Raw genomic sequence first — 113,148 nt, 5'->3', positions numbered from 1 at the left:
GCATCCATTCATAAAATGTAGGATGACTTGCATGTAGGTTGTAGTCAGAAATGTGGATTTGAATCTTAGACACAATGTTTATTAAATATGTTCCACTTTTTTCTCTCAGTAAGAATAAAATCATTTATAACACTTGAGTATTTACATAGATGGCAACGTGTATAAACTTCCTAACATAGGTTCCAACAGACACTAAATATTCAACCACATGAGCTGTGTTTCTCAGTGTTCTTAGCTGTAGCATTCTAATAGTATATTTCCTTCAGAATTATGCTTAGGAACAAGTATGAAACAGCTACTCTAATATATAAACATCTATCAAATTGCAGAAACTCAGCAATATAAGGTACCAAATGCTCTTCCAGAAGACCCAAGTTCAGCTTTCAGCTGCCATGACAGAGAGCTAAATCACTGCCTATAACTCCAGCTTCGAGAGATCCCATGCTGTTTTCTGGCCTCTGTGGGCACCCATACATATAACATATACTCACAGAAACACACAGATGCACACAAACTAAAATAATAAAATAAATAGTTTTCTAAAAGAAATCTGGTTTCTAATATTTCAGTTGTTCTTTCCTGATTTCCTATCACTTATTTCAGTCATGTTCTCTGAGCATCTGCACCAGTTGCTAGATACAAATATTCCTTGCCTGTCTACTATTCTTGTCTTGGACTTAGAGAAAGAAATTAATAAATTAATTATGACTGAAAAGAAGATAGAGAAGAAGCCTCTCTTCTATCATGTTTCTAGTCTTAATTTCGCCAGCACAGGTCTAGATATTAAAATTACCAAACTTCCGGATGCTTGCTTTAAGAGGCACTTTGGACTTAATTGATTACCCCATTCTCTGTGTGTTCAAAGGCACACAGTGAAAGGTAGACTCACCCTTACCCTAGTTTTTAGCCTGTGTTCTATTGTTCCTGCATAGTTCATCATCTTTCAGAAAGAAGGGTGTGTCTGCCTGTGATCAAGCAACATTTGAACTTGGGCACATTCTGCAGGGCATATGGTTCTGTGCTGTAGTACCAGGTGAATGGTGTCGTTAGAATAGTTGGCAATGACAGGCCAGTGAAATAGAAATATAAACACATCCTCCATCGATTTACATTCACAAAAAGCATTTCACAGATTCACACAAGCAAAAGGTAGCCCTTGTGGCCATTTGTAGAACATTATTTCCAGGCTCACACATCTGGATAGAAGTCCCTTTGCCTTCCCTCAGATTCCCTCCTGCCCTACCTTATCATCTGCCAGTTAAGTCATTGCTTCAGGTTTCAATATGACATGACAAGTAATTTATCAAGTGTGCTTAACAATGCCTTCAGAAATATAATGTTTCAAGTGTTGCTTGCATAGGAGCAAAGGTCCCATCTCTCTCATTTGTCCTGGAGGACAGCCAGAATATTTTTCAGTATATTCTACTGAGCCGTCTCTGACTGGAAAGGTTTAAAGACTGAGGAAGAGGGTCCACTCTGCCATCCTGTCCGTGACATGGTGGGATAGGAAAGACATGAAACAAGGTGGAGGGGTGGGGTCTTCCTGAGGAAAGGAAAACTTGGTTAACAGCAGCTGCAAAAGGCCTCGAAGGCTGCAAATGGATTGACATTTCAGGCCAAATAGGATTGGTTAAGGAGGTGAGAAAGGCCAACAGGTGAGAAGGGGAAATATGACTGAGCCTCCAAGAAATAAAGAGCAAGTGAGAAGATTTGATGACTGAGTTGAAGATAACTACCAGATATCTTGGTGTACTATAGTGCCAGATGTAGTGTGGGGTAAAAGATAACATTTTATTTTTTATAATTTTACAGCAATAGGATCCTCTGCCTGGTAAAGATTCACCAACCATCCCCCTAGGCTGGGAGTCACTTTTTATATAGGTATAGGGTTGTGGAAGGCACAACAAGAGACCGACTTCATCTCCAGTGATTTGCTCCCTATGCTTTTGGCCCCACACTGTTCCCCCTTTAGAGCAGGGCTGCATCCCCATCTTCATCCCCAGATATAATCTGTAGCTGTTAGGTTCAGTCACAGACCTGGAAGAAGCTGACCGTGGAGGCTGGTTGAGTGATCACAAAGCCTGAGTCACTGCAAGCAGGGTCCTCTGTCAGACCTGCTGAAGTTGGATGGGCACTCTACACACTAGGAAGTGTGGGACTCTCTGCAGGCAAGATCCCTGCCTTGTGGAGAAAGTCAGTCTGAGAGACACCCATGAGAGGGGAAATAAAACCATTAAGTGTGGGCGTTCTGTAAGTCCATAGTTACCCTTTTCTAATATGGCAGGATCTTGTCATGGTCAAGGAACTGAAAACATAAGGCAAGAGCGAAAGTAGGTAAGGTTGAAGGCCCAGGCAGTTATGAAATTATACTCAAGTTAATGAATCTCAAAACTGGCTAATTATTAAAATTACCTTGAAGGCCTATCAAACATCCATGTGGACTTTCACTTACAATAGTGATGGAGTGTTGGGAACACTCCAGCCTCTTCTGTAAGATCCTACTGGAGATGCTGAAGCATCTAGACCAATAGCAGGGATCAGAAGAGCAAACTGTCCTTTGTAAGCGGCCTGCTTATCTTACAGAAAGAATCTATCCAATTCCACAAAACAGAGGGAAACTAACATGTAACTCTTGTAGTGTTCAAGAGGAATGTGCAAAAACATGTCATCCATTTCCACACACAAGCAAAGATGTGTGGGAAATTAAAATGTTTAAATATTACTTATAATAACACCAGAAAAAAGGTGTTAGTAAGAGGATGGCAAAATAGCCCAGTCAGTGAAGAGTTTGCCTAACAAGCACAAGGACCTAAGTCCTCATATTTTAAAGAAAGAAGCTGGGGGTAGTTTTTCCCAGCTCCAGTCTTGTACCTGTGAAATTCATAATTTCATGTTGCAGTTGCCTAGACATACCACTTTCTCACTATCCATTCGTCAAGTGGGTGACATCTAGCCTGTTTCTACCTCCTGGCAATTCTGAATGGAACCACTACAATCATAGATAAGTGGGGCTATCAAGAGTAGCACATGGCAGTCCTATGGATATATGCCCAGAAGTGACAAGGTACATAAATACCTTTGTTTTCATGGTGCATTTGTTGTCTTGTATTGGTGAGGTTTGGGGGCTTTTTTTGTTTTTGTTTTTGTTTTGTTTTACTTTAGGCAATGTCTTGCCATGTATCATGGACTCACTCTAAACCTCCCACCTCCATTCCCTTGTATTCAGATCATGGGTCAATGTCTCTTTGTTCGAATCCTTCTATGGTTTTAATCCAGTCTATTTATATCTGACCGGGTACAATGACTGCACGGGTGGTGCCCAGCCCAAGCACCTCTGCATCAGGGTTCACAGCCTTCCTAAAACAATGTGTACTTCATCATTGCTCTTCGTGAATGCCTCCCTGTAGGGTGAAGTTCCAACTCCTCACTCTGCTACTAGAGCCCCACATCCCATAGCCTTCTCATCCATCTCTACGACTTCTACTGCTGCAAGCCACTGAGCATCCAAACTTCATGCCTTAATTGCAATCAGATTTCCTACTCTCTTGCCAGAGTGCAATTTATCTCTCTCCTCTCTCTGGAACCACACATTTTAATATCTAAATATTCCACATACATACATGTTAGAAATATAAGTGTATACATTAACTATGTATTTATATTCTTGAATTCAGAGCTATAGTCACAAACAAGGTAAATACAAAGAAGGAAAATACTCTTCGGAGAGGCAGGGGCTGGAGGACAGATTCTGCTTCGCCCAGAGAGTCTGCCTGAGTTGGTGAGGAGCACCTGCGCATGCTAGGGTGAAAGGCTGCTCCCAAAGGCTAAGTCATTTTCGCTGCACACCAATCCCCTTCACGGGACGTTGGCTCTGTATTCAGCAAGGCTGGTGGCTGATCTGAAAAGAAAAAAACAACAGAGACTACGCCAGGATCTGAAGGGATCCAGTCAAACAGCTCCCTGCACCCAAATCCCGTGGGAGGGAGAGCTAGACCTTCAGAGGGGCAGACATGCCTGGGAAGCCAGAGGAGACTACTGTCTGCCCACATTTCTGACTCTAGAGAAAAACACGTAGCACCATCTGGGCCCTCAGTGCACACGGACCAGGAAGAAGGAGGGGCAGGCCCTTGTGGTTGCTGCCCTCACATAGAGCTGAAACCCAGCCCCGAGGAGTGTCTTCAGGTCTGAGACCAAAGGTAAGACCAACTTTTCAGTTCCAAGTGACCTGCCTGGTGGACTCAAGACACACAAAGGCAAAATTCCTCTGGGACTGGACACTTCTGGTTTCTAGCTGTCACCCAAAGCTCGCTGATCCCGGCCCACAGCTCCCTGCTCCCAAACACCATGGGAGAGAAAGCTGATTGCCCAGACATGTGGGCACTTGTGAGACTGCAGGGCAGGAGAGACCACCAGTACTTCCCACCTTTGCCCACATCCCTGACCCAAGGGGAGACTGTATAGGGCCTCTGGGAACAGGAAGATAGGAGCACTCAAGCTGCAGGAGCCCTGCGGTCCAGACTGCGCCCAGATCTGAAGGGACCCAGTCAAACAGCTCCCTGCACCCAAATCCCGTGGGACTACTCTCTGCCCACATTTCTGACACTAGAGGAAAACAGCTAGTGCCATCTAGGCCCCATGTTCACAGGGACCCCAGAGAGGAGGGGCAGGCACATCTGGTTACTGTGCTCAAGGAGAGCTGAAACCTAGCACCAAGGAGCATCTTCAGGCCAAGACAAGAGGTAAGACCAACATTCCTGCTCTGAGTTACCTGCCTGGTGGACTCAGGACACATGCCCACAGGAACAGCTGAAGACCACTAGACAGGAAAATCTACACGCCTGAAAGCAGAACACTCTGTCCCCATAACTGACTGAAAGAAAACAGGAAAACAGGTCTACAGCACTCCTGACACACGTCCTATAGGACGGTCTAACCACTGTCAGAAATAGCAGAACAAGGTAACACCAGAGACAAGCCAGAGGCAAGCACAGGAACCCAAGCAACAGAAACCAAGACTACATGGCATCATCGGAGCCCAATTCTCCCACCAAAGCAAACACTGAATATCCAAACACACCAGAAAAGCAAGATTTAGATTTAAAATCACATTTGATCATGATGATGGAGGACTTCAAGAAAGACATGAAGAACTCCCTTAGAAAGTACAGGAAAACACAAGTAAACAAGCAGAAGCCCTTAGGGAGGAAACACAAAAATCCCTGAAAGAATTCCAGGAAAACACAATTAAACAGGTGAAGGAATTAAAAATGGAAATAGAAACAATAAAGAAAGCACAAAGGGAGACAACCCTGGATATAGAAAACCAAAAGAAGAGACAAGGAGCTGTAGATACAAGCTTCACCAACAGAATACAAGAGATGGAAGAGAGAATCTCAGGAGCAGAAGATTCCATAGAAATCATCGACATAACTGTCAAAGATAATGTAAAACGGAAAAAACTACTGGTCCAAAACATACAGGAAATCCAGGACACAATGAGATCAAACCTAAGGATAATAGGTATTCTTGATGCCTGCACCCACAAGGCACCGAGAATCTGGCGAAAGCCTGAGGGATTAAAGAAACACACACACACACAGGTTATTCGTGTCAAGCAAGAAAAGGAAGGGAGAGAATCCTGTAGCTTTATTCACCAAATACACACACACACACACACACACACACACACACACACACACACACACACACACATATATATATATATATATATATATATATATATATATATATATATATATATATATATATCTCCCAAGTAGACCAGGTAGAAAACTTCTGGGTAGCACAGTGGGAAACCCCGGCTCGAGACTTCCGGAACAAAAGACCAACTACGGTAACAAAAGACGGACTGTGGTAACAAAAGACCGATTTCATGCCCTGAATGAACTAGGGAGAAATCCAGGAAGACCAGCCTAAATCTCAAAAACAAAAGACTGGGAAGACAAGAGACAGGAACGAATTGCCCACCGCCCAGGTGTGTCCTACCAGGCCAGACTGCTCCTCCATTAGGAACAAAAGGCTTCCACAGGCATCAGCAGGGCTCAGAGGGGTCAAACCCTGCAAGGGACCCAAAAGGGTCTGACAAGGGGGTGAAACACTGCAGGGGACCCAGGAAACTCGACAGGTATAGAGGAGAGTGAAGACTCCCAACTCAAAGGACCAGTAAATATCTTCAACAAAATCATAGAAGAAAACTTCAATAACCTAGAGAAAGAGATGCCCATAAACATACACGAAGCCTACAGAACTCCAAATAGATTGGACCAGAAGAGAAATTCCTTCTGTCACATAATAGTCAAAACACCAAATGCACAAAACAAAGAAAGAATTTTAAAAGCAGTAAGGGAAAAAGGTCAAGTAACATATAAAGGCAGACCTATCAGAATTACACCAGATATCTCACCAGAGACTATGAAAGCCAGAAGATCCTGGACTGATGTCATACAGACCCTAAGAGAACACAAATGCCAGCCCAGGTTACTGTATCCTGCAAAACTCTCAATTAACATAAATGGAGAAACCAAGATATTCCATAGAAAACCAAATTTACACAATATCTTTATACCTACAAATCCAGCCCTACAAAGGATAATAAATGGTAAAGCCCAATACAAGGAGGCAAGCTATACCCTAGAAGGGGCAAGAAACTAATAGTTTTGCAACAAAACAAAGAGAAGACAAGCACAAAAGCATAATCTCACATCCAAACATGAAGATAACAGGAAGCAACTATCACTATTCCTTAATATCTCTAAACATCAATGGACTCAATTCCCCAATAAAAAGACACAGATTAACAAACTGGATACCTAATGAGGACCCAGCATTTTGCTGCTTATAGGAAAAACACCTCAGAGACAAAGACAGAAACTACCTGAGAGTAAAAGGCTGGAAAACAATTTTCCAAGCAAATGGTCTGAAGAAGAAAGCTGGAGTAGCCATTCTAATATCGAATAAAATTGATTTTCAACCAAAAGTCATCAAAAAGGATAAGGAGGACACTTCATATTATCAAAGGAAAAATCGACCACAATGAACTCTCAATCCTAAATATCTATGCTCCAAATACAAGGACACCTACATACATAAAAGAAACCTTACTAAAGCTCAAAGCACACATTGCACCTCACACAATAACAGTAGGAGATTTCAACACCCCACTCTCATCAATGGACAGATCATGGAAACAGAAACTAAACAGAAACATAGACAGACTAAGAGAAGTCATGAACCAAATGGACTTAACAGATATTTATAGATCATTCTATCCTAAAACAAAAGGATATACCTTCTTCTCACCACCTCATGGTACTTTCTCCAAAAGTGCCCATATAATCGGTCATAAAACAGGCCTCAACATATGCAGAAAGATAGAAATAATCCCATACAACCTATCAGACCACCACGGGCTAAAGCTGGTCTTCAATAACAATAAGGGAAGAATGCCCACATATATATGGAAGTTGAACAATGCTCTACTCGACTATAACCTGATCAAGGAAAGAATAAGAAAGAAATTAAAGACTTCTTACAATTTATTGAAAATGAAGGTACAACATACCCAAGCTTATGGGACACAATGAAAGCTGTGCTAAGACGAAAACTCATAGCTCTGAGTGCCTGCAGAAAGAAACAGGAGAGAGCATATATCAGCAGCTTGACAGCACACCTAAAAGCTCTAGAACAAAAAGAAGCAAATACACCCAGGAGGAGTAGAAGGCAGGAAATAATCAAACTCAGAGCTGAAATCAACCAAGTAGAAACAAAAAGGACTAGACAAAGAATCAACAGAACCAAAAGCTGGTTCTTTGAAAAAAATCAACAAGATAGATAAATCCTTAGCCAGACTAACCAGAGGACACAGAGAAAGTGTCCAAATTAACAAAATCAGAAATGAAAAGGGAGACATAACTACAGAATCAGAAGAAATTCAAAAAATCCTCAGATCCTACTACAAAAGCCAAAAACTTGAAGATCTGGAGGAAATGGACCATTTCCTAGACATGTACCAGGTATCAAAGTTAAATCAGGAACAGATAAACCATTTAAACAACCCCATAACTCCTAAAGAAATAGAAGCAGTCATTAAAAGTCTCCCAACCAAAAAGAGCCCAGGTCCAGATGGGTTCAGTGCAGAATTCTATCAAACCTTCATAGAAGACCTCATACCAACACTGTCCAAACTATTCCACAAAATTGAAACAGATGGAGCCCTACCAAATTCCTTCTATGAAGACACAATTACTCTTATACCTAAACCACAGAAAGACCCAACAAAGAAAAAGAACTTCAGACCAATTTCCCTTATGAATATCGACACAAAAATACTCAATAGAATACTTTCAAACTGAATCCAAGAGCACATCAAAACAATCATTCATCGTGATCAAGTAGACTTCATCCAAGGCATGCAGGGATGGTTTAATATATGGAAAACCATCAATGTAATCCACTATATAAACAAACTGAAAGATAAAAACCACATGATCATTTCATTAAATGCTGAAAAAGCATTTGACAAAATTCAACACCCCTTCATGATAAAAGTCCTGGAAAGAATAGGAATTCAAGGCCCATACCTAAACAGAGTAAAAGCCATATACGCAAACCAGTAGCTAACATTAAACTAAATGGAACAAAACTTGAAGCAATCCCACTAAAATCAGGGACTAGACAAGGTTGCCCACTCTCTCCCTACTTATTCAATATAGTTCTTGAAGTTCTAGCCAGAGCAATCAGACAACAAAAGGAGATCAAGGGGATTCAGATTGGAAAAAAAGAAGTCAAAATATCACTATTTGCAGATGATATGATAGTATATTTAAGTGATTCCAAAAGTTCCACCAGAGAACTACTAAACCTGATAAACACCTTCAGCAAAGTGGCTGGGTATAAAATTAACTCAAATAAATCAGTAGCCTTCCTCTACATAAAAGAGAAACAAGCTGAGAAAGAAATTAGGAAACGACACCCTTCATAATAGTCCCAAATAATATAAAATACCTCGGTGTGACTTTAACCAAGCAAGTGAACAATCCGTATGATAAGAACATCAAGCCTCTGAGGAAGGAAATTGAAGAAGATCTCAGAAGATGGAAAGATCTCCCATGCTCATGGAATGCCAGGATTAATATAGTAAAAATGTCCATTTTACCAAAAGCGATCTACAGATTCAATGCAATCCCCATCAAAATATCAATCCAATTCTTCAGAGAGTTAGACAGAATAATTTGAAAATTCATCTGGAATAACAAAAAACTCAGGATAGCTACAACTATCCTCAACAATAAAAGGACTTCTGGGGGAATCGCTATCCCTGAACTCAAGCAGTATTACAGAGCAATAGTGATAAAAACTGCATGGTATTGGTACAGAGACAGACAAATAGACCAGTGGAATAGAATTGAAGAATAGAAATGAACCCACACACCTATGGTCACTTGATTTTTGACAAAGGAGCCAAAACCATCCAATTGAAAAAAGATAGCATTTTCAGCAAATGGTGCTGGTTCAACTGGAGGTCAGCATGTAGAAGAATGCAGATCGATCCATGCTTATCACCCTGCACAAAGCTTAAATCCAAGTGGATCAAGGACCTCCACATCAAACCAGATACACTCAAACTAATAGAAGAAAAAGTGGGGAAGCATCTCGAACACATGGGCATTGGAGAAAATTTCCTGAACAAAACACCAATGGCTTAAGCTCTGAGATCAAGAATTGACAAATGGGATCTCATAAAACTACAAAGCTTCTGTAAGGCAAAGGACACTGTTGTTAGGACAAAAGGGCAACCAACAGATTGGGAAAAGGACTTTACCAAACCTAAAATTGATAGGGGGCTTATATCCAAAATAAACAAAGAACTCACAAAGTTAGACTGCAGGGAGACAAATAACCCTATTTAAAAAAACTGGGTTCAGAGCTAAAGAAGAATTTGCAGCTGAGGAATGTCGAATGGCTCAGAAGCACCTAAAGAAATGTTCAACAACTTTTGTCATAAGGGAAATGCAAATCAAAACAACCCTGAGATTCCACCTCACCCCAGTCAGAAACTCAGGTGACAGCAGATGCTGGCGAGGATGCGGAGAAAGAGGAACACTCCTCCATTGTTGGTGGGATTGCAGACTGGTACAACCATTCTGGAAATCAGTCTGGAGGTTCCTCAGAAAATTGGACATTGAACTACCTGAGGATCCAGCTATACCTCTCTTGGGCATATACCCAAAAGATGCTCCAACATATAACAAAGACACATGCCCTACTAGGTTCATAGCAGCCTCATTTATAATAGCCACAAGCTAGAAAGAACCCAGATGCCCTTCAACAGAGGAATGGATACAGAAACTGTGGTACATCTACACAATGGAATACTACTCAGCTATCAAAAGCAATGATAGGCAAATGGTTGGAACTGGAAAATATCATCCTGAGTGAAGTAACCCAATCACAGAAAAACACACATGGTATGCACTCATTGATAAGTGGATATTAGCCCAAATGCTTGAATTACCCTAGATGCATAGAACACATGAAACTCAAGACAGATGATCAAAATGTGAATGCTTCACTCCTTCTTTAAAAGGGGGAACAAGAATACCCTTGGCAGGGAATAGAGAGGCAAAGATTAAAACAGAGACAGAAGGAACACCCATTCAGAGCCTGCCCCACATGTGGCCCATACATATACAGCCACCCAATTAGACAAGATGGATGAAGCAAAAAAGTGCAAGCTGACAGGAACCAGATGTAGATCTCTCCTGAGAGACACAGCCAGAGTATGGCAAATACAGAGGCGAATGCCAGCAGCAAACCACTGAACTGAGAACGGGACCCCTGTTGAAGGAATCAGAGAAAGGACTAAAAGAGCTAAAGGGGTTTGAGACCCCATATGAACAACAATGGCAGCCAACCAGAGCTTCCAGGGACTAAGCCACTACCTAAAGACTATACATGGACTGACCCTGGGCTCCAACCTCATAGGTAGCAATGAATAGCCTAATAAGAGCACCAGTGGAAGGGAAAGCCCTTGGTCCTGCCAAGACTGAACCCCCATTTAACGGGATTGTTGGGGGCGAGGGCAGTAAGGGGAGAAGGATGGGGAGGGGAACACCCATATAGAAGGGGAGGTGAAGGGGTTAGGGGGATGTTGGCATGGAAACTGGGAAAGGGAATAACATTTGAAATGTAAATAAGAAATACCCAATTTAATAAAGCTGGGGGGGAAGAACAAAGAACATGAAAAAGCAACAATAAAAAAATAAAAATAAATAAAAAAAAACGAAACCTCAAGGAGTTTAGCACTGAAAATGTTTCAGAGGGACAGACTCATCACACACAGACATCTCATGCTCAGGCTGTTGGACACTAGATATGAACTCAAACTGCCCAACGCTGAAACTTGTCCCTGAAAGCCTAACTTTTGATAAAAGAAAGGTCAGTTTGTATTTGTTTATTTAATGTTCCTGTGTGTGTTCCTGGATATATCTGTAGTGGGTGGGTCCCTGTAGAGATCAGATAAAGGCGTCTGACACTCTGAAACTGTAGTTAGACACAGTGTCCCAAGGTAGGAGATGGAAATGAGCATTGGACCTCTGGAAGGGCAGCAAATGCTTTTAATCAGTAAACTACTTCTTCTCCAGTTCCATAAAGCTCTATCGAGTCAGAGTGAAGGGAAATAATTGAAGGTGCCCACTTACCATATCTCCATGTTTGTCTGTCCCTCCCCCTCCCTATAGCTGACGTGCCACCCTAGCACATGGACAAAGCAATCATACACCAAACCCTGAAAATTGGGCCAGAGAGACTATTCTCCTTTTAGTTGTTTTCCCAGGTGCTTTGGGCACAGAAATGCAAACACTGTAGCTAATACATGTTGATAGTCATGTTGATAAAACAGAAGTATGTGCGTTATCCAGGTGTCCGAGCAGACGAACGAATAGGAAAATGAGGCATATAGATACTGAGGCATATAGACCATTAAAAAAAGAAGGAAATCATGTCATTTGAGGGAAACTGATGGAATCAGGGATCACCATGTTAAGCAAAACAAGTCAGACTCAGAAACACAAGATTTACACATGTGGGACCAAAGGATAAATATATAAAAGCAGATGGGACCTACAGAGGAATAGATTGGACCAGCCATGGAGGAGAGAGGTCAGTGTGGGTACTAGGGGTGATGTGACCTCAATGTCTTACATACATGTGCGAGTATGTCAGGATGAATGCACTATTATACAGTCAATACACACTGATTAGAACTCAGGTTCTAACCCAGAAAAAGAAAGACATTTTAAGCATTCACTGGTTTAGAAATAAGAAAAACAAATAAGATTCACTCCATTAAATAAATGTTCATTGGTCTCCCCTGAATTTGGATGAATCACTTATCTATGATTTTTTTTTTAAAAAATTAGTGCTCAGTGATTCACTAAGGGATCTAGCTCTTCTGAGGTTTGAAATTTTTAAATACAAAACGTAAAAAATTTAATGAAACCACCAATTTTATCAGAAAAGCCTTAAGTGTTGGGAGTATCATACTTACAAAGACAGAACAAAAATATCCGTTTTTACTTGTATGCGTGCATGCGTGCGTGCGTGTGTGTATGTGTGTGTGTGCGTGTGTGTGCATGTATATGCCATTGAAATCGCTTGTGAATGCACATGTCTAGGCCAGAGGTCTACCTAAAATGTCTCTCTCTATCACCGTCCACCATATTTTTTTGACACAAGGTGTCCAACTGAAAATGCCACTCACAGTTTCAAATAGATGGACTGAGATTTACCTACTGCTAGGGTTCGAGGCAGACAGTCATATTCCACATTTATAATCCTGGGGATCTGAATTCAGTTTCTCATGCACAGCAAGTACTTCACCCTCTAAGCCATGTCCCCAGCTCAATTATACTGTCTGACAAGATTTAACTTCATCATGAAATATATAAAGTTATAGTTATGGTTATAACTTCTAAGCCCACTTTTGAGACAATATCTACCAAGAATCTGAGTCTGAGAACTTAGAAGCTGCTTGTCAATCGTTCTTTTAAGAAAAAGTATCACTCGTGAAAAGAAAGTATAACTCATTTCGCTTGCACTTTCAGCGGGATGGTTTTCCTTCATTCAGACATCACACTATGAAGGAAACATGCCATTCACTCACATAGAACATCAAGGTAATAGATCAACAAAATTGGTTATTGTTACTTAAGCAGGCCATGCTTACATGCAAACTAGTGCACTCATGGATTCTTACTAAACGGTAAATGGTAAGCGTACATGACTTTTTAAGGTAAGATCCATTTATCCCAAGCTACATAGTAGGAAATGACCTCTAACTCCTGCTCTTCTTGCCTCCCATCTCAGTTGCTGATATTACAGATATACGTCACCAGATCTGTTCTATGAGTTGCTGAGGATAAAACTTAGGGCTTGCTTCATGATGGGAAAGTGCTATACTTAATGTGCTGTATCCCAGGCACGAATAACTTCATAATTATCAAAGTAGCTTTAATTTTGCAGATCCTTAGACTGGATCTTGCAGGCCTCCAGTGAGCAGTACACTACATTTTTTTTTTCTCTATTCTTTTTTTCGGAGCTGGGGACCGACCCAGGGCCTTGAGCTTGCTAGGCAAGTGCTCTACCACTGAGCTAAATCCCCAACCCAGTACACTACATTTTAAGAACCATTATCCCAGGATAATCTAGGGTTACCAGTGAGCTTGTGTTGAGAGCAACATGTCTTTTGAGACATATTAGATGTGCTCACTTTTGTCTGTCAACTTGACACAAGCTGGAGCTATCACAGAGGAAGGAGCCTCCCTGGAGGAAATGCCTCTGTGAGTTCCAGATGTAAGGCATTTTCTCAATTAGTGGAAAGGGCCCATTGTGGGTGTTGGCATCCCAGGGCTGGTAGTCTTAGGTCCTATATGAAAGCAACCTGAGCAAACCAGAGGAAGCAAGCCAGTGAGCAACATCCCTCCATGGCCTCTGCATCAGCTCCTGCTTCCTGACCTACTTGAATTCCAGTTCTGACTTCCTTTGATGATGAACAGCAGTGTGGAAGTGTAAGCTGAATAAACCCTTTCCTCCCCAACTTGCTTCTTGGTTGTGATGTTTGTGCAGGAATAGAAACCCTGACTAAGACATTAGATTTGAAGATGTCTAAACAAAATATGTCCTGGAGTGTAAATAGCTATAGGTAACTTACATGGTGTGACACTGAATGTAATAATTAAGCCATTGATTTCTGATAATGTTAACTATAAAATTCTCAACAGTCATTTGTACAATAATCAAGTAGAGTGTCCTTTTGACTGAAATAAAGTTCAATTGCACATCAAGATGAAACGTAAAGCAACCAAAATAGTTATGAGAGTCCAAGACCCCACAGAAAATCATAAGTACTTGAAGAAGACAAAGACCTTAACTCTACAATGTTGTGTGACCTTGTGTAGAAGTGTATCTGCTAGGCTGTAAGTGTCCATTAAATTGAATAATTCATTAGCAAATAGATTAATAAGCATTAAAAGAATAATCTTGAATTCATGGCAATTGACAGCAAACAGAAAAAATTAATAATAATAGTAATAACCATAACAATAACAATAACAATAATAAATAGTGCTCCAACCATGATGACATAAGAGAAATGGCAAAGGAGGAAAAGGTAAACCACAGGCTTCAGGGGCCGTCTAAATGGAACCCAAGGTGCCAAACTTAGTGCATTATTTGGTTTCCTGGTTGTGAGAAAGGTGATTCCAGCTCAGTCAGAAGGGGGTTTGACCTTGGCGTCTGAGAACAAGGGTGTTGGAGCACCTGTGGGTGTGTGGCATGGTTTTCCGTCACGAGGTCTGGTCTGTGTGGCATGCCCATGGCTGAGGTAGGAATATCTCCTTCTTTAGAGTTCACATCACAAAGACTAGATCTCACATTACAAAGACTGGCACTGACGTTTAATTATTTTTATTGCCTCTTTGGAATACAGAGGGGCCAGGTGTGCACACCTGTAATCCCACCCCTGGGAGGAGCCAAGAGGGTCAGGAATGTAAAGGCAGCCTGGGATACACAGCTCGTTAGAGATCAACCTAGGCTATAGGAGGCCGCGTCCCATAAAAGAATTAATGAGGGTGAGGGAGAGAGGAAGGGAGGAGCAAAAAGAGGAAGGCAGGGAGGGACAGACAGAGGGAGGGAGGGATGGGCAGATGAAAGAACTGAGGCATGGTTTTTAAACCTGGCTTGCTGTTACTAAAGCTTAGACCCTATCAATCACTTCCAAACTTTAAAGAAGATCCAGGATGAAAACATAGAAAACGTTTTAATAAAGGCCACTTAAAGAAATAGAGAAATGATGATCCTAGAATTTTCTGACAATAATATCTTTTCTGTTGTCCACCTTGATTTCAGAACCAGTTGAAAATAGCATAGGAAGATTTTCTGCCTTGAGTTTGTCAAAACTAAGTAATTATGTTCTGAAAGAATCCCAAACGTAAGTTTTTAAGTCAAACCTGACCGTGAACACTTCATCCTGTAGATGACAATAGATAAGAGTAGAAGTTATGTGGTCCTGTACCAAGTCAAGTACATTCCATGGTCCCTTGATTCTTCTACTGACAAATACTGTTTATAACACAAACAAGTGAGTTTTAGATGAGTTTCTTTCTAGTCATTCTTTAAAAATATAGCTTGTCCCTCATATTTCTTCAAACTATAGACTGTTGGCAAATGGCTCAAGATTAAAAATCAAAGTCCCCCCTTTCTGAAACTGTAACCCAGGCAACTTAGTTTCTTCACACTTCTGTCTTGGAAAGAATGACCCATCCCAAGTGCTTTGAGATTCCCTTCATCCAAGAAGCCATTCCCCTTTGTTTCCTTGTGCTAAGCAGTGTCTTTCTCTCTGTCTTGTGTTTGAATCTTATATCCGTCCAATCTAATCCCAGAGACAAGGCTTTGAGTCCTTTGGTGACAATGCCAGAGTTTTCTCATTTCTGTGCCTGATGTCAGAGCACTGGGTGAGGCACAGGAAGCACTCAATTTTTTTCACATGAATTAAAAAGTCAGGAAAATCAAGTAATAAACATTAATTCGCCGTGGTCTACTATGTGCCAGAGGAGTACAGTAATGGCTTTCATGGATCCTTTTGTCTTATCGTTTTACTTGTTTGCTTGCTTGAAGAAGTGGCAGCCACTAAATCCAGATTCACATATTATTTCATTTAACCTTCACGAATTTCCTTTTACAGGTATTATTGCTGTCACCTTACAGGTAAGAAAACTGAGACTAAGAGACAAAAAGAAAAAGGAATCTCTTATTTCCAACTCAATTTACAACCAGGTAAAGAGAAAAAAAAGTTATGTTTGCCAGAATAGCAAAAACAGTTCTGATAGTTCATAATAGCAGCACTTCAAGCAAATCCAAAGAAAAGAAAAATATTTCTTTAGGAAGAATTTGTAGATGCCTTCACACTTGCCTGGACTAGCAAGGGTAAGATCATGCCAAAACTTAAGGCAAATTCTTTCCAAGAAGCTACAGCTGTTACTCTGACAGCCACAGGTCCTGCTTTAGTCTCAGGCAGACCCATCTGATTAGCAAAATAGCCTATAGCATGTAACATATGCTATTTACTGACCCTTAATTAGGAGTCCAGACACTTTCGTGGAATGTTTTCCATGGATTAATTCATTCAGCATCCCCAACATCTCATAATAATCCAGATATTTCACAAAACACAAAGCTTAAAAGAAAGAGTCATACGACCCTAACAGAGAAATATGTGACTTTTAAGTGACCAGGACAAGGAGCCTGCTCCGAGCCAACTCATAATGACATAGTACATGGGCTCAAGCTATAGAGCACTTTATTCAATTCAAAAAGCCGAAATCTTAGGTGAAGTGAATTAAGTTCTCAAGTTACAAAAGGACGTGAAACAATCAATGCCATTCGAAAACCGAAGCAAACAGGGAGCTATCACGGAATATAACAGAAGAAAGTCCCACGGGATCCACAGCCGGTTTTGAAGCTCTGCGCTTCTAACAGTCCCATCTCAAGAATGAATATAAAGGGATACATTGCTGCCACGCCTACTCCAGCCCTGTTTGTTTTTTGCTTTTTAACACAAGCCTTTTCCATCTTCTCTTTCCTGTTGCTTTTTTTTTTAATCAGTCCCGATAAAGAGACCCTGACAACTTAGCCCCGTGGTGCTGTATCATTGTGATGATGAGGGTGGCAGTGATGAAAGCGATGGCCATGACAAATACCCACAACTATGAGGATGACTACACCAACAATCCAAAAGGATCGCTCACTTGAGTAAATACTTGGTGCTTTAGAAAGAACAATGAATGCGTTTACCATAATCCTCATTGACATTCAGCTGCTAAGTCTCTAGAATGAAAGCAATGAGGGAAGTCACCAAAAAACATGAGGATTTCGTTCCACACATATATGCAAATATTCTGGACTTGATTCAAATACCTGGGAGAAGCACTCACATAAATACCCTTCTGTGCCACCACTCTCTCACCATAGCATGTGCGAGCATGGTGCCAGTGCTGAAGGTCCTTCTGTTCCTCACCCTGCATCTCTTGCAGGATGTGAAAAGCTCCAAGGTCCATCTCAACAACAATGGATACGAGGGTGTGGTCATTGCAATTAACCCCAGTGTACCAGAGGATGAAAGACTCATCCCAAGCTTAAAGGTAAGAAGGGTTTTTATTACCTGCATATTTTCAGGTCAATAATTCTGTTGACTGCGCATCTGAACTGACACACACAGTTACACACTCATACAGTTACACACTCACACACACAATTACACACTCACAGTTACACACACAATTACATAGTCACACAGTTGCACACTCAAACACAGTTACACACACACACTTACTCACACATTGTTACACACACAGTTGCACAGTCACATACAGTTGCACAGTCACACAGTTATACACACAGTTACACATGGTTACACACTCACACAGTTACATACACCACAGTTACACACACACACAGTTAGACACACTGTTATACACTTACACACAGTTGCACACTCACACACAGTTACACACACAATTATACACACAGATACACACTCAGAGGCAGTTACATACGCCACAGTTACACACACATACACAGTTACACACACACTGTTACACACTCACACACAGTTTTACACTCCTAAGGACTCTTTGACCATTTCCATTATGTCTGCAGGATTATCCAGGGTCAAAATGAGAACCTGCTTAGGTTTATATTTTATCATACATTAAAATCAGTTAATTACCAGTTATTAACTAGGTAAGGTGACAGACTTCAGAGCAGTGGGGAAGAGTTCTCACACTTTATCTTAATAATGGTTCGCACAGTCTGCACAGCGGTTGTACGCAGAAGCTCCCGCAGCTTGTCCTGCACACTCCTCCAGCTGCTCCTACACGCTCAGCTTTGGAAAACCAAAACTCTTACCTCTCCTACCTTAAAGGAAAACTTAAACAGTTTTTGAAGTTGATTTGTTTCTAATTTTACTTGTACCAATATAATAAAAGGTTTTATAGCACATAGTGCTTTAATACGCACTCTATTCTTAGATCCTCTCAGTATCACTAAGATAGGACTCAGGGGAAAGACTTTAAATATTATGTAAATAAGAATATCAAGAGAATTACAGTCCTAAAATCAATGCCCAAAATGAAATTAACTGTCCCTACATATTTTTTTTACCACTTGGTAAAACTTGGTCTGTTACTATATTTGATGTTAATAAGAAATGTTTACTACATTTATTTTGAGTTCTCTCTTCTCTAAGTATAGTGTGCTTATTAATGACAAAGTTAACATCAAATATAACAATATACCAAACCTTAAAAGTTTGTGACTGAGGGCTTAAAAATATAAGATAAAGAAAGCGAGAAGACTGTCGTTCGAGAACGGTTCTCTGTGCACAGCACAGTAGCTCTCAGGATGTGCTCGGTCAAAGCAAACAGAACAAATCCAAGGAGCTTAGCTATCCTCCATTCTCTGAGCCCTGAGCAGGCCACCTCTGTGCACTCGCAGGACTGTCTTTTCTTCTTCATTTTCAGCATATGTGCTTCCTCCTTGCGTCCCCAGCAACTCTGCTTCTCGCACTCCGTCCTCTGTACAGGCTAAGTGTCTTGGGCGTTCCGGGGTGCTTTCTGGTGCAGAAAATCATGAATTATCTTCCCGTGCTCTCTGCTGCTGGGGGTGCTTTGGATTCCTTGCTGTTCCTCACAATGCTGGTTAGCATCTGTATCCACATCAGCCCCACCTCATAAAAACAAAAGAGAGAGCTCTTGCTTGTTTGTCAAAATGGCACAAAAGAGGGAGCGCAGCCATTTTGATTGACCTCGCTCCCTTGCCCGCCTTTTCCAAGGGTGGTTAGAATCTTACCCAGGCCAAGAGATGCAGCAACAGGAGGAGAACACCCGCTTCCTACGTATCGTTCATTGGCACTCCAAGCTGCAGAAAAGTTCCACAGTTTTTGCCTGTCCAACAGAGATGGCTCGGTGCAGTGCTTATCTGCTGTCCTCATCAACACTAGGAGCCGGGCTATTGGCCATGATGCCTCTACTCAACTCCGCCCCTCCACCGTAGGCCAGGGCGCTGGCTGTAGATTTAGACTCTTACCCTTCCCTCTCATTTTCTGAGAGTCTCCCACAGCCTTCCGATCCTAATTACGCTTATAACTGACCCAACTTCTTCATTCCTATCTCCAGCCTACACTGCTGACCACAAGGGGAATCAGGTAAAAACAGGTGTGAATTTGGGCACGCGAAGAGAAACATACAGACTTGAGACTTGGTAAAAACCATTCTTTTTGAGGGAAAGGAGCTCCTGATTTGCTTCTAGTTTGTGTACATACTTCAATTCTAATTTTGTTGTGTGACATTATTACAACAATGCACTTCTCATTTTGTCAGGAAATGGTAACTCAAGCCTCCACTTACCTGTTTGAAGCCACCAGGAGAAGATTTTACTTCAGGAACGTGAGCATTCTAGTTCCCATAACCTGGAAGTCAAAAACTGAGTACTTAACACCGAAACAAGAATCATATGACCAAGTAGGTGTCACATCTATCTGCTAGCCTCTTCCTGTCGCCTTTACAGATGAGTACTTGTACCTTGTGGTGAATGCTAATGCTGTAGGGAATGAAACTAGTAACATAGCTTTTACCAGTTAAGTGAGACAGACCTTGTTTGCAAAATCTCTGGATTCTAAGGCTCCTGGCATCTGACTGGGTTTGTTCTGCATTTTAGGCAGACGTCATAGTTGCCGATCCTCATCTGAAATATGGAGACGATCCCTACACCCTTCAATATGGGCAGTGTGGGGACAGAGGACAGTACATACATTTCACTCCAAACTTCCTGCTCATTGATAACTTGATTATCTATGGACCCCGAGGTACAAATAGCTATTTTATCCTTCTTATTTCCACTGGGGAAAAGCAAACCACTAACATTAATGTGGATTTCTAAGACTTGGAAAAGTAAGCATTAGATAATATCTTCATTAAGAAATATGCTAATTTTTTAGAATATGCTAATTATAGCCAACCTGTTGTATATACAGATTTAATAGTTACATGAGTCATGAGACAGTGTTGTTCTCTTTCACCATTTATGAACTAATGAGAAACATTCATTTCTAGAATTCTCTAGTTCAGGCTAACAGATGAGCAAGAAATTTAAACAGGAGAGATCCATATTGAACTGTTTTAACAAGATTTATAGGTGATAATCTTCTCTCTCAGGCAGAGTCTTTGTCCATGAGTGGGCCCATCTCCGGTGGGGAGTATTTGATGAGTACAACAAAGAACGTCCCTTCTACCTATCGAGAAAGAATGTTGTTGAAGCAACAAGGTATCCCTGTGTGAACTACTCTGATGCTACAACTTCTTATTTACTGCCCTTCAGCTTTCTGTATTGGGCGGTTGAGGACAATCTGGGGGTTGATCTATTCAAGCTCTATGTGTGAACTGGTAGGACGTTTAATTTGACTTTTAAATTAAAAGTAGTAGGAAACATTTAGAATATTGTTTTCAAGTATTGGGAACAATAGCAATTGGTGTCTTGAGGAAGTGACTCTGTGAGAGAATGTCAATTTGATGAAAGAGGATCCTAGAGAATCTACTCCTGTCCCCTCTGCAGTGCGTGCTCTGTAGAACTGCCTGGAGCTGTGCACCTAAACTCAGCTGTGAGCATCCCTGGCCTCCGACTCCCACTTTCACACCACAAAACCATCCCTTGCCTAGACAAGGCCTATTCAACCTTTAGTTATTTCTCCTCTTAATCTTTCTGCCCCTCCCATTTGAGGTTAGATGCCATGAAGAGAATCCCAGAAAGCATGCATGGGACTTGTGCACACATTTTACTAAGCAGCTTATCTTGAAGACAGTCCCAGAGAGCATGCGTGGGCCTGGCACATAACCAGCTTATCTTGTTGCTTTGTTTTCTCCCAATAGAGTTTAAGATCCTTGAGTGAGTGAGTGAGTGAGTGAGTGAGTTAGTTTTTAGTTTAATTTAATTTTGTTTTTGCAATTCTCAACATAAAATTCTCAAACTAAACAGTTATCAAGTGATAAATATTTGTACCATTAAACAAATGAAGGAGTTTCCTTATGATCAGTAATAAAAAGATATATATATATATATGTATATATATATATATATACATATATGTTAAAACAAGCCCCTAAAGCCCAATTCATTGAGCTCCTGCTCTGTGTCCAGAAACTTTGAGTCTTTCCACGTGTAAGTTAAGCTTTGGGGCCAACCTCTTTTGAAAAGACATCTCCGTTATCCTTACAATACATCAGATTTATGAAATGAATTAATGTCATGAAGTATGAGTAAGAAGACAGACAGACAGGCAGACAGGCAGGCAGGCAGGCAGGTAGGTTTGGGGGTTTGTTGTTTTGTTTTGTTTTGCCTTGGTTTTGAGAATCCTTTGAACCTCACTCCTCCATTCTCCGACAGGGATTTAGCAATTATCTTGGTCATGAAGCCCAATGGTTTGATGCATATATTTTTTTCCAACTCTTCATTTAGTCTAGCTCACTCATTATAAAAACGTAGCCTGCAAATTACTATACATTCACAACCTTGTAATGTATACATGGAAATTTAAGGGGATATTAAACATATTTTGATTTTCCTCTCCTCAGTAAAAATCCAATTCCTCTGCAAATCTTATCTAATTGAATCTTTGTAATACCCGTGTAAGTTTGATATTTATCAAATTATCTGTAGCCCACAGACAAAATAGATTTGTTGATCATATTAGGAAGCCAATGGATTTTAAAACCATACACTGAAAATGCAGGGATTTTTTTTTGGTGGGGGGAGGTTGTTTGGGTGTTATTGTTGTTTTCCTAAAACCAAGGTTTGTAGAGGTAAACATTGTGCCTACTCTTGTCAAAATGAAATATTTGGTGCATGACCAAGAGGATGTGTCACTGAGGAAAAAACTTCAGGACAGGAGAGAGTGAGGGAAGCTTCAAAACTGGGGCTGAGGGTGTAGCTTTGTGACAGAAACTAGCCTAGCATGGGCAGCCCCTGGGCCCAACAGCTAGCACCACCAACGGTAATCCAACCCTATCATCGTAGGTGTTCTACTGACATCACTGGCACCAATGTGGTCCATGAGTGTCAGGGAGGCAGTTGCGTGACAAGAAAGTGCCGGCGAGATTCAAAGACAGGACTACCGGAACCCAAGTGTACATTTATCCCAAACAAATCCCAGACAGCCAGGGCCTCCATAATGTTCCTGCAAAGTCTGGATTCTGTAAGTACTTCCCGTTTCTCTCACAATGGAACCTTTGCACAGAGTTAAGCAGTGAAGCTTTATATCCACAAAGCAGAAGAAAATGACCCGCTGAACCGATTACAGGCTACCTTCTACAGGTAGGGTCGGGATGTGTCTGGAGAGAACCCTATCCCTTCTAGCTCATTGTCTGCAAAGGTAGCACTGCACCCTTCTTACTTGAGTCACATAACATCTTAGAGTCTCCTCACTAGTGTCTGTTGGGCTGGTGTGCAGATCGGCAAACCTCACATCAGTCCACTCCCCGGTGGTTCCTCACACCAGCCTAACAGAACCCACAGTGGAGCTTCCTGGCGACAGTCCAGGTCTACTGTCTTCCCGCTAAAGCTCACCAAGCCATTATAAAATGCTAATCTTTGGGAAGTCCAGATGGTCCTGTCTCCATAGAACAGATATAAGAGTCTAAGTTCTCAAAGACAATGGTGTAGATACGTAGTTTGAGGGGTATCAACAGATGTGTTAGAGTCGATGGATTTGACACAGAAACCTAATGTGTGTTTCCAAGACGTCGTTGGCAGAACACTGCTAAATCTGATGTTTAGTTCCCTCATTTTAAAAATGGCAATTAAATATACATGGTCTCCGTTGTTATCACTATGTTTATGGGGTCTAATAGAAACAAGTTTAAACCCAGTGTTGATGCAAGGTAGGTACAAATGAAGCCTTAAATTTCTAATTTTAAAATTTACGTTTTGAAAATACGGAGTCATCTCTTTCTCTCAGTAAGTCCAATCGTTTAAATTTTAAATTTTCACTTGACACGTAATAAATTTATGGGATAAATGTGACATTTCAATAGACAGACATAATGCCTAATGCTGAAATAGGACTAATTAGCATATTCATTACCTCAAAGATTTATGCTCTTTCTTGTGGTAAGAACATTCAAAATCCTCTCATCGTGCTATTTTCAAGCACAAATGACTGTTAACTAAAGTCACTCTATTCTGCTATTAAACACTAGAATATATTCCAGCAATCTACCTATAATTTTATACTATTAATCAACCTCTCTGTGTCCTCCTCACTTGGATTCCCAGTTGCCGATGACCAGCATTCTACTCTACTTCTATTACACCAGTTTTCTTAGCCTCAGTGTATTTGTGAGATCACAAAGCATTTATTTTCTTGCTCCAATTGTATCACTTAGCACAGTGTTCTCTGGGCTCACTCACATTGGGGCACACAATAGTGCTCTGTTCTTATTTATGAGTGAAATACCTGAGTGTGGGTAACTACCTCTTATTAGTCCACTCGTCCACTGACGGACACTTAGGTTGGGTCTACACTTTGAACACCGTGACTGACGTGGATGTGCAGTTGATGTGGTTGCTGGATATCTGTGCGACATATATAGATATGGACAGAGAGAGAGATAGAAATATAGAGGTTGCTTGGTCATATAGTGTTTCTACATTTTAGTGTTTACAAACTCCCATTTTATTTTCCCCAGCGTGCTAACTCAGACTCCTACCACGCATGAACATTCCCCGTTTTAGGGCCCTCTCCAGCATTTTCCTTTTGTCTTTTTTAGCCATCTGACTGGTGTGAGAGTAGACCTCACTGTGGCTTTGGCTTGCACTTCCTTGATGGTTGGTGGTGAGGAGCTCTTTTCCGCCTACTTTCTAGTCAGTCACTTAGATGTATTTTCTTGAGAAACGTCTATTTACACCATCCAACTATTTTAAATCTTGTTATTTCTGGGAAGATTTTGCTGCTAAATTCTTTGAGTTCCTTATAAATTGGTAAGTCTCTTGTTGTGAACCATCTGCAAGTGTTTCCTGCCATGGTGAAGGTTGTCTATTTACTATTGGTAACTTCTTTTGCTATTCTCCAGTCTTAAATTATATAAACATACTGTGTTTACCTTACAAACATGTGTGCAAATGTAAGAATATCTTAAATGAGAAAGTGTTTTAAAAACAAACCAAAGTTGCATCTCTAAATGATAAGACCAGCTTAATTGAAAAGAAGCAGTCCCTCGTATACTAACACACGAGCAACGAACACTACCCCGGTCACAAAAAAAAAGTTTCTGATGGAATTAAAAATTGTTGTGGCACCTAGACAATGAGGAAAGTTAGAAGTTTTCTTCTGAAATGTGTGAAGTAGACAACGTTTTAAATGGACCCTTCTTCTAGAAATATCTGACGTGAGCAAGGATAGTTCACTTGGACTGGCTGAGCCTGGATCAACAAAATATTCAGCATCCAAGCAGACCAGAAATTACCTGACACAGCAGATCATCAGAACACACACTGCCTATTCTAAACCACACACCACTGGCATTTACCATCAGGACACAACTGCTGCCTATTTGGGACACAAGTAGTAAGGAAAGACACCTGAAGTCCGAACGGAAGCAAATTACACAGGACATTGTTCAGAGAGAAGCACTGTGTTTTAGCCAAACATCTTATCCCACATAGGACAAACTTCTAATTATCACGCTATAGATTAAATATATTACATACCGAGCCCAGAACATAACCTCAAGCTCTGGACATGGACAGCACACAATACTGAATATTCTCCCTCCGCTCCTTCCAGCCCCTAAACAGAATTCTCTCCATTTCGAGTTCAGTGCTGTGTTAAGAGCTGACACCAAGTAAATAATTAAAAATAATTTTCCTAGAGAAGTGTTCTAGGGAGAGCAGTAGAAGTACTGAGGCAGAATTAAAGCCAAGTAGGAAGAGACACGGGTGTATGAATCAGAGTCATACGAAAGGGCCGAGGAAGATGGCTTCCGAGTGGATGGGCTTTTTAGCTGGGATTGGGAAATGAGTCTGAATTTGGCGAAGCGGTAAGAGAGAAAGAATTCGAGGCAATGAGACAGACTGACAGCAACTAGAGCCACCGGGCAGAGTTGCTACCTGTAATGCCAAGGTGAGAATTGTCTAAAGATTTCCATCGCCATTGGAAAGATTCTAATACTTGTTAGAATAATTTGGGGAGAATAGAAGCTTGTAATAAAATGGCGTTTTCCTAGTTGGTGCAAAATCACCATTAGGGTGAGTGAGAATTCGGGTGAAAGTTTCTGGTGCACTCTAGAGACGAATGATATTCTATGGTGGAATCAAGAAATGCGTGCTGAACAAGAGGCAGGAAATGGGGCTGAACCTGCAAAGCTACAAAGCTAGGGTGTTGGGTTTTTCTCCTCTCTACTTTGGACGAATGGTGAGGTAGCTGCTTAATTCCCCCAGAAATACAGCAATACCATTGTGAAGGCAGGGACGGGATGGGATGGGATGGGATGGGACGGGACAGGACGGAACGGGATGGGTGAGGCTGGGAGGTCAGCTGGGAGCCCCGGCAATAGGCAGGGGAGAGACTTGATTCAAAGACAACGGCAGGAGGAAGAGGGGACAGTGTGACAGGCATCACCTCACAGCTGGAAGGATGTGAAGAAAGCCTTTGTTTGCATCCATATTTTCTCCCCACCCAATAGAACCTCATTCGGGAGATTTGAACCTGCGCCATGTCAGAAACAAAGCTCTTACAGTGTGTGAGAAATGCAGATGTAATCAGCTAGTGTTGAGTCTGAGCTTAACACTGCAAACATGGCAGGAGGGGACGCTAAAGGAAATGACTTAAAAACCGTTTCTGTGGGTTGACGGTAAGGAGTTTCCTTCCTGGATTCTGGGGTAGTTTATAAGGACACTTTCCCATCTTTCTCCAGGTTTTCAAAACCTGGAGGATTTTGGGGGTTTCAAGTAATAAAAGCATCCACTGGCGGAATTATTAGCTGCAATTCATCACTTGGAGAAATAACTGCATCTCTTACACGTTTATTCTCTTCCAAGGGTGCTGTTCATGTGTCAAAACTCGTAGGCACTGATAGCAAGCTAGACTGTTAGGGTGTCTGTCCTCAAGTTTCTGGGCTCACTGTGGAGATGCACAGCACACACAGTAAAAGATGGCCGCCTCTCCTATTCTGCTTTTAGGGGACAGAAATGACCAGAAACCACACACTCTTACATTTAATTCAGGATACTGGGTCCTGGAGAAGTGTGGTCGAGTAAGCAAGAAGGTAGCGTAACCACATGCACGGCCACACTCTGCACTGACAATCTAACTTTAAAACCTCCAAACAGCGTTGGCCACAGCATTGACAGTGCTGCCCGCTTTCACATCCATGTAAAATGGACGACAAAGCATCTAACATGAAGTAATTCTTGTCAGGAGACAAGTCCTGTTCAGGATGCACGTAGTGGCTAACTTTATATTTGGAAAAGAAAAAAAAGACGATCTGCTCTATATTACATCAAGTTTTAATTGGTTTTTTTTTTCAGGTGGTTGAATTTTGCACAGAAAAAACCCACAATACGGAAGCCCCAAACCTACAAAACAAAATATGCAATGGCAGAAGCACGTGGGACGTAATCAAGGAGTCCGCTGACTTTCAGCATGCCCCTCCCATGAGAGGAACAGAAGCCCCTCCTCCACCCACGTTTTCCTTGCTCAAGTCCAGACAGCGAGTGGTCTGCTTGGTGCTCGATAAATCCGGAAGCATGAGCTCAGTAAGGCACTATATGCTGAATTTCTTAAATTGAGTATTTAAGCTAAATACAGGATTATAATTTAATTTTATTTTAGCTCCAATAAACTAACACAGATAAATGAAACACTGAGATAAATGGGGTTGTAACTTTTGGTTCTAACTAGGAAAAGTTTAACTGCACGTAGAGAGAGAAATGAAGTCAGATGTGACGGTGCCTACCTATAGTCTTAACCACTCCGAGGATGAGACAGCAAGCCTCAGTTGGTTTTAGGCCAACCTGGGCAATGTAGCAAGATCTCATCTCAAAAAAGAGTAAGGAAAGAAACAAACAAAAACTATCCATGGTGCCACCATTGACCATATCACATCATTCTGTTTTGCTGCTGCTGCTGCTGTTACTGCTGCTGCTGCTGCTGCTGCTGCTTCCTCTTCCTCCTCCTCCTCCTCCTCCTCCTCCTCCTCCTCCTCCTCCACTTCTTCTTCTTCTTCTTCTTCTTCTTCTTCTTCTTCTTCTTCTTCTTCTTCTTCTTCTTCTTCTAGTAGTAGTAGTAGTAGTAGTAGTAGTAGTAGTAGTAGTAGTAGTAGTAGTACCAATATAGAATAGAGTTTATTTTAAAGCATGGGAAGGAGAGTTGAGGAAGTAGAGACAGAGAAAGGCAGAGGGGGGGAAGGGAGGGGTGGGAAGAAGGGAGGGGAAAGGGAGAGGAGAGGAGGGGAGGGGAGAGGGGAGGGGAGGAGAGGGGAGAGGGGAGGGGAGGAGAGGAGAGGAGAGGAGAGGAGAGGAGAGGAGAGGAGAGGAGAGGAGAGGAGAGGAGAGGAGAGGAGTAGAGGGTCGAGGCCAGCCAGGAACACATGGAGAGAGAGAGGAGGGAGGGGAATGGGGAGAGAAGGGGCAGAGAGAGTAAAAGCCCTTTTCTGTTTCTTAATGTTTACTCTTTTCTTCAAAACCTTAATCATATTTTGTATGTTTTTATAACCCAATCTTTTACATAATGTGCCTTTAAAAAGATTCTGTGAAACATTTCAATAATTACATCATATTATTATTGAATCAGCAAGCACAGGGCCTGCATGGGTCTGCACCAGGTCCTCAGCATATACAGTTAGTTACAGCTTAGTATTTTGATGGGACTCCTGACTGTGAGAGCACGTGGGTCTCTGACTCTTGTGCCTGCTCCTGGGTCTCCTCCTCTTGTTGGGTAGCCATGTCCAGCTTCAGTGTGCTAATTTTTGCTTCACCTCATTATATTTTATTTGGTCATCTTTTGTTGTCTCTTGGAAGCCTACTCTTTTCTAATGAGAGACAGAAAGGGAGGGGAGGGGAGGAGAGATGGGGGAGGGAATCTATAATCAAGATACATTGTATAAAGGGAAAAATCTATTCTCAATGAAGGAGAAAAATGGAAAAACAGAAAAATAATTGTTATATTTAATAATCATGTCATATGTTTGTACCATAATTTAGTCAATTCCCTATAGTTGGACATTTTTGACACTTTTCTTTTTTTTTTTTTCTTTTTTCTTTTTTTCGGAGCTGGGGACCGAACCCAGGGCCTTGCACTTCCTTGGCAAGCGCTCTACCACTAAGCTAAATCCCCAACCCCTTTTGACACTTTTCTACTTGGTAGTTACCAAAAAAATACATTTTAAAAATATTTCATTCAGAGAAAATATTAGATTGTTATATAAAAAGGTAAGACTTTTACAAATATAGATAGCAGTCTTAGGATTTATTTATGTTATCTTACGTGTGTGAGTGCATTGCCTGATTTATGTGTGTGCGTCACTTGTGTGTCTCGGACTGCAAAGGCTGAAGGAGGACTCAGGTCCTCTGCAAGTGGAGGTGTGGACAGTTGTGAGCCACATCTGGATTCTGGAAACTGAACCCGAATCTTTTTCAAGAACAGAAAAGAGCACCTAACCGCTGGAGCTAACTCTCAAACCTCCAAACTGAAGAAGATATGCCTTAAAAATATACTAATCAATTATCATCAAGATCTATGGCCCTTGGTGATTTTTGTCTTTCACTAATATGACAAAATTTAAAAAGACTCAAGTTGTTCTCATATATACATGTGTGTGCGCGAATGCATGTGTACACGTGTGTATGTGTGTGTGTACATGTGTGTATGTATGTATGTATCTGTGAGTGCATGTGCATGTGCACAACTGTGTAATTCTTTATGTTTTTCTTTAAACAGGGAGACCCCATCACTCGTCTCACCCTAATGAACCAAGCAGCAGAGCTGTACTTAATTCAAATCCTTGAGAAGGAATCCTTGGTCGGCCTGGTCACGTTTGATAGCATTGCTATAGTCCAAAATAACCTCATAAGAATGATCAACGACAGCTCCTACCTAGAGATCAGTGCAAAGCTTCCCCAAGAAGCTGCTGGCGGAACTTCAATTTGCAACGGACTCAGAAAAGGATTTGAGGTTAAAGAAATGAATTACTATCCCTTGCCATTGACCACTTCTTTCACTTTCAGCCAGGGTCGTGAGTTCACGGGTTCCTCATTTACTAATAGTCTAACCTGATGGAGACCAATCATCTGTGCAGAGAAGAAAGTAACCTTTGCCATTCTCCGCAGCCCCCGGTCGCCTGGTGGAACATCCAGGGCTAAGTGGCACTGGGGTGTGCACACGCAAGGGGAGATCAGTGATTGAATAGCGAAATCTGAGTGAGGAGTCTCTCTGGCACCACCATGAGTAGAATGCAATGTCATTGAGAAAAACTGAAAGGAGGCTGTGGGTTCCATTTGATACTGTGGGTACCCAAATTCCTGGCCCACCAAATTGACACTTAAAATCGCAGAGCACGGTGCAGTCCTCAGGCAGCCAAGGACCAAGCATGAAGAACATGGGTGGAAGTTAATACGGATGGAAGTTTAACGGTGCTAAAATTATAAACTACAACATTAGGAGCGCTTGTTTGGTGATGTGGCCAACTGCGTGTTGATAAATCTTGATTTTCACGTTTTCCAACCTAAGCTAGCCTCCACTTGAGTCCATTCATCATCAAATATTGAGACCAAATAGAAAGTCACCCCTTAGACTAGTCTTCTTGCCTCTAAGGAGTCACTGCTACTCTGAACATGTTGGCCTTAGAAGCACGTGATCCCAGCCACATTCTGCTCTAAACGCTTTGGGGTAAATCAACTCGGTCAGTTTCATCAACCCCAGCCTGGCCCTGAAGGCTCGGCTTACCCACCAGCTTTTCCTGGGGAGTCCATGTGAGCCCGGCCACACTGTCGGGCTGAGCTCCAGTTGATGCAGCTGTCCAGACCGCCTGGGTCGCTTGCCTATCCCCAAGTACATGCTAGGACATTAAGAGAAGATGTTTACTAACTTTGTATAGGACTTCCGTGACTCATGCATGCATTGGAAGACCAAGTTTATCAAGACTCCAGCTATCAAAACTGGTACATTACCCCCAGTTCCACAGGCCAGCTCAGCCGGGAATGATAACACAGTTAGCTCACACTGAGGCAGAAGCCTAAGGACTCTTCCAAGACTAAAGCAGTTTGTTCTTACTTTTTCTATTGTTCAGAAATTACTCTTCTGTGATTAATAATGTGCCTTTCCCCCTTCAGACAATTACCTCCAGTGACCAGAGTACTTGCGGTTCTGAGATTGTATTGCTAACAGATGGGGAAGATGATCAAATAAGTTCATGCTTTGAGGAGGTCAAACACAGCGGTGCCGTCATTCACACCATTGCCCTGGGGCCTGACGCTGCCCGAGAACTGGAGACTCTGTCGGACATGACAGGTACAACTTCAGAACAGAGTTTGGATAGAAAATGTTCTGTCGTCTTTCTGTTGAACATGATCTTTCTCCATAAACTAAAAACTGCTCAAAAATTTCCCTGTCTAAAAGTCAATCATTGTTTCTTGCTCCTTGGGTTCTTTTCCCCTCCCCTCCGCTCTTCCGTAGACCAAGGTCTCATGGCACTTGTCTGTTGTCACAGTTTATTTTTCGCCTAATTTCAACCAGCGCCGATAATCATAGCCTTATTTCCCTATGGCTTCCCAACGGCATCCAAAATTATTCCTCAGTTTAAAAATACCATTTGATTTGACAGAAAGTCTTCAGGCATCCAGATTTTAAAGAACAAATGGGAACCCAGAGACTGTACATGATCCGCCGAAGAGTCCTGACTACCACTCAGAACTCACCCCACCAAGTAGTATTTCATCACAGCCTGACATATTCTAAGCCTGACCACACAAGCCCCCATGTGGCTACTTCACTAGTCTTCCAGGCGGGCTTTCTGCCACCTAGAAGTTACATAAGTGTGTAATGAACGCCGTATTTTAGGCAATCGGTTCTCTGCAACCTATTCTTTCTTAGCTTCTTGCATGCATGCAACCTCTCTCTTCCCTTTAATGTCCCCATTATCTATTTTTACTTCCCTCCACTCTAAACAGGGTCAGGGTCTTGTTATCCTTGATGCGGTTTTGATCCAACCAGAAAATAAGCCACGCACCTAGAAGAGCTGGCTTAAATCTCACGGTTGTGTTATCAATTATATCACGGAATCTAGGCGTTGCTACAGTAACCTGCACTCTCTCCTGGTGACTGATTAATCTAACCAACAACTGAAGTTCTTCAGGTTTCCCTTGGTTCTTACCACACTGATTTTGAGCAAGTAATTCCTCCCTGGGACCCTGAGGATCTTGAAAAGTAATCTTTGGGGAGTGCAACTGAAGTCCTCGACAACCGGTTCAGAGTACACAGAGTAAACAGGATTTCCCCACTTAAAATGTCCCTTTAGGAGGGCGTCGCTTTTATGCCAGTGAAGGCATCAACGGCCTGATCGACGCTTTCAGTGGGATTTCATCCAAAAGTGGCAGCCTGTCCCAGCAGGCTCTGCAGGTCAGCAAAACCCTTTGTTTTCTCACTGTCTTGCTGTCTCAATGAATGCACATCACCCTAGTTATTAGCTCCCTAGCTGGCTTAGTTAGGGTTTTACTGCTGTGAAGAGACACCATGACCAAGGCAACTCTTATCAAGGAAAAGTTTACATCGGGGCTGGCTTACAGTTTCAGAGGTTCAGTCCATCATCATCATGGTGGAAACATCCTGCACACAGGCAGACATGGTGCTGGAAAGGTAGCTGAGAGTCCTACGCCTTGATCTGCAGGCATCAGAAGGATGCCACCCTGGACTTAGCTTGAGCATAAGAGACCCCAAAGCCCACCAGCCATGCTTTCTCCAGGAAGGCCACACCTCCTATTAGTGCCTCTCCCTATGGCCAAGCACGCAAACATGAGTCTATGGGGACCTCACCTATTAAAACCACCACATTAACCTCAAAATGGCTCCATTGTGTAGAAGAAACACTGCCCTATTGAATTTGGTTTTCCATGGCTTAAACATGCCTTGTCTCCTACAGTCCTTTATTCCTTAGATTACTTTCAATCTTTATAATTTTTATAAGTTTAGTTTCAGCTATTTCATTTATTCCTAACATGTTGTTTTTACCGAAAAGTTGTTTCAACTGAAAAGAATTTTGAAACTCAGAATTACGCTGGACTACCTAAACTTTAAAATGCCATAGTAACAACACCTAGGCTTTCTGCATCTTATTTAAAATTTCTGTGACAGTTGGAGAGCAAAGCCCTGGAGATTAAGGAGAAGGAATGGCTAAGTGGCACAGTTCCCGTGGACAGTACCGTCGGCAACGACACGTTCTTTGTTGTCACCTGGACAGTACAAAAGCCAGAAATTATCCTTCAAGATCCGAAAGGGAAAAACTACAGGACCTCGGATTTCCAGGAAGATAAGCTAAATATCTTCTCTGTTCGCCTTCAGATCCCAGGCATCGCCGAGGTAGGTCTGTTCTGTCGTCTCTGTCAGTCATCAACTTAGGTTAGAAAGTAAAGGCATCAGCCATGTTTCCAGTCCTGAAGCAGCAACAGATCGCTCATCTTAAAAGTGAGCTTCGGGGCTGGGGATTTAGCTCAGTGGTAGAGCGCTTACCTAGGAAGCGCAAGGCAGGCCCTGGGTTCGGTCCCCAGCTCCGAAAAAAAGAACCAAAAAAAAAAAAAAAGTGAGCTTCATGGGACACAGAAGGGTTCACACCCACATCATCAGTTTATAAAATCAGATATTAAAAGTCGTTATTTAGACCAGGGCAATAGCTCGATGGTTCACCAGCTTAGCTTGCAGGGGCCCTGGCTCCAATCCCAGCATCACCAAAGCTCTCACTCTTTTTACACATCTAAGCAATTACATATACGTACATATACATACACATACAGATAGATAGATAGATAGATAGATAGATAGATAGATAGATAGATAGATATCCTATGCATAGAGGAGGAAAATATTAGCAAAGCTCTTACAGAGAAATTTTTTCCAGACAGGAACTTGGACTTACAGCCTCTTCAATAAGGGGGTCAAACCTCAGTTGCTAACTGTGACAGTGACCACTCGAGCCAGAAGTCCCACCACGCAGCCCCTCATGGCCACCGCTCACATGAGTCAGAGCGCAGCCCAGTACCCTAGCCCGATGATTGTGTATGCACGGGTCAGCCAAGGGTTTTTGCCTGTTCTGGGAGCCAATGTCACAGCTGTCATAGAATCTGAAACTGGACATCAAGTCACCCTGGTGCTCTGGGACAACGGGGCAGGTAATGGAGCCTGTATCCACACCAGGGGACTTAAAATCATTCCACTGAGTTCTGTCTCAGTCTTCCCCTGAACACTTAAGAACTGTATTCCAAAGTGAATGGAATCGAGCTGCAATGAGTTAAACCTTTGCCCAGCTGTCAGGTTTTACCTGAACCACAGAGGGAACTCGAGGACCGTTTTCCTCACTTCCAGTGTCAGTGTTTTAATCCACTTTGTTACCTTTATATTTTTTTTATTTTGATGAGTTTCTTATATGGAATAAGAACAGCTGCTACTGGGGCTGGGGATTTAGCTCAGTGGTAGAGCGCTTACCTAGGAAGCGCAAGGCCCTGGGTTCGGTCCCCAGCTCCGAAAAAAAGAACCAAAAAAAAAAAAAGAACAGCTGCTACTATCTCACTGAGCACCACCAAAAAAGACTGAACACCTACTGTGCGTTCTTCCAAAACCACAGGATTATCATGTAACCAAAACAAACTTCGAAGCAAAACAGTGTGACTCTAGAATTCCTGTGCTTGAAACTGTGCCACCCTAAGGAGACCACCGCCATCCCCTGTGCTCACAGTTACAGCTCTCGTTTTCCCCTTACCAGATGACTAACTCTTACATTTCAATGCCAAGGTGCGGATACACTCAGAAATGATGGCATCTACTCAAGATATTTCACGGAGTTTCATGGAAACGGCAGATACAGCTTAAAAGTCAGTGCCCAGGCAAGAAAAAACATCACGAAACTAAATCTGAAACAAAAGAATAAGGCTCTTTATATACCTGGCTACGTTGAAAATGGTTAGTAACAGTCAAACGGAAATGTCTGGTTTAGGTGGGGAGGGGAACACCCATATAGAAGGGGAGGGGGAGGGACTAGGGGGATGTTGGCTTGGAAACCAGGAAAGGGAATAACATTTGAAATGAAAATAAGAAATACCTAATTTAATAAAGATGGGGAAAATATAGCAAAGATTAAAAGCATAACGGAGTCCGTCATCGATATGTTCCAGTCAAATCCAGGCGATGGGTCCATTCTGCATGTTACTACCCGCCTCAATTCATTCCACATACATGTTAAGCACTTCTGTGAAGTAAGCTCTGTGCTAGATGCTGACGCTACAAATACGGATAAGACACAGTTCTTGTCCTCAAAAAAATTTACAGGCGAGTATGAGATAAAGATGGGTTAAAATGCAGCTTAACTAAAATGTCACGTCCCCTCGCCCACTTCAAAAGGACGCTGAAACAAGCTTTTCCTTCATGAAAACGAACTTTTCAATATCTGCACTGACTATCTGCGAGATCACGTTACAAGGACATGACAGCATAAAAGTTACAATATATTTGTTTTTGTTTGTTTGTTACGGGGGTGTAGATCAAATTATACTGAATCCACCCAGACCGGAAGTCCCAGAAGAAGCTACAGAAGCTGCAGTGGAAGACTTCAGCAGACTAACCTCTGGAGAGTCGTTTACTGTGTCCGGAGCGCCCCCTGATGGCGGCCACGCTCATGTGTTCCCACCCAGTAAAGTTACAGACCTGGAGGCCGAGTTTAAAGGTGATCATATTCACCTTACCTGGACGGCCCCTGGCAAGGTTCTCGATAAAGGAAGAGGTGAGTTTGATACTGAGTTTTAAAATGTTCTGAAAGAAACCCCATTATGTTTCATTTTTCTAAAGCTTCTCCAATGTCTTATTTATGGGTAACATTTGTGGAATAAGTAACAGTAACCCCACTATTCTGGAACGAGGTTGGCTCTTAGAAGTCAACGAAGTACAAAATACACCAGGTAAACAGATAACTGCGGACAGGCAGACAGACAGACAGACAGGCAGGCAGACAGACAGACAGACAGACAGAGATAGATAGATAGATAGATAGATAGATAGATAGATAGATAGATAGTGGATAGATACATAGATGATTGGTAGACAGACAGACAGATCCACCTAAATGAAAAACAAGGCCTGTATGAATAATTGTGGAATGGACAGGACTTACCCATGGAGAAGCTCGATGTTAATCAGAGGATTTAATTAAGGAAGAAAAAACAGTCATTTACCTCAGAGTTTAAGTATCTCCAACATTACCTAAAAACATAAAAAAATAAAGTCTTCATACCAAGTAAGGGTTATAAATATTTTATCCTTGCAGTTCATAAGACGCTTTATGTCCATTTCTGATAGATTTCTAAAATCAGTCAGGAATGTGGTACTCCCGCGGGCGTCTTCCTTTCCTTTCTTGATAAAACAGTGGTTTCAGCAGCTGGCCTTCCCGTCATGCATTGATTACACATCCACTACACGGTTCTAAACACTTTCTACTCATTACCATTCACAAATATCACGTGCAGAATCCTGGCAGTCAAAAGCTTCCTGTTAGATTAATAAAATGACTAAATCTGTGCTTCACACTTTAAATAACGGAGATCAGAAAGACGACAGTGTAGACCAAGGAAGACGACAGTGTAGACCAAGGAAGACGACAGTGTAGACCAAGGTGCTCGCCGAGGTGGGAAGAGGCCCTGAGCCGGCGCTTAGTCCTCTTTCAGCATCTGGGACCTGTGACTCCTGCCCTTCCGTCCTCCCCGTAACTGTGCTTCTCTGAGTGCTCCCCATCGCTCCTTCTTTCAACTTAGTTAAAGGAAAGAAAACAGAAGATACTTACGGTTTTACTCCACATGAACATTATGCGTCCCTTGTTCTAATTTACAACAGAGTTCTGTTCTTTCTGTATCTTTCTATAAAGAAGCCTGGACTCTGGGTGGAAGGCTGGTAATATACGATGCTGAAGTAAACATTCCTGTGGCACTGAAACTGGACATTTTGCGTTTTAATAATTGTTTGTATACTTGTTTTAAAGTCAGTGAGATGGGATAACCAGACACAAACGGTATCTGGGCTCTCAGTCTAAAGCCCGCATGCGCTGCCCGGAACTCCCACACAGGCGCTGTGCAGAGGCAGACACCCACCCTCACGACTCTAACCAGCATGGTATCTCTCTCTTCCAGCGCATAGATACGTCATCAGAATGAGCCGGCATCCTCCTGGTCTCCAAGATTTTAACGACGCTACTTTAGTGAATACTTCCGGTCTGATACCTAAAGAGGCTGGCTCAGAAGAAACGTTTAAATTCAAACCAGCAAGTTTTAAAATAGAAAACGGCACCCAGATCTACATTGCAATTCAGGCCGAAAATGAAGCCGGTCTCACCTCTGAGGTCTCCAACATCGCACAGGCTGTCAACTTTATTCCTCCACGGGAACCCAGCAACCCTAATCTGGGTAACAAAATGCCTGTACCCTGTTTGACAGTTTTGGTATTTGTTGCAACTTTATTCATATTTTAAACTAGAAATTTGCAGTAGAGCTAAAATTCCATCTTTGAATTGAAATTTACTCTCCTCGTTGTCTATAACTCTTTATAACATAAAAGGGAATGTTCAATACTGTCAATTTCCTATCTGAGTCTATTAAAATTATAAGTTGCTATATGTCGATCAGAGTATTTCCTTAATCTACCTTTGGGAAGGATGAGTTAAGCTGAACAAGTCATTTTCTACATATTAATATCTAAAAACTATTGTGGAAAATATAACATGTAATTTTATAAAAATAATTACACAAGGAAACAGAATACAAAGCCCAGGAGGAGAAAATGATGTCTATTTTCATTATTAACCAGCGAAAAGAAAAGCACAAACTAATTTCCAGACAGCATTGGGAAACTCAACAGACAGACGAGAAAAAGCAGTGCTCTGTAGACAATGAGTACATGTGGTGATTTCAAATTGAAATCCAACTCGACAGAGCAATCTTAAAATGAATGTTTATAGTGAAAGAACTATCTAGCTGACCTTTGGATTATAAAATCCTTTCATGGAGATCCTGAAGATGTGGCAGTGCATAACTGTGACTGCAGCAATTGGGTGACAAGGTAGAAGGTTTATAAATCAGCCTAAGCTACATAGCCCAGTTTTGGGCTAGCCTGAGCTGCACCACATGATACTGGCTCCAGAAAAAAAGAAAAAATTTTAAAGTCTGCTAAGGCATTATTACATGTTCTCTGCGATTTTTTTTAAATGAGAAAGCGAAAGAAAAACAGGCAGAATCCATAAGTCAGCAAATGGCTTTAACATATTAATCTCTGTTCTGTTACTCAACAGAACACTGGAAAATGGGTAATGTATGGAGGAAGGGTTTTGGAGGCTCAGAGGATTAAGGTGGAGTGAGTTTTTGGGTTCTGACAAGGACACCAAGAATTTCTTGATACAGATCAAGGGCAAGCAGGAGCCTGTGAAGAAGCATTCACTCAGGATATCCACCTTCACAGCAGCTGACTCCTGTAAGAATGGCTCTGGCTTTGTGGTCACTCTGAAGAGCACAGTCATAGAAGGGCTTTAGAGAAATAGGTCATTTCAAACCATACCAAAAGCCTGGCAGCAGATGAGTATTGTCTAACATTTACACAAGACAGAGAGTCTTCTTGTCAGACAAAATCTACCCAAAAAGTCCAAGTTCTCTTGAATCTTGGGCTGAGAACTACTGTTTACATGGAAACAAAAAGAACTGCTCTCGAGTGATTTCTGAGATTACGCTCTGCTATCCTTCTGGAGTGTATCATGTGTCACATGTAACTTGCAGTTTGACTGAAGGCTTGGCTATAATGACCGAAGCCTTCGATGTCAGCCCTTGGGAGGCAGAGGCAGGCAAATCTATGCTGAGCTCCAAATCCAGTCAGGTCAACTTAGCAAGACCCTGCCTCAAAGCAGCAAGTTAAACTAAATCTGAAAGGCCCAAGATGAAAGACCAAGGTCGGTCTGTCCGCAGCTGTAACCTAGAACAAACTTCCTCCCCAAAGGCTTTCCAGATTCTCTTCCCCTTGAGAAGTTATTTTCTCATTCTGGGTCCCCCAGTGCTGAGCTATAGCTCTCCACAGAACCTTCCCCACTCTAACTTGTATTTAATCCATGAAACAGGTCTTCAAGTCCTTGGGAGGCTATGCCCACTGATCCCATCCCACACTTGTACAGAGCACAGGGATGGGGCGCAGAACACAGAAGTGTGCTCATCCTCCTTGCGGGTGAAAGGCAGCAAGAGATTTCCTGCGTGGTGGAGGGTCACTCGCTGTGACAAGTGCTCTCTCTCTCTCTTTTTTTAATTTCTCTCTTTTATTTGTTTATTTAATGATATTGGTTTGAGATTCCTTTTTTAAGAAGATCTCACCACATGGATAACCTAGCAGTGCAGGACACTAAATGCTTTGAGCATTATTTATTTAACTTTTCCAATGGTCCTTTTAGAAAGATACTGCCTTCCTTGTTTGACAGCTAAGGAAATGGGACGAGAGAGGTTAAAGTCGTGAGGGGGAATTTTGTTGGCAGAAGGAAAATGTAGGAGCTACTGAGATGATATGCTGTTTGTGCAAATTCACCCAAGATAAGCAGGTGGGGTGCCACGGCAGTGACTCAAGTAGATGGGAAGAAAAACTGTTTCAAGTGAAGACAGTGTGGGAAGATTTCACAGACGTTATCAAGCTTGGACTGCAAGCTGGGACACACCTGATAGTTGAAGATAGGAACATGCAGAAATGGTTTCGATGCAACCAGCCGGGTTTTCCCGTAGTCTCGGGCAGCTCGGGGCCATCTCATTCCCAGTGTAAACCCTGGAAGACTCTATTTACAGTTTTACAAAACAAAGCCATGAAAACAAATTTTAACCAGCAATCATACGTCAACATTGACAGTCACAACAGCACCTGGCATTTAATAATAGCTATGATACTCATTGAGATTTTTAGGTGTCAAACTCCTGCTTGAAGTGTTTTTCTGGGTTGCCTCATGTAGTGCTTCCCATATTCCATAGCAGTTCTGTCACAGACAAGATGGGAGTCTCTATTCCAGGCAAAAGAATAGATTTGCCTTACTATATATATTTCAGATTTTTTTATCACTGTCAATTACAAGTGTGTGTGTGGGGGGGGGGTCTAAGTATGGTTGTATGTGTATGAGTTCAGGTGCCAAAGCAAGCCAGAAGCATTGAATTCCCTGAACCCAGGGTTACGAATGGATAGGAGTGACTAGCGTGGGTCCTGGGAACTGAATCCAGGTCCTCTGCGAGAGCAGAATACACTCTGAAGTGTTGAGGCACATCTCCAACCTGCTTTCTTAGCGGTTTTGTTCTCCGTGGATTCTAAAGACATTGGATGAGAGATGACAATCTTGGCTCAGTCTCACAGATCCAAATGTTAACCTCTTCCAGAGACAGCCTCACCTGCATCCCCAGGGATAGCATTTCAAACCTGAGTCTAGGTTAAGTGTCTCCTAAAATTAGTTATTACAAAAGAAGCATTCAAATACATGAACAAAAGAAAGTAGGCTTCACAAAGGACCAAAGAGGGGCCCAAAAAATAGAGTAGGAAAGGTCTTCATTAAAATAAGACTTTAAATTCTCAGTGAATATATTTGATGATGAACTGGGAAATACCTATAGTTCATTGTCATTGGCCTCTTTGGAATCAGACTGCTGGACATAGGGAGGCTCTGCAGAAACCCCACACTTGGAAAGTAGAGTGGGATGGACCAGGAGTTTAAAGACATCATGAGCTACATAGCAAAGTTAGAGGTCAACCTGGAGTACACAAAAGCCGATCTCAAAAAGAGGAGGAGGAGGAGGAAGAGGAGGAGGGGGGGAGGGGAGGGGGAGGAGGAAGAAAGAAAGGAGGGAGGGAAGGAGAGAGGGGTGGGGAGAAAGAGAGAGTGGGAGGAGGAGGAGAGGGGGAGGGAAGGAAGAAACTGAAAGCTGATTGGTCGTTACCTCTATACTGCAAGCTGATTGGCCGTTACCTCTATACCGAACCTTCAGTGTTACATTTCTCCATGAAGCAAAGTACATTTCAGAAATCAGCAACAGAGACAGAGAATACAGTCACTTATTTAGTTTAATAAAATCGAATTAATTTTAATTTAAGTTAATAAAAGTCACGTACAAAAGCAGAGGTCTCACATCTAGAATATCGTGACAATGTGCTCTTTAGTTTTGTTGTCCACTTTTGAGTTTAGATCCAACTCAAGAATGACACTGAAATATTTCTGCCCTCGAAGTGATCAAAAAGTGATGGTGAAGTCCTGAAAGACTCAAACTGAAGGCAAACCTGACTAGGAAAGTCCACTGTTCGGCCCGGTATTTAAACAAGAAGGAAGTCTATCACAGTGCTCCACATTCTCTTGCCTCTCTTACTGACTGCTTAACTAGAAACAATAGAACGCACTCAGATTGATTTTCAAGATTAATTCTCCTGATCTAACTTCTGAAAACTACGGTTCGCCAATATGTCTTAAATCCAGACTCTAGAGTTAAATGGTCTGAGATCAAATACCAACTTTTCCCTGTTCTGGAAAATGAGCTTCTCCACACCTAAATTTTCTAAAGAATGGTCCATCCCCTAAGACTTTCTGATTGTCTTCATCATGAAGAATATCCCGATTCCAGGCTCCCTACTGGGGTAACGTGGCTTCCTTATTGACGCACAGTTGCTCTATTTTGTATGTAAATCTTATTGTGTTCCTGTCTAACCCAAAGAACAAGTCCCAGGGTGAATAGCACTGTCCTGGGACACAAACACAAAGAAACACTCATCTTTTCTTCACAGTCATAAAGAAGGATGAGAAAAAAACCAACCAACACACATTCATTGGTGTGTTCAGAGTTCAGGACCTCGTTTGCACAGAACTTACAAAAACATGCGTGTGTGTGTGTATGTGTGTGTGTATTATATTTTACATTTTACATTTTATATATTTACATATTGCATTTTACATATAATGCATAAATTCTATATATTTATGTGTGTAGGTATATTATATTATTTATTTAATTTTTTATTGGATTTTTTTAAATTTACATTTCAAATGTTATCTCCTTTCCCAGTTTCCTGTCCATAAAACCCCTATCCATCCCCCTCCCACTTCTTCTATGAGGGTGTTTCCCCCACCCATCTACTGACCCCTTCCTGCTCCCCACCCTGGCATTCACCTACACTGGGGGGTCAAGGGCTTCTCCTCCCATTGCTACGCAAGGTAATCCTCTGCTACATATGCAGCTGGAGCCATGGGTCTAACCATGTGTAATCTTTGGATGGAGGTTTAGTTCCTGGGAGCTCTGGTTGGTTGGTTTTGTTGTTCTTATGGGGTTGCAAACCCCTTCCACTTCTTCAATCCTTTCTTTAACTCCTCCAATGGGGCCCTGTCCTCAGTTCAACGGTTGGCTGCAAGCATCCACCTCTGGATTTGTCATGCTTTGGCAGAGCCTCTCAGGAGACAGCTATATCAGGCTCCTGTCAGCATGCTCTTCTTGACATTAGCAATATGGTCTGGGTTTAGTGGCTGTATAAATATGGGCCAGATTCCCAGGTGGGGCAGGCTCTGGATGGCCTTTCCTTCAGTCTCTGCTCCAAACTTTGTCTCCATATTTCTTCCTATTACTATTTTTGTTCCCCCTTCTAAGAAGGACTGAAGAATCCACATTTTGGTCATCCTTCTTCTTGAGCTTCATGTGGTCTGTGGATTGTATCTTGGGTAATCTAAGCTTTTGGGCTAATAGCCACTTATCAATGGGTGCATACCATGTATGTTTTTTGTGATTGGGTTACCTCACTCAGGATGATATTTTCCAGTTCCAACCATTTGCCTATGAATTTCATGAAATCATTGTTTTTGATAGCTGAGTAGTACTCCATTGTGTAGATGTACCACATTTTCTGTATCCATTCCTCTGTTGGGGGACATCTGGGTTCTTTATAGCTATTATAAATAAGGTTGCTATGAACATAGTGGAGCTTGTGTCCTTGTTATATGTTGGAGCATCTTTTGGGTATATGCCCAGGAGTGGTATAGCTGGGTCCTCAGGTAGTGCACTGTCCAATTTTCTGAGGAACCTCCAGATCCTTTGTTGAATTGTAATTTAATTTCGTGGTAGTTGGAAACCTTGCTCAGAGATGAAAACAACCCTGAGATTCCACCTCACACCATCAGAATGGCTAAGATCAAAAACTCAGGTGACAGCAGATGCTGGTGAGGATGTGGAGAAAGAAGAACACTCCTCCATTGTTGGTAGGGCTGCAAACTGGTACAACCACTCTGGAAATCAGTCTGGAGGCTCCTCAGAAAGTTGGACATTCCACTGCCTGAGGACCCAGCTATAGTACTCCTTGGCATATACCCAAAAGATGCTTCAACATATAACAAGGACACGTACTCCACTATGTTCATAGCAGCCTTATTTATAATAGCCGGAAGCTGGAAAGAACCCATATATATATATATATATATATATATATATATATATATATATATATTATTTATAAATATATTTTTTCAACTAAACATACCCCCTTGCTCCTCTCAACATCCTGTCTTTTTTGTTAAGAATATTATGTTTGTTATTAATATACATGCATACATTTGCCTAAATATATAAATAGTACCTCCTTGGCCAATTTAGTGTATGTATATAGTAATTTCAGGGCTGACCACTGGATATTGGGTAAGTGTACTTCTCTTTGCTACTTTGTGGGTTTCTCTTTCTTCCACCCTCCCCCACCTTTTCAACCCCTTAACATTAGATAGGAAAGTAAAAAAGAATAGAGGGGCGAGGGGGTGTCATTGTTGTTAAACTCCTTACTGATGATTCGGGCACCTTCTTTGCACACGACTACGTAACAAACCACCACCAACAGCATCCAACCAATGACCAAAAACTCACCAACAGCAGCTCCACCTCTCAGGGCGCTAATGTTACCCCTGAAGAGTTCCCAGGATTCCAAACGTCACACACGCACAGAGACACAGCATCTGGCAAAATCATGCCCCAGCTACAGCACGAGGCAAATCACAGTCAATCCAAAGCAGCCCCCTGTCTCGCACCTGGGATTAAAAAGAAAACACATTCCCATAATGTTTCTGTGCTTTTAAAGGCACAAAAATTCTCACTGCGGATGACCCTAGGAAACTCATGTTTTGTTTTTTTTTCTTCTGTTGTTTCTGGCCTTTAAAAAAAAACGGAGAGGGCTCTACTCAGCAGTACAAGGCCCCACACCCTGCTTCACGTGTTAATTACATTTAATCTTCACAACATTCCTTTTAAAAGACCTCGCCGATCTCATTTGGAGTCAGGGAAATTGAGGCTGAGAGAGAAGTTAGGCTCAGAAAAATAGTCTCCTGCTAACAAGATAAATCTAGTGAGATGTGGTAAGTTGCTGAGAGGAGCCTATGCAGTAAGACAGAATACCACAGTGACTCGGGGAAGCTGAAAAGCATTAAGATGCTCCAAGAAAGATAATGTAGGAAGATCTTAGCGGTAAGGTGCATCAAGCCTGGGCTGGCCAAGTGGAATATTATCAACAGTTGGAGGTAGGACTGTGCCAAGAAGGTGGTTTCCCACCTAATAGCCGGTTTTTCTGGTATTCTTTGGCAGATTTAGGGACTCTTCATTCCCCACTTAAGCACTGGAAGGATTACAGTTTTGCAAAATAAACTTGAGCAAACACAACTTAATTAGCAAAACATCGTGACAGCTCCACACTGTCTATTTACTGGCTTAGAAACTACAATAAATGTATTTACCACAATGCCAATATCCATGCCACTTAATCACCAAGGCTTTAGGCGGGAAAAGGAAAGTCCCAAGAGATATCAGCATTTCTATCAAATTATGCAAATTTCTGGACTTGATTCAAATTTCTGAGCATAAATACCCTTCTGTGCCACCACTGTCTCACCATAGCATGTGCGAGCATGGTGCCAGTGCTGAAGGTCCTTCTGTTCCTCACCCTGCACCTCTTGCAGGACACAAAAAGCTTCAAGGTCCATCTCAACAACAATGGATATGAGGGTGTGGTCATTGCAATTAACCCCAGTGTACCAGAGGATGAAAGACTCATCCCAAGCTTAAAGGTAAGAAGGATTTTTATTACCTGCGTATTTTCAGGTCAATAATTATGTTGCCTGAGCATCTGAACTGACACACACAGTTACACACTCATACAGTTACACACTCACAGTTACACACATGGTTACACACTCACACACAGCTACACACACAGTTACACATAGTTGCACACTTGCACTCACACAGTTACACACTAACCTACAATTACACACTCACACACAGTTGCACATTCACACACAGTTACACACTCTCACACAGTTACACACTCACAGTTACATACAGTTACAGTCACACACAGTTGCACAAACACAGCTACACATTCACACAGTTACACACAGTTACACACTCACACAGTTACACAGTTACATACTCACACACCGTTACACACACGGTTGCACACTCACATACAGTTATACACACGGTTACACACTCACACACAGCTATACACAGTTATACATAGTTGCACACTTGCACACTCAGTTACACACTCACCCACAATTACACACTCACACAGTTACATACTCACACACAGTTCCACATTCACACACAGTTACACACTCTCACAGCTACACACTCACAGTTACATACAGTTACAGTCACACGCAGTTGCACAAACACAACTACACATTCATACAGTTACACACAGTTACACACACACAGTTACACACTCACACAGTTACACAGTTACATACTCACACACCATTACACACATGGTTACACACTCACACAGCTACACATACACATTTACATAGTCACACATTTGCACACCCAGTTACACACGCACACACAGTCGCACACTCACACACCATTACACAGTTACACACTCAGATGTAGTTACATACACCACAGTTACACACACACACACACCGTTACACACTCACATACAGTTTTACACTCCCAAGGGCTCTCTGACATCTCCATTATGTCTTCAGGATTATCTAGGGTCAAGATGAGAACCTGCTTAGCTTTATATTTTATCATACATTAAAATCAGTTAATTTATTAACTAGGTAAAGTGATAGACTTCAGAGCAGTGGGGAAGAGTTCTCATACTTTATCTTAATAATGGTTCGCACAGTCTGCACAGCGGATGTACGCAGAAGCTCCCGCAGCTTGTCCTGCGCACTCCTCCAGCTGCTCCTACACGCTCAGCTTTGGAAAACCGAAAACCCTTACCTCTCCTACCTTAAAGGAAAACTTACACACACTTAAAGTTTACTTGTCCCTAACTGCATTTGTGTAATAATGACATTTGTGTAATGTGTACTTTGTCCTTAGGTCCTTGCAACACCTCCATGTGGTGCTACGGAGCAGAAGGCTTCTTTGTTTGTAGGACTGTAGCAACTAGCAAGCCAAGCAAAGCAGTCTTACTTATCCTTCTTCTTAGCACTTGAGCAATGCCAGAATGACTCCGTGGGTTACAGACACAGCTGTGTATACACATATGTAACAATGATAATTAAAGATGAGGTCATCGATTAGCTAGGGAGAGTGAAGGTTATGGGAGGAATGGGGGGAAGGGTGTAGATGCATTCATATATAAAGTTTACAAAAACATGGTTTCTTTTATAATCTGGCCATTTATTTATATGCTCCGCTTGGGCAATAACTCAAAATAAAGCAAAAACAATCCTGATTAACATAAAATACAATAGTTACCAGACATGAAGTTCCCTGTTAGTTTAAACAAGGCAACTGTAAGGAAATTGATTAGATGAACAACACACTTCTGACCTTAATTGCTTTCATACCTCACTCAGAGATTGCAGCCCCATTTCCAATCTAACAGCCAACTGGAGGGGTGGGCAGGTAGGCGAAGGTCAGGGTTAGCTTTGGGCATATGGAAATGAGTTTATAGATTGAAGAGATTCCATCAAATGTATCTCATTTCCTTTCAGTTACTCTGTGCAAACGTATTTGAGGAAGAGGAACCCCCGTTTGCTTCTTCTGGTTTGGGTATAGACATTCATGCTCGTTTGTTTTGAGATTGCTACCACAAAGCACTTTTCATTTTGTCAGGAAATGGTCACTCAAGCCTCTACTTACCTGTTTGAAGCCAGCCAAGGAAGGTTTTACTTCAGGAATGTAAGCATATTAGTCCCGATGACCTGGAAGTCAAAATCTGAGTACTTGATGCCAAAACGAGAATCATATGACAAAGTAGGTTTCATGTCCAGCTCCTAAACGGTTTCTTGCCTTTCCCGAATGACTATTCACAAGGTTTAAGAATTATTAATCGTTAAGTTAGTCATAATATAACGTTTTGCTGTTTGTATGCGTGTACATTATGTGGACGGTGTGTATACATCCACGTGTTTGTGTATGTGTGTGTATGCACCCATGCTCTCCCCCAGTGTGCATGTGTGTGTGTGTGTGTGTGTGTGTGTGTGTGTGTGTATGTGTGTGTGATCACGTAGGAGTCAGAGGTTGGTATCGGGTGTTTTCCTCTATTTGCTTTTGACCTTTAACTTTTTAAGATAAGATCGGTTACTGAACCTGAGAGTCATCAATTTGGCTAGACTAGCAGACAATCTCCAGGAGTCTGCCCGTCTCTGCCACTTCACCACTGGGGTTATAAACACACATCACCATACCCAGACTTTGAGTGGGTGTTGGGACTGAAACTCAAGTTCTTATGTATAAACAGAAAGCACTTAACCCACAGAGCCCTCTCCTCAGCCCCAACTTTTATCAATTAAGTGAGACAGTCCTTGTTTGTAAAATCTCTGGATTCTAAGGCTCCTGGGATCTGACTGGGTTCGCTGTTCTGCATTTTAGGCAGATGTCATAGTTGCCAATTCTCATCTGAAATATGGAGACAATCCCTACACCCTTCAATATGGGCAGTGTGGGGACAGAGGACGGTACATACATTTCACTCCAAACTTCCTGCTCACTGATAACGTGCGTAACTATGGACCCCGAGGTACAAATAGCTATTTTATTCTTCTTAGTTCCACTGGGGAAAAGCAAACCACTACCATTAATGTAGATTTCTAAGACTTTAAGAAAATTACGCCTTAACTAACACCTACGTTTGAAATTATGAGTTATATTCCACCTACTTGTGCATTCAAGTTTATATATAAAGTGGGTCACTTGTAATTAGCATATTCAAAATTTTGAGCTACTAAAAACTATCAATTTCTTAGAGTTTGTAAGAATTTCAACTTGGGAAATAGAGTGTTTGAAAACTAGAAGGAAAGTGTATCCAAATATTTTAACCAGTTTTGTAGATGACAGTCTTCTCTCTCAGGCAGAGTCTTTGTCCATGAGTGGGCTCATCTCCGGTGGGGAGTGTTTGATGAGTATAATGAGGACCGGCCTTTCTACATATCTGGAAAGAACACTATCGAAGTGACAAGGTATTTGTGTGAACTATCTGATTCCACAACTTCTTACCTCAGGGTCTTCAGCAGACCGTATCGGGCAGTTCAAGTGACAGGGTGTCTAGACAGTTCACCACACTATTCAAAATGTACCATTTTGTACTAACGCACATACGATTAATTCTGGTGTCCCTGCCTTGGAATGAAGATATTCCGATACAGGGCCTCAAATCAGTACACACTGGAATTTCACAAACATTGGTTCTTGACAGCAGAAAAATGAAATCGGTAAGCCCAAAGACATCAACAAATTCCAACTCGAGCCTACTCACCTTTTCAATATTACTTTACACTTTGATTTCTTCACGTGTACTTTATATTAATTCCTTGTAGAAAAGGACGTGACACTTGTCTCTTCTCCCCTCTTTACCTTCTCTCAAGACCCGCCCCTCCCTCCATTCTATGCCTCTTTTATTCCACTTCTTTCAAAACTTTAAAGGGCACAGCTACTTCATGGAAGCCAATTAAGTTGCTGGGCAGCTTTGTGAGAAGTATATTTTACTTCTAAATTGGTGGGAAATCGTGGGTCTCATGAGGATACGTGAGTACATTGATTTATTTTTAAGAAATAAAATTCTTGGGGAAATCTAATCAAACTCTATGTGTAAACTGGTAGGTATTTAAGCCTTCAAACTAAAGGTAGCAAGGACTTAGTATATTGAGAAAAGTATTAAGAAAAATAGAAATTGATATCACAAGGCAGCCAGTCTTTGAAAGAACATTTATCAGATGAAGTAGGGTTCTAGAAAACATCTGCCCCACCCACCCACACCCACCCACACCCACACCCACACCCACCCCGCCCCTGCACGGTTTGTGGTCTGCTGAGCTGCCTGGACTGGACCAGTGCACTCAGGCTCAGCAGAGAGCAGGGTGCTGACCTCCGATTCCCACTTTCACTCCACAAAACTATCTCTAGATCTTTCTGCTCCTCCCATTTGAGGTCTGATCGATTGGCAATGCTGGGAAAAGCTCCCAGGCAGCAGGTGTGGGCCTCTCTGTCTTCGTCCTTTTTTTTTTTTTATCTCCTGGAATTGATCCTGGTATAAAAGCAAAACTAAACAAAGAATTATCGAACAATAAATGCTTTGTAAACTAAGGAGTTTCCTTAAAACCAATCATTAAAAAGTATATCCCCGAGTTCCTATAGCATGCCAGTAACTAGAAATTCCATGATATGTAAGTTCGGGGCTAGCCCTAAAGCTAAGTCTTGGAAGAGAACTAATATCACAAAGTTTAAAAATGGAGAGATTCTCCTAGAAAGGTAAGCTCTGCTCCTTTCTCGTGTTCTTCTACCTCTTCCCGTGCTCTGCCGGGACCTTGACAACTACCTTTATTAGGCACGAAGTCCAAAGGGTTTGAATTAATTACCTTCACCTCTTCCTTCAGTGTAGGTCAAAAGGTAAAGCGAAGAATACTGTAAAGCCAAAGCCGGGCGCGTGCCATCATACGTGGGAATTTAAGAGAATTTAAAGCATATTTTTTTCTCCATCTTTATTAACTTGGGTATTTCTTATTTACATTTCGATTATTATTCCCTTTCCCGGTTTCCGGGCCAACATCCCCCTAACTCCTCCCCTCCCCTTTAAATGGGTGTTCCCCTCCCCATTCTCCCCCCATTACCGCCGTCCCCACAACAATCACGTTCACTGGGGGTTCAGTCTTGGCAGGACCAAGGACTTCCCCTTCCACTGGTGCTTTAACTAGGCTATTCATTGTAAAGCATAATTTTGACTCACCACACTCCACCAAAAACAATTCTTAACTTTTAGTCAGGAATTGTTACATAACTCTTAGTTCATTTCATCTTTACAGCATTGTTATAATGCAGTAACTGCTATCTTTAGTTCAAAGCAATGGCGATAAGGAGTATGAACTAAAAACGCTGTTCTCAACTGTTATGTGTAGTTTTAAAAGCACGCTGGTGCCTTGCCAGGAGCTGCCGAGCCCCTTCCCGGCTCCCTTTTGGTTCCACGAGGGTTTGCTCCAGGATCAATCGCAACCAGCCCTAACCCGGCTTGCCTTTGAATCCGAGGATGAAAGACACACACTGCTTCGTTACCTTAACTTGCCTGCTAAGCACAGATACTGGGTGAAAATACCTCCTGCCTGCAGATGCATGCCCTTACCACTTTATTATCTCCATCTCTCTTTCTGCCCTAAACTTACTGGCTTGTTCCAAAGAGCCCCTGCCATACATCTTTGTCAACCCCATAGCGGAGCCACAGGCCCTAGCTACCCCCGACGTTTTACACGGTTGCTGCTTCCTTTTCCTCCAAAGCATGGCTGAAAAGCCTCTTCTCTCCTTCCCTGCCTCTCCCTCCCCTTGAGCCACGGAAGTCCCACCTGTATCTTCTACCTAACAATTGGCTCCTGGCCTTCTTTATTGACAAATCAAGAACCAATAAGGAAACTAGACCTTATCAGACTCTCTCCTTACACGGGACAAGGAATGTCTCAGTCTGTAAAGCACTTGCCTCACAAGCATGAGAACCTAAGAAAGATGCCCAGAACTCACGCAAAACAGTTGGCATGGTGGTGCATATTTACGACCCCAGCACTGGGGAGAGGGAGGAAGGAAGATTCCGGGGGTGGAGGTAGGAGATGGTCTATCCCGATCGGTGAGTTCCAGGCCAAGGAGAGACCGTGCCTCAAAGGAGGTGACTGGAATGACTTCGGATAATAGCTGAGGTTGCCCTTTGTCCTCAACATGTACACATACATGCACATATACAAGAAGCACATAGACCAGACATATACAGAAACATTAAAAGATAATAATAAAGGTTCAAAACCACCATTCCTATCACAATCCACAGCAAGGATGGCTTCCACCCTGTATCCACTCTTGTCAAAATGGAGGGCTTGGTAGATGATGACCAATCGCAGTTGCCACAGACTTTAGGATGCTGATTTCACTCCTAGTCCTGAAAAACATAGGGATTTATAAAAATAAATAAATAAATAAATAGCATGGGACTAAGGAAGCAGTGGTATGGCAGAGGGCTTGCAATACCTAGCACCACCAAGGTAATCCAATTCTTTTATCATAGGTGTTCTACCGACATCAAGGGCTCTAAGGCGGTCCATGAGCGCCAGAGAGGCAGCGATGTGACAAGGTTATGCCGATGGGACTCGAGGACAGGGCTGTATGAACCCAAATGTAAATTTTTCCCAGACAAAATTCAGACTGCCAGGGCCTCCATAATGTTCATGCAAAATCTCAATTCCGTAAGTACTTCCCGTTTCTTCCTCACTGCCACTAAAAGCACGTAAAATAGATGGGGAAGTGTCTACGTATAAACAGGATTGTCAGGGGACAAATCCTGTTCAGGATGCCCATGACAAATAACTCTGTCTTTGAAAAGAAAAAAGATGAGCCCTTGTAGACTATGCAATGTCATGTTTCAATTGATTTTTTTCAGGTGGTTGAATTTTGCACAGAAAAAACCCATAATACGGAAGCCCCAAACCTACAAAACAAAATATGCAATGGCAGAAGCACGTGGGACGTAATCAAGGAGTCCGCTGACTTTCAGCAGGCCCCTCCCATGAGAGGAACAGAAGCCCCTCCTCCACCCACGTTTTCCTTGCTCAAGTCCAGACAGCGAGTGATCTGCTTGGTGCTGGATAAATCCGGAAGCATGGACACAGTAAGGCACTATATGCTGAATTTCTTAAATTGAGTATTTAAGCTAAATACAGAATTATAATTTATTCTAAGGTTTAGTTCTAGTAAACATATCATGATCAAATATATGTGTGTGTGTGTATATATATATATATATTCATGACCAAGAATATCTACCCAACAATTTTATGTAAATAATTACCTAGAATAAGTTTTTAAAAAACAAGTTATTGAACCTAGCAGTGGTGGTACATGCCTTTAATCCCAGGTCTTGGAAGAGGCTGGTCGATCCCTAAGTTAGAGGCCAGCCTGGTCTACAGAGTGAGTTCCAAGACAGCCAAGGCTATACAGAAAAACCCTGTCTCAAAAACAATGTTTTTATTGAATTAAAAGTCATTTTTACTCCTTAACTTTCAGTTCTTCCTAGTAAAAAAAAAGTACAAAAGAAAAAATGTACAATTTCACCATTCAATATTTCATGTTTTTTTATTACTGCATATGCTTTTCTTCTTCAAAATTGTTATATTTTAGATGTTTGTAATCCAACTTTTATAGAATATACTATAAACACTCATCAAAAAGAAAAAGAAAAAGAAAAAATATTTCATGAAAAATAACACACACACACACAAACACACACACGTGCCCGCGCACGTGTGCATGGAAATTGAACCCAGAGCTTTGTAAATACTAGGCATGCATTCTGACACTAATTTTTTTGTCTGTTGGTTTTCTGAGACCCAGTTATGATATGGAACCATAGGTGGCCTGGTGTTCGCAATGTCACCCAGACAGGTCTCAGCTTTGTGTCCTTCCATCTGTCTCAGGCCCACAGGTGCTTGGATTGCAGACATGTAGGCCCATTGCCATGACATAAATTGTAAAATACTTACCATAATTTCATACATGTATGTAGTATATTTTTAACATATAAAACCCCACTGCCCTGTGTCTTACCACCTCTCACTCCAACTCGGTCATTATACCTACGACTCTGAAGGATATTGTAGTAATGACTTGCTGAATAGAGAAAGCACAGGCAAGATGAATCCCTTTTCCCCGCTGCCATGAACTGCCCAGAGCTCTTCTTGAGCTCTCCCCCATCCACACAGGGATGTTGGTGTGGATGGACTTGATCTTGTGCAGGAAACCAGAGCGGAGTTCGTAGTACAGTGACCACGTCATGTCCAGAAGAGGGCGCCTCACAGCGCCGGTCTAAGGCTCTTTCCACCTCTCTAGAGTGTTTCCTGGACTGGGGAGAAGGCACGATACAGTGTCTCATTTGTTCTCCGCACTTTGACCAGTTATGGTTCTCTGAATTAACCACTTCCCACTGCAAAAAGAAGCTTCTGTGAATGCCCCAGAAACTAGGAGCTGGAAGCAGCACTAATCTATGGTATGAACTTAGAAGGCAAAATGTAAGTATTTTAAAACATGGGGAAACCGGTAGTAGGTTCCCCACTACCACTTACGACCACCCCAGCCTCGGGCTCAGCCTCTCTCTTGAAGAGAGGGTCTCACCTCCGATCAGAAAGCAGTTGATTACACCCATAGCAATGGTGTGACCATTACACCACCGGACACCTTTTGTTCGGCAGGTGGGCATTGTAGTACCCAGGGTCCGCCATTAAATAAGACCATCCCAATGACCTTTTATTTCCAGTGGCCTATATAGCTCCTTCTGGCAGCATGAAAGCTATCCATCAGGGAAGACGATTCTTGCTTATCTCTAGCTTGATTTCTCTGTATACTCCAGCCTAAGATGTGTTGTCTTACTGTCTAGTTCTGGGCTGGAGAGCAGTCAAAAGTAACGTTAGTGATGTCTATTGCTTGGGGACCGTTGGAGCCTCCACACTTGTCACTGGAGTTATTTTAATAATGTAGGTTTTCTGGAAGCAGCAATAGCCCATCAAGAGCACAGATGCAAGTTTGAATGGTTTTATTATATAAACAATGTCCCATAGCCTTCTCAAATAATTCTTTATTAATGGACATTTTGGATATATTCACAGTGTTACTTTTTAAAAATATATTCTAATGAGCATTTTTTTATGTACTTTAAAAATAATTTCCTGGGCTGGAGAGATGGCTCAGAGGTTAAGAGCATTGACTGCTCTTCCAGAGGTCCTGAGTTCAAATCCCAGCAACTACATGGTGGCTCACACCATCGTAATGGGATCTGATGCCCTGAGGACTGTGCTGGTGTACTCACATACATAAAAAATAGACAAAAAAAATAATAATTTCCTTAGCAGAAACTTCCAAATAGGTAACTATTGGGTAATACAGCATAGACTCGGAAGGCTTTCAAACCACGACAACTAATGTTTAAATAACTTAAACTTTTTAATGACATGAAATAGTTAACTTTTTTCATTCTATCTTCTTTCCTTTTATTGCATTTTTATTTACATTTCAAATGTTATTCCCTTTCCCAGTTTCTGGGACATAAGTCCCCTATCCCATCCCCCTCCCCTTCTTCTATAAGGGTGCTCCCCTCCCCATCCACCTCCCCCTTCCCACCTGCCCCGACATTCCCCTACACTGGGCATCCAACCTTGGCAGGACCAAGGGCTTCTCCTTCCATTGGTGCCCAACAAGGCCATCCTCTGCTACATATGCAACTGGAGCCATGGGTCTGTCCATGTGTAGTCTTTGAGTAGTGGCTTATTCCCTGGGAATAACCACCCTGGTTGGTTGATATTGTTGTTCTTATGGGATTGCAAACCCCTTCAGCTCCTTCAATCCTTTCTCTAATTCCTCCAATGGGTGTCCTGTTCTTGGTTCAGTGGTTTGCTGCTAGCATTCGCCTCTGTATTTGACATGATCTGGCTGTGCCTCTGAGGAGCATCTATATCCGGTTCCTGTCAGCATGCACTTCTTAGCTTCATCAGTCTTATCTAGTTCTGGTAGCTGTATATATACGGGCCACCTGTGGGGCAGGCTCTGAATGGCCATTCCTTCAGTCTCTGCTCCAAACTTTACCTCTATATCCCCTCCTATGAATATTTTTGTTCCCTCTTTTTTTCTTTTTCTTTTTTATTTTTTTCTGAGCTGAGGACCATACCCAGGGCCTTGCGCTTGCTAGACAAGCGCTCTACCACTGAGCTAAATCCCCAACCCTTGTTCCCTCTTTTAAGAAGGACTGAAGCATCTGCATTTTGGTCATCCTTTTTCTTGAGCTTCATGTGGTCTGTGGATTGCATCTTGGGTAATTCGAGTTTTTGGGCTAATACCCACTTATCGGTGAGTGCATACCAAGTGTGTTTTTCTCTGATTGTGTAATCTCACTCAGGATGACATTTTCTAGTTCCACCCATTTGCCTATGAATTTCATGAAGTCATTGTTTTTGGTGACTGAATAGTACTCCACTGTGTAGAAGAGTTAACTTTTTGATGTCCATTATTTATCGCCATGTTCTATGGCCCATGGATGACTCCATCGTTCATTAATCTGTCAGGATTCGAAGAGACTCTGCTCTTCTTCTTTTTTTTTTTTTTTTTTTTTTTTTTTTTGGTTCTTTTTTTCCGGAGCTGGGGACCGAACCCGGGGCCTTGCGCTTCCTAGGCAAGCGCTCTACCACTGAGCTAAATCCCCAACCCCGACTCTGCTCTTCTTCATACTCTTTCTCCTGCAGGAAGACCGCCTTATTCGAATGAATCAAGCAGCGGAACTGTACTTAACTCAAATTGTTGAAAAGGAATCTATGGTTGGATTAGTCACTTTTGACAGCACTGCCCAAATCCAAAATTACCTGATAAAAATAACTAATACCGGTGACTACAAGAAAATCACTGGAAATCTCCCTCAGCAGGCTGTTGGGGGGACTTCAATCTGCAGGGGACTGGAAGCAGGATTTCAGGTAATCTTTTCAATTTCATGTAGCTTAACCATTTGCTTACTGCTTCCCGTCCTCCCTGTTGACCCTTGAATAGGGTCATGAACTCAGAGTTCTCTCATTTAATAGCATTCTGATCCGAATGACACAGAGCACTTCTGAAAGGAAAGCAAAGGAGCTTCGCCAACTTAAAGCCACACCCTCTCAGTGGGCGATTGCTCCTCTGGTAAAACTGTGAGACTCTGAATGGCGCTGAATGGCGCCCGCCCGGGAGTGGAGAAGGGGAACTCTCCTTGGGCAAATGATTATCCAAACCTCATTGAGGAGTTACAGTTTCTCTGGGATCTCATCGGTAAATAGAATTTGTATGGATAGAAGATAGTGCCACCGAATGGGTAGAGAGAAGTTTGTAACAACTATGTTACACATTGTAGCTCACTGACTTTAAACAGGAGGCATTACTGGAAGCAATAATCAACAAAAGCGGGTGGCTGTAAAATGAAATCATGGTTGTGGACCTGAAAATGCAGGCTTCTTTTCTAGCGCTGTACTCAGAGGTCACAGTGTCCGTCTCATCTCTCCTGCCCCAAGTCAGCCTCCATTTCATGGTCATGGTCTGAGCCAGTGAAACAGAAGATCATTCCCGTGGCTCGTTCCCCTTGTGTGGGAGTCAACACTGCTGTCGTATGCAGACCACCGACTCGCACTATCCCTTAGCTTCCTTCATGGCACCCGTGTCAGAAACCAGATGGGTTTTAAGAACCCAAGATTCTCCTGTGTATTATCTAAAGGATCTCGTGAAAGCGACTCAGAATTGAAAATCTGTTTCCTGGACCCAGGTGACATGGCTGTTAGTAGTGTTTACCGAATTTAATTGTGGCAATTATCTAAGTAACTGTCCACAAAGGTTTGCCATCTTGAAAATAATTATCATATGTCCATTTCAGTTCTAAAATGTGAGTAAAAAAACAGATTTTGCTTAATGAAATCATATCAATGTATTACTTTCACAATCATTAAAAAGTAGCTATATGTTGTACCCTTATACTTTTAGGCATTGGGTAACCTTATTAAAGCCATTCTGCACAAAATGAAGCTGAACTTTAGAATAATGAAATCTATCGATTGTAAGACAATTGCCAAATCTAGGATTGAGGACATTTTCTCTACAGTCTATAAACTTGATCATTACACTAACAATCTATAAGAGGTGTGTGTGTGTGTGTGTGTGTGTGTGTGTGTGTGTGTGTGTGTGTAGGAAAATCTCAGGAAAGACTAAGCATGAGTTAGAAAACAATTTCTTCTCAAGGTACCTACAACCAAGGTACCTAACACCGAGACTAATTAGAAGTTAGAAAACTATGAAAACCGATTATAACTGAAAACGTATCAACTTTGTCCTACATGATAAGCCAACGTTGTTTTGTTTTGGGGGAAAATCATAAAATTCCTTTAGTAGCAACTTAATAAAATGCATGAAAAAAAGTCACATATCAAATAATTCAGTCTTGCTTTGGTCGTGTCGTGACTTTTCAAATGCTGTTGACTTTGAAGCCAACCTACGTGTCTAGAAGCATCGCGTCTTCGTCAAGTGTTTCGGGGGGGAGATAATAACAGCAGCTACTTACATTAATTTTAATTTTTATCCGTTTAGTAGCTGCTCTATGCCAGAAACTGTTCTTGGAGATTTGTTCTCTCAATTGAATAGCGAAGTGTGTACGTCTGGAGGATTAAAAGTACTGAGAAGTCTAGTGTTTGCTCATTTCCATGGGATAACTCAGCTAAGAAAGAATATTAAAAATGTGTGTTCCCAAGTTTATTCAGAAGTGACAGCATTTCATTAACATCCTGCTTTTCACAGGCAATTACCTCCAGTGACCAGAGTACTTCCGGTTCTGAGATTGTATTGCTAACAGATGGGGAAGATGATCTAATAAGTTCATGCTTTGAGGTGGTCAAACACAGCGGTGCGGTCATTCACACCATCGCCCTGGGGCCTAAAGCTGCCCGAGAACTGGAGACTTTGTCGGATATGACAGGTACAACTTCGGGACTTCCAGAGTTGGGACAGATGTTCGTCAAGTGGGAAGCTTTTCAACACTTCTGTGCCTTAATGTTAATTTTTCTCTCTTCCTTGACCTTCAAGTTCAGTTCTTTCTCCACTTCTTCACATGACACCGCCTTTAACTATTCAGTGTCTGCCGCTTTCATTAGTCCTTCACCCAGTTTCTATTCCTCTCACTTAACAGAAGCTTCGGTCTCCATGGTTACTCAAATACAAGTCCGAAGTGTCCTCTCAATCCCAAAATGCCATTCCCTCCCGCAGTAAAGAGTTAGACGTCTCATTTCTAGGTGAGGTGGTGGAAACCCGGAGACTACAAATGATTTTCTCAAGACCTCAATTAAAACTCTGGTCACCAGCTCAGACTTCCCATCAGCCCACTCTGCTCCCACCATCTCGCGAGATCTGAGTTTGGAGTATTTCCGTATCTTCTCTTCCTGTCGAGTTTTCCCATCCACGCCCTAACCCAGCCCTCACAGTCCCCTGCCTGGGTTACTTCCAGGATCTTCCGGTCGACCTTTCTGACATTTGCTAGTTTTGTTAACATGCACCGGTTGGTGCCTTTCTGACAGTCATTTGTCTAATTCCTGTGCTTTGTGATCTAGTCTTTCCTAAGTCTTCGCACCCAAAACTCTTCTCTTTCATTCCCAGCATTTATTTTTTGCATTTTGTCCATGTCGTATCTGTTGTAAACGGCCATCCTCTAATAGTCTAGGTGTGTTTTGTTCCAACTAAGAAATCAGCCTCTGGCTCATACATACCGAGCCATCTTAAGGCTCACTTTGATAGAGCCACTGGGTACTTAGGCCAGTTTTACTGCTGTACTTTATTTGCTGACTCGCATAAAATGATCAAATTTGCCTTATTCTTACATTTTCCCATTTATCTTTAAATCTTATGTATTTTGAATAAGATTTTTAATTAGTATAGGTTTGGCTAAGTTCAGAAATAATCTGAATATCCATGCCATTCTTAGAAACTCATCTTTTGTGGAGTTTAAAAGGGAATGTTTACTCTAGGCTGGAAAGACAGCTCAGCGAGTAAAGGTGCTTCCCTTCAAGTTCACAGCCTGAATTCAACTCCTGAACCAACATGGTGGATGGAGAGAAGCAACTCTGACTTCCCTGCAGGCATGTGTGCATGCATGCACGTATAGCATGCACGCACTTGTGCTCACACACACACACACACACACACACACACACACACACGTGCACACATGTGCGCATACACACACGGACACATGGACACACACATGCACACATGCACACACATGGACACACACATGCACACACGCACAGGCACGTACATACACATATAATTTTTATTTAATAATAAAAGAAATAGCAAGTGGACTTTGAACTGAATCTCTGACGGCACATTTGGTTTTCCCATTGAAAACTCCCCTTTAGGAGGGCTTCGCTTTTATGCCAACAAAGATGTGAACAGCCTGATGGACGCTTTCAGTGGGATTTCCTCTGCAAGTGGCAACCTCTCCCAGCAGGCTCTGCAGGTCAGCGTGAGGAGAGAATACGTTGCAATATTTCTTCACAGTTGCAATGAATTCCGACTACGCTTCTTATTACCTGTTCTTCCTCTAATAAAACATTCTTTTGCCAAAAAAAATTATGAAAAACACTGTTAGTGAATTTTTTATATGGCATATAAAATGTGGTTACTTTTTCTCTTGCAGTCTTCTATTCTTAGTTTGACGTGGTGTGTGTGTGTGTGTGTGTGTGTGTGTGTGTGTGTGTGAGAGAGAGAGAGAGAGAGAGAGAAAGAGAGAGAGAGAGAGAGAGAGAGAGAGAGAGAGAGAGAGATGGATCGATGAGTTAGAGAATGTTTTAAATCTTCATCATTGCAACTTAACCTTAAATATGAGTTTTAGATTACTGTGAACTGCCTAAATTCGAAAATTCCACTACTTAAAATAATAAATGGGTTTTATGTGTTTACTTTTTATTTCTGTTACAGTTGGAGAGCAAAGCCTTCAATATTGGAGGGGGGACATGGATAAATGGTACAGTACCTGTGGACAGTACCATTGGCAACGACACTTTCTTTGTTATTACCTGGACAGTCCAAAAGCCAGAAATTATTCTTCGAGATCCAAAAAGAAAAAAATATACAACCTCAGATTTCCAAGACAATAAACTAAACATTCGATCTGCTCGACTTCAAATACCAGGCACTGCAGAGGTAAGTCTGTTCTTTTTATGATGCTTTATTAATCTATCCTTGTGCTTAAAAAGTAAAGCATGTTACATTACAGTATTAAAAACAATGACAGAATAATTTTCATTAAAAATTAGTGGAGTATCTAAGCATTCAAATCTATTGGTTTTTAACAATCACCTATTAAAATTATTATTGACGTTAGGAATGTAGGTCTCTACTATTCGTAGGACATTTGCTTACCATGCATGAGGACTGGGTTCCACAGTCAGCACCCCAAATTTTTTAACCTTGTTTATTTTTCCAAGCAATTGTACATCCCAAGTAGCAGGAAAATATTAGCAAAGCTCTTACAGAGAAATTTTTTCCAGACAGGAACTTGGACTTACAGCCTCTTCAATAAGGGGGTCAAACCTCAGTTGCTAACTGTGACAGTGACCACTCGAGCCAGAAGTCCCACCACACAGCCCCTCATGGCCACCGCTCACATGAGTCAGAGCACAGCCCAGTACCCTAGTCCGATGATTGTGTATGCACGGGTCAGCCAAGGGTTTTTGCCTGTTCTGGGAGCCAATGTCACAGCCGTCATAGAATCTGAAAATGGAAGTCGAGTCACCCTGGAGCTCTGGGACAACGGGGCAGGTAATGGAGCCTGTATCCACACCACCGAATTTAAATTCTCCAATAGAATTCTCTAACTTTGATGTCGACATTTTTTTAAATACTTACGAACCTATTTGGGTAACAGTGTCTTTAAAACTTTTTACTTGGTTATCTTGACAAAACAAGACATAAGCACATCTCTTTTGGTTAAAGTCTGTTATCAATTTCATGTTTCCTGTGGAACTTGAGAGTACAATTTTTCCATTTTCACTAGTGTTAGGACTTTGCATTGTGCTTTTTGTGTCCAGATATATTTTCTTTGTTCTGGTCAGCTTCTTCTTTAGTATTCATTATATATACTTATAGACTTTCCATGTGTGTATGTTAACAGATTTAACCACACTCACCTTCCTGTACCACCTCTCCCCCCCTTCCCTCCCTTCCTCTCTCTCTCCCTCCATCTCCTTCTCCCTCCCCCCCACCCCTTCCCACCAATACTCTTTATTATCCTGGTCTCACTTCTACCTTGAGAGATAATTTTATTTATCTATATAAATTTCAATAGCTACAAATGAGAGAAAAGGTGTGGGTTTAATGCTGGGTCCTGTGGTCCATTCCACGTGCACATGGTGCTCAGGGATGTCCTTAGGGCAGTGCCACGCTACTTTGTTCCTGGGGTTCTATAGTATAACTTACAAACATGGCGATGCCACCAGCATTGTTCTCTTTCTGCGGGATTGGTTTAGCTATTCTGGGGTTTTTGTGTTTCTGTGTGGATTGTACATTTATTTTTCCTATTCCTGTGAAGAATGCCATTAAACCTTTCATTGGGATTGAATGAGTCTGCAGATCACTCTGGGCTGTGCGGCCATTTTCCCAATTCTAGTCCCGCTTGTGTAAGCACAGAAAGACGTTCTGCCTTGTCTTGTCTTTCTCCATCTCGTTCTTCAGGGGTTTAAATGTTTCATTGACGAAGTCTTCCACATCCTGGATTAAAGTTCTTCCTAACTTTTATAAGGTGCTATAAATAGCATTGTTTTCCCGATTTCTTTCTCAGCATCTTATTTTTGGTGTATAGGAAAGCTACCGACTCTTTAATCAGTAAAAACCTCACATCAGATAAGCTTCATTGGTTACAATACTGTCATCCCACAAAAGCTGGATGCTAATTATTTTTCTTACATCGGTTTTATATCTTGCTTCTTTGCTAAATGTCTTGGTCTGTTCTGGGGGTTATTTTCAGATAAGTTTCTATTGCGAAATAAAAATAACTGCTAATGTTAATTAAATGTCTACTGCAAATTATATTTTGTAAAACATCAGCATTAGCACGTAGTCAGGCTTTGGATCAAAACAGTATGAGCTAGTATTTAAACTGTGCTATACTCTCTGGGAAACTCTTATCACCAATGCACAAACAACGGCAATTTTTATTTTAACTTATCATATGGCTAATCTCTGTGCTTCATTATCAAGGTGCTGACACTGTCAAAAATGATGGCATCTACACGAGATATTTTACAGATTATCACGGAAATGGTAGATACAGCTTAAAAGTGCGTGTCCAGGCAAGAAAGAGCAAAGCCAGACTAAGTTTAAGACAAAAGAACAAGTCTTTATATATACCTGGCTATGTTGAAAATGGTAAGTAGCATTAAAACAGATTAGTAGTTACCTGCAGATAGATAGATAGATAGATAGATAGATAGATAGATAGATAGATAGATAGATAGATAGATAGATGATAGGTAGATCTCATACACTGAATAGAACATACATGGAAAAACCAAGTATATAATTATGGAGTCATCCATATGATTTAAAACAATATTCATGTCAGTGGACCTAGCATAAATGACATTTCCACATATTTTGTTAACATCTTCTTCAGTTTGTTTCATTTCCAATGAAAAATACTTTTCCTGACCTCACAGAACAATCCCTGTGGTAAATGCTCAAGCAGAATAAATACAAATATTATTGCCCCAGAACTCACGTGAAGGCGGTGGGTAAAACGGGTTAAAAATTACTTTTAACTTACCACATTTCAAAATGATGATTAAGCAAGCGTTTCTTCCCCTTATTATTTTAACATTTATCCTTATGTGCATTGGTGTTCTGCCTATATGTATATCTAAAGGTGTCAGATCCCCTAGAAGTGGGGCTAAAGACACTGCCGTGTGGGTGCTGGGTATTGAACCCTCATCCTTTGGAAGAACAGCCAGTTCTCCTAACCACTGAGCCATCTCTCCAGTCCTTAGTGCTGCTTTTCAGTGTCTGCTGTCAATCTACATGAGCCCTGACCAGATGTAAGGTCAGCATGAGAACTGACAATATCAGAGTGACAAATACCTGGGGGTGTTTTTTATAGGTAAAATTATACTGAATCCACCCAGACCGGAAGTCCCAGAAGAAGCTACAGAAGCTGCAGTGGAAGACTTCAGCAGACTAACCTCTGGAGAGTCGTTTACTGTGTCCGGAGCGCCCCCTGATGGCGGCCACGCTCATGTGTTCCCACCCAGTAAAGTTACAGACCTGGAGGCCGAGTTTAAAGGTGATCATATTCACCTTACCTGGACGGCCCCTGGCAAGGTTCTCGATAAAGGAAGAGGTGAGTTTGATGGTGAATTTAAAGTTTCTAAATGTAATTTCATTGGCTTTTATTCCTAAAGTTTTTCCAGTGTCTCACTTATAAAATTTATGGAGTGTCTACTATAGGCCATTAGTCATTTATTTATAAATATAAAAACTGAGCTTCAAGAAAGCTGGAATTGGCCAAAGTTATTCCTGTATTTTCTTTTCTTTTCTTTTTTTCGGAGCTGGGGACCGAACCCAGGGCCTTGCGCTTGCTAGGCAAGCGCTCTACCACTGAGCTAAATCCCCAACCCCATATTCCTGTATTTTTAATTTAAAATTCTAGACCCATCTCTGAGATTAAGTACCTCTCCCCATCCTCTGCTCACTGTCCGAGTAGCCTTGAAACTACTTTAAAACGAAACCGCTTTCTGCTACAGTGCTTGCTAAGAAGAATTTTCTAAGTATATCTATACTTAGGAAATTCTGTTCATTGATTGTTGAGTTTTCAGACACAGTCAAGTTTCTAGGGACGATCTCTACTCTCGGTCACCTATTAATCACAAAAGACACACAAGCACCCAGGTCAGTTCAGAGGGTCCACGCCAAAAGAGGACATTAGATGTTTTTCCTCTCATGTTTCAAAACATAAGAAGATATTTTCTATATCAGTATCAATTATCGATATCACTGACTGAGGTGGATTACTAAAGTCAGCATCGGAGTGTCAGTCAACACTCATATAAGCCTTCTCCTTTCCATCCCTGATAAAGCAATAGTTTAAAGGAAAAGCATTTCAGACAGCCATGTTGTGAAGAGACATCATGACCACAGCAACTCTCATAAGGACAACATTTCATTGGGGCTGACTTACAGTTCAGAGGTTCAGTCCATTATCAGCGAGGGAGAAGCATGGCAGTGCATGGGTAGACACAGTGCTGGAGGAGCTGAGAGCTCTTTTCTATGTCTTGATCCAAAGGCAACCATGAGAGACCCTCTCCCTCACTGGGTAAAACACAGGCATAGGACCTCAAAGCCCACTCCTACAATGACACACTTCCTCCAACAAGGTCACACTTCCTAATAGTGCTATTTCCCATGAGCCAAGCATATACAAGCCACCACATTCCACTCCCTGGCTCCCATAGGCTTGTTCAAACACATGAGTCTATGGGGTCATACCTAGCCATAGAATAATGCAAAATATATTTTGTCCAACTTCAAAAGTCCCCATAGTCTATGACAGTCTCAACAATGTTAAAAGTCCAAAGTTCAAAGTCTCTTCTGAGAATCTGGAACTCATTTAACTGTGATCTTCTATAAAATCAGAGAGCAAATCACATACTTCCAACATCACAGGATATATATATATTATATATATCTCCATTCCAAAATGTCAGAGTCAGGAAACACTGAACCAAAGAAAGACCAAAAGCCAGCTGAGCAAATTCCAAGCTCTGTGTCTCCATGTCTGATGTCAAAGCTCGGGCTGGAGAGATGGCTCAGCGGTTAAGAGCACTGACTGCTCTTCCAGAGGTCCTGAGTTCAAATCCCAGCAACCACATGGTGGCTCACAACCATCTGTAAAGAGATCCGATGCCCTCTTCTGGTGTGTCTGAAGACAGCTACAGTGTACTTATATATGATGTCAAAGCTCTCTTCAAATCTCCAACTCCTTTGATCTTTGTTGACTGCAACACAATTCTTTCTCCTGAGCTGGTTCCGCTCCCTGATAGCAGCTTTCCTCAGCAGATATCCCATGGATCCAGCATCTCTACTGTCTTGGAGTATCCAAGGCAACTTCAACCTCACAGCCTCTTGTTCCAATGTTTGGGATCCACACATGATCTTCTGGGATCCCCCAGCTCTGCCCTCTGTAGCACTCTAGGCTCTGGTTGACTCCATTCCACTGCTGCTGCTGTTCTTGGTGGTCACCCTATGGTACTGGCATCTCCAAAACACTGGAGTCCTCCTCTGGAACTAGGCCTCACCAATAGCCTCTCTTTATGGTGCCAAGGGGTCCTTTGCATGACCCCTTCAGTCCTGGGCCATCAACTGCAACTAAGGCTCCACCTTCACCAATGACCTTTCCTGGCTTCTCACAGTGCCCAGCCTCAGCTGCTCTTCATGACCCCTTCATGCCTTCAAAACCAGTATCATCCGGGTGACTGTCACACATGACCAAGTCCAGCTGCCCATGCGATGTGTATCTCTGGACACAGCTTCTTTGTGCTCTCAGAAAACACTTCCCACAGTTTAAATCACCCTCAACACCACTGCCTTCCATGCTTCTACTAGAATGGCTCATTAAGCCCACTTAAAGCAGGCCACTGCTTTCCAAAGTTCCAAAATCCACATTCCTCCAGAGGAAAGCATGGTCAGGCCTATCACAGCAATAGCCCAGCTGCCGTCTTAGTTAGGATTTTACCATTGTGAACAGACGCCATGGCCAGGGCAGCCCTTCTAAAGGACAACATTTAATTGGGGATGGCTTACAGGTTCAGAGGTTCAGTCCATGATCAAGGCAGGAGCATGGCAGCATCCAGGCAGGCATAGCACTGGAGGTCCTGAGAGTTCTATGTCTTGTTTCAAAGGCAAACAAGAGAAGACTGAATAAGGCAGCTAGGAGCAGGGTCTCAACGCTCACCACCTCCCACATACTTCCTCCAACAAGGCCACCCTCTAATAGTGTCAATTTCCCAAGGGTTAAGCCTATTCAAATGACCACACATATGATACTGAAGTAAGCTTTCCTGTGATACTGAAACTGGACATTTTGCGTTTTAATAATTGTTTGTATACTTGTTTTAAAGTCAGTGAGATGGGATAACCAGACACAAACGGTATCTGGGCTCTCAGTCTAAAGCCCGCATGCGCTGCCCGGAACTCCCACACAGGCGCTGTGCAGAGGCAGACACCCATCCTCACGACTCTAACCAGCATGGTATCTCTCTCTTCCAGCGCATAGATACGTCATCAGAATGAGCCGGCATCCTCCTGGTCTCCAAGATTTTAACGACGCTACTTTAGTGAATACTTCCGGTCTGATACCTAAAGAGGCTGGCTCAGAAGAAACGTTTAAATTCAAACCAGCAAGTTTTAAAATAGAAAACGGCACCCAGATCTACATTGCAATTCTGGCCAACAATGAAGCCGGTCTCACCTCCAAGGTCTCCAACATCGCACAGGCTGTCAACTTTATTCCTCCAGAACATAGTTTCTCTACACTCAGCCCTGATATTTCTGCAATCTGTCTGACAATTTGGGGGTTAACTGTGATTCTTAACGATATTTTAAACTAGAAAATATACTAACACTAAAGTCCAATCTTGTACATATTTGCTAAGTGTTTCTTTAGAATGAGTTTACTAAACTCAATGTCTGCCTGTCAACAATTGTAATATAGAAGTTCATATTCAAAGTCGGGAATTCCCTGAGTTAAGTAACACCAATTCTTCTGCTGTATGTAAATCAAGATGAACATTTGCTCATTTGGTCTCTTAATTGTCCCATTCACTGTGAAAATAAGACATCTATTCCCTTTTCACAGTGTGAAACAAGTTCACTTTTTTTTATTAACAAAATAAAAACGCATATGTCAGTCAAGAGCAATTATGCATATATTACAGCAAATGATTTTATAGTTGAATTATTTGTAAGATAATTAATAAAGAATACTTTCTGTTTATTCAACTGAAATCAAAAGGGACTATGAAAGAAATTTGTAAAGGAAAATGTTCAAAAGTAGCCATGAGTCTTATGTCTTTTGTCATTGACTGAAGGTGTTTTATGAGTACTCCGCACAAAATGATCGTTGTAACCCTTGCATCTAGAGCAAAACTTGATATGTAATAGATATTCAATAAATGTTTGTTAAATAATTAATGCTTTTATACTCTCGAAGAGAAAAATGACCACAACCACATCAACAAAACCCCTACAGTGTCATGGTCATATGAGAACTTAAAGAAATGAAAATGTGTACTTTATAACTAATCTTAAAACATAAAATTTCAGAAAATTCTTATTTACTTACTTGTCTTTATTACCTCAACAGGATGTATAGGCTAATAGCATGAAAATGAAGCTGGTAGTGCTGCTATGGTATGATCTTCCTGAGAAAGAGAGTTTTATTAGAGGAAAGCCCTTTCTTTGTAGGCAAGATTTCAAGAACTTTTTAAATATCTAAAAGGAAGAAGCACTATGAAATCAAGAAAAATCAAGAAAACAAACTCAAAAGAACATAGAAAAACCAATATTACCAAGTGGACTTTTACTAGTGAGTTAGTTAGTTAATATAAAAATTAGTTAATATAAAGATAGTTAATATAAAAATGGCATGGCCACATTAATCACTGAAAAAAATGTGTCAAGCTTTTATGAGAAAATAAGGAATAGAAACTTTCTGGTGGAGGGAGAGTTGTATTTGGTAAGTACAAAAACATGCATGCTGTTCACAAGGGTGTGTGTGTGTGTGTGTGTGTGTGTGTGTGTGTGCGCGCGCGCGCGTGCATGCATGCATGCATGCACAGGTGTGTTCCAGAATCTGTGAAGAAAGATGCTGGCTAGATCTGGATATGATGGTAGAGGCTTGTAATCCCAATACTTGAGAAGCTGAGGCAGGAGGATCACAAGATTGAGACCAGTGTGGGCTACATGGTAAGACATCATCTCAAAATAGCAAACAAACTGCACATTAGTTTTCAGAATGAAAACCAGAAGGCTGGAGGTGCCTCTGCACTGGGCTGCTCCTCGAGAGGACCAGGGTTCACTTGCCTCCCTCATGGAGGCTCATGGCATTATGTAACTCCAGGTCTAGGGCATACAACGCCCTCTTCCCCCTCTGCCTGTGAGTGACACCCCTCCCACATCTGTCATCTGAAGATAAGCTCAAAGGTCAATCTGATAGAGGGAATTCTTCAGTTGAGGCTCCTCTTCCCAGGGGACACTTGTTTGCATCAAGTTGACAAAAAATAAATAAATAAATCTTGCCAGCATATACATAACTGAAGGAAATACATTAAACATATTTCAAATATGCAATACCAAGTAAGGAAAATTACAGAAGAACAGATAAGGTGTTGTGTAATGTGCACAAATTAAAATATAAACAGTTCCACATTTGTTTGTGACTATAAGTAGGCAAGAAGCACGCTAAACTCCTCATGGAGATGCTGTAGACAGAGACAAGAGGGCAATTTAAGCTAATGGCACTGGACTTTTTTAAGATTGATTTTATTTTGAAATTATGTGTGTTGGGAAGGGGTTATAAGCACTAGAGCTCAGCTGTCGACAAGTGCCAGAAGAGGATATCTGATGCTTTGAAGCTGGAGTCACAGGAGGTTGGACGTCACATGACAGGGGAACTGAGATCTGAACTCTGGTCCTCTGTAAGAGCAGCAAATGCTCTCTCCAACCCATAATGATATTGGTTTTGTTTCCTTGACTTAACAAGTAATGTTTTAACTCTACATGTTGGTTGAGTGCAAAATAAATTATTGTTAATTGTTAGGTTTTCAAGAAAGCATAGTTGTTCATTTTTAAAATTAAATATGGGTCTTTATATGTAAACTGTCTATTGGTACATGCAGACATATACAGGAACTGACACTGGGTCATCCACCATGATGCAAATATTACAGGTTTTATCCATATTAACTTTGCTCCGCTCTTGGATTCACAAAATTAACACACAGGTTTATTGAACTATAAATGGCCACTACAGCAGATAGCATGTATTTTCTTATTCCTCATCACAGGCAGATCTCAGGCTATATTTCCACTTCATTGGTGAGAGAACTAAAGACCAGAGATACGAAATGACTTCCCCAACATCAAACTACGACTGCAAAGGGTGGACACCAGAGACTGAAGCTGGAAGACAGAAGGAGGAACTGCAGCAAGGCAGGGAGGGGCTTTACGGACTGAACCATTAACTCACCTCCAAACTAGGAAGTTAAAAATTCCGATAAGAGAGGAAAAATTACCCTGCACCCAAATCCCACGGGGGAGAGAGCTGGACCCTCAGAAGTGTGGACACTCCTGAGAAGTCAGAGGAGTCTATGCTCTGCCCACAGTCCAGAACCAAGAGGGACTCACCTAGTGCCAAATGTGCCCCCTGGGTGCAAGGACCTAGGAGCAAGCAGGGGCAGGACCCTTTAATTCCTGCCTGTGCCTAGAGCTGGAAGACAGTCTCCAGGATCACCAGCACACCTGAAATCAGAGCACCTGTTCTCGGAAAAGGCTAAAAGCAAACAGGAAAACAGTTCTACAGGAGTGCTGACAAAGAGGCCTACAGCAGGGTCAGGTCACTCAGAAACAGCAAGACAAGCAAACACCAGAGACAACCCAATGGCTAGAGGCAAGCCCAGGAAACTAAGCAACAGAAACCAAGACTACTAGGCATAATCAGAGTCCAGTTCTCCCACCAAAGAAAATACTGAATATCCAAACACACCAGAAAAGCAAGATTTAGATTTAAAATCACATTTTTTATAACAATGGAGGACTTTAAGAAAGACATAAAAAAAAAACTCCCTTAAAGAAATGCAGGAAGACACAAGTAAATAAGTAGAAGCCCTTAGAGAAGAAACACAAAAATCCCTGAAAGAATTACAGGAAAGCACAACCAAACAAGTGAAGGAATTAAAAATGGAAATAGAAACAATAAAGAAAGCACAAAGGGAGACAACCCTGGATATAGAAAACCAAAGGAAGAAACAAGGAGCCATAGATACAAGCATCACCAACAGAATACAAGAGACAGAAGAGAGAATCTCAGGGGCAGAAGATACCATTGAAAACATTGACACAATTGTCAAACATAATGTTAAATGCAAAAAGCTCCTAACCCAAAACATCCAGTAAATACAGGACACAATGAGAAGATCAAACCTAAGGATAATAGGTATAGAAGAAAGTGAAGACTCACAACTTGAAGGGCCAGTAAATATCTTCAACAAAATTATAGAAGAAAATTTCCCTAACCTAAAGAAAGAGATGCCCATAAACATACAAGAAGCCTACAGAGCTTCAATAGATTGGACCAGAAGAGAAATTTCCTCCCATCACATAATAGTTAAACACCAAATGCACAAAACAAAGAAAGAATATTTAAAGCAGTAAGGGGAAAAGATCAAGTGACATATAAAGGCAGACCTATCAGAATTACACCAGACTTCTCACCAGAGACTACGAAAGCCAGAAGATCCTGGACAGATATCATACAGACCCTAAGAGAACACAAGTGCCAGCCCAAGTTACTGTATCCAGCAAAACGCTCAATTAGCATAGATGGAGAAACCAAGATATTCCATGACAAAACCAAATTTAAACAATATCTTTCCACAAATCCAGCCCTACAAAGGATAATAGATGGAAAACTCAAACACAAGGAGAGAAACTACACCATACAGAAAGCAAGAATATAATTTCCTTGCAATGGAACCAAAAGAGAGACACACAAACATAATTCCACCACTAACAATGAAAATAACAGGAAGAACTATCACTATTACTTAATATCTCTCAACATCAACAGACTCAATTCCCCAATAAAAAGACATAGACTAACAGACTGGATACATAAAGAGGATTCAGCATTTTGTGGCATGCAGAAAATACACCTCAGAAACAAAGACAGACACTACCTCAGAGTAAATGGCTGGAAAACAACTTTCCAAGCAAATGGCCTGAAGAAATAAGCTGGAGTTGCCATTCAAATAACAAATAAAATTTACTTTCAACCAAAAGTCATTAAAAAAGACAAGGAAGGACATTTCATATTCATCAAAGGAAAAATCCACCAAGATGAACTCTCAATCCTAACTATCTATGCCCCAAATACAAGGGCACCTACATACGTAAAAAGAAACCTTACTAAAGCTCAAAGCACACATTGCACCTCACACAATAATAGTAGGAGATTTCAACACCCCACTCTCATCAATGGACAGATCATGGAAACAGAAATTAAACAGAGACATAGAGAAACTAACAAGTTATGAACCAAATGGATTTAACAGATATTTATAGAACATTCCATCCTAAAACAAAAGAATGTACCTTCTGCTCAGCAACTCATGGAACCTTCTCCAAAACTGACCATATAATCGGCCTCAACAGATACAGAAAGATAGAAATAATCCCATGCATCCTATCAGATCACCACGGACTAAGACTGGTCTTCAATAACAACAACGACAGAAAGCCCACATATACATGGAAGCTGAACAACGCTCTACTCAATGACAACTTGGTCAAGGAAGAAATAAAGAAAGAAATTAAAGACTTCTTAGAATTTAATGAAAATGAAGATACAACATTTCTAAACGTATGGGACACAATGAAAGCAGTGATGAAAGGAAAACTCATAGCTCTGAGAGCCTGCAAAAAGAAACAGGAGAGAGCATATGTCAGCAGCTTGACAGCACACGTAAAAGCTCTAGAACAAAAAGAAATAAATAAACCCAAGAGAAGTAGAAGGCAGGAAATAATAAAACTCAGGGCTGAAATCAAACAAGTAGAAATGAAAAGGACTATACACAGAATCAACAAAACTAGGAGCTGGTTCTCTGAGAAAATCAACAAGATAGATAAACCCTTAGCCAGACTAACGAGAGGTCACAGAGAGTGCGTCCAAATTAACAAAATCAGAAATGAAAAGGGAGACATAACTACAGAATCTGAAGAAATTTTAAAAAATGATCAGATCCTACTACAAAAGCCTATATTCAACAAAACTGGAAAATCTTGAGGAAATGGACAATTTTCTAGACAGATACCAGGTATCAAAGTTAAATCAGGAACAAATAACCATATAAACAACCCCAAAACTCCTAAAGAAATAGAAGCAGTTATTAAAAGTCTCCCAACCAAAAAGAGTCCAGGACCAGATAGGTTTAGTGCAGAATTCTATCAAACCTTCATAGAAGACCTCATACCAACACTGTCCAAACTATTCCACAAAATTGAAACAGATGGATCACTACCGAATTCCTTCTATGAAGACACAATTACTCTTATACCAAAACTACACAAAGACCCAACAAAGAAAGAGAACTTCAGACCAATTTCCCTTACGAATATTGACGCAAAAATACTCAATAAAATCCTGGCAAACCGAATCCAAGAGCACATCAAAACAATCATCCACCATGATCAAGTAGGCTTCATCCCAGGCATGCAGGGATGGTTTAATATATGGAAAACCATCAACGTGATCCATTATATAAACAAACTGAAAGAACAAAACCACATGATCATTTCATTAGATGCTGAGAAAGCATTTGACAAAATTCAACACCCCTTCATGATAAAAGTCTTGGAACGATCAGGAATTCAAGGCCCATACCTAAACATAGTAAAAGCCATATACAGCAAACCAGTAGCTAACATCAAACTAAATGGAGAGAAACTTGAAGCAATCCCACTAAAATCAGGGACTAGACAAGGCTGCCCACTCTCTCCCTACTTATTCAATATAGTTCTTGAAGTTCTAGCCAGAGCAATCAGACAACAAAAGGAGATCAAGGGGATTCAGATTAGAAAAAAAGAAGTCAAAATATCACTATTTGCAGATGATATGATAGTGTACTTAAGTGACCCCAAAAGTTCCACCAGAGAACTACATAACCTGATAAACAACTTCAGCTAAGTTTCAGGGTATAAAATTAACTCAAACAAATCAGTAGCCTTCCTGTACTCAAAGGATAAACAGGCTGAGAAAGAAAATGACACCCTTCACAATAGTCCCAAATAATATAAAATAAATTGGTGTGACTTTAACCAAGCAAATGAAAAATCTGTACGACAAGAAGTTCAAGTCTCTAAAGAAAGAAATTGAGGAAGATCTCAGAAGATGGAAAGATCTCCCATGCTCATGGTTTGGAAGGACTAATATAGTAAAGATGGCCATTTTGCCAAAAGCAATCTACAGATTCAATGTAATCCCCGTAAAACTTCCTACTCAATTCTTTATAGAGATAGAAAGAGCAATTTGCAAATTCATTTGGAATAACAAAAAACCCAGGATAGAGAAAACTATACTCATAAAAAGGATTCATATAAAGGAATCTTTCTTAAAAGGGGGAAAAAATCTAGGAGGGATATGGAAGCAAAATCTAGAGAAGTCAGCCATTCAGAGCCTGCCCCACATGTGGCCCATATATATACAGCCACCAAAACTAGTTAAGATTGATGAAGCTTAAAAATGCATGCTGAAAGGGCCATATAGATCTCTCCTGAGAGACACATGCAGATCATGTCTGATACAGAGGTCAGTGCCAGCAGCAAACCACTGAACTGAGAACAGGACACCCTTTGGGGGAATTATTGGAAGGATTGAAAGAGCTGAAGGAGACTGCAACCCCATAAGAACAACAATGCGAATCAACCAGAGCTTCCAGGGACTAAACCACTACCAAAAGACTATACATGGACTGACCCAGGGCTCCAACTGCATATGTAGCAGAGAATAGCCTTGTTGGGGCACCAGTGGAAGGGGAAGCCCATGGTCCTGCCAAGGTTGAACCCCCAGTGCAGGGGAATATGGGGGGGCAGTAAGGGGCATGGATGGGGGGAATATCCATGTGGGGGAGTGGGAGGAAATGGGGGCTTATGGACAGGAAACTGGGAAAGGGAATAACATTTGAAATGTAAGTAAAGAAATATATCTAATAAAAAAATTTTAAAAGAAGACTTCAAAGGGTGTGGCTGGCAACCACGAACTGTATAATTACAAACATTGTGTTCATTCCATGACCTTTTGATCCATTCCTCACGTCAGCATCTGACCTAAACAAAATCCTGAGTGTTAACAACTCTTTCATTATCAAAATACCTTTAGCTTTTAGAAGTAATGTGTTTTTATAAATAAGAACAAATAATGGGTTAAAGTTTTAAGTTTGTAGTTATTTAATGTCCTTAATTATCTCACTTGGAATATTGTATTGAGATATTCTTTCTCTCTCTCTCTCTCTCTCTCTCTCTCTCTCTCTCTCTCTCTCTCTCTCTCCCTCTGTGTGTGTGTGTGTTCTGTGTGTCTGTGTGTGTGTGTGTGTGTGTGTGTGTGTGTGTGTGTGTGTAAGCATGTGTGCAAGCAAATATAAAGGTTAAAGGGCATCTTATAGAAACAGGTTTACTTCCGCCCTGTGGGCCTGAGAAGTCAGGCCATCAGGAGTGAGAGCAAATCTCCTTACTGCCTGCGCCATCTTGCCAGCCTTTGCTATGCCTTTATTCACTGCAATCACTTGAGGATAAACAGTATGCAACATTAAATTATTAGTAAAGTATCTGTCTTGTATTTGGTACTCAGTAAAATGCTACTAGCTCTTATGTCTCATAGACTTTTACAGTTCATAGAGTTTAAAGCTTAACGAGAAACCCAAACTTCTATAGCACTAGAGAATTCTAGCTTTCATACCCAATATACAACCACAAAACACCTAGGACCTGTTTCAAACAGATTGACGAAAGCATTCTCTCTCTTCCTTAGACGAACGTAGAAGCTTACAATGGCTTAACGGCAACTTGACTTAACACTTTAATTGTAAAACAATTAACTGTTCAGGCCACTCTGATGTCTATCTAGTAGAATCGTCATAGACATTCAAAATATGTAAAATATGCCCATGTATTTTTTTAAAAAACTAATAGCCTTCTAAGTGAAGGACTAATGACTTAATCACTAATAATGTTTTGTTTTCTTGGCTAATTGTTTTGTTGTTGCTGGTGCTGCTGGCATTGCTGTCTGAAATATAGTCTTACTAGTACCCTGGCTAGCCTAGAACTTTCTATGTAGACTAGGCTAGCCTTAAACAGAGATCTACCTTCCTCGACTCTCAAGTGCTGGAATTAGAGGTGTGCACCACCACACCTGGCCCTTTGAGATTTTTTTATTATTTTAGGATGTTTATCAGCTCAAGATAACATGAAATATCACTTAAGATTTCTATACGTCTTCCATTGATCTGGGTGACTGGGTAAGCCATTAAATAAAATATGCATGGCTTTCATGAAGGGTGGAAGACTTTGTTCTTTATTCTAAGATTAGTGAAAAGACATTAATGGTTGAAAGCAAAGGAGTAACTTGGTGAAGACATTGTTTAAATTTGGAAGATTTTATAATTACGGTAATTGGAAAGTTGTCTTTTGATGGGCTATTTGCTAACCCTGATGAAATATTGTTAATTTTTCTTCAGACATATTAATGGTATTATAGTAACATTTAACAAAAAAAGTTCATACCTTTTTTTTTTTTTTTTCGGAGCTGGGGACCGAACCCAGGGCCTTGCACTTGCTAGGCAAGCGCTCTATCACTGAGCTAAATCCCCAACCCCAAGTTCATACCTTTTAAAGATTTAATGGATAAGGTGAAAGGAAATTTTATGACATCTGTGCATAAGCAGACCCTGGATGGAGGCAATAGTGTTACAGAAAAGAATAAAGAAATGACAAGTGAGACCTTGAGAAATTTCCATTAGAGTCAGTCCAGAAAAATGGGGATATAGTGGGGGGAAACCACAGCAGAAGTGCTACTCCAGCAGTAGGACTGTCAGAAGGAGTTACATCATGCAGGCAAAGCAGGAGAGGGTTCTAAAGGAAATAACTGCATGCAAAGTTAACACATCAAAGAAGCACCCGGTCCGTGGGTAAATTCTCAACACATTGTCTTATGGTGAAGACTGAGATGAAAATAGTGTAGAAAAACAACTGCTAAAAAACCGAAAAAACGGTGGTGGAAGGTTCAAGTGATCCGGGCAAACGGAGAGTCATGGGCAGTGAGGCAGCAATCACTAACCTTGTGTTCAAGGCTTTCACCTCTGTGGGAAGGGCCAGGGTCATGAGGGTGACCAGTGGCAGTGTCTGTGATTGTGACAGTGAGGGAGATGAGGTCCTGGAGGACATATTCAGATGCTGGTAAGGATTCCGTGGGCAAGGGGGAAAATGACAGAAATAAGTACGTTCTACAGTAAGTGGTAAAGGCAGAATTCAGGGCACTGGGGGAAAGGACTGATCGCTCACGACAGAGGAAGTTTTTATAGTGGCAAGAGAGGAGAAGTGGGAGTGACAAGTATACGCAGGACAGAAAGGACGTCACGTGCTCCTTGCCCCGGAATAAACAGAACGGTTGTCTGGGCTGAGAAGACAGTGATGTGTAAGGTTAAAACAAGTAGTTTGGAAAAGAAACAGAAGTGGAATCTGAGAAATACATACAGGGATCACAGCACTCAGGAGACTAGGCAGGAAGATTACATTTTCAGGACCAGCCTAAGCTAGAGAGGCACCGTCTCCAAAACAGACAAACAAATAAATAAAAAGGGAAAAAGGAAAAACCTCATACAAAACAACTGTATGCCCCCTCCCCTTCCCCTCTCCTCCCCTCTCTTCTCCCTCTCCTTCCCCTCTCCTCTCTGCCCCCTTTCCTCCCTTCCCCCTCTCCTCCCCTCTCCCCACCCATACCTCTGTCTGTCTGTCCCCGCCTCATTCTCTTACTCTGCTGCTCTCATTCTCACACTTGGACCCGGGTCGCTCATGCTTCCTCTATATTTACAGAGAAAGACATAACAAATTTCTCCATTGGCTAATTCTGAGGATTTGAGGTATTGGTTGCTCTCGCCCTGTTAGAATATTTTAATGGCCTTGCATTTTATATCCATTAGGTCGGTAAAGTATTTGTCTTAAAATCCAAAAGTAAATATAAGCCAGAAATGTTATGAGTGTGTTGGCATGTGCGCACACATGTTCACCTAAGACATATCCATGTCAGACAAACCTAGACACCAGCAGAAAGTGAAAACACAAGCAGGAGAGAAAGATACAAACGCAAAAATCTTTCTATAGCATGTAAGATACAGATACTCTTGTATGATATATATGTGTATATATATATAATTGTTCCATATAATATATATATTAAAATTCACACAAATAATTCAACTTTTTAGTTTTTTGTCTAAAATGGCATTAAATAGCAAAAAAATATTGTCGCAGGCCAAAAGATAGACAACAGAAGAAATGATGGTTTCTTGTATCGACTTTTAACAGGGGTGACATGCAGCCACCCACTCCACACCCCTGTAAGTTTTCCTGTAAGTTTTGTTTTCTTTAAGTTGGGAACACAACCCATGACCTAACACGTACGCTTGGAAAAATTCTACCCACTGAGCTCCATCCTCAGAATTTCCTCCTGATTTTTTCCAGTTATATACTGACCAGAAACCTGAAGAGAGGTTCCGGGGAGCATAAGCTCCTTTCGTTCTTACACAACAGCAGAGCAGGCATTAATAGTTGCCCATCCTAGAACTGTTCTCTCCTTCTTTGCCAGCACAAGCTCTGTTTTGTTCAAGATAACAATGTGTACTGTTAAAGATAAGAGCTACTATTCTCTCACAGATGCTTAGTTTTTTAACAGGGCACACTGCATTTATTAGATCCAACTGCCATTGTGAGGACCTAAATGGCCCAGGTCTCGATTATGTAGTGACAATGAAAGTTTACTAGCTGGGGATTATGGGAAATGCTTAATTTCAAAAGGAGAAAGGACACACTAAAGGTAGTGTGTGCTTTTGCCTTTACCCTTCATTTCCTTTTTAAGTCGGAGAATATATGTGTGATACCTAATGGTTCTGGAGGCATCTTGAAGCATCAAAATGAAATTTACATGACAAGAACTGCAAAACAGAACCTGGCATACAGTGGTTTGGTCCCCAGGATAAGGGAAGGGGGAAGACGGAAAAGGAGGAAGGAACGAGAAAGAAAAAACAAAGACAGGAGGAGGATGGGTTTGAAGCCATCCTCGGGTACCTGAAGCCAGACTAGGTCACACGAGGCCATTTCTCAAAAACTAAATTAGCTGAGTCCCGGGGGTTAATGCCTTTATCCCACGGCCAGGAATTGGAAGGTTGAGGCCCTGCCACACAGTAGGTACTCAGGAGTGAATGAGTGTAACTGGGCAGGAACCTTGTCTTTCTTCTCCATTGTCTCTCTGAAATGCTCTCACATACCTTCCCAGGGGACATGAGATATTTCTCAATATGTCTCAGATGACCACAAGCCACCACAGGGACTAGTGGCTTCAGCACCTACTCAATGCCTGACACACAGTATGTCCTCAACAATGAGTCAAGGTATAATAGTGTAGGGGACAGTAAAGATAATCCCGTTCAGCAATGGTTGGCTAGGTGTCTACCCAAGCAATAGCCAGACCTTGACACCAGACCCCATACAGGAAATCCGAGCCAATGATTCTATAGTGTCGGTTCTGTTTCCTTCTAAGGAACTTTTTTTGTCCATGTTTTTCTCAGGAACTTTTGTCCATTCGTTTCTGTCACAGATACCCACCTACAAGCCCTGGGAGAGAATCACGGTGAGGTGAGCCGCAGCTCTTGTAAGAATTAACCACCACCACTGATGCTCTGACTCTGGCTTGTCGCTTAGTGAGCCTCCAGCTCGCTCGCTGTTGGGAGAGCCTCAGGAGCGACTCCACCCAATGGTGAATCCTCAGTCACCCTGCAGGGGTCGCTGTTCCCAGTAGAGCCCCAGCAGCGACTCCACCCAGTGGTGAATCCCCAGCCATCCTGCAGGGGTCGCTGTTCCCGAGAGGACGCCCCGCCCCCACCCCGGGCCCGCGCCGAGGCCACGCCCCTTCGGCCGGCTGTTTTCCACCGCGGTCGCGCTGTCGCGGGGCGGCGGGGTGGGTTCCTTCGGATGCGACCTCCGTCCCGGTGGCTCGCAGCTGCTCTGCGACGCGACAGGCCCGGCGCGTGAGCGGCGAGGCGCGCGCCGGCGCCGGCCGCCTTCCCTCCCCCTCGCCACCTCCTCCGCCTCCCCCTCAGGAAACGACAGCTGCGCGGGGCTGGCGCCGCCTCCCGCCACCTACCACGTCCGCCCGGCCGTCGCCCGGCGCCCCAGCCCGGCCGCGGCGCTCCCCGCCTCTCCGCTAGCCCAGCCGGCGGCTCTGCCCGGTTGCCGCCCAGCATGAACATCATGGATTTCAACGTGAAGAAGCTGGCGGCCGACGCGGGCACTTTCCTCAGCCGGGCCGTGCAGGTACGGCGGCTGCGGCTGCGGCGGTTGAGGCCGGGGGTGGTGGCGCCGGGGACCGCGAGGGGAGGGCCGGTCGGGGACCGCGTCGTCGGGGTACCCAGGCCTGCGGATGGGCGCGGCCTGGCGCCCCTGCCCCGCCGGCCGTTTCCGCCGCGCTCGCCCCCACCGCGACCCGCGCGGGGCGAGGCGAGTCAGGACGCGGCCCAGGGCGTCCTCGGTCCGGGGCACCTTGGGTTCACCCCGGGGCGGAGGCCTCGGTGTCCCAGCTGGCGAGGCAAGGCAAGCCGAGCACCTTTGCGCCACCCCCACCCTTCCCTGCGCTCGCTCTCGCCCTCCGGGCCGTGTCCAACCGAGAAGGGAGTTTCCTTTTCCTGCCCCTCAACGCAGAGGAGCTGCCAGCTCTGTTCCCACCAGCCCTCTCTGGCCCTGGAAGGGTTGTCCCAGAGCTTAGGGGAAAGTGAAGATTGCCTGTCCCTCTCGGTGCCCTAACTTCACCAAGGACTTGGGACAACAGGGATTAGGGGTGCTCTGACCCGTCCCCAAATAGGCTATAGGGCAGGGGTGAGAGGAGGACGCGATTCACGTTGTTGTGTCCCTGGTCACATTGGTATGCTTCGAGCACGCTTACACTTGGAGGGGAAAAGTTCACTGCATCTCCTTATTTTGTGATCAAGGAAGTGTCAGCAATAGGGAACTTGGGCAGATTTTTACAGTCAACACCCACAACACCCATAATGCAAACTCAGTTAAATCTCAGAGCAGATGTAAATTTCACAACTCAGCTTGTAAACAATCTGGTATTGAAGGTAGTGACATAGGGTAGCCAACAGCCCTCTCTGTTCTGTAAGGAGAAAACAAAAGTAATATCCCATGTGCCATAATCACACCCAACTGGAAATCTCACGTGTTGCTTTATTTCTTGTTTCCTTTGATTTTATGGGCACTTTATATTGCATTGTCCTTAGCAAAAGAGTCTGAACAGCTCCCCAAGGTAACGACTGCCTATCTTACAAAAAAATAGTATGACAGTCATTTTGCTGTGCATTGAACATGTTAGCTGCAGCCCCTTTCTGTCACTTTGCCAGAGAGGCATTGTTAACCCTCCCTTAAAAAGGAAGCAGCCTCAGAGAGGGTAAATAACTCGCTTGACTGGCTTGGCTAGTATACAACCGAAGTTGCCCTCTGACCCACTACTATACTCGAAGCTGATTTTTCTCTCAGAAGGAGCGTTGCAGGGTTAAGGTATGTAGAGTAGCACTATGATGGGACCCCAGAAGAACTTAATGATCACTTGGTAAATATGAACACTTTATTATCAACAGTGAGTAACTCTTAGGGATGGGAAATTCCATCTGGTGTGTGACTCCCTGGACCGATGTACTGAGTGACAAGCTGGCAGCCATATTCCCCTTTGTCCTCCTTCCTCCCCAGAAAGGTGTGATTCAGTCATGGGGGCTGAGATGAAACTGTGTTAGACTTAACCTTGACTTCAGTAGAGGACCAGAGGCAGTGACTACTTCTGTTTAGTGTTGCTTACCTGTTACTCCGGGTATTTACTGAGGATGTAACACTACATAATCCACAGTTTAATAAGATTAACTATGTCTCAGAAACATAATACATAGTGATTCCATCTAAATTATTGAAAGACTCAATTTTAAAAAGTAAATCTAGGAAGATTAATAAAAATTGCACTCCCCAAATGAGTTTTAATTGCTAATTGTTTTCAGTGCTTTTTTCAAAAAGGTTTTTTAAGTTGTATCCTAACATGTGAACTAGCAAATCATTTTCTCTTCAGTGTTACTCAGTTACATGTTCCATGTGCTTCATTGATTGGCAGCATATAAAATCAGAAAAGGTTTTCCTCATGAGCCCTGCGGCCCAGCAGCATAGAAACGACGACATACAGGTGGTACTAGTAGGGGATTTGGAGGTGTTGCAGTGCCAGGAGCATCGGGCTTTCCATTCTAATAGGATGAGGCACCAAGAGACCTTCAAAAAGTAATGGAGACACAAGTACTTGTGGTTCTTCATTGTTTGGTTTTTATTTTGGAAGAAAGCTATTCCAGACAAAAGAAACAAGTTCAGAGTACGGAGAGACCAGAAGGAAATGAACTGTGTCCACAGGACCAGCTAAGGGTGTTTGTGACTTAGTTGACAGTGTCTGCTGTCAGATTAGCCCTGGAGTAGGAGAAAAGGACTGTGAGAGAGACTCTGGATTGTGGCTTCAACCACTTATTAAGGAGGGAATTAGAACTGAGATTTTAAGTGTGTCTTTCTATGTTGTCTGTCAACATTATATACTGAAAAGTTATGGTCAAACCTAAGAGTGTGAGGCTTGCTCTACAGGTTCTCAGAGGAAAAGACTGGGTAGCTGAAAGCAGATTAGCAGAATGTGGATAGTGTCGAAGCTGAGTTGTGGGTAAGGGTTTATGAAGTCTCATTACGCTGTTTTTCACTATACTGTTAGGTTTTTGTTTGTTTGACACATCCCACAGTATTTTGCAACTGACTTTACAAGGAAAAACGGTTGTGTTTCTAAAATAAAACATTTAATCCAGAATGCTGGAATATTAGTTTACAATAAGGCACTGTTATCTTATTCTAGCATGTCATCAATAACTGAGTCACTACTGTGAGCTATGGTGATGTCTGTCCAGTGCCACGTTTCATGCCAAGAGTACTTTAAGAGCTGTGTCAGTGACTCTATAAGCAAGAGTAGTAGAGGGAAGTAAGCTTCCTCATTTCTAAATAACTTCCCTCCAAATAAAATTGTACTCTAAAAGCGGACCATTCTCTGGTCAACTTCTATGGGTACGCACATATACTCAGACATTCTATTGGAAATTATTCTTTGGTTTTAGATGGAAACATGAGTTCAAGACTAGTCAACTATATAAATAGGTAGATAAGTCTTGGTACCTTGAACAATGCCTAGTATAATGTTCTAAACTCAAGCAATCCCTTTCTTAAAGCAGGGTGTGGAGATTTATAAAGGAGTAAAATGTTCAGACCTCGCGCCATTTTACTGTGCTACAATGAAATAATATGAAAAACTTCAGATTATGCTTTTTGAGAAGTTGGGCCCCCAAATATAAGATCGTGGGAAATAATCCTATTTTTTATAAGTTTACATTTGTGTAAAGAAGTTTAATTACTTGAGTTTAGAAATACAAAATTAGCAGTATGACTATATCTGCCCCAGCCCTGGCTTTCACTTTTTTTTTAAATCCAAGATAGCAGTTAAGCCACCCTCACCTTGGTAATTAGCTGAGTACAGAAGAAGCAAAGCTAGGTCTACAGCACTGTGAACAAATGCACAGCATGAGGAAGCACGGCGTGTGGCGTGTTTGAATTATGGTAGTAAAATAAAAACTGCTAACTTCTTAAGCTCAGCATAAGTCAAACAAGTAATTATTCAATCCCAATACTGGACACCTTAGACATAGTGTTAGTCATTCCAATCCTCAAGTTGTCACAGAAGTACTGTTCTTACCTGTAAGGTTTTGAACATGTCTGATAAAAGAAAATGTATACCTTAGTATATGGAACTTTCAACACAAACTAAGCCCTGACACTAGAGATTTCAGAAGCGTAACAAAGATGCATTCTATTCTGGGGGTGGGGGACCATTTTAGAAATAAACTGGGTGTGGTGCATATGCCACGGTGCCTGAACTCAGGAAAGGAAGATGAGAAAACTGAGTTGAAAGCTCTCCTGGGTGTACATACCGCAGGCGTCTGCCTCAGTATTAACAAAAACAACAGCAGCAACAGTAGTAAATTGTTTAACAACTCTGAAAACTAACGAGGCCATGTTTGCTGAACTGCAAAGCATGGATAGGTGTGAGTACAGTGAGAACAGGAAATGAGTGTGAACACAGGTAGAGCTTTTCCTGCTTCTTGAACACCTTGCTCCTGGGAGCCCTCCTCCAGAACTAAACATCTACATTCAGACTCTCAGGGAACGCTTCCTTTTGTCTATGTGGAGTTTGCTGTTACAGTCTTCGAGGGTTTGTTTGTTTTGTTCATTGTCTTCTGAACTAAAAAACAAAACAAAACAAAACCTACTATGTTTGTAGATTCCTGCTGTACAAGTCAGTTCTGGTTGCTTTCTGTTGCTGTGATAAACACCACAGTCAAACCAACTTGGGAAAGGAAGGGTTTACTAATCTTACAGCTCACAGTTGATAGCCACTAAGTTTCTAATCATAGAAATACTGTCACAAAGCCTTCCTGAATCCTGACTTACCTCAGTACACTCGGTGACTCTATCTTGAGTTACTGTCACAAACATGTCTTAATAGTTCCTAATCTGTACCTATACATCTAGTATCACTAAATATGTTAGACAAAATTGACATTTTACATACTAAAAAGGGGGCCTGTATTTTCATAATTCTTAGATAGTACATTTCAGTTAATTCTACCTTTTAACAGAGACCAAATCTTATAAGAGTACCTCACACAAAAATTAGTGATATTTCTCTTATTAATCTATTCTTTGAAAGTCTGTTTTTAGATAAAATAGAGATTTCTTTACAGGAATTAATGTTTAATATGCACAGAGTGGTACTAGTCAGCCTGTGGAGAGAGCAACTGCAGTCATCAGAAGGAGCACAGTATCCCCCACACCCTCCACACTTAAAACTCTGCGCCACCCCCATCCCAGGCACCCCTGCTTCTTCAGGCTCATTTCTTCTCCAGTGCAGGCATCCTCAGCTCTCCTGGTTCCTCCTCTTCCAGATAACTATTCTTTTGGACTTAGACTTGTTATGTCACGCAGAAAGAAAAGAAGTCACCTACACTGACCTTCTGTTGGGCATCTTTAAACCCTTGCATCCTTAGTCCCAAATCGTTTACGTTTTGTTTCTTCCCTATAAAAATATTAGACTCTTAAGAACAAAGGCTTTGCCTGTTGCATTAGAAATCTGAGTGCTTAGCCTGGTACTAGCACGTACATAGCTGTGGAGGCCAGGGAAAGGGCTCAGCCAGTAAAGCCCTTGTCACAAGCCTGAGGTTTGAGTTCTGTCACCATCACTTACGTGATATAGGAGAGAACAATTCTTGCAGACTGTGTTCTAACTTCCTGCCACTTGTATGCATATGCACATGCACACATACACACTAAATAAAATGTAACTTTACATCTTAAAAGAAAAAGTATTGTTAGAGGAGTGAATAGATAAAGGGGAAAATGGCATATATTTTAAAAGCTAAGAGAAATTTTTCTTGATCATCCTTTAAAGATATTGATCACCTAAGTGTGTTTCCTTTCCCTTTGTGCTCTGAGTCTTACCTGACCGTTGGGGGGTAAAGTTTAACCGGTACAATTCGAATACATGCCTCTCCAGAAGGTCTGCTGCTTAGAATCCCGAAGAACAAGACTCCAGCTCTGTCCTAAGGAGAACACAGATTACTCGCTGACCTTGGCATCAGGGTTTGCCATTCTCGCCGCCCAGACCTTAGTTACAGTGGCTGTGTCACCCACCACCTGTGCACAGCAGTTGGCAAGCTTGGGAGTCTTACAGCAATAGCTTTGGAACTGCTCCTCGCAGTTTACTCACTGAGTTCACCTCTGGCCTGTGTAGAATTTTTGGGAAAGACTATGAGAGCCAACCAGCTAAGTGCGGATAGTCCTTCCGATGTATTAAGCCAGGAAGAATGAGGTCCAAAGAGATGGATGGAAAACTCAGAAATAAAGGAGAGGAGGGGAGGGGAGGGGAGGGGATGGGGTGAGTTAGCCAACCATTGAGTCTTGATTTTCCTACATTAAAGGAAAAATGCCATATATTCTAGAGAAAATTACACATGACATAGTGCCTGGGATAACATGTCTGGTGTTTAACTGAAAGTATCCAGAAGGCTCCTTATGAGCAGACCTTTAATCTCTTATTATATAGATGTGGCTGCCTTTCTTTAGCTAACACTGCCTGTATGATCAAAGTGGGTATGTTGAATGTATTCAACCACATTTCCTGGGTTTGTTTGTTTGTTTGTTTGTTTTCTTTCTTTTTTTCGGAGCTGGGGACCGAACCCAGGGCCTTGCGCTTGCTAGGCAAGCGCTCTACCACTGAGCTAAATCCCCAACCCCACATTTCCTGGTTTTTAAAGAGAACGCCTACGCTTTGGGGCTGGAGAGAGACCTCAGCGAATTAAGATGCTGCTTACGCTCTTGCAGACAGAACCTGATTCCAATACTTAACACCTATGTCTGGTGACCGGCAACTCCCACTAATCCAACTTGAGGACTTCAGTGCTCTCTTCTGGACTCTGTGGGCACCTACACTCTCATGTTCTCACACACATATAAATTCTTTTTTAAAAATAAATCTTATAAAAAAAGAATACTTCTGCTGTGTGAATATCATAGCAGAAAGTAGCCTGTAAACACATTGTTGGAGCAAACCCTGAAGAAAAGCCCAAAGGATGCCTGCTCAGAGGATCCCATGAAAGTCTAACTTGGGTGTAGTTAAACTTAAAAATAATACATAAGTCATAAAAGAATTAAAATATTTTAAAATTGAATAATAATTACAAGGCTCTAAGCAGAGAGATTTATTTCTATAGACAGTCATACTTAATCCTTAAAACAATTATTGTTTGAGAAGCTGAGACAATAAAAGTGCAAACCATTCTGAGCGGCACAGTAAAACCTCATCTTAAAAGTACATGTTCATTGTGTCACCTTTATGATAGATGATACAAAAGGGGGAAATTCTGAAAAGTTTGCCTGTGTCGATTAGCATACAGTCAGGGTCTGAAGTCCGAGTCAGACCATGCAGTTTATCAGAGGAATGAGATAGTCATGGTAAATCCTGTGGTAGGATGTAGGAGGGTGGATAAGTGACCACGGACACAAACAGCGCTGAAAGCAGTGACTTATAAACAAGCCTGGAGTGGACCTGTTTGCACGTCTAGAATCGTTTGGATTTGACTTTTACTCTTTGGCTGTGTCCTGTGTATGTGAGGTGTGTTGATATACTACACTCGTGTTTTAAATGCTGACAGTTCACAGAGGAAAAGCTTGGCCAAGCAGAGAAGACAGAACTGGATGCTCACCTGGAAAATCTCCTCAGCAAGGCGGAGTGCACCAAAGTGTGGACAGAGAAGATAATGAAGCAGACTGAGGTGCTGTTGCAGCCAAATCCAAGTAAGGCCCCCACTTCCCGCCCTGAGTGCTGCAGCCCATGGCTCTCAGGTTGAAAATGGTGTCTTCTGTGTCTTCAGGGTCTGTAGCTTTTATGTATGTGATTTAGAAGAGCTGATGCACACTTCTACATACCCCCTAACAGATCCACAGTTAACATTATGTAGGCCTTTCTAGAGAAGAGGCTGTTTTCAGTTTGCTATTTTCCCCTAAGTTTGAACTTGATTTTTAGATAACCACAGTGTTGAGGATCAGCCTTGCAGATGAGCTGTGCACTAGTTTGCAGAGTGGAATTGCTAAGTGAGCCTCTTGTGCAGCATAGCAGACTGTCTGAAGTGGAGTTTGAACTACAACCAAATGGATTGCATCTAGTCCTTTTCCCCACCATTTATTTATTCCCTTTACATCCTGACTGTAGCCCCTCCTCCCAGTCTCCACCTCATTTAGCCCCTCCCCATCCCTCCTCCCCTCCCTTTCTCTTCTGATAAGGGGACACCCCCCACACACGCCACCCCCAGCAACCTACCCTGGCTCATCAAGTCACTGCAGGGCCAAGTGTATCCTCTTCCAGTGAGGCTAGACAAGGCAGCCCAGTTAGAGAAACAGGATCCACAGGCAGGCAGCAAACTCAGGGACAGTGCCACACCCCACCCCCTTAGTTGTTGGGGGACCCACGCAAAGACCAAGCTGCACAGCTGCTACATATAGGGTGGGGCCTATGTCCAGCCCACGTGTGCTCTTTGGTTGGTGGCTCAGTCTCTGGGAGCCCCCAGTCCATTAGTTGACTGTTCCCTTCTCCTAGTTGGGTTAAGGAGCTCTATAAATATCAAAACCAAAGGGCAAAGGTAACAGTGTGTGTTTTCCTTTCCCCAGTGCTATTGTGAGCACACTATAAACTTTCATTGTCTTAAACTTCAAGTATTATAAAAATACTAATAATCCTGTGTGTGCCATTGTAGTTAAATTGTTATAACCTTTAAAAATTAAGTATGCAAGCCTTGAGGAAGGCTTCTTGTCTTTGGACACCACACACGCAGGGCAGCATTTCTTGATCATTCACTAACATTTAAATTATGCACAACTATACTTTAACACTACTACTGGATCTTTTTCTACCCCGGCCACACACGTGTAGAAGAGTCGGTCTGCAGTTGGTTTTCTGAATGACAAGTGAGCTCAGTGAGTGGCGGGCGGGCGAGTGGAGGCGTATGGCACAGTATCCGCTCGAGCCTTTTCTCCATTGTTTTCCAGGAAGTAAGTCAGGGTGGTTGTTTTGTGCTCTAGTTATAAAATTGCATGGATAAAGTAACCTTTAATCTTTCCTCAAAGTCCTACAATTTAGATATTTTTAAAAAACTATGCATAAATATACAATATCATAGCAGAAATGCCTGCATAAGTTCAGAGCTCATGAATAACTTAATGAAATAAAGCAATGTTTGCTAATATACTACGTATTTATTTACTGAATTAAAACAACGCAGGATTATCACCTTTGAACTCTTGACTTATTAGGTAAAAAGAAATTAGAGCTGAAAATCACAATTAGGAACCTGGTCAGTGTTTCATGGACAGATAATTCAAAATGACTCAATTAGGTTTTAGTAAAGGTTTTAGTTTTGGTTTTGTTTTGAGGTAGGCTCTCTCTGTCTAGCTCTGGCTACTTGGAACTGACTAAGTAGATCAGGCTTGCCTCACACTCACAGATACTTTTCTGCCTCTGCCTCCCAAGTTCTGAGATAAAGGCATGCTCCTGGCCAACTAAAAGGTTTTAGGTTCTGCTTTGCAGTGCTTGGGGGTTTGCAGGAGACTGCCAAAAAAGCAGTATTATTTTGACAATCTCTAACTTATATATTTTATATTACAAACCAACCCTGTTATGTGTTACAATTAACATTTTAGCCAACTTCTGAAGTATTTCCATTACCACCTTTGGATCTTTCAAAAAACAAAACAAAGAAACAAACAAAAACCGAAAAAAAAGAAAACAAAACCCCAAACCTGTCCACTGTAATTAGGAAGAACCCAAACATGAGCTCTGGTACTGCATGCATCTGCACATGTGTGTACCCCAGCCCACTGGAAGGAAAAGACGTTAGCTGCTGTGGACAACACTGCCAGTCAGTCTGCAGACTGTTCCAAGGCCTTAAGCTCTGTGTCTATGTTTAGACTCTGTACGAGAGAATTACATGTTCATGCCAAAGGTTGTCAAGTATCACTCTTAGACCTTAAATACTCTGTATCCATATTTCCCTAGCTACATATCCCTGATTTTAAAATCATAAATATAATTTCAGAGTAGGTTAAAGGCAACTTCACTATATATTAAATTTATAAATTTCTCTTCTAAAGATAAAATCTAAAAAAAATACCCAAATAACAAGTTTAACTTTAGAATAATTGCTTTTGTGCAGAGATCTATATTGCCAGGTTTCTGAACTATAAAGTTTTAGAGATTATACAATAGCCAACATCTAATTAGACTTAAAGACATAGACTCGAATAAATGCTAATTTTGTATTTTTACAAAAATAGTAAGAGGCTGGAAGGGGAACAAACTTTTAAAATAATTTTGCTCTTTTATTTTAAATTCTTTGCATTTGTTCTTGTTTGGGGAGTAAAGGTCTTGGCTGTGCAGGGAACTCTAGCCTTGGGTGGCAGCATCCCCGTCCTCCCTCCCATTGCTGAAGCCGTAGGCCCTGTGCCAGCGTGTACGCCTGGCTCCTGTGCTCTTCTGAAACACTGACATTCCTAACCTCTCTCCTAGATGCCAGGATAGAAGAATTTGTTTATGAGAAACTGGACAGAAAAGCGCCAAGTCGTATAAACAACCCAGAACTTTTGGGACAGTATATGATTGATGCAGGCACTGAGTTTGGCCCAGGGACAGCTTATGGTAAGCCCGAGTGAAGGTTCTGAATGGAGGTACTTCTGTATTTAGATCTGACTGTTTAAACTTGTCAACACATGAGTACTGAATCAGTTGTAACAGCAACTTTACTATGATAAAATTTTGATGAAAAAATAGAGCCTTCACATCTTTCTTAGAAACTTAAGTGACTTCATGTTCTTACTGGTCTGACATGACCTCTGTTGTAGGACTAATTGTTATAAAGTGATAACTTAGATTAAAACTTCCAGGGCTTATTTATTTTACATAAAAAGTACTTCACACATGATACATAAGGCCCAACCATCCTGCTTTTGTTTACCTTTGGGTGTGAGCACCCAGAGTGTTTAGTAGATTCGTCCTCATTGGAAGGATGCAGTGCATCTCTAGCTCGTGTTTCCTGTCGTGAGTTTACAGCCCACAGCTTTGTGGGTTGCTGTGCCAGCTTTGTTTTACTTTTTTTGTTTTTGGTCTGTGTGCATACGTGTGAACATGTGTGCCTGTATGAATGTGTGCATGCTGCAGTGTTTATGCACAGGTCAAAGGACAACTGGCAGGAATTAGTTCTCTTTCACCCGTGAGTCTCAGGGATCAAACTCAGGCTGTCAGGCTTGGTAGCAAACGCCCTTACCTGTCTATACGGACCTCAACATGTTTCTATTATCAGACCTAATTCTCTTAGGACACAGGACTATTTCAGACTTCTGACTAATACTCTAAAAATGTTATATAATGCCAATAACAAATTAGTTTTTTATATATGTAACATTGAAATATTTGCAGTATATTTGATTTTTTTTTGAGAAATCTGAATGATTAAATTTGAAATTAAATTTACTGCTAATAATAACTGCAAATTTTAGAAAAACTTCATGCTTTATTCATGACGTACTGCTTGCTTGTTCTGGGCTGGGCTCTTTATCAAAGATAGGTAGGGGATTCTAGGAGAATATGAATATTAAAATATTTTAGATTTTCTCTTTTTCTTAACCAATTTGCACTTCTAGTAATTCTGGTGAACATATATGGTAATTGGAACTAGACATTAAGAATCTAATTCTAATAATCTAATTTGGAATTTTTATAAATCCTCATTTTTTTAATGTCTTGGAGTTTTGAGAGAGTCTTGCTCTGTAATACTGTCAATGGTAGAAGTTCTATTGTTTCCATTTAAAAAGCAGATTTAGGTTTGAAGAGGCTAAATAGTCTGTGAGCACATTGGTGACTTTCAGATGCAGAAGTCGGCATCCACAGACGAGAGTTCTGACTGTTGGCCAGGCTGGGTCTAATCCCATTTTAACATAAAAGGAGTAAGATCCACAGAGCCCAAGCTTATTGCGGATAGAACTGGAGATAGAATCCTGATTGTGGGGCTCCCTCCTGTGGCCCTACGCTCTACCTCTGCTTAGCTACTTTATTGTTTACATATCAGGGCTTGCCTCTGGTGAGATGTGAGTGAGTGAGTGAGTGAGTGATAACCCCCCCCCTTGTGTGTATGTGTGTATGTGTGGGTCTGTGTGTGTCTGTGTGTCCCTCTCTTTGCAAGGAGAAAAGGCTCCTTTGGCACCCAGAGGACAGTGTGGTCATGGCTGCGAAGTCACAGCAGCAGGGACCTAAGAGAGCTCGTCATTGCACCTGCACTAGCAGAGATGAACCTGCTTTCCAAGGGTTCCTTTTCACGTTTGCAGTCCCATGCACAAAGAAGGTGTATGTCCCACCTAAGTTAACACTGCAGCCCCAGGCATGCCCAGAGGGCCTTTCCCAGGCAGCTCTAAATTCTGTCCTGTTGACAATTAACACTACTAGGAATTTCACACAAAGCTTTTGAAATGTCTTCATGATTTTCAGGCTTGATGTATAGGGTTTCCTTTGAGCCATGAGACAGTCTAGTAAGTTCAAAAAGGTAGAAAGAAACCCCTGTTTCGGACCAAGCAAAACCAAAAACACACAGGTCCATGGTATTGATTGCCCATGGACACTAGCCTAGGGAATGGGCCGACCCAGAGTTCCATTTGGTCTCAGTTTTCCAATAGCTCCAGACTACTCCTGGGGCCTCAATATGAGCTTTTCTTAAGGTGTAAAGCCTTAGGGAGTTTGAGGTGTGTAGATGAAGCACAAGGCGACTGACTTGGTCCACCCAGTAAACAGCTGTGCTTAGCCTGGGCTACACCCCAAGCTGGCTTTATGTCCCCATGTGCCTGTCAGAGAGCACAGTCAGGACATGATGGGCACCGAGTTCATTCTTGTCCGTTCTGTTAGATACTGCCTTAAATTTAAATAAGTGCACCTTTCAAACTATGTTTGATTTTGCTGATGTAAACAGGCTGACAGTGAACTTTTAAGCAGATCAAGCAGGAAAATTACCTTAATTTCCTGATATTACTAGACCACTAAAAAGACACAATTTTTTGTTCCTTTGAAGGTAATGCCCTTATTAAATGTGGAGAAACACAGAAGCGAATTGGAACAGCTGACAGAGAGCTGATTCAAACATCAGCCTTAAATTTCCTCACTCCTTTAAGAAACTTTATAGAAGGGGATTACAAGACAATCGCAGTAAGTAGGAGAGCAGTCCGTTTGTTATGTGAGTTCGATCTCTTTCCTTTTGTGTGATTTAGATTTCTGCTTTGTCTTTAATGAATAATCTACCCTCTTAGTTATGGTAAATGTTGCAGATTTAAATGCTTAAATATTCTAAACAGGTGCATATTCACCAGAACATAAACTAAACTTCAAGAAAGGGCTTTTAGGAATATAATCCCCCTTTTTTAGGCCTACATTGATGTTGATATGCCTGCACATTGATTTTCATGCATTACTAACACATAAATCTATGGAGAAATTCCTGGAATAATTACGAAAGTAAAATATTCACTGTAGTATACTTGCATGTTAATTTAAACTAACTAGAAACCTAGTTATCGAAAATTGTATTTTTGTTCTGTGCTTTAGCTATATTCCAAGAAGTGTATTTTTAATTGCAGAAGCATAAACATTCATGTTGTCACTTTCTTTATAAACTTAATCTTAAAAACTGTTAGTCCAGAAAGCTTGTCTTATTGCCGACAGAGAATAGAGGTGACTGTTTCTCGATAAGACTTGCTCAGAGCTCCTCGTTGTACATACAGCTCTGAGTTGCGTGCATACTGCATCTCCCATACTGCAGAGTGTCTGAGGACCTTTCAGTATGCTCGCCATACCTTATGGGCTTTACTAAAAAGGATACTAGCAGAAGCCAAAAATATGGTTCAGTAATGGAGTGTTTGCCTGGCATGATAGAAGTGGGTTCAGTCCCCTCCATTAAAAAATTACTAATAATGTGTCAGTAGGATGGAATCTGATATATGAAATATAAAAATAAAGAAAGTAGACTCCATTACACTTATATAAAGCATTGTGTAGAAACGTGAAGTACTACTAAGACCAGTGCACTGTCTGTCTTATTCAGACTGTAATGGGAAATCGTTCTGTTGTGCTAGACTTCAGTTTGCTGCTGTGACCTATTAAGAACAGCTGGCCCAGTGTATGGGTGGTCTTACAGATTTTAGCGTCCTTGGCTTTACTTTATTCTTTTTGATTATTTATAGAAAGAAAGGAAGCTATTACAGAATAAGAGACTGGATTTGGATGCTGCAAAAACAAGACTAAAAAAGGCAAAAGCTGCAGAAACTAAAAGTTCAGTAAGTAGTGTCCATTTATTTGTATCTAATAGACTTATTTCAGCTTAGTAACATCAAAGACTGTGAAGTATTTTACTAATGCACCATGTAAAATACAGATTACAGAGTCTGCAAGCAGGCCATATTTCTATTATAAAGCGGATTGGTCAGAACTAAATACATCCCAGCCAATTCAAAATAATCATTACCAAGAGGCCTTAATCACCAATGTGGAGGTGCCGCGTCCTTAGTCTTAGTGCGCACGGCCGATATGCTTTAAAAGGAGATAGATACAGTGGGGACGGGAAAGGATTTTAATTAAGGTAAAATGAATCAAGTGTGAAAATATTTGCCTATGACTTAAAAAGTAAATGAGTCTTCTTTCCATGTCAAACTCAAAGGAATGGTCAAGAAGAATAGTTCCCAAAAGGGTCAGTAGTGTAAGCGTGGCCTCCCAGGAGGCTCTTCTGAAAAGGAAGAAACCCATATGGAGAAATAAGCTTGGGTATATTTTTCAGAAAACCAGCCTTTAAAATAGTTTTTTTTTAATAGTCTGCATATTAAATATGATAGTCCAGTGCTTTTAAGTATAACTTTTATTGATAAGCTGTCTATAATTTTATTACATACAGTATTTAAACCAGAATGTAACAATTTGAAAAATAGTATAATATAAACAAATATTTTAGTTTGAGCATAGGGATGGATGCGTGTTGTTAAGAGGCATGTTGTCAGGACTCGCCACCACAGCCAGTCAGTGCTTAGTAAGCCCACAGCCACGGTTCCAGGGATGTCCTGTGTAGTTTCCTTTGGAGAAAGGAAGGTTGTAATTTACTGTATCGTGAAATTTATACTTTGTATTAGTGAGTGCTAGGAAGGGCTAGCTCTGAGAAGACAGTAATTCACTTTCATTTTCACTTCTCAGTTTATCATAGTGTCTACACCACAGTGTAATTTCCATTAACAAACCAATTTTAACAAATTAAAATTTTATAAATGAATGCAGTAGATGCCAAGAGACCCTACATAAATTTATTAGTTTCTGGCTGTTATGTAAGTTAGTGTAGGTTGACTTTTAAGATTCTAACTTTATAATTAGGATAATCTTAACAAGGATCATTATTCCCTCAATAAGGGGAAAATAAATACCTGGAGTAGAAAAGAAAGTGTGACGATTGTGGGATAAGAGTAAATAGAGTTGCCAGGTTCCAACTGAAACATTTGTTAACCAAGCATGAGGATGGTCTGCTTGTAACCTAGGGAAGTGCCAGGCAGCCCAGACGTGGTGGTCAGATGCTAAGGTCCTGTAGCACTGCTCTTAGGAGAGGAACTAAGTGTAATCGACACCTTCTGAAAAATAAGACATAGTTCTGGAAAGTCGTTGGCAGTTATCACAGCCATGAAAATATATGTTCAAAATTAAAAGATGATACAGGTGGTAATAGCCCAGCAATTTGATTTAAGGTTTCTAGAATTACTGCATTACATAAACAAAATTTATCTGTAGCCAAATAATGAAAATATTAGTTCAAACAAAAATTCCGTTTTTATTTTTCTTCCGTACTTGACTCATTCTTCTTCAGACATTGCCATAAATTTGAATCCCATTAGGTAGGAAAAGTCCTCTTACTTGATTACTGCTTGTCGTCTTGAGGCATGCGGAATCTAGTAAGATGTGTTCTGTCCCCTGTCCTTCAAGTAAATGAAAACGAGGAACCACTGGGACTTTAGATTCCCCCCTCCCCCACCGCCCCACACCTCTCTGCCCTGCTATATTTCTTGGTTTTTAGCTGGCAAGTAAAGAGGGTCTTTTTAGCTTAGATATTGTTTAATTTCACTGCTTTTTTGGATTTTGGTTTGTTTGGTTTTTTTTTAACATGGGTTACTTTGTGACTACCCACTGTTGGACGAGGGAGGTCGGGGAGGGAGGCTCAGCACTGCTTTCTAAAATATTTCATTTACTGTTCTCCTGTTCTTGTTCTTTAAATTCTGTTTGTATTGAATGCTAATTTTGTTAAATGTATTCTACTTTCATTAATACTGTAAAATTCCTGCAACATTCAATTCACAAATTAGTAGATTAGACTTAGCCATATCAGTAAAAAACAAAACAAAAAGCCAAATGAAATCCACCTGTCTCCAGCTTTCCAGCATGAGTAACTTCTCTCTACTAGTTTGTGGGTTGAAAAGTGGTAAAAGGGTATCAGAAGCATCTCTCAAAAAATGTGCCAGCACAGCAAGACTAAAAGCGTTTCACAGTGAATATGAAAAGTGTTGCTACAGTAAGACTTCCACTGAGACCGTGGCTCAGCCACAGATTCCGTTCCCATCACCACTAAATAAAGAAAAGCAGACATAGGTAGGCCTGTAATCCCAGCCCTTGAGAGCCCCTCAGCTGCCTTCTGATGTTGAGGCCAGTGTGGAGTGAGTGAGAAACTTTCAAAACAAAACAAAAACATCAGTAAACGTTCATGTCAGAGAATCGAGGAGAAAATTGAATTAGTGCATTTAAATTATAAGACACCCATATTTGGTGACTTAATCATAATATTAGCTTTTTAAAAAGTCTTTTGTTTAATTGGGAGAGAAATTGGTTTTAGTGTTTTTTAGCATGTAAAAGACTCTATGAGGAAGTGTCCCTTCAGATAATTCCATAGCATGGATTGTGTCTGTGACCTAAGTATTCCCTCAGCAGTCTTAACCTTTGCCCATAACCGCAGGAGGTCATGCCCGTCATAACCTTAACCTCACCTGCGCACGTTTGCAGTTACAGCGTCTAGAAATACAGGGATTGCTTATTATGTATAAATAAGCAAGGTCTGGCTGAGAACATGGTTGCAAATGCCAAAAGTTCACAGAATAGAAATGAGCTTTAAAAACGAAATGTGGTGGTATGAAATAGGCTTTCATAGATGAAAATGTAATGGTGTTAATTTGTAATTTTTAAAGAGTATATTTCCCATAAATGAGTGATTTGAAATCAATGGCTTTTGCCTTGAAAATTGTGTGTGTCTGGGTAGGCACTATTACATGACCTGTGCAGGAAACAGTATGGTTTGTTTCTTTTTAAGTAAAAGAGCTTTACTGCCTGTTCAGCCTGTGTTTTATTGTGCAGAAGTAACTCTTTCAGTGTGTTCCTGGGTATAATGTGTTCTTTGTCTCTCACCTATGCACTTAAGCAACTAAACTCGGCCCGCCCTGAAGGAGATAACATTATGGTAAATTTCTCTTACATGCTCAACTTCCTGCATGTAAAATGGCTGAAGGTTTGTTGGCCTACTGTGTTTTCTACATCTTACATAAAATGCCTTCTCTTGCTATTAGCTGCGTATCTAAGTAGCTGGTGTTAGCACTGATTATGTCCAAGCAAAAATGCCAGTTGGAAGAACAGCTAGCACATTACAACAGCCAGATGTGTGGGCCGTGCCAAACAGAGGCGTTACCATGGGTAATGCACCTTTTCATCTAGTAAAAGATGTTCATTTAGTGTTAGTTTAGGCTGAAATTTCATAGTTACTTTTAGTGATGAAAATTAGTAAGATTTACCTTACTTAGAAAAACGCGAAAATAGACAAATTGGGTTTTTTTTTTTTTTAAAGTCTTTTGGGTTTTCAGTTTTGCTTAGTAACGTCATTATTTACTGTATTACTGTTGAAATTCAACATAGAATTGTTATTTCTGCCATTCCTGGGTGACACAGATCCCAGTGGCCAGGCCTGTTCCATACCCAGTGCTAACTCACTTAAAATTTCAGCATGGGGATAGCCTGGAGTGAGATAATGAAATTGTTTACAATAGTTAATGTTCATACAAATTGAGCTCAAATTGAAGACACTTTTGAGATTTTGTTTGCTTTAATGAAGTAAAATTGTGAATATAGACACAGTTCATTCATGTTAGCTTATAGCAATTGATAGTCCTTGGGCTGGATACATGTCTCAGTCAGTTCAGTGCTGGCCTGCAAGCATGAGGAGCTGAGGTTGGATTCCCCAGCACCCACATAAAAGCCAGGTATTGCAGTACCCGTCAGTAACCCCAACCCTGAAGGCAGGGGTGGAGGTCCCTGGGGCTGATGCTCCAGCTTCAGTGACAGACCAGAGAATCAGGCAAAAAGCATCAAGGAAGGCACATGTAGTCAACCTCTACCTGCTACATCTCTGTACCAACACGCACACACACACACACACACACACACACACACACACACACACACACACACACACAGGCACACACGCATGCACAAATGAGTGCATATAATACACACAAAAACATTTTTGAAATTATATTCTAAATAAATCACTTCCATTAAAAGTGGCAAGAAAGCAACAGTATACTTAATAATTAATGGATCGTTGTTGATTACTTTTATTCTTTTAGCATTGAGCTGAAAGCAGGGAAAAAACCTGATGTTTTGGTATTAACTATTGTTTGAACCTATTGATTTTTTTGGAGCCCTAACAAAATTGTACCTTTCCTTAGATAGCAAGAGAATGCACTTATTTATTCCCATTGTCTTGTCTGTAGGTAATTGAGAAGGCTGAGACTATTTCAGTCATTTTTAATTTATGAAAATCATAGTTTCCTTTTGTCCGTGGTAAAAAAACCTAAACAATTAGGAAGACTGTGCTTGATTTATTAAAAGCATTCGTTTTATAGCTGTTTATCATCTATCTACAATGATATTTAACAAACTGGAAATCTTAGATGATTATATTTCAAAGGGATTGTTTCTCCCAAAAAATATTTGTATCAGTAGCATTCAGGGTCCATATATCTTTGATGTATTTTTTATTTTCTAAAATTTTAGAATTTATACCTCAAAGAGAAGTCAGAAATCATATAGTTCAGACCTTTCATTTCACATGAGAGACTGGGTTCTCTATGATAGGGCGGACTCCTCAATCTGAGGAGGCGGCCATTCTCCTTTGTAGAGTTATATGATGTTTACACTGGTAGTGTTGATATACGTAAACGGCAGACTTTATAATATATCCGCTACACCGATTTAGATTACTACTGTGTTAAGTTTGTAAGGGAGAGAATATGCCATTTAAATTAAAGCACATTTCTCTATACTAAGTCGTAGAAAATGTTAAATTCCAACTTTATTTCATGTTGTATATTTCTCTCTAATTTTTAATGCTGGCTAGATTTGGGCAGAGGAAGTGACAAAAGTAAGTAAAACCTTAAACTCCTGGGTCAGGAAACAAAAATGTAATTTGTCATTCACTTAATAAATACTAGGTGAGCCCCAGCCTGGAGCCACTCCTCATTATGACCTGTGGTACAAAGCTTTTAAGACTCTCAAGAGTATGGAAATGAGCGAGTCTGTTACAGTAGCAGTTCATATGGCACTCGACGCGTCCCGCACCACGAGCAGCCCTAGACAGGAGTCAAGCGAGTGGTATTCATATAGTGCCTTGCCAGAAGACAGGAGAAATACCTGACTAATCTATTGACGGTTATGTTTCAATGATTTTAAATGTAAAGAATACTAAATATTGTGACCCCATGTCTTCAGAGAACTGGGGAAACTAAAGGTGGTTCTCTTGAGCACCAAAATGAATTTTTCTGTCATTTTGTAGGAAGAGCCACAAAATGTATAATTTAAAGCTGCATACTACACAGCATAGCATATGTTTTCTTTATAGTTAATATCATAACTACAGATACCCATCATTATACTATGTGACAATTGGATCTTTTGATTTTCTGTCCCTCCGCCTCTGTTCAGCTGTCCTTCTGCCTGTGGTCAGATGTCCCTCTGCCTGTGGTCAGCTGTCTCCACCTATAGTCAGATGTCCCTCTGCCTCTGTTACTATCTTTTACTTTCTCTAGCTGGGAAATCAAGTTATAACTCAATAATTTAAAGAAGAAAATTATAATTTTAGTGATTCATTTCAAATGTTATTTGAGGTCTTCAGAAATTTGTCGTGGACTCATCATTTACTCTCAGGCCTACAAAGTCTGCATTCCAAACGAAGGTGTTAGCAGTGAGGACAGGTGTGAGCTTGGCCCCAGGTATTTAGATAGCTCTATGGGCCTTAACTTCTATCGTGTACAAAGCTGCTGACTACAAGTGTGTTTCAGTCATCGCTTCTTGAACTATTGACTGTGTGGTTTGTCAGCACAACGTGTGAAATGCTTGACTTAAGGTCTCATCCTCCTGTGTGGACTCTCTTAACTTACTGTGGTCCACCCTGACTTCTCATTTCTTTGAACCTCTAACGTGAAAAAAAAGCAGAACAGTGTGTAGAGAATATAAGCTGAACATAGAATCAAGATGGAGAGATAAAAACACCATGGCAAAAAAGCAACTTGAGGTAGAAAGTTAACTGTGGCTTATCATTCTGGAGGGAGAGTTGGTGGTCTTAGCTGGCTGGTCACATGTTCATCGGTCATAGGAAGCAGAGAGAGGACAGGGGGACTCTGAGGTAGGACTCTGGAGCAACTGTCCCTGTGCTTCATTGTTAACTGGTTCATGGAGCCACAAGGGTCACCGGGATAAAGAAGGCTGTGCAAGGAGACTGTTTGACCTTGCTTTATGACATCTTGGGAATGAGGTTGAGTGTCCGCATATGACTGGTTATTTATGGTAGAGAGTCTGTCACCTGCCATCACTTCCGATTGTGGGATTAAGGTCATTATTCAGATGAACTCTAAAGAACTACTTCTAACCAGTTTGGAGATGTTTAATGTCAGTATTTAGTATATTTAGATTTTGTTGATTTTTCTGTGAATGATTTTGTTCCAGCACTAAACAGAAGTCAATAATGGCACCTGCTTCTCATTTCCAAAGTCAGTGACTTCATCTTGGTAACTTGAAACAAGCCCCAGTGAGGGTATTTATATCATGCAAATCAGGATGTTAGAGCACTTCCGTTTCCCTTTGAAATGGGTGTACTAGCACAACACTCAAGACTAGATATAACTGGAGAAAGACTTTAGCTCTGACCTTATGATGCTAGTGAGTAAAGCCTATCATGCACAGCTTGGGAAACACTGCAAAGGAAAGTTAGGGCTGAGAATCCTAAAGGGAACTGAGAGCCTGCGCTCATCAGTGTTGGGTACCTGACACGGGGTGGGAAGCCTGGGGCTCTACTCTGTAATTGTCTACTCCAACTTGAAGACTGTTGTTAACTTTAAGTACAAAGGGAAAGCACACAGTAATAATTTGGAGGTTTTTAATGTAATGCTTTGGCATGAGTCGAGTGTTGGTAAGGAATCAGTTGTGTCAGTTGTGTTTGGTGGCACAGGTAGGTCTAGAAACTCAAAACCACTTAAGACACACAAAAGAGTTTGTATCATCAGATTCTAATTTGGAGTACATTGGGGAAATTTCTTTCTTTTCTTTTTTTCATTTTGGTATATGTAAAGTGGACTGAGTCTTCTAATGAGAGCCTAACAGTATGTTCAAATTTCAGTCTGAACAGGAATTAAGAATAACTCAAAGTGAATTTGATCGTCAGGCAGAGATTACCCGTCTTCTGCTGGAAGGAATCAGCAGTACACACGTGAGTGTTAAATCATTTCCAACAAAAGACGCTAAGATAGCGCCAGGCAGCTCAGGAGGAGTTCATGTGATGAAGGCGCCCTGAGGTACTGCGTTTAAGGAGGGCTTCCTGTAGCAGTTACCTCTCGAGGCAAGGTAAAGACAGTTTACAAGGATCTGAGGAATTGTGTTCATTTTCTCTTACCTCTCAACCACGCATTTGCATACTTCATAAATCCTCCTGCTGGTTCCCATTGGCTGAATGAAGTTTGTCAACATACTGTTCACCAGTAGTTTCGTCTTAATAGGCCTGATAGGAATATTCCAATTACTAAACTTTACAGTAGGTTACTACAGCTTATTCTCCCGTTGTTCCCCTTGGCTCCTGCCTCTTGACCTTCCGAGAACTGACTGTACCTTTTCCATTGCAGGCCCATCATCTCCGCTGTCTGAATGACTTTGTAGAAGCCCAGATGACTTACTATGCACAATGTTACCAGTACATGTTAGACCTACAAAAACAACTGGGAAGGTAGCATCTCCCTTTTACTTATGAAAGTCATGATTAAGGTGGAGCACAGGCTTAGTGTGTGAGCACTGGGCACAGAAGCATGGTGACCTGAGGGTATCAGACACCACAGCATGGGTCTATTACCCCAGCACTGCAGCAGCAAGAGGGGAGGCAAAGCAAGAGAGTCCACTCTGCAGGCCAGCCAGCCAGTCATGAGGGAGGGCAGTAGGGAGAGAAATGATTGAGACAAAGCATGACACGCCCTGTGCCTACATCTGCTCTGCTCACTGACAACAGCAGAAGACACCATTTGTTTCAGTCCTGATGAAAGGCGTTCAGATTGCTTATATATGGGAGCTGTGACTGTCATTGGGTAAAGTCTCGGGCCCCAAGCCTAATGTCCTGGACCCACATGGTGAAAGGAGAGAACGCCTGAAAGGTCTCCTCTGACCTGCACATGACCTCCACATGCCCACCATGGCACATGCACACATACCACAGAAAATAAATGAAATTTAATCTTAAAACTTTAAGATTTTATGTATAACCCAACAGCAGGAATGAGACTTAGAAGAGATAAGGACCCTTAGGCTGCCTACAGTTGCCTTACTGTCATTAGCAGACTTCTGAGGAACATTTTTAGCTCTTCTAGCACAAAAGGATGTTACCTGAGATGACAAGATAATTAGGAGAATAGTTTTCTAATGCCATATAAAGAAAGATATTGAGGCTTAACTTTTATTTTACTACTGAATACTTCCTGCTGTTTGTTGAGGAAGAGAGAGAGGCCACATTAACACTTTATTCTTAAAGGTAAGCTAATTCATGTTTGTAACTTTGGAAGACCTCAAGCCCCTTATATAATTATTTTGAGTATGGTAATATACTTAAAGCAAATGGTACATAAAGCACATAACTGAATCATTTATCTATCAAATATTCAGTGTCCCTGCCTTGGGTCCCAAATATATTCTGGACTTAAAAGCAAACAAGCTAGGTGTTTGGTGCTTGGTGACGCTCATGTGTAAGGTAACGTTTTAGCAATGCGTGCATGAGTGTAAGAGTATCAGCCGTGGATACTCGGTAAAATGGTAGGAGCAGGGTGCAGTGAGGACATCTAATTATGGCCTTGCTGATTCTAGCTGAGCTTCCAGATGGAGTTATTTTAGTGAGAGTCATCTAGATGAACAAGGCAAGGGTAAATGTTACAGGCAAACCAGGATACGCAAGAGAGAGGCAGCGAGTCTGGGACACCGCGATACTTTCACTCCAGTGAGAGCAGTGATTTAGTGGGTAAGGAGTTGTTTGTGCAGCTAGAGGTGTGACAGAGTTGTAGCATGAATGGCCTTAAAAGTAAATTGTGGTAAGGAGTCATGTATCTGTACAACCATTGAGCAAGAGCAGTGACACTTTACATGTGAAGGAAAAACAGCAGAGCATTGTCTCAAGAAAAACAGCTTTAAAAGAGCCGCTGCAGTGTTCATCCTGCAAATTTATCCTTCAGGTTTAGGCCTACACTTAACGTTAGGCAGCATCACAAAGGTAATTTAGATCTTCAGAATACAGTGGCCTACTGTTAGTCTCCTGGAGGATCTGCCTGGCTTACATGTCTACATGCTTGGTGTTTTGGTGGTAGTATTCATGTCTGAATGCAGAACAGTTTAAACCTAGGAAACCTAAACACTTCTTCCTACCTGCCCTGAGGCTGCCAGTGTAGCAGACGGCTCCTGTTTGTTAGTCATTCATACTTAGGCTACCCTGTCCTTGGCACTCAGCCATGGAAACCCAGCCACATCTCTGTACTCTTCAAGCACCTTACAGAGTAGAACCAGTGCTGTCCTAGAGAAGAAAGTCAATCTTGCCTTTCTACATTCACAGACTGTATTGCTGTGATTAGGAGTAAAGGGGATGTTAACCCTTCCGTTTATTCCAAGATCCTTTTTCAGGAAAGGATGGGATGTAAGGCACATGCCTGCAAGTGTAGGACTGGCGGGGGGCCATCCTGACAGAGAAACACCACCTAGTTAGTTAGTTAGTTAGTTAGTTACTTACTTACTTACTTACTTACTTACTGTAGGTTTGGATATGCAGACCGTAACAAGTAACAAAGCTTCCAGACCACACTAACCAACCCAAAGCTGTTCCTAGAGAGAAGAGCCAGGCTGTGATAGTGTTGGTCGGAGTAGCTGAGTAACATCTGTCACTTCTGTAAGGGCATTCGTTGTGCCCACATGCTCTCCAGACTCCTCCTGAGCGTTTTGCATAGACGTTGCTGTCTTCACCACCACACAGGATGGACACTGTCAGGAAACCATACATAAGGAAACAAACACCAGGCACAAAGCTAGTGGGTTTTTTTATTAATTTTTTGGTAATTAAAAGGCTTTAACCATTCAGCACTTTTTTACAAATAAAAGATATGTAAGTCTGGGCTCTGTGGTGCGATGGCAAGCCAGAGAGAATTCTAGAGTCTCAATCATCGAAGACAGTTGAGTGAACAAGAGCAGCTGGCTAGCCATGGCGTCGGCGTTGTTGTGTGAGAGGCTGGAAGAGGAATTGGGACAGCAGACTGAGCAAAGGTTCCAGGTAGTTCTCCGTAAAGCACAGCCAAAGGGAAGAGCATCTGCAGGTATGTTCCTTAAGTTCAGAAATCACAGTGGCCTCCTAGGAGAATGACAAAACAGATTGAGAGCATGCAGTTGTATTGGACAGAGGGGAGGGGTCACTAGAGTCCTCTCCCTCAAGACGCAGTCCTGGGTACCTAGAGCAGGATCAGCCGCCAAGTGCAGTCAGCCCTTGGCAGTAGGAGACTAGGCATACTTCCCTTGACTTCCTCCTCATTAAAAAGGAGTAAGTCTGTCAGCATCAGCCGGCTGCAAGGATTTGGGGAGAATGGCTACCATTTTTAAGGTAAATGAGAGACTACAAAATGGTCACCAGGAAAACAAGTGAATCGCCTAGATCTAATTAACAGTGCCAGGCAGCACTGTGGACCAGGTTAGGGGGCTCTGCTCACAAATGTAAGACAAAGCCACAGAGTTTTCCTTCTTCTTCCCACACAGTGGCTACATTAGTACTGAGTCGGAGTGTTGGGAAGATTGTACCAAGTGAGTGTAGTGATGTGAAAGAGTGCAGGCTGCGGGCACAGCGTGGGCACCGTGACTGACTGGACAGGAAGGACACTAGTATGGACCAGCAGGCTGCTTCAGGGTGACTGAGTGGACATGAGGGACACAAGTGTGGACTGGCAGGCTGCTTCGGTGGGATTACCAGAGGAAATGTGATCAAAGAAGACACTTCCTCACCTTACGTCTACTGAGATTAGTGAGGTCTAGAGGGAGGGAGGCTGAGGACAGACAGCTGCGGGGACCCAGTCAAAAATCAACACAGAAGAAGTCCATGCATGTAAGAGGCTAAAGGTTAAGGCAAATTGTCTGTATGGCTATTAAAATCAATAAGAATTATATCATTCCACATATCTACCATCAGATATTTGCAACAAAAGATGGTGGACAGTGTATGGCTGATGTACAGGTCTGGAGAGCTGGTTAGGGAAGGGTGAGGAGGGGAGCACTGTTGGGGAGCACTGTTGGCCTCTGCAGTCAGATGCAGGAGGTAAGAGTAATAGGCCTGGTGCTGGTGGCTGACTGGTTCTAGGCAGCATGGTGGTCATAGGAGAATTTCTTCAGGCTGTGGACGGCTCAGTAGTTACGAGAACTTGCTCTTGAGCATCAGACCTGGGTTTGATTCCCAACACGCACATGGTAGGTAGCTCAGAACCATCTAACCTCAGGTCCAGGGCATCCAACAGGCGTGTGTAGTGCACGTACACGCATGCATGCATAACGTAAGATAAATAGGAAAGCTGTGAGGACGCTGTTATTTCCCGAGGCATGGAGTTCATGCTGCCTAGCATGCATGGGCTTCATGTTTCAGTGTAAAGCACAGGCAGTTCTAAACACATTGGAAACTCTACACTATGTCACTTGTTTATAGTAGGACTTGTATTTTTCCTTTAAAATTAATAGAAAAATTACCTTGTAAAATATGCTATATTCTCCTATTGAGTTTTATATTTCGTCATAATTATCAATCATAATAAATTAAGTTGAATGTTTTCTCTGTCAGTCTGTATGTCCCTTAAAGTAGTCATGACATTGGTTCTTCTTAAGGTAGCAGTGCTGAGGTGTTAGACAGTACGTACTCGTTACTCAGCTGTAGGGGAATGGGATGTATTGGCTTCCTGACAGAGCTCAGGCAACCAAATATTTCTAAATGATAACAATAGTAATAATAATGATGATAATAAGGAGGCTACACTTTTACAATACTGCCTACTGTTTAGCTTTTCTTGGTTTTAACAATTCACAGAGGAAAAGACATTGATTTTATATACATGCGTGCGTGCGTGCATGTGTGTACAAAAATACAAATGGCATATATATTCTTGGCAGTAGTTAAGAATAAACATCCACACATATATACCCCAGAGAGGAATGTTGGCCAAAGTGTTCTTTAAATTTAAGTCAACAGAGAGAGACAGCTTTGAAGTAAACCTTCAAGGATTTCATATTTGAGTGCTGCCTCAGAGGGAAGAGAAAGACAGACCTTCCTCACTGAGCTGCATCTTTACCATGGGAAGGTTGGTAAATGGTGCCACCAAGTGGTGATAGTGAGGAACCTAATCACTTGAAAATAGATAAGTGAAGTTTCTTTCTTTTTTTTCTTCTTCTTCTTCTTTTTTTCCCAACAGTTTTCCATCCAATTATGTTTCTAACAACAATCAGACTTCTGGGACACCTGTGCCGTATACTTTGTCAAATACCATTGGTCCTTCTGCTGTGGCTTCAACAGGTAGCCTGGTAATCACCTGTCCTCCTAACCTCAGTGACCTTAAAGACTCCAGCAGCACCAGGAAGGCCAGGGTGCTGTACGATTATGACGCTGCCAACAGTACGGAGCTGTCACTCCTGGCAGACGAGGTGAGCGAGAGCTGTGTAGGAAGGAAGTTACCTCCAGGCACACCGTGTCTGCCATTAGAGCAAAGTGTAAAGCCCTCGCTGCTAATGGGAATAGTTTATGATGAAGGCTTTATGAATTTCAGTTGTTATATTGACACCTCAAACTTCTTATTTTATATAATAGATTAATAGAAATAATGTTTTAAATGTTTATACGTAAAACTTTTATTTATACATAGAATTGCCACTGATAAATTCCATAATTTTTCAGCTAAATGGATATTTTAAGTCTTTAAATAGTGAATAAATGTTTAATACAAATCTTATATTTGCTATATGCCTATTTTTAATATAGTTAATAATTGGAAATATTCTATTTTGTAGGTAATCACTGTGTTCAGTGTCGTTGGAATGGACTCCGACTGGCTAATGGGGGAGAGAGGAAATCAGAAGGGCAAGGTGCCAATTACCTACTTAGAGCTTCTCAATTAATTCAGGGAGACCATGAGAGGTTGCCCATCATGACACCATATTTATATAAATAACTCTAAAGCAGGTTTAAATACTTTCAATGTTAAAGTCACAAGAGACTGAAAAAGAAAAATTACAAGCCATCAGAAACTGGCTGTTTGCCAATAAACCTGCATGGTTAATCCTTCATTACAGAATTTATGTTAGCGATTTCATGACAAGAATGTTTTCTTAAACAATTCTCTTTCTACTGAGGTTTCACTAACAAACAAGTTCTACTTTTGAGTCCCAACTTAAAAACAAAAGGATTCTTTTCTACTGAATTTTTCATTAACGGCGAGCTTTTTCTTTTATGCAAAATAAATTTATTGTGCATGATGCCAGTGACTCATTTATTAGGTACAATAGCCAAAGAATAAAAACCCCTTTTCACCTTGCTGCCCAGTAGAAATCAGATGGCTTAAGTGCTAGGCTTTAGTAGGGTCTCCTGGCTTTGGAGTTTGGGTTGGGTTGGGTTCAGTTTATTGATGTTTAATACACTACTGGATAGTTTCTTCTAAACCTGAGTCTTGAAAAGTATTACCTTATTTCATAATTTTGTTAAGGTTGTAGAACACCGGGGACAAATTCATTCACTAAGAATAATTTTAAGATTATTCAGTTGCTAAAATTGGCTGCTTAATCAGAACATTGAGAAGATACTACACTACAGTAACGGTTTGTTGTTGAGCAAGAAGTGTGTAAAACACAGGGTAGTGCATCAGCATTCCTTACAGGCCAAGTAGGCATGCAGTGGGTGAAGTCCGTCCTCATCAGGGTCTCCGGTTATACTGTCGCTCCCTGGAGATGACTAATGACACAGTTGGAACTGGAGAAGTGCTGTAAGGGCTGTGCTATCCATAGCACAAGTTGCTATACATTGCCAGGTGAGGAATTCTTTGGTTAGGTCTTCAGGTCTCATTCATTCATCATCCATCCATCCATTCAAAGGACATTTATTGAGGACCAGGTACTTTGTTGATCAACTAAGTATACTTCTGTGAACAAGATGTTCTTAAAGAAGACAAACATTAACCTCTAATAGGACTGATGTTGTGATGGAGGAAATAGAAGCATTGTGTTAGGAATTACCTAGTTTGGATCTGAGAAGTCAGAAGTTGACCAGGTAGAAGGAAAAGTTGTGTTGGGCCCAGAACCAAGAGAGCATCAATCCGTTCAGAGTAGCTTAACAATGAGGTACAAAAGTGCAGTGTGTTTACTCAGAGACTCTGGGATCGTAAACTCTTGAGCTCTGAAGTAGTATTTAAATAGCACTTTAGAGCATCTATTTGTGTTAAGAGTGCCTAAGAGCTTGGTAAACATGGAGAAATTTAGTTCTTGGTCCCAGCATTAACACCCCTTTATTTCTTTGCTGTCAGATCAATTCCTCTGCAGTTTCCTAGTTCTGTAAAGCTCTGACTCACACTTGTTACATACTTAAGGAACTCCAAAAACAGCTTGGGATGCTAGTGTTCTAGAGAATCAAGTGAATGCAGTTTTGTTGGTGGTGTTTTTCTCCCTCAGAAAGGAAGTCTCATAGCCTAAATGCCATCTGTTATATTTGTCCATATTTAGTTTTTAAGGGACTGTAAAAGTGTGGGTGACTTAAAACAGCAGCTTGGTTCATCAAATTAAGTTTTAGGGAATTAGAGCAGTACAGGGGAAAATATAAATATGGGCTGAATTGATTCTGTGTTTGTATCCTCACATATTGGACTTCCTGGAATTCAACTCAGATTTAGAGCTGCCATTTTTTTATCAGTAAAATGGGGATAAGTATGTCACCTGACAGGAGACTAGTCCACAGGTGTTACTTTGTGTTTTGTGCATTTAGGCAAAGACCTGGCATATAGTAAACATTTTGTAAGCACAGATGCCCCTTTTCATTCCCTGACACCATGCAGTATTCTGTTTCCAGCAAGAGTGCTGCTACTAAAGATGGATGCCCTTAGATACAAGAGGATTCACACTGTAATATTCACAGGAGCAAAGGCTACTTGTACCGTTGTCTATTGTTTAGGCATGTTCTTTTGTTTAATATTTTTGTTTTAATGAGCTTTACTGTTTGGTTGGATGTTTTGTTTATTTGGTTTTGACTTAAAGTTATGGGTTTAGTTTCCCCTCAGGTAAAGACCTAAGGAAATTGTTAAGCATAGAAGAAAACTCTTAGAAAGCCAATTAATTCATGGTGCAATTCACAGTTATTTAAATCAACCCTCAGCCCCTGAGCATAATTCAATAGCACAGTAATGAGTGGAAGTTGCGTATATTTGTGAAATAATAAACAAGGAGATATTTATAGGCCCTCTACAAACTAAAAAAGAAGTAAAATTTAGCCACCTTTGTCCTTAAAGTAATCTAACTTACAAGGTTATAGTTAAACATTTTTTCATGGTGCTAATCAAAAAAATTCACGTTGCAAGAGATGAGGTTCTTAAAATGAGAATGTACCTCACACTGACAGACAAGGAAAATAAGCCTAAGGCCAGCATCCCCAGATTGCTACAGCCCATCCTCCCAATCGGGTACCTTCCAAACAGGAGCAAAAGGAAGCCAGCATTAGTTAGGAAGGATGGTTCTGAGGTGAAGTAGCAGGGAGAAGGTGAGAGGATCGGACAGACTTGCTTATGCAGAGAGGTCTCAAGACAGCTGTGCTTTGTCACACACCATTCCAACACCTGAAACTTTGAAATGAATTGTCTAGCTGCACAAGCCAGAGTGCAGAGCTGTGGAGGGGAGCATGGCTGACAGGCAGGTGTGCTCCAAGCTCTCTGCTTCCCTGTGCACTTGTTGCACCATAAAACTCTGATGTTAAAAAAGTTCCACACCTGCCTTCCTCACTTTGTCCTAATTGGAATGTCGGCAAAGTACAAGACTTCAAACCAGCAGTCTCGGCACTGCTGGGAACTTGTTGAAAATGCTAATTGATGCTTTCAAATATTCTACCTTATTTATACTTCTGTCTACACGGGCCTGTGGATTAGTAGTATTAATCTCCCCTGTGGCAGCCTTTTAAATATTTTTTTTTCTATTTTTCGGAGCTGGGGACCGAACCTAGGGCCTTGCGCTTGCTAGGCAAGCGCTCCACCACTGAGCTAAATCCCCAACCCCCTTTTTAATATTTTAAGACAAAAACTTAATTTTACTTTCGTTACTATGTCCTAACTATTAATTGTAATTATGTTATTTTTATAATTTATTTATTTAGCATGTAACTGTCACTTTGGAATGTAGCCTTTCTAAGATAGAGACTATAATTCTGTTAATCATAAATTACTCTTAGCACTCAGCTCTTATATATGCTAAATAAATACTTGTTGGGTAAAAGGGAAAAATGCTAATACCCGTGTCTTCCCCCACAAAACCTACTGAGCCAAATTCTGGAAGCAGGGCCCCTCAGTTGTACAGTAAGCCATTTGCATGGTCCTGCAGTAGTCAGTTGTGAGAGGCACTGCAGAGCTGACAGAGGTGGACATTCACCCTCAGGCGCCTACAATTTGACAACACTTGAACATTTCCCCTTGCCTCTGTAAGCCTTACCACCACTGTAACTGGCTGAGGTTCTTTCAGACCAGTCTAAGAAGTGGGTATGAAGGTAGAAGGATACATTTAGTGTCAGTAAGGAAAGTATTGCTTAGAACAGCAGGACCTGGGTGACACAGGTCTCTGGGAATGTGGCCCCATCGTCTAAAGCAGTGAGTGGTTCTCAACCCCTTTCTCGCCTGAAACCATCAGAAAACACATATTTACATTATGATTCATAACAGTAGCGAAATAAGTTATGAAGTAGCAATGAAAATAATTTTATGGTTGGGGTCACCACAACATGAGGAACTGGATTAGAGGCCACAGCACCAGGAAGGCTAAGAACCGCAGCTTAAACAAAGATGAGCTCTAACCACCATACTTCCACACAGTGCCTTTGAATTGGGGTTTAGCCTCGAGACACCCTGAGAAGCCAGTGAGGCCATATTAGACTAATGTATGTACACCTCTGTACCTCAGTCCCTAAGCTCACTTCTACGGCAGTAGACTTTTTAAGAATTATTAATACTTTTTTATTAATACAAGTCATAATAAACTGACAAAAAAATTTTAGAGGTAAAAATAAAAACATGGCGACAGTTCCATCGTCTAAGAAGTGCTGTCTGAGGTGTGGCCTCCAGATTCTCTGTACACTTACAGATTTTTTTTAATGGGGATCAAATTATACATGCTGTTTTGTAACTTTTTCACTCAACAGTGCCATGCCTATCTTACTGTGTCATATGTATTTCTACATCTTTTTTAATGGATGCATGATATTTCTTCATATGTGCCACATTTTGTTAAACTACTGTTGAATTTTTAGGTTTCCAGTTTTTCACTAATAAACTGCTTTGAAGAACACTGTGCAGCTAGCTCTTTGTGTCCCTATTTCCTTATGTGCTAGAAGCCTTGTATGTGCTTAGGCTCACAAGTAAACCCTCCCTTCCCTCCACTTCCCTCCACCTGCTCGTGGGGATGCTGCTCCATCCGTCTCAGTCCTTCCCTATGGCCCCTGGCACTGAAGCTGAGGAACGGGCAAAGCTGAGCACTACTGGCCTCCGTGTTTTACAGAAGTGGGTGTGGAAGGTGCCTTTAATGACTGTTGGTGGAAATCGAGATGTTTGTCATCGTCACTCAGAATCTTTCCTCCGTTACCTAGTAACACTCTGTCTAGCTGATGAAAGAGCAATAGAGGAGCTGGTGAAATGTCTGTGCAAGCCTGAGGACCTGAGTTTGAATCCCCAGCATCACTCAGAGCCAACCATGGCAGCAATCATCTGGAATCCCAGTGTCTTTGCAGAGACATGGAAGATGGAGACAGACTTCCCCAAAACCTAGCTCGCCTGCCAACCTGCCGTGTGCAGCAACTAAGACCAAAGTAGGAGCCCTGTCCTGAGCCGAAGTGTCAAGTCCGCAGAGCTCCACCCAGCCGTTGTGACACACCTCCTTCATACTCTCCCGTACAAGAACACGCACTAATGAGAGCCCCCTGCCTTAGCAATCTCATAGTGACAGAACCTTCGCCCGCACACTACTTACTGAGGCCTGACCCATCCCTTCACCACCGCTGCACACCACCACCACCACCACCCACTGCCTGTTCATTACTGCCTTAGACTGCTGTACTCAAGTCCTAGCACAGAAGCTCTTAAATCTTGCACAAACCTAGTCCTCCAGGAGAACACCTGAGACCCAGGGAACATCGCCGATGACGGCCGGAAGACTGTAGCAGCCAGAGGATCGGGAAGTGTGCTGTGAGACTGCGTCTCCTAGTAACTCAGAAGCTGCATCCGTAAAGTCTTACCAGTGTGTCTGCCCAGGCATGAGCAGAGGACACCAGCAAACAGGCCAGAGGAGAAAGCCCATTAGGCCTCAGCCCTGTGCAAAGAACTAAAGGCAACTAAACAAAGCTGGGAGAGGGAGAGCTGGGCCTCGGGAAGGAGCACATTAGTAGGGGTTCCCTGCCAAATGGTCAGCCCTGAAAACATACAAGTAACATTATATGGAGTCAACATGTTATACTTAGGAATATATGGAGGTGTGTGTGTGCCAGTGTACATATATACTGCATCAATAACGATTAAGGATATGAGTGAGGAAGAGCAGGGAGGGGTTTGGAGGAAGGAAAGAAAGAGAAGAATAATTAAAACAGTCTCAAAAGTAAGCAACAACAAAAAGATAAATGTCATAAGCGGACACTGCAAGCATGTCGCCAGGGTTCCTTTTGTCCCATATCCTTTGGAAGGATGCTCCCCTTGTTCACTTCTATCTGCATAAGGAAGTTTCTCTTGGGAGTATATTACTGCCCCCTCCACTGGCTTTGATTAGGACCGTATCACAACATCCATGTTTTAATATATTTGGACCATAATACTGAGAGTTGTAGAGACCTGCCTTATTACTAGGATCCACCCAAACTGCTATTGCTACAACACAGCCATACTGCTATTCTGTCTAGACAGAATAGGTAGGTCCTAAAACTACTTAGCACAGAAATTAAGACTATAGACTTTGGAATACAATATAGATTATAGAATCAAGCAATTTTTTCAAACCTAGCACTATTACCACCCTATGTCTTAGGCAAATTATATGACCTTAATTCCTGTTTGTTTGTTTTTTCACAAGTAATACACAGGTTGACGTGTACCGCCTCCCTGATGTGAAGCATGCAGTACTTCTGAAACAGCTCGCTGGCCAGCAGTGCACCACTTGAGAATTTATAAGAAATGCAAACTCTCTGATCCCTGCTGAATAAGAAACTCCAGGGTGGAGTACAGCAACGTGTGTTTTAACAAACCCTCAGGGAACATGATGCATGTAGAACCTGGTGAACCACAGTTGTGCAAATTAAAAGAATTCATGCAACTCTCACATCATAGTTAATTTCTAAATAACACTACTAAAATTGCTAAAGTAATGAAATGGACCATTCACAAGGAAATTTCTTTATGTCCCTTTCATAACTGCCAATTTGACAGCCAAAAGTTTGAGATTAAGATTTCTGATGAGCCTATGGAATACACATCCCTACACTTTCACCATAGGTAGAATGGCAATTTTTAGTAATTGAGATGGTCTTAGTCAGTGTTCCATTGCTGTGAAGAGACACCATAACCACAGCAACTCTTATGAAGGAAAACATTTAATTGGGGCTAGCTTATATTCAGAAGTTTAGTCCATTATTGTAC

The 113,148-nt window shown here is 41.6% G+C and overlaps 3 protein-coding genes and 1 long non-coding RNA gene across 13 annotated transcripts; 3 read left to right on the top strand and 1 right to left on the bottom strand.

Annotated features, from left to right (window-relative positions):
• Window positions 1-16,859: 16,859 nt before the first annotated feature.
• Window positions 16,860-20,046, bottom strand: LOC102549543 (uncharacterized). The gene is made up of 3 exons (XR_015677097.1): window positions 19,983-20,046; window positions 19,426-19,494; window positions 16,860-19,303 (listed from the first exon to the last, which is right to left on the bottom strand). It is a non-coding gene; the product is annotated as an uncharacterized LOC102549543 (long non-coding RNA).
• Window positions 17,540-37,488, top strand: Clca4l (chloride channel calcium activated 4-like). 2 transcript variants are annotated; one of them, NM_001077356.2, is given in 14 exon segments: window positions 17,540-17,717; window positions 19,956-20,096; window positions 20,293-20,440; window positions 20,790-20,898; window positions 22,645-22,822; window positions 27,154-27,381; window positions 29,564-29,797; window positions 30,955-31,132; window positions 32,139-32,239; window positions 32,972-33,196; window positions 33,732-34,002; window positions 34,622-34,789; window positions 35,367-35,606; window positions 37,003-37,488. In NM_001077356.2, coding segments are annotated over 14 exon segments (2,718 nt in total). In that variant the 5' UTR covers window positions 17,540-17,558; the 3' UTR covers window positions 37,341-37,488.
• A 7,276-nt stretch (window positions 37,489-44,764) lies between these two features.
• Window positions 44,765-67,091, top strand: Clca5 (chloride channel accessory 5). Its single transcript, NM_001013202.2, is given in 14 exon segments — window positions 44,765-44,942; window positions 46,957-47,097; window positions 47,716-47,863; window positions 48,194-48,302; window positions 51,380-51,557; window positions 51,752-51,979; window positions 55,596-55,820; window positions 57,658-57,835; window positions 59,271-59,371; window positions 59,833-60,057; window positions 60,405-60,675; window positions 62,113-62,280; window positions 63,008-63,247; window positions 66,172-67,091. Coding segments are annotated over 14 exon segments (2,712 nt in total). The 5' UTR covers window positions 44,765-44,783; the 3' UTR covers window positions 66,513-67,091.
• An 11,776-nt stretch (window positions 67,092-78,867) lies between these two features.
• On the top strand, window positions 78,868-112,831 carry Sh3glb1 (SH3 domain -containing GRB2-like endophilin B1). Of its 9 annotated transcripts, none has more exons than XM_087617196.1 (12): window positions 79,085-79,260; window positions 86,268-86,409; window positions 89,174-89,302; window positions 91,719-91,852; window positions 92,884-92,976; window positions 96,135-96,173; window positions 98,106-98,129; window positions 100,380-100,469; window positions 100,879-100,979; window positions 105,712-105,940; window positions 106,304-106,378; window positions 112,586-112,831. In XM_087617196.1, the coding sequence occupies exons 1-12, from the start codon at window positions 79,189-79,191 to the stop codon at window positions 112,586-112,588; spliced, it is 1,131 nt and encodes a 376-aa protein (XP_087473322.1). In that variant the 5' UTR covers window positions 79,085-79,188; the 3' UTR covers window positions 112,589-112,831. The 9 variants fall into 9 exon arrangements, with proteins under 9 accessions (NP_001426431.1, NP_001426430.1, NP_001426432.1 ...); XM_087617195.1 differs by having other exon boundaries at window positions 96,135-96,221; NM_001439502.1 differs by lacking the exon at window positions 112,586-112,831 and having other exon boundaries at window positions 78,868-79,260; window positions 106,304-110,818.
• Window positions 112,832-113,148: the final 317 nt, after the last annotated feature.

The sequence above is a fragment of the Rattus norvegicus genome, chromosome 2, assembly GCF_021556685.1.
Source record: "Rattus norvegicus strain SHRSP/BbbUtx chromosome 2, alternate assembly SHRSP_T2T, whole genome shotgun sequence".
In the NCBI taxonomy this organism is placed as follows: Eukaryota; Metazoa; Chordata; class Mammalia; order Rodentia; family Muridae; genus Rattus; species Rattus norvegicus.
The sequence above is the reverse complement of the archived record's forward strand: the minus strand, read 5'-3'. Positions and strand labels throughout refer to the sequence as shown.

Bases quoted from the DNA above. Each gene is read 5' to 3' on its own strand.
- Clca4l (XM_087631255.1), top strand. From the start codon at position 27,280: ATGAGAGGAACAGAAGCCCCTCCTCCACCCACGTTTTCCTTGCTCAAG. The intron at 31,133-32,138 runs GTACAACTTCAG...ATGTCCCTTTAG, and splicing joins GACTCTGTCGGACATGACAG to GAGGGCGTCGCTTTTATGCC. The intron at 33,197-33,731 runs GTAGGTCTGTTC...AATTTTTTCCAG, and splicing joins AGATCCCAGGCATCGCCGAG to ACAGGAACTTGGACTTACAG.
- Sh3glb1 (NM_001439501.1), top strand. From the start codon at position 79,189: ATGAACATCATGGATTTCAACGTGAAGAAGCTGGCGGCCGACGCGGGC. The intron at 96,222-98,105 runs GTTTGTTGGCCT...AATGCTGGCTAG, and splicing joins TGCATGTAAAATGGCTGAAG to ATTTGGGCAGAGGAAGTGAC. The intron at 100,980-105,711 runs GTAGCATCTCCC...TTTTCCCAACAG, and splicing joins CTACAAAAACAACTGGGAAG to TTTTCCATCCAATTATGTTT.